Source organism: Mobula birostris, chromosome 4 (genome assembly GCF_030028105.1).
Source record: "Mobula birostris isolate sMobBir1 chromosome 4, sMobBir1.hap1, whole genome shotgun sequence".
Classification (NCBI taxonomy): Eukaryota; Metazoa; Chordata; class Chondrichthyes; order Myliobatiformes; family Myliobatidae; genus Mobula; species Mobula birostris.
Window position 1 is genome coordinate 163,888,191 of NC_092373.1, and position 144,179 is coordinate 164,032,369.

Consider the following 144,179-nt stretch of genomic DNA (forward strand, 5'->3'; position numbering starts at 1 on the left):
TGTAAAAGGATTGAATCGAATTGAATTGACTTTATTTCTTACATCCTTCACATACATGAGTAAAAATCTTTACATTACATCTCTGTTTGAATGTGCAATGTGCAAATTATAGTAATTTGCAATAAATAGTATGTACAGTAAGATATACAGCAAAACAGTCAATATAGCTTAGAAATACAATTGTGTCAGCATGAATTAATCAGTCTGGTGGCCTGGTGGAAGAAGCTGCTCTGGAGCCTGTTGGTCCTGGCTTTAATGCTGTGGCACCATTTCCTGGATGGTAGCAGGTGGAACAGTTTGTGGTTGGGGTGACTCGGGTCCCCAGTGATCCTTCGGGCCCTTTTTATACACCTGTCTTAGTAAATGTCCTGAATGGTGGGAAGTTCACATCCATAGGTGCACTGGGCTGTTCGCACCACTCTCTGCAGAGTTCTGAGATTGAGGGAAGTACAGTTTCCATACCAGGCAGTGATGCAGCCAGTCAGGATGCTTTCAATTGTGCCCTTGTAGAAAGTCCTTAGAGTTTGGGGACTCATGCCAAACTCCTTCAACCGTCTGAGGTGAAAGAGGCATTGTGCTTTTTTCACCACACAGCCGGTAGTTACAGACTAAGTGAGATCCTCGGTGATGTGTATACCGAGAAACTTAAAGCCGTTCACCTTCTCAACCCCAGATCCATTGATATCAATAGGGGTTAGCCTGTCTCCATTCCTCCTGTCGTCCACAACCAGCTCCTTTGTTTTTGCGACATTGAGGGAGAGGTTGCATTCTTGACACCACTGTGTCAGGGTGATGACTTCTTCTCTGTAGGCTGCCTTGTTATTATTTGAGATAAGGCCAATCAATGTAGTATCAACTGCAAATATAATTAGTAGATTGGAGCTGTGGGTGGCGACACAGTCATGGGTGTACAGAGAGTAAAAGAGGGGGCTTAGGACACAGCCCTGGGGAGCTCCTGTGTTGAAGGTCAGAGGGGCAGAGGTGAGGGAGCCCACTCTTACCACCTGCTGGCGATCTGACAGGAAGTCTAGGATCCAGCTACACAAGGTCTCTGAGCATCTTGTCAAGCCTGGAGGGAATTATAGTGTTGAATGCTGAACTGTAGTCCCAGAACAGCATTCTCACATAAGCATCCCTCCTCTCCAGGTGTGTAAGGACAGTGTGTAGAGCTGTGGCTATTGCGTCATCTGTCAATTGGTTTTGTAGGGGGTCCAGTGTGGGTGGCAACATGCTGCAGATGTAGTCCTTGACTAGCCTTTCAAAGAATTTGCTTATTATTAAGGTGAGTGCAACAGGACGCCAGGCGTTCAGGTATGTTACCTTGGACTTTTTAGGTACAGGGACAATGGTGGATGCTTTGAAGCAGGAGAGAGGGAGAGGCAGAGATTAAAAATGTCTGCAAAGACACCAGCCAGTTGTGCTGCGCACATTCTGAGTACCTGCACTGGCATGCCATTCCATCCTGCAGCCTTGCAGCTGTCCACTCATTGGGAACACCTTCGTACTTCAGCCTCAGAGATGACCAAGGTGCAGGTTGCATCGCCGGCTCTCCTCGGGGGCTCAGTGTTGGTGACATCAAACTGAGTGTAAAAAAGATTTCGCTCATCTGGGAGAGAGGCAGAAATGTTAGCAGCACCATTGCATTTAGCTATGAAGACTGGATGGGATAGAGTTTGTCAAATGTGTTCAGAAAAATTTCCTTCATTGGTACATAGTAATCCCAACAAGAGAGCATGCGATAATGGATCTGCTATTAGGGAAAGACAGGACAGGTGACGGAAGTTTGTGTAAGGGAACACTTTGCATCCAGTGACGACAATGCTATTAGTTTCAAAATAAATATGCAAAAAGATCGGTCTGGTTTGCAGGTTGAGATTCTAAATTAGAGAAAGGCCAATTTTGATGGTATCAGAATGATCTGTGGATTAGAAAAGGCTGCTTTCTGGCGAAGGTGTACTTGGAAAGTGAGAGGCCTTCAAAAATGAAATTTTGAAACAACAAAGCTTGCATATGCCTGTCAGAATAAAAGGTAAAGATAACAAGAAACTTGCAGTATTTGTTTTCAAGAGATATTGAGGCTCTGGTTAAGAGAAAGAGGGGAGATGCATAGCAGGTATAGGCAAGTAGGAACAAATGAGATGCTTATGTAGTACAAGAAATGCAAGAGAACACTTAAAGAAATCATGAAGGCTAAAAGAAGGCATGAATTTGCTCTCACAGACAATTTTAAGGAGGATCCTAAAGTATTCTACAGATACGTAAAGAGCAAACAGATTGCAAGAGACAAAATTGGTCCTCTGGAAGACCAGAATGGTAATCTATGTGTGGAGTCATAATGGATGGGGGAGATCTTTGCATACTCTGGAGACAGACATAGAGTCAATAGAAGTGAGGCAAAGCGACATCAACTTCATGGACACATGACAGATTACAGACGAGGAGGTGTTTGCTACCCTGAGGCAAATCAGTGTGGAGAAATCTCCAGGGCATGACAAGGTTTATGCATTTGCCTTGGATCTCATGGAAGGCAAATGCATAAATCTGCATGGCTCTAGCTGAGATATTTACATCATCCTTAGTGACTAGGGAGGTTCCACAGGATTGGAGGATATCCAATCTTGTTCCACTGTTTAAAAAAGGCTCTAAACATAAACCAGGAAATTATAGGCCATTGAATCTGACATCATTTGTGGGAAAGTTATTGGAAAATATCCTAAAGGACCAGACATATAAGTATTTGGATAGACATAGACTGCATGGTAGGTCATGTCTAACCAATCTTACAGAGTTTTTTGAGGAAATTACCAGAAAAGTAGATGAAGGCAAGGCAGTTGATGTTGTCTACATGGACTTTAGCAAGGCTATTGACAAGGTTTCACAAGGGAGGTTGGTCAAGAAGGCTCAGTAGCTCAGCATTGAGGATGAGGTAGTAAATTGGATTAGACATTGGCTTTGTGGGAGAAGCCAGAGAGTGGTAGTAGGGGGTTGCTTCTGTACTGAGACTACTGACTACGGTTGCCCGTGACTACTTGTGCGCTGCAGGGATTGGAGCTGGGTCCTTTGTTGTTTGTCATTGATCTGTACAATAATATGGTTAACTGGATCAGCAAATCTGCAGATGACACCAATATTAGGGGTGTAGTGGACAGTGAGGTAGTCTATCATAGCTTGCAGAAGGATCTGCATCAGCCCGATATATGGGCTGAAAAGTGGAGGGTGAATTTGAATATGGACAAGTGCAAGGATTTGCACTTAGGACCAACCAGGACAGGTGTTACACAGTTTAAAGTAGGGCACTGAGGAGTGGGGTAGAACAAAGAGATCTGGGAATACAAGTACCTAATTTGTTGAAAGTGGTGTCATAGTTAGATAGGGTTATAAAGAAAGCTTTTGACACATTGGCCTTCATAAATCAATGTTATTGAGTACAGGAGATGGGGTGTTGAAGTTGTATCGGTGAGGCTTAATTAGGTGTATTGTGTACAGCTTTAGTAACCTACCTGCAGGAACAATGTAAACAAAGTTGAAAGAGTGCAGAGAAAATTTACAAGGATTTTGCTATGTCTGGAAGACCTGAGTTATAAGGAAAAATGGAATAGGTTAGGACTGCATTCTTTAGAATGCATAAGACTGAGAGGAGATTTGACAGTGGTATACAAAATGGTGAGGGGTAAAGATAGGGTAAATGCAAGCAGGTTTTTTTCCACTGAGGTTAGGTGGGACTATAGCTAGAGGTCATGGGTTAAGATTGAATGGTGAGAAGTTTAAGGGGAACATGAGGGGAAACTTCTTCACTCAGAGAGTCATGATGATGTGGAATGATTTGCCAGTACAAGTGGTGCATTCAAGCTTGATTTCAACATTTAAGATAAGTCTGGATAGGTTCATGGATAGTAGAGGTATTGAGCGCTATGGTCCTGGTACAGGTCAATGAGAATAGGCATGTTTCAGCTTGGACTAGATGGGCCAAAGGTTCTTTTTCTTGGCTATACTACTTTATGACTCCATGCCTCTGTGTGTTCTGGGTCCATGAGAGGTTGTGCAAGATATTGCACTCCCAGGAGTTTTAAACAGCTTATAGTTTCCACTACTGTACCACCAATATTAAGAGGGTTGTGAGTGGTGTGGGTTCTCCTGAAGTCAATAACCACCCCCTTTGTTTTGTTGACATTGAGGAAAAGGTTATTTGCCTGGCACCAGGCCTTGGGCTCTCCCACATTCTGTCTGTAGGCTGCCTCATCATTGTTGGTGATAAGCCCATCGACTGTTGTGTCATCAGCGAACGTGACAATGTGATTACTTGGCTATGCAGTCATGTGTGAGCAGGATGTACAGCAATGGGCTCAGCACACAGCCATGGGAGGTACCATGTTGAGGATGATGGGGAGGGTGTAGCAGTTGTGCATCCCGACTATCTGAGGTCTGTTGGTTGGGAGGTCCAACACCCAGTTGCACAATGCTGTATTAAAACAGAGAAGTAATAGTTTGTTCACCAAGGTCTATGGGACAATAGCATTGAATGCCAAACGGAATTCCAGAAACAGCATCTTGACATGTGTCCTTGTTTTCTCTGGGTGATGACGAGGAGCTATGACATCTGTCATAGAGCGGTTCTGTTGTTGATGAGTGTCTAATGTGTTTCAGAATTAGAGTTTTTGATATGTACTATTACCAGCCATTCAAAACATTTCATGATGACTGATGTCAGTGCATCAATGTTGTCATTGAGATAGCTGTCTAAATTATACAAGGCACTGGAGAATGAGGGGAAACAAAGACACAACCAGAGACAATTCCATGGTACTGCAAGAGATGGTTTATAGAGTTTTGTTTGGATTAGGGTGCAGGTTGCTTCAAGAATCTGATAACTGTAGGAAAGGACCTGTTCTCTGAACCTGGTAGAATGGAACTTCAAGTGTCTGTGCCTCCTGTTGATGGTATCAGTGAAAAGAGTCATGGCATGGATGGTGGGGATTTTTAATGATAGATGTCACCTTCTTGAGGCATTATCTTTTATATAGATGTCCTAAACACACCCATTTTAACGGAGGTGAGAGGGCTATGTCATTGTTTTAAAGTGGCATCCTACTTGACAGAAACATTTTCTGACCTCGTTTTAGGGTGGATATTTTACAGGAGGATTTTTGGTGCAGGATTTTTTTTTCCCTGAACCGGGACCATTTTATCATCAGTCAATTGTATACAAGAGATACAATTTCTCTTCTGTGCTACTCCCTCTGAGTCAATAGGTGAAAACAAAACCTGCTTTCAGAAGGAAGTAATTACAGGACTGGCAATGGGTGTAGAAGCATATCCTAAATTAAATGAATGTCTTCACGTAGGTAGGACAGAAATGTGGATTAGCCAACATTTTTTCCACACCTGTGACAGGTGAAACAATGTTGCTAAGGTGGAGTATGGCTCTTTATCAAATTGCTGCGGCCCATTTATGAAGCTGGACAATTAGGCTATTTATTGGACAATGAAATTCCTGTCAATAGAGGAAGCTGCTTTAAGTTTCCATTCTTTTAAGAAATCCAAAAACACTTTGCAGTAGTCTTTCTAGTTTCTGAAGCAGTTGTTGATAGAGAAAATTAGTTCCTAAAATAGAGAAAAAAATAGTACTGGAAATTAGAAGCTGCTGATGGTATATTTTGCTGTGCTCATTTAAAGTTAATGCAAAGTTATTTTGTCTCTATGACTCACATGTCTTATTTTGTCTTTGAGCAAAATTACTATCACACAAAAGTACTTTGGATGTCAAACTGGCCCCTATACTAACAACTTTCTACTCTCAGAAGTCTTCCATCTGCATTCTTGTTTGACAGCCTGCTTTCCATCTTTAACAAATGACACGTGATTCCACCATTACTCCATACATCCCACCTCTCTCAGAAGTTCCAGGAGTCTCCCGCATATTAATAGTGGCTCCCTGATGCCCACAAATTATATACAATATCATGGAAATCAATTTTTTTTGAAAGCGAGCGAGAGAAAGCAAGAGAGAGCGCGAGAGCGACCACGAGAGAGAGAGAGAGAGAGAGAGAGAGAGAGAGAGAGCACACCATGGCAGAGTGTTCCAAAAAAATAAAATATAAAACGTACATCACCCCAGACAACCCTAAAGTGTACCCCTGCCTAATAGGGGTCAAAAATAATGACAGTGTTGCTCGCTGCACTGTTTGCAACAGTGACTTTTCTATTGCTCATGGTGGGTTAAAACTGTAAAAGACACGTTGAGGTGAGTTTAACAGCTGTCATTTGTTCATTAGCATAGCTAACGTTATTTAAACTAGCTGGCTAGCTGCTAAGTAGACATAGCTATTGCAGACATCCCACCTCTCCCGGAAGTTCCGGGAGTCTCCCGCAAGTTCCGGGAGTCTCCCGCAAATTGATGGTGCTACCTCCCTGAAATGAGTTTTTGCAGGGTGGGATGTCTGTTACTCAGCAGCAACAACAGTAGGGGAAAGACTTACCTAACTTTATGTGAATAGACTTATGCTAACAGACTGTTGACAGTTATGTTAACAGTCTTATATACAAGATCAGAGAATAGGCATCAGTGTTGACTACAAGCGAGCTACTGTGGAAGTGCAGTTGGGGGGTAAATACTGTACTCGCTCTCTAGGAAAAAGAGAAATAGAGCAATTGTGTGCTACATTCATGCAACCTGCATCGCGAATGCTTGCTTTTAACCAATGAGGGTAGCAATTAGGAAGATGATTGACTGATCTACTGCAGTCCGAGGGGAGAAAGAGCATTTTAAGTTAATAAATACTTTAAACTGGAGATGTAATGCAACACTGGGGGACTGTTTATCTTTCAGGTGAGATATTAAAATGTGGCCCTGTCTGTCCCTTTGAGTTTTTTTAAATACACTCAGTGGCCACTTTATTAGGTACCCCCTTTACCTAATAAAGTAGCCATTGAATGTACGTTTGTGGTCTTCTGCTGCTCTAGCCCATCCACTTTAAGGTTTGATGTGTTGTATGTTCAGAGGTACTCTTCTGCACTCCACTGTTGTAATGTAGGGTTACTTAAGTTACTGCTGCCTTCCTGTCAGCTTGAACCAGTTTGGCCATTCTCCTCTGACCTCTCTCATTAACAAGGAACTTTTTGCCCACAGAACTGCTGGTCACTGGATGTTTCGTTTTTCACACTATTCTCTGTAAACTCAAGAAACAGTTGTGCATAAAAATCCCAGGAGATCAGCAATTTCTGAGATACTCAGTCCGACACCAATAATCTTTCCATGGTCAAAGTCACTTAGATTACACTCCTTCCCCATTCTGTTGTTTGTTCTGAACAACAATTGAGCCTTGAGCCTCTTTACCATGTCTGCATGCTTTTATGCATTTAACTGCTGCCACATGATTGGATGATTAGATACTTGCATTAATGATCAGGTGTATTAATCCCGGGGGAAAACCATGACTATACTATACCTAATGAAGTGGCTGCTGAGCGTACAATTCTACTATTTGAAATGCAACGGTGTTGGCTGAATCATTCTCATTGCTGTGTTTGAGAACTTGCTGTATACAAACCACTAAATTTAGCAATGTAACAAGATAACGATATTCAAAACATTAAGGTTAAATATTTAAAGGTGTCTTAAAGGATTCGAGTACAGGAACAGGGAGGTTCTACTGCAGTTGTACAAGGCCTTGGTGAGACCACACCTGGAGTATTGTGTGCAGTTTTGGTCCCCTAATCTGAGGAAAGACATCCTTGCCATAGAGGGAGTACAAAGAAGGTTCACCAGATTGATTCCTGGGATGGCAGGACTTTCATATGAAGAAAGACTGGATCAACTAGGCTTATACTCACTGGAATTTAGAAAATTGAGGGGGGATCTTATTGAAACGTATAAAATTCCAAAGAGATTGGACAGGGTAGATGCAGGAAGATTGTTCCTAATGTTGGGGAAGTCCAGAACGAGGGGTCACAGTTTAAGGATAAAAGGGAAGCCTTTTAGGACCGAGATGAGGAAAAACTTCTTCACACAGAGTGTGGTGAATCTGTGGAATTCTCTGCCACAGGAAACAGTTGAGGCCAGTTCATTGGCTATATTTAAGAGGGAGTTAGATATGGCCCTTGTGGCTAAAGGGGTCAGGTGGTATGGAGAGAAAGAAGGTACAGGGTTCTGAGTTGGATGATCAGCCATGATCATACTGAATGGTGGTGCAGGCTCAAAGGGCCGAATGGCCTACTCCTGCACCCATTTTCTATGTTTTCTATGTTTCTAAATACTTGAATACTACTTGTATTATTTTCCTTATGTTAGGTGAAAATGGAATTTATTAATGACAACTCCATGATCACTTTTTATTAAGTGATGTTAAGCATTATATTACCAAGACAAATGGTTTGCACTATGCTCGAAACTTAAGGTAATTTTATGTCTCGCACCATACTACTGCTGCTCAACAACAAATTTCACACTACATGTCAGTGATAATAAACCCGATTCTGATTCTGAACAAGATATGAATCAGTTCTTTATTTATTGATGATTACTTCCTCACATTAAGCTCAAGGGAAATGTCTTTTATTGTTTAGTTCTCTGTGGTAATCTGTCAATATTAACCAATTAACTCTATGCACTGCCTTTTTTACATACTGTGGATTCTGATTAATTGGGCCATCGTTTCAGGCTTGGAGATGCCAGAGGTGGCCGGAAATGAAAATGAATCAATTTCACTACTTCAGCAAGTTAAGGACGACAAAGAATTTAAATGTATTGACAATCATCTTTAATGTTACAATTAAAATGAAGATTTTAAGGATGTCATTGTCAAAAGAATTGTTTGAAGGCAATTGACTATCTGCATTGATTTTGTTCGTTTATAGTCAATCAAAAGAACACGTCCGCTAACAATGAATAAATTCTTCTGTCGATAACTATTAGGAATTAATACATATTTTGCAGTACTGTAGTAGTTTAAGTGTACTAATTTATTCTGTATTTCACTTAAATACTTAAGTTGTTACTCAGTTAAACAGTTGTTTGTCTTTTTTATATTTTTTAAACTATTTACAAGAAACTTTGCCTAATTGGGACAGTTGCTTAATTGGGCGAAGTTGTACTGGTCCCAATGTGTCCCAATTAACCAGAATCCACTGTATTATATTCTCAGTCTTGGTGTTTCCAAATGATTCCTAATTATGTGGCAATTAAATCCAATGACATTTAAGTGCAAGAATATATAGTACATTCGGTGGAGTGATACGGCGCAGTCACAGGCCATTTGGACTGAGTCCATTCTAACCATCAACTACCCATTTACACTAAACCTTCTTTAATCTTATTTTTATTTTCTCCTCATTTTTAACCATTCACCCCAGATTTTATAACTGATTCCCATATTTAGGGTAACTTACGGGGGCTAAATAAGCTACCAACCTACATCTTTGGAAACCAGAAGGACCAGGAAGAAACCAATGCAATCCCAGGGAGAATATGCAAACTCCACACAGACTGCACCATAAATCAGGATTGAATCTAGGTCTCTGGTACTGTGAGGCAGTAACTCTACCTTTTGCACCATTGTCCAACTGTGGTAAACAAAAATCTTTACCCTTCATAAATCCATTGCAAATTCAAAGATCTTGATGGATTTGCATGTACAAATCATCAAGGAAATCCAAAAAATCACAAAGATAAATGCTATTAAATGTATCATGTACTGATGATAACAATCCCACACTTAAATCATGCAGGTTAATTTCAGGTTTGATGCATGTCTGCTTGGAATTAGACTATGAGGACACTCAGTCCTCGTTTATTGTCATTTAGTAATGCATGCATTAAAAAATGATACAATATTCCTCCGGTATGATATCGCAGAAACACAAGACAGACCAAGACTAAAACTGACAAAAACCACATAATTATAGCATATAGTTACAACAGTGCAAAACAATACCGTAATTTGATAAGAGCAGACCATGGACACGGTAAAAAAAAAAGTCTCAAAGTCCCAATAGCCCATCACCTCACGCAGACAGTAGAAGGGAGAAACTCTCCCTGCCATGAGGTTCCAGCGCCGCAAACTTGCCGATGCAGCATCCTGGAAGCACCCAACCACAGTCCGTCCGAAAACTTCGAGCCTCCAACCAGCCCTCCGACACTGAGCACCGAGCACCATCTTTACCAAGCGCATCGACCCCGGCCACCAAGCAACAGGCAAAGCTGAGGATTCGGGGTCTTCCCCTCTGGAGATTTCGGTTCACACAGTAGTGGCGGCAGCGAAACAGGCATTTCAGAAGTTTCACCAGATGTTCCTGTGCTCTCACGTCTGCCTCCATCAAATCAGAATTGTGCACGACATCCTACTTGACAGATTACAGATATTCATTACCGGAGAAGCTGTGTGCGCTGTGTCGCACCGCCATCTTCTCCTCCCACCATTAATTATAACTAATGGTGTTAGCACTCCTGGGTTTCTGAGTCCCAAGGGAGCAGACACTCCGTCTGGCTGAAGCTGAGGTGAAGACGATCCTGGCCAGCGTAAACCCACACAAAGCTGCGGGGCCTGATAATATACCCGGTCAGGTTCTGAAAGACTGCACTACCCAGCTGACGGAGGTGCTGATAAATCTATTCAACACCTCTCTGAAACAATCCATTGCCCCTCAGTTTTCAAGGTGGCAACCATCATTCCAGTGCCAAAGGTGGTAACAGTAACCTGCCTAAATGACTGTTGATCGGTGGCATTAACATCAACCATTCTGAAATGCTTTGAGCAGCTGGTCATGGAGCAAATTAAAGCCTTTCTCCTGGCTGCATTGGGCTTGCTTATTACTCAAATTGATCCACTGACAATGCCGTAGCCTCCGCCGTCCACTCTGTCCTGTCCTACCTAGAAAATGGGGTCTCATATGCCACACTGCTGATGGTAGACTTCATTTCAGCATTCAGTGCCTTTATACCCCAAAAACTGGTGGGATAACTGTCCTCACACCTTCCTCTGCAATTGGATACTGAGCTTCTTGACAGTAAGGCCAAGGACAGTCAGTGTGGGCAGCAATGTCTCTCAGCCTACTGCTGTTCACACTACCGTCACACGTCTGTGTTGCAGGATCCAGCTCAAACCATGTCATCAAGTTTGCAGATGGCACAACAGTGGTTGGCCGTATCAAGAACAATGACGGAATGGAGTACAGAGAGGAAGTGGAGCAGCTGATGGATTGGTGTGAGAAGAACCGACTAAACCTGAATGTGAAGACTTCAGGAAAGTGCAGAAAAACCATTCCCCTCTGTGGCTCATTCGTAGAGAGACTTAACTGCACCAAGTTCCTGGGAGTTTGCATCACTGAGTTCCTCAATATCACCTCTTTGAAGAAGGCGGCACAGTAGCACCTCCACTTCCTATGAGGTTGAGGCAAGCAGGACTCCCACCCTCCCCCCATCTTAACTGCACTTAAAAGGAGCACCGTTGAGCGTATTCAGACAGGTTGCATCTCCATCTGGTATGGGAGCAGTCGAGCATCAGACCTGAAGTCCCTATAAAGGACTGAGAACAGCTGAGAGGATCATAGGCATCTCCCAATTGTCCACTAGGGACATTTATCAGGAGCGCTGCATATGCAGGGCCCTTAGTATTATTAAGGACCCCACCCATCCATCCAACATCCTCTTTGACTTTCTACCATCAGGCAGGAGACTATGATGCATAAAAACAAGAATGGTCAGGATGAGAAACAGTTTCTTCCCCTAGGCCATGAGGCTTCTGAACTTCCTGCCACAATATATTCGAAGTGTCACTGGTTAATCTGTTCCATACCTTACAATACTTAATATTAATGAACTTTAGTTTGTTATTTATGTGTGATTCATCTGTAGATTTTATCCTTATTTCATAAGCTATCATGTGTTATGTGTGTTACGTGCTGCATACCCTGGTTCAGAGAAATGTTGTCTCGTTTCTATAAACTCCATATGGTTAACTACATTATATACACCTATATAGTTAAATGATAATAAAGTGACTTGATTTGACTTGACTCCTAGCATTCCACAACTTTGCCACATTAGGGCGTAAATGAATACTTCTGCAGTGACTGTAGTAGATACATCTTTGAAACATCAAAAAGAAAACAGCTAACCAATTTTTTACTGAACTAACACACAAGGCCAGGTCACATAGATGAAGTACAGGAAAGTGACCAGTGATTTTTCTCCTGTTAATGAAGGAGGGAAGAAACATGGAATGACAAAAAATATGTTCAAATAACTAGGCCATAAGTAACAATTAACAGGAAAAATACATTTTTAATAATCAAATATTTAACTCTAATTAAATGCAATCATTGCAACAGTGTGTGTCACATATCCATAGAAATACATCTTTTTACTATTTATATATACACAAATTAGGGCTAAAATACAAGGCATGAGATTATTTTAAAAGATTACTCAAATACAAAAGCAGCATATTTGAATAACAAAAATACTAATGATTGTATCCACAAGTAAAACTTTGCGGATTTCCTCAATTATTTATAAAATTTGAATTTAGGTTTGCAAAGGTGTCTGGACAACATTTGGGTGTAGTGATAGAAAGTGCAATCTTTAAGAAGTTTCAAACCAAGTCTCAAAGGCACCCAGATTATTTGCATTCCTTAAAATAGGAAGTGTATCTCTTTAATTTTTCCTTGTTTAAAAGGAATGCTAAGGTCTGTAATGTTAAGTTTTCCTTTTTTCATGATGGCATAGAGTTTAAGCTGGTGGGTGGGTGTGGTAATTTAGTGACTCAATTCAGTCCTTTCCTTATCACTGCAGCAGGATGAAATGCTACAAACTATTTTGTAACAGTCACTTCCAATCAGTTGAATAAAGATTAACTGAGACGTGCCAGTAAGCATACTTCCAACAGATTAACTGGGGCAAATAGGTATACAAGAGACAGCAGATGCTGGAACCTGGAAAAAGCAATACCAAGCTGCTGGATGAACTCAGTGGATTAATAACGTCTGTGGAGGGAAACAGACAGTTGATGCTTTGAGTCAAAACCCCTCATCTACACTGGACTCTGATGGGTCTTGACCTTAAGCATTTAACTGATGCCGTCTGAGTTATTGAGTTCCTCTAGCAGCTTTTTAAAAAAATCTCCATGGATGCATAATTCTGGCATGGACAGTCCCAAACCTGGCAGTGTAAGGAAGAGCTTTGGGCATGGGGCTAGCAACCCCATCCTATAAAAACACAGTGATACAGAAATGCTGACAGAAACTCTAAACATCTCATCATTGGGAGAGAAAGGATCTTCGAAGATTGTCTACATCTGAGGGCAGTTTGAAAGACTGGCCCAACGCAGAGGACTCTGACAAGCTGCTATCAGTGGCTTATGTCCCAGTAGGACTGATGGGCTAAGAAGAAGAATGGATGTATGCGTTTGAGAGAAGATCACTATAAGATTCTCCCACAGGAAGTGCAGCAATAAGGATAAACACAATGTTGTTTTATCAGTTCCTGGAGTATGTCTTCCCAACTGAATGCCGCTGCGTATCTGTAACTTTGGGAGAAATAAAGAGACAAGATGCAGAGAGAGTGAGTTCCCTCATGTCCTTCACTTGAGTGATTGGGCACGCCCATGAAACAACTGCCCCCGCTCCATTGAGGACCAACCCTTCCACTACCTTCACATACAAAAATGGTTGCTTCTGACTCAGAGGTCAACAAGGTTTATTTTACATTGTACAGGTTGAGTACCCCTTATCCAAAATTCCAAAGTCCAAAATTTTTTGAGTGCTGGCATCAGGTCACAAATGGCAAATTCCACAAAGCACAGCGAAAGTTGTGAGGTGATGTACAGGTCTCTGCACATCACAGACAGTTCTGAGAAGTGATTTCACATATGCAAAGAACAGAAATTAGTGAAAAACAGAAAAACACTGCATAAAGCAAAAAATTAAGATCTCAATTATATATTGAAGGAGTGGATTCATTAGCTACAAAGTGAGCATATGCTGCTTAGTTGGATGCTGATCATAAAACAAGTAAAGATCTATCAAGGCAAACTGAAAAATGAAGGTAATTGTGAATATTCAGTAGGCTGGTTGAAGAAATTTAAGAAAAGGCAAGACATTAAATATTTAAAGAATTGTGGTGATAAAGCAACTACTGATTATGTAGCAGAATAATTCATTGATGAGTTTGCCAAGGTAATTGCTGATGAAAACCTAACACACTGAATGGCTGCAACTGTGTGTATGATGAACAAGTGTAAGAAGAAGACTGCTTAACACTAGCACATAAACTCAGAGACAGAAATGATGGTGATCCCAAGCTACCTCATTATATATTCCAAAATCTGAAAATCTTCCAACCTCAAACATTTTGGAAAAGGGGTACTGAACCAAGGATTCCCTTTGTAAGCACATCTGACAGATTTGGCACCAGTAAGATTTGGCATGGATGAACTATACTTTAAAAAAAGGCCATGTGGATGAATATTTTGATAATATGATAATGAATTGATTCAGTAAAATGATTCTATGCAGATTAAATATATTTACAATACTGATTTTTTGTAATGGATCCAAAGTGTTTGTTCCCTGTTGCTAAAAGTGTAAATAATATACACACATTTTACTTTGGCTCTGCGAGGTGTTTTGGGTTAAAACAAGTTGTAGCAAATCAAAAGTTTACTGAATGGAACTTAGCTCATAAAAGAAGAACTACAAATATTCAAGACAAACATCAAAATATTTCCCAAAATTTCCTGGTCACTAGATAATAAACTCCAAAAATAAAAAATACAACTGCTATCAGGATTTAAATGTTGAATATTAACTTAAGGATTACTTCTGAACTTCCCCTTCAGCAGCATGGTGATTGATTTAAAAAATCACTGCAGATTGAATTAACTTCCATTGGACTAAGAACTCTCGTTCACACCCAACATTTCCCCCCGTTTTATCTCCCAAATGAAAGCATTGATTCCATATTAAGATAGCAGTCAACCGGTGGGCCTGAAGCAGCACAGCCCAATGCTTACTTCATCTATAAATCTGACTAGTAGCATTTGAAAGCAAATGGACTGGCAAACATATCACAAGCCTGTTCAGTATTTGCCAGTGTACACTTCTAGAATCAGTCCTCAAATAGCATCAGGAGCCTGCTAGTTGACATCACCTTTTCCTCACTCAATGGTAGTAAAGTCAATTATGTTTCCTTCCTCTGAACTGAAAACTTCTGTGGTGCAATTTACATGCAAATCCTTCTGCAGGGAGGAGCCCACAGACCATTTTCCTTGCTGCAAGGTGTTACATTTTCAGAATGAAAGGAGAAAGATCTCCCAGAAGGAGTCACCTCATTGTTATCTTTGGTCAAATTTTTTGGCATGTGCTACAAGCATTGAAGCTGCAAATCAGCTATGATGGAATCCTAATTTTTGTAGAGATGGAACAGGTATGCTGGTGTTTCAAAGTTCACAGTTTTGTCTCAAACAATGTGCAAAATAATCTGTTGCATAGATTTGTTAAAATATAATCAGTAGGATAGCTAGTACTCCTACCTTCTTTCAAGTACCATGATCTTCTATGGTAGGACTACATTTGCAGTAAATCTGAGTGCATCTCTTTGCTTCCTAGGTCACAGACAAGACTTAGATCCTACCTTCTGATTCATATGTATGTGAGTAACACATCAGGAATGATTCAAGTAATTACTTAAATTCCAGCCTTGTGGACGTTAAGGCTGAAGCTAAATGTATATTAGACAGGCCAAAAGGACTAGCAAAACATCAGTTCCCCACTTACCTTAGATATCTTAAGCTTATATTCAGATTGTAGGGAAAAATATTTAATTAATTAGATGGAACTGAGTGTAAACTACAAAGATAATCTTTATTTTCTTCTGATGCGTGCAGGGTTGAAACAATACTTGGTCCATATGAGCTCTTCACAATTTCTGAACCCTCGAATATCTCCAACACGGCAACCTCAGGCAGCCTGGAGGCCACGAGAGAGGCCACACGTAGGAGCAAGGAACTGAAGTGTGCACGTTCTTCTCAAGGAAGAGGAAAACCTGGAACCACCAGACATGGGAAAATTGATTGGACTGTGATGGGGTTTTCAAGGTCTGTTGAGAAATAAAGATAAATAACTTGTTTTAGGAGGTACAATCACATTGAAGCACACAGCTGGTTAGAATATGGAAAAAAATATTTTAAACCAAAGTGTATATTTAGCAATATAAACTCTCCTTAAGCTAAGATTCAAGACTAATTTTAAAAGCACAATGGCCTGGAAGATATATTATGACCTTTCAATGGCTTTAAAATGGTGATTTTGTTCACTCTATTGCTGTATATGAAAATCTTATAAAGATTAAGATACTCAATTGCAAGTGTCACTGAAAAAATCTTCTGTAAAACAAAATTACTTTTGTTTTTGTTGTAAAATCTGTTTTTTTCTGTGGGTAAATGGGAATGTCATTTTTCAGATCAGTGATGTGGACAATCACATGAGCTGAAGTTTGCTGTAATGCTACTGTTGATAGCATTTTCAGGAGATTTATGTGAGGAAAATAAGGCTGATGTTGCCTGGAAAAAATATCAGTCTGGAAGGGAATATAAAGTATGATAGAGAATGAGGAAGGTACGGTTGATTGGAATGGGAAGAAAAGAGATCTCATGCTTCTTTCTTGTTTTTCTTGAAAGCATGTTGTTTGAGTATAGTCTTCAAAGTGTGCTTCCATGATCCACCAGAAACTTACTGGAATATTGGCCATTGTATGGTACCACCAGAAGAGCCTTGTTGTAATGTAATAGGCCACCAAAACATCCACACTGTAATGTTCATGGGCTATTAGGATGCACATAATTCCAACTGCACTGAGAAGCCAGCAGATCCACAGATACCACGAGTACCACCACGACCGACGTGGTGAATCTGTGGAAAGAAAAAGCAACAGTTGTTAGATCCTGAACCACTCTAACTACACAGAGAAAAAAAAACACTGTATTTTACCTTCTCTATCTGAATGTTTTTTTTTTAGCTTTACCCACTAAAATATTATAAGCTCTGCACATGCACACAATCCTGTGAACAGGGTTAGAGTTCACAGAGCTGCAGAGCATATTTTGATCATGACTGAGAACTGGTTATCAGACAGAAATGAAAGACTCTAGCAAATTTCTACAGATGTACATGGAGAGCATTACTGTCTGGCATGGAGACACCAATGCATAGAATTTGAAAACGCAGCAAAGGGTTGTAAACTCAGTCAGCTCTATCATGGATTTAGCCTCCCCACCATAGAGGACATCTTCAAAAGGCAATGCCTCAGGAGGGCAGCATCCATCATGAAGAACCCTCACTATCTGTGACATGCCCTATTCCCATTACTACTATCAGGGAGGAGGTACAGGAGCATGAAGACACATACTTAATGTTTTAGGAATAATTGCTTCCCGTCCATGATCAGATTTTTTGCAGTCCATGAATACCAACACACCTGACCCTTGGTTTCACACTTCTCAGCCAGAGGATATATCGTCTTCGTGCCCAGCCTGTTTGCTCTCTTTGTACACTACTTGTTTAGAGTTTTATATTTCTTATTGTAACTTACAGTATCTAAAAAATGATTGCACTGTACTGCTGCCACAAAACAACAAATTTCACAACATTATATAGGTCAGTGGTAATAAAACTAACTCTCATTCTGAAGTCACTGAAAACAACATACAGGTATAGCGTGTGATTAGGAAGGCAATTGGTATGTTGATCTTTATTATGAGAGAATTTGAAAGTAGCAGTAAAAATACCTTGCTGCAGTTTTGGTCTCCTTAACTGAAAGAAAAGAATATGCTGTAGACACTATTGTGAGTGCAGAGGATCACTAAACTGGTTCCAGGAATAGCATATTTACCAGTGAGGAAACCAAGACTGAGCCTCCATCCCCTTGAGTTTAGAGGAATGATTGGGGAATCCGTTGAAATATACAAAATCTTGGGCTCAACAGGTTGGGCACGAAGATGATATTCCCTCTGGCTGAGAAGTGTGAAACCAAGGGTCACAGTCTCAGAATAATGGCATGTCCAAAATAAGGTCAAGTTTCTTAACGCAGCGGATAATAAACTTTTGAAGTTCTCTAGTCTAGAGAACTGTGGATGATCAGCGAGTTTATTCAAAATAGTAACTGAAAGATTTCTGGATATTAAAGGAACCAAGTTTGATGGGGATAGTGAAGGAAAATGCCATTGAGGTAGAAGATCAGCTGTGGTTGTGATGAATACAGGAGCATACTCAAAGGGCAATTGGTCCCTCTAACTCCCGTTTCCATGTTCATTCTTAATTAGTTTTTATCAACTATTGCACAGGTAGTGAAGACTAAAGCTTCTTCTTAGTACATCTCTAAAAAAGATTAAACAAAGAACTTAAGAGAAAAACTTAAAAATACACCTGTAAAAGTATATTAAAATCTGCACAGACTTGCCATCTGCACTGCTTGACTAACTGAGAAACATTTTAACCTATCCTACTATCAGGTAATGTATGGGCTCAGGTGAAGTTAGTACCTTTCCAATTTAATTACTCTGTGCTGAAGAAAACAGCATCAAACCGCACAACATGAGGAAATCTGCAGATGCTGGAAATTCAAGCAACACACAAAAAATGCTGGTGAATGCAGCAGGCCAGGCAGCATCTCTAGGAAGAGGTACAGTTGACGTTTCGGGCCGAGACGCTTCATCAGGACTAACTGAAAGAAGAGATAGTACGAGATTTGAAAGTGGGAGGGGGAGGGACAGGGGGAGATGCGAAATGATAGGAGAAGACAGGAGGGGGAGGGATGGAGCTAAGAGCTGGAATGTTGATTGGCAAAAGGGATACGAGGCTGAAGAAGGGAGAGGATCATGGGACGGGAGGCCTCGGGAGAAAAAAAGGGGGAAGGGTGGGAAAGCCCAGAGGATGGGCAAGGAGTTATAGTGAGAGGGACAGAGGGGGAGAAAAAAGAGGGGGAAAAGGGGGGGGGGAGGAGGAGGAGGAGGAGGAGAGATAAATAAATAAATAAACAAACAAACAAACAAACAAACGAGCAAACAAATAAGGGATGGGGTACGAAGGGGAGGTGGGGCATTAACAGAAGTTAGAGAAGTCAATGTTCATGCCATCAGGTTGGAGGACCCAGATGGAATATAAGGTGTTGTTCCTCCAACCTGAGTGTGGCTTCGTCTCGACAGTAGAGGAGGCCGTGGATAGACATACCAGAATGGGAATGGGACATGGAATTAAAATGTGTGGTCACTGCGAGATCCTGCTTTCTCTGGCAGACAGAGCATAGGTGTCCTGCGTCGGGTCTCGCCAATATATAGAAGGCTGCATCAGGAGCACCAGACGCAGTATGTCACCCCAGCCGACTCACAGGTGAAGTGCTGCCTGTGACACTTCTCAAGCCTCATTATTCTGTCCAATGGTATGGTGGTGGTGGTGGGGGGGTGGAAGTGTTTACTGCCTTGTAAGTTGTTTTAAAGTTAAACTTTATAAGAAATTCTAGAAATTCATTCATGCTGGTTTTTAGAGCATTAAAGTATTGTTACATGTGTTCCTACTGATGCTTTTGAAAGCTCCCAAAATATTGCCGGATTTATTAGCTCTGGTTGAGAAAAATGAGAAACAAAAGTTAGCCTCCTTAATTTAATGCTGCATTATCTTTATCGAAATTCTCACTAGTCCCAGCACTTAGTCAGACGTGGAAGTGTATTAACCAGCCTTAAAGGCATAAACAGAACCAACATTACCAACAGATAATAGAGCTTTGATCAGCAAACGATCTAGACATCGGAAGTTTGAGAGGAGGGGATCTCACTCAGATCCACTGCCTAAGTAGAAAATGGGAGCAGTGGGTCGCAGCAGGGTAATAGACCTTTGGCCTGCAACCAATCTGCATTTGAGATTGATTAGCAAGAGCAAATAAAAAGGAAGCAAGGGCAAAAGCAGCAGCCATCACCACAGTGGACATTGATCGAGTGGACAGAGTCAGGGTGGTGATATTGACGCTTTAGCTCTTCAAGGCCTCAGTCAGAGAAAGCAAAGAAAAGCTCTAGGTTAGAGCTTTTTTCAGAAGGCCTTTGACAAGGTGCCACACATGAGGCTACTTAACAAGATAAGAGCCCATGGAATTATGGGAAAGTTACATACGTGGATAGAGCGTTGGCTGATTGGCAGGAAACAGAGAGTGGGAATAAAGGGATCCTACTCTGGTTGGCTGCCCCTTACCAGTGGTGTTCCACAGGGGTCCGTGTTGGGGCCACTTCTTTTTACATTGTACATCAACGATTTGGATTATGGAATAGATGGCTTTGTGGTTAAGTTTGCTGACGATACGAAGATAGGTGGAGGGGCCGGTAGTGCTGAGGAGACAGAGAGTCTGCAGAGAGGCTTGGATAGATTGGAAGAATGGGCAAAGAAGTGGCAAATGAAATACAATGTTGGAAAGTGTATGGTTATGCACTTTGGCGGAAGAAATAAGCCGGCAGACTATTATTTAAATGGAGAAAGAATTCAAAGTTCTGAGATGCAACGGGACTTGGCAGTCCTTGTACAGGATTCCCTTAACGTTAACCTCCAGGTTGAGTTGGTAGTGAAGAAGGCGAATGCAATGTTGGCATCCATTTCTAGAGGAACAGAGTATAGGAGCAGGGATGTGATGTTGAGGCTCTATAAGGCGCTGGTGAGACCTCCCTTGGAGTACTGTGGGCAGTTTTGGTCTCCTTATTTAAGAAAGGATGTGCTGACGTTGGAGAGGGTACAGAGATGATTCACTAGAATGATTCCGGGAATGAGAGGGTTAACATATGAGGAACGTTTGTCCGCTCTTGGACTGTATTCCTTGGAGTTTAGAAGAATGAGGGGAGACCTCATAGAAACATTTCGAATGTTGAAAGGCATGGACAGAGTGAATGTGGCAAAGTTGTTTCCCATGATGGGGGAGTCTAGTACGAGTGGGCATGACTTAAGAACTGAAGGGCGCCCATTCAGAACAGAAATGCGAAGAAATTTTTTTAGTCAGAGGGTGGTGAATCTATGGAATTTGTTGCCATGGGCGGCAGTGGAGGCCAAGTCATTGGGTGTATTTAAGGCAGAGATTGATAGGTATCTGAGTAGCCAGGGCATCAAAGGTTATGGTGAGAAGGCAGGGGAGTGGGACTAAATGGGAGAATGGATCAGCTCATGATAAAATGGCGGAGCAGACTCGATGGGACGAATGGCCGACTTCTGCTCCTTTGTCTTATGGTTAAGTTTTTTTTTCCTTCCCTTCTTTATATCTGCTTAGCTAGGACAGTAGGGATGACAGGCATGATAGTGGAATGCTCATCTTGTAGCATGTGGAAAGGCCGGGAGATCTCCAGCGTTCCTGATGACCAACTGCAAAAAGTGCATCCAGCTGCAGGAGTTGGAGTTGGGCTGGATGAATGCCAGATCATAGGACATACAGAAAGGTAGTTACACCCAAGGCGCAGGACACAGGAAACTGGGTGACAGTCAGGCAGGGGAAAGGGGTTAACGAGCCAGTGCAGAGAACCCCTGTGGCTATCCCCCTCAACAACAGGTATGCCACTTTGGATACTGTTGGTGGAGGGTGGGGGGCGGGGGTGGAGAGAAAGAGAATGACCTACCAAAGGAAAATCACATGGCTCGGTTTCTGGTACTGAGTCTGCCTTTGTGGCTCAGAAGGGAAGTGGGGAGAAGAGGCACACTGTGGTGATAGGGGATTCATTAGTTCGGGGAATAGACAAGAGGTTCTGAGGGTGAAAACGAGATTCCCAGATAGTATGTTGCCTCCTGGGTGCCAGGGCCCAGGACATCTCGGATTGAGTCTTCAGCATTCTTAAGTGAGAGAGTAAACCGCCAGAAGTCGTGGTCCATGTAGGTACCATGACATGGGTAGGAAGAGTGACAAGGGTCTGCATAAGGAGTTCAAGGTGTTAGTGCTAAGTGAAAAGGCAGGACCTTCAGATTGTGATCTCAGGATTGCTACCTGTGCCATGTGTTAGTGAGACCAGAACTAGAACAATTGTACAGTTTAACACGACTAATGATTTGGTATAGGAATAACATTTTTGGATCATTGGGCTCTTTTCCAGGGAAGGTGGGCCCTGTAGAGAAAGGACGGTTTGCACCTGAACTGGAGGATGACTAATATCCTAGTGGGAAAGTCTGTAAATGCTGTATGGTGGGGTGGGAACTAGAGTTGCATGAGGATGAGAAACAGAGTGTCAGACAGTTAGTAGAGAGGTTGTGGAGGCAGATTTTGGTAAGATCTTAGACTACGTCAGGAATTAAAAAGTTGAGAATGGTATGACGAGTGACCTGAGCTGCGTATATTTCAATGCAAGAAGTATCGTAGGAAAGGTGGAAGAGCTCAGGGCATGGATCAACACTAGGAATTATGACGTTGTAGCCATTAGTGAGACTTAATTACAGGAAGGACAGGACTTATTAGTGAGGCATTATGGGTGGAAATGAGAAATAAGAATGGACCACATTAATGGGGCTATATTATAGACCACTCAACAGTCCTAGGAATTTAGAGGAACAAATTTGTAAAGAGATCGCAGACTACAAGAAACATAAGGTTGTTACAGTCGTTGATTTTAGCTTTCCATATATTGACTGGACTCCCCACACTGTAAAAGGACTAGATGGGATAGAGTTTGTCAAATGTGTTCATGAAAGTTTCCTTCATCAGCACATAGAAGTCCCAATGAGAGGGAACTTGTGAAAAATTGGTCACAGTGCCATGAGTAGAATTTTCAACTTCTTAATACCTTATTTTTTGGTGTTAAAGAGTCAGAGAATACTATGGCACAAAAGCAGGTCCTTCAGTCCATCAAGTTCATGCGGACCTGTGCTTCTGCCTGGTCCATCTAACTGCAACCAAACCACTTCTCACCATACCCCTCCCATCCATATACCTACCCAAACTTACCTTAAATGTTACAATTGAACCTGCTTCTACCACTTCTGATAGCAGCTGATTCCACATGTGCACTGCCCTATTTGTAGATCTCCTCAGTGCATTAATTTTCACCTGTTATTTCATTTCCAAAGTCCATATCAATAATTGGAATAGTCCAGTAAATAATTATAAAGCTAAAATCTTAACACATGCAAAACAGCAGTTGCTACTGTGACCCTGTGGTGCAGAAGGGTGGGACGGAGAAGAGGAGAGCTGTTGTTATTGGAGACTCTATAGGCAGGGGAGCAGACAGGAGATTTTGTGGACGTGAGAAGGACACCCGCATGGTTTGTTGCCTCCCGGGTGCCAGGGTCCGGGATGTCTCTGACCGGGTGCACGACATCCTGGTACGAGAGGGAAAGCAACCAGAAGTCGTGATAATGTTGGGACCAACGACATAGGCAGGAAGCGGGATGAGGTCCTGAAATGTGAGTTTCGGGAATTAGGCAGAAGGCTGAAGAACAGGACCTCAAGGGTGACGTTCTCAGGATTGCTGCCAGTGCTACGTGACAGAGATGGTAAGAATTGGAGGAGATGGCAGTTGAATGCATGGCTGAGGAGTTGGTGCAGGGAGCAGGGTTTTAGATTTTTAGATCATTGGGATCACTTCCGGGGAAGGTGGGACCTGTACAGATTGGATGGGTTGCACCTGAACTCGAGGAGGAGCGATATCCTTGCAGGTAGGTTTGCTAGCATGGTTCGGGAAGGTTTAAACTAATTTGCGAGGGGGATGGGACCCAGAGCGATACAGCAGTGAAAGAAGTGCCTGGAGTAAAGCCAGATCTAACAGAACAGAGAGGCTTTGAGGAAAGAGAAGCGGAATGAACGATGTAAAGACAGTAAGGTAGAAGGGCTGAAATGTGTGTACCTCAATGCAAGAAGCATCAGGAACAAAGGTGATGAACTGAGAACTTGGATGCATACATGAAATTATGATGTAGTGGCCATTACAGAGACTTGGCTGGCACCAGGGCAGGAATGGATTCTCAATATTCCTGGATTTCAGTGCTTTAAAAGGAATAGAGAGGGCAGAAAAAGGGGAGGAGGGGTGGCATTACTGGGCAGGGATAATATTACAGCTACAGAAAGGGTGGATAATGTAGCAGGATCCTCTTTTGAGTCAATATGGGTGGAAGTCAGGAACAGGAAGGGAGCAGTTACTCTACTGGGGGTATTCTATAGGCCCCCTGGTAGCAGCAGAGATACAGGGGAGCAGATTAGGAGGCAGATTTTGGAAAGGTGCAAAAATAACAGGGTTGTTATCATGGGTGACTTTAACTTCTCTAATATTGATTGGCACCTGATTAGTTCCAAGGGTTTAGATGGGGCAGAATTTGTTAAGTGTGTCCAGGATGGATTCCTGTCGCAGTATGTGGACAGGCCGACCGGGGGAATGCCATACTAGATCTAGTACTAGGTAATGAACCAGGTCAGGTCACAGATCTCTCAGTGGGTGAGCATCTGGGGGACAGTGACCACCGCTCCCTGGCCTTTATAATTATCATTGAAAAGGATAGAATCAAAGAGGACAGGAAAATTTTTAACTGGGGAAGGCAAATTATGAGGCTATAAGGCTAGAACTTGCGGGTGTGAATTGGGATGATGTTTTTGCAGGGAAACGTACTATGGACATGTGGTCGATGTTTAGAGATCTCTTGCGGGATGTAAGGGATAAATTTGTCCCGGTGAGGAAGATAAAGAATGGTAGGGTGAAGGAACCATGGGTGACAAGTGAAGTGGAAAATCTAGTCAGGAGGAAGAAGGCAGCATACATGAGGTTTAGGAAGCAAGGATCAGATGCGTCTATTGAGGAATATAAGGAAGCAAGAAAGGAGCTTAAGAAGGGGCTGAGAAGAGCAAGAAGGGGGCATGAGAAGGCCTTGGCGAGTAGGGTAAAGGAAAACCCCAAGGCATTCTTCAATTATGTGAAGAAAAAAAGGATGACAGGAGTGAAGGTAGGACCGATTAGAGATAAAGGTGGGAAGATGTGCCTGGAGGCTGTGGAAGTAAGTGAGGTCCTCAATGAATACTTCTCTTCGGTATTCACCAATGAGAGGGAACTTGATGATGGTGAGGACAATATGAGTGAGGTTGATGTTCTGGAGCATGCTGATATTAAGGGAGAGGAGGTGTTGGAGTTGTTAAAATACATTAGGACAGATAAGTCCCCGGGGCCTGATGGAATATTCCCCAGGCTGCTCCACGAGGCGAGAGAAGAGATTGCTGAGCCTCTGGCTAGGATCTTTATGTCCTCGTTGTCCACGGGAATGGTACCGGAGGATTGGAGGGAGGCGAATGTTGTTCCCTTGTTCAAAAAAGGTAGTAGGGATAGTCTGGGTAATTATAGACAGTGAGCCTTACGTCTGTGGTGGGAAAGCTGTTGGAAAAGATTCTTAGAGATAGGATCTATAGGCATTTAGAGAATCATGGTCTGATCAGGGACAGTCAGCATGGCTTTGTGAAGGGCAGATCGTGTCTAACAAGCCTGACAGAGTTCTTTGAGGAGGTGACCAGGCATATAGATGAGGGTAGTGTAGTGGATGTGATCTATATGGATTTTAGTAAGGCATTTGACAAGGTTCCACACGGTAGGCTTATTCAGAAAGTTAGAAGGCATGGGATCCAGGGAAGTTTGGCCAGGTGGATTCAGAATTAGCTTGCCTGCAGAAGGCAGAGGGTGGTGGTGGAGGGAGTACATTCAGATTGGAGGGTTGTGACTAGTGGTGTCCCACAAGGATCTGTTCTGGGACCTCTACTTTTCGTGATTTTTATTAACGACCTGGATGTGGGGGTAGAAGGGTGGGTTGGCAAGTTTGCAGATGACACAAAGGTTGGTGGTGTTGTAGATAGTGTAGAGGATTGTTGAAGATTGCAGAGAGACATTGATAGGATGCAGAAGTGAGCTGAGAAGTGGCAGATGGAGTTCAACCCGGAGAAGTGTGAGGTGGTACACTTTGGAAGAACAAACTCCAAGGCAGAGTACAAAGTAAATGACAGGATACTTGGTAGTGTGGAGGAGCAGAGGGATCTCGGGGCACATGTCCACAGATCCCTAAAAGTTGCCTCACAGGTGGATAGGGTAGCTAAGAAAGCTTATGGGGTGTTAGCTTTCGTAAGTCGAGGGATTTAGTTTAAGAGTCGCGATGTAATGATGCAGCTCTATAAAACTCTGGTTAGGCCACACTTGGAGTATTGTGTCCAGTTCTGGTCACCTCACTATAGGAAGGCTGTGGAAGCATTGGAAAGGGTACAGAGGAGATTTACCAGGATGCTGCCTGGTTTAGAAAGTATGCATTATGATCAGAAATTAAGGGAGCTAGGGCTTTACTCTTTGGAGAGGAGGAGGATGAGAGGAGACATGATAGAGGTGTACAAGATAATAAGAGGAATAGATAGAGTGGATAGCCAGCGCCTCTTCCCCAGGGCACCACTGCTCAATACAAGAGGACATGGCTTTAAGGTAAGGGGTGGGAAGTTCAAGGGGGATATTAGAGGAAGGTTGTTTACTCAGAGAGTGGTTGGTGCGTGGAATGCACTGCCTGAGTCAGTGGCGGAGGCAGATACACTAGTGAAGTTTAAGAGACTACTAGACAGGTATATGGAGGAATTTAAAGTAGGGGCTTATATGGGAGGCAGGGTTTGAGGGTCGGCACAACATTGTGGGCCGAAGGGCCTGTACTGTGCTGTACTATTCTATGTTCTATGTACTTTTGGTAACTATAGTTCGATATAGTATTTGTATGGGGGTCATCACCATTGCAACTTTACAATAAAAGACAAAAATAAGGTTGGAATGCACAGAGAAGTATTGATAGCAGTGATGAACACTTCTGTCTGTCTACTCATTGTGTCAGAGTCTTAAGCCTCCTAGTCACAAACTGTACTGAACTGCGTGTAGTCAATTTGAACCAGAGACAGCACATCTCCCCAGGGATAACAAGGAATAAATCAGATCCAGGGGCGTTCTGTTGATGGTTGTTTTAGAAAGTAAAAATATCACTGAAGACAGTCAGATCTTACAGCAATGCTATTTTCACAGTCTCATGCTTCAGATCTTACAAATTAATGTTTGCCAATTGGGCAATACCTGTGTTGCTGAAAGCTGTACAACCACATCACTAAATGTCAACATCTGTATCACAGAGTTGGAAGAGGGAAGCACGTGAGGGACTTGGAAATTACTGTCAAACCCAAAGTACGGAATATGTATCAGCAGGAAGTTCACATTATTTGTTTATAATAAATGTTATTTTCAATTGTGTAGTATTAGTATAGCAGAAAATAGCTGATATGTTCTTTATGTGTCAGATTTAGCTCAAGCTTAAGAACAATTGGTTTTAAGCAAGGAAATCTTACATTAATGCTACACCCTGTTGTTTAGATACATATCAAATAAATGCAGCTGTTGCACATCAGAACTTAGCTTTCTCTGCGGGACTGGGTGTGGTGAAATACATGTTGAGCATGCCGTCTGGAAAATAACAGGATATGAAAAATTCTTCTGACAAATCACAAAATGTTCTACAATACATTGAGGAACTTAATAAAACCCTTATGTTCTTGTAGCTGGCTGCAAAAAAAAAACTCTTCCAATATGTAGTGCAATGAGTTAAACACATAACTTCACAGAGCCTATAAGCAATTGGACCTCCTGTATATAAAGTTTGCAAAAAGAAAGCAAAGCAAAGCAGGGTGCAACTTGCTTGCCAATGCGCAGCCATACAGAAAGTGCTAATGAAAGGCCTCAACTGTAAACGCTGACCATCCATTTCACTCCTTAGGTGCTGCCAGACTACTTAGTTCCTCCAGCATTTTCTGTGTTGCTCTGGATTTTCATCAGTCTCTTGTGTCTGCCAATATGCAGCCAACTGATTTGCTGTTGAATTCATTCATATTATTCGATACCATATCTGGGCAAATGCAATAGCAGCAATGGAGGTGAATGATAAGGAAAGCCCTCTGACATTTCAACTAAGTACTGGTCTTAATTTCCATCAGCAGCATCTAAAAAACATCTAAACTGTACCAAACATAGAATAGTACAGCACAGTAAGGCCCTTTGGCCCACGATGCTGTGCTGACCGCTTAACCTACTTCAAGGTCAATTTAACACTTCCCTCACACATAGTCTTCCATTTTCCTTTATTTCATATGTAGTGAATGACCAAAAGCTTCAGGACAACTTCTGAGAGGAAATGTTGTTTCAATAGGATGGCCCATGTGCAATCAATGTGAGTGAGGTTAACTAGAGTATGCAGCAAGCCTTGTATATAAAATGTGTACTTTATACACAAGGCAGTTTAATATCTTTATGGTAATGTTAATGACATATTAAATATCTATGTGAACCCCCAGTATCTTTGTCCCTTCAAATTATCCATTCTTAAGCCAGGTATTCATCTTCTGGACCTATTGATCTTGAATTCACTGATTGGAATAATATCAGTCGAAAAAGATTGAGTAAATGCAAGCAGGCTTTTTCCACTAAGGTTGGAATTTAGAAGATTGAGGGGGGATCTGATTGAAACGTATAAGATCCTAAAGGGATTGGACAGGCTAGATGCAGGAAGATTGTTCCCGATGTTGGGGAAGTCCAGAACGAGGGGCCACAGTTTGAGGATAGAGGGGAAGCCTTTTAGGACCGAGATTAGGAAAAACTTCTTCACACAGAGAGTGGTGAATCTGTGGAATTCTCTGCCACAGGAAACAGTTGAGGCCAGTTCATTGGCTATATTTAAGAGGGAGTTAGATATGGTCCTTGTGGCTACGGGGGTCAGGGGGTATGGAGGGAAGGCTGGGGCGGGGTTCTGAGTTGGATGATCAGCCATGATCATAATAAATGGCGGTGCAGGCTCGAAGGGCCGAATGGCCTACTCCTGCACCTATTTTCTATGTATGTTTCTTCATTCAGAGGGTCGTGAAAGTGTGACATGTGCTAGCAGCACGAGTGGTGCATGTGACCTCAATTTCAACATTTAAGAGAGGTGGGAGTATGGGGCCATGGTTGTGGTGCAGGTCGATGGAAGTAGGCAGGTAAGTGGTTTCAGCATGGACTGGATGGGCTGAAGGACCTGTTTCTGTGCTGGACTAACTCTTTGTACAGTATTGTACAGTACACTGTAGACAGGAATGTTGAATTAAGCAGTTGTTAGATATCAGATGATGGACCACTAAGGCAGGAGTTGTTACAGGGATGAGTGGCCTAGACAGCCACTGGAAATCTTGCCTCATTTGAATTGTCAGATTGACTCCCCGAATGTTACAAACATAAAAGGTTCAGTTCATAGAACAGACAGGTAGAAAGAAAGGGAAGAGTAATGTAGAATTAGATGCTCAATTCAGATTACCGTAATCTGTCAATCTCAAATAAAGATATTTCACCCCTGAATAAGGTCTATTTCTATTTTTTATCATTACAGTTGCTGCAAGCAAGTTTTTCATTGTATCTCTACCTCACCTTACTTGTGCACATGACAATAAACTTGACTTGAAATTTTGTATCAGGACATTTGACCATAATACCATAAAACATGGACCAGAATTAGGCCACTTGGCCCATCAGCCCATCGAATTTGTTTTGCCATTTCTCCATGGCTAATTTATTATCTTTCTCAACCCAATTCTCCTGCCTTCTCCCCATAACCTTTGATGCCATGACGAATCAAGAACTTATCAACCTCCGCTTTAAATATACCCTTAACATGGCCTTACAGGTGTATGTAGTAATGCATTTCACATATTCACTATCCTCCAGATAAAGAAATTCCTCCTCAGTTCTGTTCTAAATGGAGACATGCCTTGTTTTTAAATGGACGTCCCTCTATTCTGAGGTTGTGCCCTCTCAATTATTTGCACAATTATTTAATTGCTGGGTTATTATAAATATAGTTAAGAAGGGAGAGAGCAGTTTTGGACATCCTAGGAGGAGGAAATCTGGTAGAAGCATTTCTAGCAGATGATTTGTCCTTGTGACTGTAGCTCTAACCCTTAAAGCATCCAGCAAAGTCTCTGAAGAACCCTTTCTTGGGCAATACTTGATCTCTGCTTTTTGACTCCTGACTAGTAAATACCAGTAATGATTCACGTGAAAAGTCAGATACACAGGAATATACGCTGTTTCACTACAGTGTGTTATATTGTGCCAAAGCACCATTGCATCTACCCCCTTGCACTATTGCAGTTAAGATCAACAATTACTCCATTCAGGAAACCACTTACATTCTTTAATGAACAAATAAGTGATGGTCAGCATAACAGTGTGACCACTGTACAGAAAGTCTCCACACATGATGTGTGACCCAGTAATGGAAAGCCCTCCGCCAGATATCAGCTTTAAGATGCGTTGTAGTTTGGCCTGAGAGTCCCCATAGAGCTGGAAGAGAACAAAACAATGATGAGACATTTACTGATTCTCCTCAAATAGGTCCAGTGACCAACCCCACCACCTCAAGCCCAGGGTTCATCCACTCTGGAGATAAAAACTGTGGACGTATAAAGGTAATACTAATTCCCCACTGTGCCATTTGCTCAAAAACAAACCAAAAAAAAATTGAGTCTGTTACTTTAATTTAGACAAGGAATTTCTGGAAGAATATTTAATAAAAAATGTGTATCCACTTTAAATGCTATTATTCAACTTGCACTCAAACTGTGAATTGTTCCTTTGTATTTTTTATAATTAAAAAGAGTTGTAGTGTATCCTGTTTCTCTGATGCCTTGTAACTCGATCAGTTCACGAGAACAGAAAACACATCAGTTTGTTGAGATAAAAACTGCAAGCACAGTGCGATAATGTTGCAGTTATTAACCATACAACTATGTAACATAGCCCTTTAGGTGATAGCAACCCAATGACCCTTTAGTATCAGTTACCTTCGCTGTTGATCTCACAATCCAACACACTACAAACTACAATAACAAATAGATCATTAATTGGATTGCTTTTTTTTATTCAAGGGATGCAAACCAACTAAAAAAAGTCCAAGTTTTTAATTTAATCATAAAATTTGCAATTACATTGCATGTCTTTTATCCGTCATCATTCACTGTATTGAGCACATCACTAACTTGCTTGCAATTTTTATATTATGGTGATATGGCATAAACTTGTCTCAGAATGTAAGAAAGTAAACACATTGCATGTTTCATTCTTGTAAATAATTTTTATCATCAATAAAGTTTATTTTGGATAAACAAAAAGTAACAATCAGAAGCTGATTGCTCCTTACATTGGAAGACCAGGAAGTTTCAGGCAAACCACAGTGAGTCTCTCAGAATGCTGCTGATCTTCCAGCAGTCGACATTTATCTCAGTGTTCATCCTGAGCACAATCCACAAGGCAGTGATTTCTGTGTCACCATCACTTGGAATGAACCTCAACTGGCATTTATTGACCATCTCTAATTAACCCTTAACTGAATGACTTGGCTTGGTAAAGTGTCAGTCAAATTGTTATGGATGTGGAGTTACATTTAGACCCAGGTCAAGGAATCACATTCAAGAACACGAGTTTTAAAGGACAGCCTGGTGTTTCATCATCAGTACTGATAACAAGTTCAATATTCCAGAAGTTATTTAGAGTGAAGACCTTTGCCTTGAAAGATTACGTTTGTTATTAGCAGATCTGCTGGGTGCTTTTAGTATTGTGCTTGCATTTCAGATTTCCAATATTTGCTTTGACAAAGTCAGGGGGTCTACATCACAGGAGTAAAGCTGGATAATGTTGAACTGTCTCCAACCACAATAATCCCAAATACTTAACTATTTTCAATGTACTCATATGCAATTTAATGAAAATATAGAAGTTTATATTCAATAAGTCACTGACAAAATAGAATATACAACGTTAGAAGCATTATTCTAGCACCGGCCTTACTTGGCTTGGGTTTCTGAAACAAACTGGATTTCTAGAGCCTCTTCCAGATGCAACTGCGAGCCATTGATAAAAGGCCAGATTTAAAATTATTTACAGAAAATTCCAACATGGGTTTTGCCCAGGGCACACTTCATCAACAAGGAGCTGAATGGTTCCTGCCATGTGACACATCATTGATATGATTGTCCTTCTTTAGAGAAGAGGGAACACAAAGGGTATTGATGCATTGTAAACAGAATGCGATGGTTTGATGGCACAATACATACAGTATATTAATTTGATGGCACCGTTAATGTCAAGAGGACATGTACTGTAATTTGTGTATGTATTTCCTATACATTTTTATGAATATAAAAATATACCTTGAAATATACCTTGGGATATCATGTTACAACTGTACAAACCATTGGTGAGGTTGCGCTTGGAAGTTGTGTGTAGTTTTGGTCCCTATACTATGGGAAGGATATAGTTAAGCGAGAGAGAGCATAAGGATGAGAAACTAGAGTTGGGGGTTTTCCTCTGGAACCTAAGTGACTAAAGGGGTGACTTTACAGAGGTGTATAAAATCACAACGGACATAGATAAAATGGATGGATGTAATCTTTTTCCTAGGGTATGGGAACCTAAGATGAGAGGGCATGGATGTAAAGGATTTAGTAGGGATTTTGAGAGGCAGGTTTTTCCACACATTAGTTGGTGTATATGGGAACAAGCTGCGAGAGGCAGTGATAGATGTGGGTACAATTACAATGTTTAAAAGACATTTGAACAGGTTCATGGATATGAGAGGTTTAAAGAATTTTGCCCAATGCAGGCAAATTAGACTAGTCAAGGAAGGGACCTTGGTCCACATGGACAAGTTGTGCCAAAGGGCCTATTACCATATTTTTATAACACTAAATTTAAAAAAATGTAGCTGGCTCCCTTTTGTCCACCAAAATGTATTGGTCTTCCACAGTAAGGAGGTGTCTGCATATGAATGTTGCTGATTGGCACATTTCAAGGTACTGGCATATTGCTGCAGGATGAAACTTAAAGTTCAGTGCAGCTACTGCACAGCCTTTGTAGATAAGAGAGGAACACAATATTGGGTCCTGCTGTCACAGAATTTGGAAGAGCTGGGTCCTGTTTAACAACCTCTCAAACACTTCAGGGGTGCACTGTTTAAAGAGGAGGAAACAATAAGTAGCTTTGATGCATTCTGTATTGAATTGATTGTACAACAAATGCAAAATACATTGCATTCTCCATTGTAAATACGTGTCTTCATTGTATTTACTGTTTATGTTATGGATAAAGGATATTTTTAGGAAAAAGTTTGCTAGCCCTCTGTGATTTCACATCAAATGCTGAGACTGACCTTACCTTATGTGCCCTTGCTTTCCCAGAAAAGTCATATGTTAACACCATAAGATACAAGAACAGAATTAGTCCATTTGGTCTATCGAGTCTACCTCGCAATTTCATCATGGCTGATCCAATATTCTTCTCAACTCCAATCTCCTACTTTCTCCCTGTATCCCTTCATGCCCTGACCAATCAAGAATCTATCAACCTCTGCCTGAAACATACATAAAGACTTGGCCTCCACAGCTGCCTGTAGCAAAAGATTCCACAGATTCACCACTCTGGCTAAAGAAATTCCTCCTCATCTCCATTCTAAAATGCTAACCCTCAATTTTGAGGCTGTTTCCTCTGCTCTTAGACTCTTCCAGCATAGGAAACATCTCTTCACATCCATTCTATCAAGGCCTTTCACCATTCTATTGGTTTTAATGAGTCACCCCTCATTCTTCTGAATTCTAATGAATGCAGGCCCAAATAAATCAAACACTCTTCATATGACAAGCCATTCAATCCTGGAAACATTTTTGTCGATCTCCATTGAACTCTCTCCAGTTTCAGCACATCCTTTCTAAGATAAGGGGCTCAAACCTGCTCACAATACTCCAAGAGAGGCCTCAAAGTGCTTTATAAAGTTTCAACATTACATCTTGCTTTTATATTCTATTCCTCTTGAAATGAATGCTAACATTGCATTTGCCTTCCTCACCACAGGCTCAACTTGCAAATTACCTTTAAGGAATCCTGCACAAGGACTCCCAAGTCCCTTTGCACCTCAGTTTTTTGTATTTTCTCTCCATTTAGAAAATAGTCAACCCTTTAATTTCTTCTACCAAAGTGAATGACCATACACATACTAACACTGTATTCCACCTGCCATATCTCTGCCATTCTCCTAATCTGGCTAATCCTTCTGTAGGTTCTTTACTTCCTCAAAACTACCTGCCTGTCTACCTATTTTCATATCATCTGCAAACATCAGCAGTGCCAACAATTCCATCATCCAAATCATTGACATACAACGTAAAAAGAATCAGTTCCAACACAGACACCAGTGGAACACCACTAGTCACTGGCAACCAGCCAGAAAAGGCTCCCTTTATTCCCACTCCTTGCCTCCTGTCAATCAGCCACTTCTTTATCCATGCTAAAATCTTTCCTGTAATATCATGGGCTCATAGCTTGTGAAGCAGCCTTATATGTGGCACCTTGTCAAAGGCCTTCAGAAAAATCAAAATACATGACATTAACTGATCCTCCTTTGTCTATCCTGCTTGTTAATTCTGCAACAAATTCCAACAGATTTGTCAGGCAAGATATTCCCTTGAGGAAACTATGCTGACTATGGCCTATTTTATCATGTGCCTCCAAGTACCCTGAGACCTCATTCTGATAATCGACTCCAACATCTTCCCAACCATTGAGGTCAGACTAACTGGCCTATAATTTCCTTTCTTCTGCCTCTCTCCCTTCTTGGAGAGTGGAGTGACATTTACAATTTTCCAGTCTTCCGGAACCATTCCTGAATCTAGTGATTCTTGAAAGATCGTTACTAATGCCTCCAAGATCTCTTCAGCCATCTTTCAGAACTCTGGGGTATACACCACCTGGTCCAGGTGGCTTATCTAACTTCAGACCTTTCAGTTTCCCAAGAACCTTCTCTCTAGTTATGGTAACTTCACACACTTCATGCCCCCTAACACCTGGAACTTTCACCATATTGCTAGTGTATTCCACAGTGAAGACTGATGCAAAATACTTATTCAGTTCATCTGCCATCTCGTTGTCCCCCATTACTCCCTCTCCAGCATTGTTTTCCAGCAGTCCGATATCCACTCTCACCGCTCTTTTACACTTTATTTATCTGAAGAAACTTTTGGTTTCCTCTTTAATATTGTTGGCTAGCTTACTTTTGTTATCCATCTTTATCTTCTAATGACTTTTTTAGTTGCCTGCTGTTGATATTTGAAAGCTTCCCAATCCTCTAACTTCCCACTACTTGTTTTGCTGTATCATATGCCATGTCTTTGGCTTTTATGTTGGCTTTAACTTCTCTTGTTAGCAACAGTTGTGCCATCTTTCCTTTAGCATACTTCTTCCTCTTTTGGATATACATATCCTGGACCTTCCGAATTGCATCCAAAAATTCCAACCATTGCTATTCTGCCATCATCCCTACCAGAGTTCTTTTCCAATCAATTCTGGCCAACTCCTCTCTGAATCCTCTGTAAGTCCCTTTTCTCCACTGTAATACTGATACATTTGACCTTAGCTTTCCCTTCTCAAATTTCAGGGTGAATCTGATCACATTATGTTCACTACCCCTAAGGGTTCTTTTACCTTATACTCTCTAATAAATTCTGGTTCATTACACAACACCCAATCCAGAATAGCCGATCCCTTAGTGGGCTCAACCATGAGCTGCTCTAAAAAGCCATCCCATAGGCACTGTTGAAATTCCCCCTCCTGGAATCCAGCACAAGCTTGATTTTTCCAATCTACCTGCATATTGAATTCTCCCATGACTGTTATAACATTGCCCTTCTGAAATACACTTTCTATCTCTGTTGTAATTTGTAGGGCACATCTTACTACTATTTGGCGGTCTGTATACAACCCCCATCAGGATTTTTTTTCATCCTTGCAGTTCCTTAGCTCGATCCATAATGATTCAACATCTTCCAACCCTGTGTCATCTCTTTCTAATGACTTGATTTCATTTTTTGCCAACAGAGCAACGCCATCCCCTCTGCCTTCCTGCCTATCCTTTCAATACAATGTGTATCCTTGGACATCAAGCTCCCAGCTACAATCTTTCAGCCATGATTCCGTGATGTCTACAACATCATACTTACCAATCTGCAACAGTGCTGCAAGCTCACCTCCCTTATTCCATATACTGTGCGTATTCAGATACAACACCTTCAGACCTTATCAATTTTGACTGCCTTTTACATTGCAACTCTGTGTACTGTAATTTTGCCCTACCAACCGCCTCTCCTCACTGCACCCTGCCTGTTTGTAAACCAGTTACCTCATCTTCAGCACTCTCATCCGCCTTTCCTACAATACTTTTTGCATTGAAATAATATATGCAGCTCAGGAGGCTAGCCGCACCATTCTTAACTTTTTGATTCTTGACTTTATCTGAGATCCACAACCTCTTCACTAACTGTTCTGGCACTCTGGTTCCCATCCCCCTGCGACTCTAGTTTAATCCCCACCATGCAGCATTAACAAACCTTCCCACTTGGATATTATTTCCTCTCCAGTTCAGGTGCAAATGGTCCCTTCTGTACAGGTCCCATTTTCCCCTGGAAGAGAGCCCAATGATCCTAAAATCTTATGCTCTCCCTCCTACATCACCTCCTTAGCCACTTTTTAAACTGTATAATTTTCCTAGTTCTGGTCTCACTAGCATGTGGCAAGGGTAGCAATCCTGAGATCATAACCCTGGAGATCTGCCCTTTAACCTAACTCCCTGAAATGCCTATGCAGAACCTTGAAACTCATCCTACCCAGGTCATTGGTACCTACATGGTCCACCACTTCTGGCTGTTCACTCTCCAACTTAAGAATGCTGAGGACTCGATCTGAGATAATCCCAGACGCTGGCACCCAGGAGGCAACTTACCATCCGGGAATCTCATTCTCACCCACAGAATCTCCTGTTCCCCTAACTAATGAATCCCCTATCAGCACAGTGTGCTCCCACAGAGGCAGACTCAGTGGATCAACCATGATGAAATGGTGGACCAGACTCGATGGGCCAAATGGCCTAATTCTGCTCCAATATCAGTGCCGGAGATCCAACCACTGCGACTCTTTTCTCTGTTAAGTATATCACAGCACAGGTCATTCAATGGACTGCCCGCACTGACCATTATACATTATCTTACACTAATCAGAGTTTTTATGGTGCCTGGGTTGTAGACAGGGGTGGTATCCCATGGTTACTTTTCCCTGCAGAAACAAGACCAATTTATTGTCTTTCTATCTTCATTTTAGGAAGAGTGCTTAATACAACAGAAAAAAGGCAGCAGCTATTTTTTTGTCTTTGCTTATCTGATAGAGAATCTCAGAGACTTAGATTTTTAATATTTTGTAAATGCTGATACAAATTAGCTGGCAGGATTAGATAGAACCAAATCGCAGTACATCAAGGAAATAACTTCCTTTCTCCTTCAGTTTAATAACTTTCTGTAGAGATCAGCCAGATGGGCATGTCAAAAATATTTACCATTGATAACACTTTACACAGCCAAAGAAGACTAATCTTATATTGGCTGCTGGTTAACTCTTTCATTAAGCCTTCTATCTCACCCTATTGGAGATAGTCTCTTTGTTCTACCCATTCTCCTCCCACTGGCTGAAAACTAATTTGCTTTCTGAGTAGCATCCAAGCTGATGACATGAATATTTAATTCTCTAACATCCAGTAATTTCTTCCCCTCACCCTTCTCTCTTATTTCTATTGCATATTCTGGCACCCCTCTTATTTCTTCTCCTCTCCTGTCACTTCCTCCTGCTGCCTCCTTTCCTTCCATTCTCCCATGGTTCATTGTCTTCTCCTGTCAGATTCTTTCTTCTTCATCCCTCTACCTTTTCCACCTATCACCTGCCAGCTTGCTCTCCTTCCCCCTCCCTCCTTCCTTTCTAATCCTGATGGAAGGTCTTGGCTCGAAGCATTGACTATTTATTCCTGTTCTTCCTGACCTGCTGAGTTCATCCAGGATTTGTGCAATGGGCTGGATGTGCAATAGACACACAGTGTGTGTCTTACCAGCATCTGCAGAATCCCTTGTGGTTCTAACTCAATTATCTAGTCTCCACTGGGATAGAGACTTTCAGAAATTGACACATTATGAGACATTGTTGCTACACATCTGTAGTTAAAGTGATTGCCCACTGATCTTGTAGCCACATTTCTTCATTTGAGATTCTTCCTGGAGTGAAAAATTCTCAACATTCCCGAAAGATCTTGTGTGTTTCAATAAAATCACTGCCTGACTTCCAAACAACACCACCACAACAAAAAAAAGGCTCAATTTCTTTAGCTGCTTGTTGTAGGAAGCCTCTCAGATTTTTGGAATTAGCCTGGGAATCACTTTTGGACTGCCTCCAGTGTCAAAATAATTTTTCTTAAATATGGAGAGTACAACACAAAACAAATGGAAAGTGGCTAAAACACATGGAAAATCTGGTCTAAATAAGGTTCTTACTTTTGGTGCACAGTGGAAATGCATTCCAGGCACAGGTAGAGTTGTGATGTACATTGTGATACACCTGTAAAGGTACAGGGTTCCCATTATGAAGAAGAACCTACGTCCCACAATTGACCTAGAGTGAAAAGGAGAAGCATTAGCTAAGCATTATTTAATCATTCATAGAGTTCACATTTCAGTATCAAAGACTGGACATCCCAAGAAGTAAATATGCTCTGGGCTGCTGGATTTTGGTTTCCATCTTCAGAAAACTTCTAAATGAACAGCAGATAATGCAAAAATGAAAACAAAAATAAATCACCACCTAAAGCACTTTCATAACACCACCATCTCTGCTCCACCAACCAATGCTGGAACATAAGTACATAAGGAATAAAAGCAGCAGAAGTCTCTTCAGCTCTTTGCGCCTTTTCCACCATTCAATAGGCGGAGGGATTATCTTCTAACTTTTTTCCATATTGATCCCACATCCCATAATTGCCTTAATAGCCGAAGCATTATTAATCTCTGCCTAATTAATTCAGTGCCTAAGAATTCACAATGCTCTAAGGTAGAAAATTAAGATTCTCAACCCTTTCTGAATGGGCAATCACCTATTCTGAAACACCAGCCTCTGGTTCTAGACTCTCCAGCCAGGGGATACACCAACCCTTCTAAGTCCAAGGTTATTATCTAAGTACATATATGTCACTATATACTACCCTGAGATTTATTTCCTTGTGGGCATTCACATAAAATACAAAGAAGCACAATAGAATCAATGAAAAACCACACACAAGACAAACAAACATGCAAAAAACAACAAACTGCAAATACAAACAGAAAAAATGATGATAATAATAATAATAAATAAATAACTGACAAATATACAAATATCTAAAACAAGAGATGAAGTTTCCTTGAAAGGAAGTTGGTAGGTTGTGGGAACAGTTCAGTGTTGGGATGAGTGAAGTTGAGTGAAGTTATCCTCTCTGGTTCAAGAGCCTGATGCTTGATGGGTAATTACTGTTCCTGAACCTGGTGGTGTGGGCCCTAAGGCTCCTGTACCTCCTTCCTGATGGAAGCAGTGAGAAGAGAATATGGTTGGGTTGTGGGGATCCTTGATGATAGATGCTGCTTTCCTGTCCAGTCCCATAAGGATTCTGGATGTTTCAATAAGATCACCTTTCACTCTTTTAAGCTCTCTTTATGCCCAATTTGCTTAATCTCTCCCGAAAGGACAAATTCCCTTTGCCAAGAAACAATATGGTGAACCTTCGTTGCACTCCTTTATTTGCAGAGTAACTCTCATGACTATTTTTCTAGAGCACTGTGAGGTGGAAAGGTACTAGCTAGTTCATCAGTTCTGAAAAGTAGCTACTGTCTAAGTTCTTACTTCAGGTTATATTCACAGATAATCCAAAATTTGTGCTTGTTATAAAAGCCATGGAATAAAACAGCATGAAAACAGGTCCTTTGGCCCATCTCATCTACGCCAATCAAGATGTCCACTTAAGCTGCTCCCATTTGATTTGTGTTTGGCCCATATCCCTCTAAACCCCTCCGATCCATGCACTTGTCCGTGCCTTTTGAATGTTGTTATTGCATCCACCTTCACCAGTTTTCCTAGCTGCTCATTCCATACACACACCACTTCTGTGTGAAGAAGCTACGTCTAAGGGCCTCTTTAAACCTAAACTGAAAACAAACCTAATTATCCTGTTCAATGATACTACAGTGCTACAATTATATTCAAGTTGGACAAATTTTTATTGGACAAATCCAATTTTTTTTTTATATCAGTCAACAATTGCTTGAGGATGACACCAGAAATTGTTCTCTTTCATTTTTATAACCAGTTAAATTTCTTCTAGAATTCTTCTATCAATCACAGTAACCTACCATACAGATCTCAACATATCACTGAACTCTTTTTAGTACGTACTACTGGTTGTTAGGAAATATACATAAACTTTACAACGCTGCTGGTCTCAATGTTTTTCAGTCATAGAGTCAAAGAACACTACAGCACAGAATCAGGCCTTTCAGCCCATCTAATCCATGCCAAATTATTATTCTGACTAGTCCATCGACCTGTACCTGGATCATAGACTTTCATACCCATCTCATCCATGTAATTATCCAAATTTCTCTTAAAAGCTGAAATCAAACCTGCATCCACCACTTTGCTGGCAGCTTGTTCCACACTCTCACCACCTTCTGGGTGAAGAAGTTCTCCTTCATGATCCCCTTAAACATTTCACCTTTCACCCTTAACCATGACCTCTAGTTGTAGTCTGACCCAACCTCAGCGGAAAACAACTACCCTATCTACACCCCTCACAATTATGTACATCTCTTCTCTCCTCCACGACCATTCCAGGCCTCTGTTTAACACCATACTCCCTGCTATTACACCAACAAGCTGAGAATTCTAGATCAGCTTATAGATTTATGAGGATGCTGTTTGGAATAGAGGGCATTGAGTTATAGGGAGAGGGTGACCATTCTGGATCTTTATTTCTTGGAGCCTAGAAGAATGAGAGATAACCTGATAGAAATGTACAGAAATCACAAAGGGTATGGATAAGGAGGCTATAATCTTTTCCCCAGCACTACAAAGCTAGAGAGCACAGATACAAGGTGAGTCAGGGGAGATTTAAAAGAGACCCGAGAGGTAACTCCTTTACACAGAGGGTAGTGAGTATCTGGAATGAGCTACCTGAGGAAGTGGCTGAGGTGGTTATAATGATCACACTTAAGAGGAATTTTGGATAGGTCCTATACATGAAGGAGAAGGGTCTTGGAGTGTTATGAACTAAAACACATGCAACTGGGACTAGCAGGAAGGATGATGTGGTTGGCATTGACCAGTTGGTCTGAAGGGCTGGCATCTTTTTGAATCTATGAAAAAAAATAATCCTGCATCAGATAGATTTAACATGACAAAATAGGAAGTGAGAAATAGAAGGGATTCTCCAAGGAGGCTAAGGCAACTAGCACATAGGTGATATTACTGAAGGATGCTTCAAGATTGGAAGAAATAGAAAGATTGCATGGCAACACACACAAAATGGTGGACGAACTGAGCAGGTCAGGCAGCATCTATGGGAAAGTGTATAGACAGTCAACGGAAATGTTGACTATACTCTTTTCCATAGACGCTGCCCGTCCTACTGAGCTGTTCCAGCATTTTGTGTGTGTTGCTTGGATTTTCAGCATCTACAGATTTTCTCTTGTTTGAGACTGTATGGCAACAGCTGATTTCTACACGGCCTAAATATTGCCATTTTCATTTAGTAGGTTAATTAGTCATATGGGTGTGATTGAGTAGAACAGGCTCTTGGACTGGAAGAGCCATTTAATGTGCTGAATCTTGAAGTAAATAAAAAATAAAACAAATGAATTAAATAAACACATGTTCTTTTTCAACATCAGAAAACAGAATATATTATCTGGCAATTATCTGGTTAGACTTATTGAGAGATTGTTACATGCAAAAACTATGCTTCAAAACACTTGGCTACAAAACACTTTGGAATGCCTCAACAATGTGAAAGTGGCTGCAGAAACACACTGTTCTTTCCTTTCAACAACTTAGGCCTTCAAAGGTTTGAATACATTTTTTGTCAACATATTCGAGTAAAATTAAATCAATAGAAACCAGTCTGTATATCAGTCATGATGTAGGGTCACTGTGTTCTCAAAACTTTAGTGTCACTCCTTATCCACATCCCAAGTTGGTAAATGGATAGAATGAAATTTCCCTACACCTGAAGACAAGGTTTTTCTAAGTTAGGAGTTCAACTCACACAAGCTACTGCAGAATTTTGATTACACTTCGTAACACTTTAGATGTGTGGACAAAATGCTAAGGAATATGAAGGGATAGTAAAAAGATATTTTGATACTGCAGTGAGTAAGGAAGTAAATTATTTTCAAAACATGAGTAAAACCCTAATTTTCTTTCCGCAATCTTTTGTTATCCACGTAAAATGTTTGCTTTGTGGAATAGTAGCTGAAGTGACACGCCTTGTCGATGCACAGTGGTAATTTCCTGCAAGTTGCTTTAGGGCTATTTGAGTCATCAACCTTTTCCAGTTTAGTTAAATGAAATCTTGTGGCAAAGCTTTTTTTGTGCTACAAACCACAGGATGATTTGGCAACAATGACCCTGTCTTGCTGCTAATTGCTGTGGAACAGTTAGCCATGACTCAATGCTCAGCACTTCCATGTGAGTCAGATGGCGATGTATTCCTGCCTCGATCCAGAGACATGAACACCAAAAGCTTGGCTGAAACTCAAATCCACCAGCAAAAAGAATATAGCAACTTTGTGGCTGTTGCCTTTCATAGGAAATATTACAGTATCTAAAGACCCTTTATTCCTTTTCATATGGATCAAAGTTCAAAGTAAATTTATTATCTATGTGCATATTATCACATACTACCTTCAGATTTACTTTCTTGCAGGAGTTTACAGGAAAAAGGAAATAAAATAAAATTGAGGAAAAATGTACATAAACAAACAAAGGCTAACAAACATCCAATGCACAAAAAAGAGAGCCAATATTAAGACGAGTCAGGCCAGAATGGCAGTGGTCAGTAGGTGGTAGGTCGACAGAGGAGGGATGAAGGCTGACGGGCAGGAGGATCCAAGTGGGGGAACTTGGGAGAGATAGGCAGATGGGTGGCAGGTGGAAGACAAGCACGAAAAGGGCAGATATAACAATGTGGGGAGGGAAGAGTAAAGGCGGGCACTGAGGCTGGAGAGTGAAACAAGGGACTCAAACGCTTGTAGGAAGCATTAATAGAAAGATGAAGGGCAGGTGGAACCAAATGGGGGAGGGAATCAGGTGGGTGCAGTGTGTGGGTTGGAGGTGGATGGGACCAGGAGGAGGAGGTGGTGGTGGTGGGATATGGGAAATGGTACAAGGATGGAAGAACCAGAGGAGAGAAGGAGGGAACACTGAAGTTAAATGTTAACCATTTGGAAGATGCATTAAGAGCTACATTTTGAGATGACCTGCAATCTTCAAAGGCACCATACAAGTGCAAAACTTCTTTTCTTGCAAGCCGGCAGCACCACTTAGTCTCATTTTAAGGACTGTCTTTACCAACTGGTTATGGATTCAAACTCCAACCTTTAGGGGTCCTGTCTAAATCTATGGGACTATCTTTTCCTCTTGACTCTTGGTTTAGGGGAAAGGGATAAGAGTTCATCCTAAAGTACTCAATATGGTAACATATGTAACCCTTTCACCGTAGGCTCATAATGAGTTAGCTATTACTGTGAATACAAGCTAACAGCAACATAACTCAACAATGTATGGGAATAATGATGAAAAGGTCATTTCCAATAAATGAATACGTCCAGGGTAAATATGATTGGGGTAAACACAAACATAAAAGTTTGAATGTCCCTTTAAGGGAAAGTCGGACTGTTACTCGTATGAATACTGCCACACCCATGCAAATTTACTGTTCATCAGGAAGCAGTAATTTAACTCATAGCAGTATAAACTTAAATTGTAATTGTACGTATTGACAAACTATTTTAAAATGTAACCAACACAATATACTATTGTGCTTGTTATACAAGAACAGGGCCCATCATATATACAAACACACTGTATACATAAAAATATTAGTCTATAATGTACACATAATCATTGGAGTTCATTGTTGCATAATCAATCCAGGTTGCTTCATTTTGCTTACTGACAGTACCGAAATGGTTTTGCGTTGAAGAACCCATCCCGGGAAAAATATATTCACACAACATCCAAGGAAAAGGTGTCAAACCTTCTCCAAGGGCATGAGCTAACTAGCTACCTAAAAGTTATCTGCACATTCTCCGAGAGTGCATTGGTGGAGGATTTTTTGACAGCCGTATCGGTCCTTCCAAATGGGTTCTGCGAGTGTTTCAGCATGTTCCTCAATGTTCGTTGTCTGTTTCTATTCTCCTTCTTTGATCCTGCGTTCTCTCTCTCTCGACCCCATTCTTCCTCCATGCATGCTCTCTGAACATTCGCAAGACAAATCCTATTGCTAATTCAACAAGCCTAACTTGTCAATCAACTTAATTTTTATTATAGTGAAAACGAAATACCCAATTGTATAATGTAATTAAAGGAACACATTGCATTTTGAGAAATGCAATTTGAGAAACATATGAATGAAATAAAGCATGGCCATAAACCAGGTATTACATTCTCCCTCCACCAAAATAGACATGTCCTTATGACTTTGTAAACCTTTGACACTTATCAAGCTCATTATTAATAACGCTACACTTATATCCCAGTAACAATATCAGTCATGCTCACACCTATGTTCTGACAGTAGTCAGGCATATGACTCACAGCATTCAAATGAGTTAAGTGATTACAGGACCTCCAATTCATTTGTAAATGTATGCAATATATTTCATCATTGGGATTGACGAAACAGTCATATTTCCTGATGTGTCATATTTCAGCCTGTCTGGCAGTTTCCTGACTCTCTGAGATCTTATCTTATTTTCAGTTTGTTCAGTTTCATCGTCATTTAATAGTTGATCCTTCGTCACTATTTCTTCAGCTTGAGTCTTTCCTCGTGACTTTTCATATTTACTTTGAAATGCCACATCCTGTCTATTATTCTATTCCTTCCGGAAACTCAGTTTCTCCAGCCCCCTGCCTAGACTCAGCCTCATCTTCAATTATATTGGAGTCTGTTTTCCTTTCACTATCTAATATCACTTCTGGTTGTCCAGTGGTTCTAATTCCCACTATACCCAGCTCGAGCCTGAAAGATTCAGACATCCCTTCATCAACACCTTTTGGGAGGTTTGCATGAGGCAAGTCATACCACATTCCAATTTCCTCATCTTCCGTATCTGTGTAGTATTCAAGGGATTTGTTTGGATTCTCTTCTTTCCACCATAACCATACTATTGTTTGATTTATCTTCAGCTTGTTTCTTTTCTTTTCTTCTTCTCCATTGCAGAGTTCTTTTGCTCAGTGTAGGTTCTATATCAAACTCTAGGTCAATACGTACTCCCTGCCCTAGAGGTAAAAGCTGGTTCCAATGGAGAACTTTTACAGGAGCATGTCCATCTTCCGGTTTCAACCGAAAAACTGGCAAATTTGGCATCTGACTCTCCACTTCATCAGGTGTAGAGATCCAGCAGTCAGCCAACGTATGCTTCCCTTGTAGTCCTAAATTTCTTATTAGAAGTCTATCTCCGGGATCAGTTGAGGAAATCTAATCCTTTGATAGTATCACTTTTTTTGTTTTCTTAGGTTTTGTTTTCTAGCAGAAACCGATGCTAATTCATAAGCTTTTTGCAGTTCTTTCTTCATATTAGACATGTACCTGAGATAAGTTTTCTGTGGTAAGTCCTCACAATCTCACTTGAAATGTCCATCTTCTCCAAATTTGTAACAGCAAATTCCAGGCCTATCCTCAAACAAGCAACCCTTTGCAGCAACATTCCTTCGCTTTGTGATTTTCTCAGGTGGGTCGGGTTTTCCAGTGGATGTGTCACATTTAGCTGCAACTCGAGCAGACACCAATGGAGCATCTGTGCTTGAATACTTATACCTTATTTCTCAAAAGCCCTACTTCTGTGGCATCAGGGGTCACTTTAGCAACAGAGGCTACCAGTGAATACATTAGCTGGCTTTTGGAAACATTTCACTCCTCAATCATGTTTTCTTCCTCTCTAATTTCTCTGAGTAGCTCTGTAGAAGATGGTGGATCATGCATCTTGTGGGTCATTAAAATACATAGAGCAACCAAATCTTGTAATAATGCGCCCTTCACAACTTGCTCCACTCTCAAGCGATTTATCTCAGACAATTGAACATCTCCTTTGTGGCCCAAACATTGCAGCAGTTTCTCTAACCAGAAAAGGCAGAAAATGAGCTTCTCTTAGAATGTCTGTCAGAACTTCACCATGAGATCAGCTGAAATTTCAGTAGTGCCAAAAGCATTTTCCAGAGCTTTCATATAGTTAGTTTGAGGTGGCTAAAAGATTTTCTGCTTTAAGGAACCTCACTACAACAGCGGCAAGATCTGTTAAACTTAACTGAGGATAGGCCTGGTAATTTCTGTTACAGATTTGTAGTCGTCTCTGCTTCTTTATATTGTCTGAGCATTGCCATTTATCTAGTAAGTGAGGTGTCTGCTCAGCCCAAGCCCCATACTCTTCTTCTCCGTTTGGTGTGGGTGTGACCCCAGAGAACATTCTCTGCGTACAATAACCTTAGCATACAACAGGTATGCTGTGGCATTTAACGACCAGTAATGGCCAGCTCAGAATTCAGATCAACAGCTGAATGACTTAGTAGAGTTCTTACATCTATCAGAATTTTCCCTTCATTCCTCAGAAAAGTGAGCAACTTGAACTGAATGTCTTCACCCTCAGCAGCATCTAAATCACAGTATCTTAATTATGATGCACTTTAAACAGCACTAAGGTAACACAGGCTTGAACACAAGTAAACAGGCTATCCAATCGTTATACAGCCATAGTACAGCTTTCATCCCGTTTGAGACCCCCAAAATGTGACCCTCTCACCACAGGCTTGTAATGAGTTAGCTATTACTGTGAACTACAACATAACTCGGCAATGCACGGGAATAATGATGAAAAGGCCATTTCCAATAAATGAACGTGCCCAGGGTACATATGATTGGGGTAAACAGAAATATAAAAGTTTGTATGTCCCTTTAAGGGAAAGTAGGACTATTACTTGTATGGACACTGACACACCCATGCAAATTTACTGTTTGCCAGGAAACAATAATTTAACTCACACCAGTATAAACTTAAATTGAAATTGTATTGACAAACTATTTTAAACTATAACAAAACATAATATATTAGAAAGAACATGGCCCATCGTGACACACGTGACACACATTAGTCTACCATAAGGTGCACGTAATCATTGGAGCTCATTGTTGTCTAATAAATCTAGGTTGCTTCACTTCATTTACTCGCAGTACTGAAATGGTTTTGCACAGAAGAACCCGGCCCAGGGAAAAAAAAATTCACACAATGTCCAAGGAAAAGGCATGGGACTTTCTCCAAGGTCATGTGCTTAACTAGCTAACTAAAAGTTGTCTGCACATTCTTCATGAGATCATTGTCTGCATGAGGATTTTCTGACAGGGGCATCTCTCCTTCCAAATGGATTCTGTGAGCACCTCAGCATGTTCTTCTAGTATGTTCGCTGTGCATTTCCATTCTCCTTCTTCGATCCTGCTCCCTCTCTCTCTAGAAAATGGCTGCCTCGCTCTTTTTCCTGTGCTCTCTCTAGAATATTCCCAAGACAAATCCTATTGCTAATTCAACAAGCTTGACTTTGTCAACCGATTTTTTATTACAACAAAAATGAAATACTCGATTGTATAATGTAATTAAAGGAACATATTGCATTTTGAGAAAATCTACAGAAAATAAAATATCCAACAGCATAAATGTATTAATAAAATAAAGCATGGTCTTAAACCAGGGTATTGCACATGTGTGTGCTCAACTCTACTTCTGAATTTCATTTAGAATGAGTCCAATGGAACTAAAGTTCAGAATTGGTACTCATTGTGGTCTGTTCTTCACTGTAGATTTAGTACATGCAACAAGAGGATAAATATCTACTCCTGGATCAGTGGAGGAATTCAGAATGTTTGAACATCCTGACTAATGGAACACAAGAGAAAAGCTTCCAGGGATTAAGAGTTTTAACACTGCCTCATCTGTTTCTCCTTATTCAGAGCAGCAAATGTTGAGTCTGGTGTATTTGGAACTGCATCACCGGGCAGTGATGTGAACAGAAAACTTCTTGTCAATTACAATTTAAGAACAAAGTTTGAACCTTGGCTCAAGGCATCTACCCTAATGCAAAACATGTTATCCAGGCATATCCGAAATTAAAATAGAAAGATGTTATCTCTTTTACTCTATGAGGAAAATTATTCCAATCAAACATTTAATACCTTCTTCTTATTCTTCGTTAAAAGTGTAATTAACTTCATCTATTTTTTGACTCAGCAAGAGGTCTGGCTCAGTGGGTGGCTATTTGTTTCACAGCCAGTTGATTCTGAGATCAAGTCGCACTCCACAAACTTGAGTAACACTCTTGTGCATTATGAAAGGAGTGGTGCTTTGCTGGAGATGCAAGCTTTCAGATCAGATCCTAATCTAATGCATTGCACCTCTTAAAAAAATAACAAAAATTGGAATTATCCTTCTGTCCTACTTACATGGATCTTTTTTCACCCAGCGAGTAGTGATACTCTCTATGATATAGAATACACGGCCTGCGATAGTTCCATAAGATAGTTATAGCCAGGGTGGTGGCAGTGGGGATAAGCTCCCACTACTATTAAATGCTCTCAGCTGCATGCGTCTCAAATAGCCTCTAACAAATAAGCCCAACTCCTGGCCTTTACATGTGGCTTAGCTACTAAGCCCCGCAGAACTGTTTCCATTGACAGGAGAATGGGCAGAAGTGGGTTACTGGTGCCTTAAAACTCGTCGCTTCGGGCAGGTGGTGCTCATCAGCCATAGTCGGCAGCTTATCAAGAAGGAAAATTCGAACCTCAAACCTCCGCTGCCTTGCGGCTATACCCCTTCATGGGGCAGGCTTTGGGAGTAAATCCGGAGCTGTAATCCCCAAGATGATCCTACGTTGAGCTCAACGTTGACTGGCAATCCTGCAAAGCTGCTGAAGTCACACGGTATCAGTCTCTGCCATTCCTTTGGATTCATCAGCTGCATGGAGAGGTGGGGCCTGGTACCAGGGCAACAGCTTGCTCTCCATATCATCCTGCCCTGACTTGCACATCGTGCAACATCCATGGTCAACCCCAGCTAGCAGAGGGCCTCAGGGCCTGAGATAGTGGCTGAAGCAGAACCTAAGAAATGTCATAATGTAAACCTATGGCTCGTGTGCCCAAGATGACATACACAAAAATGTTGTTGACACGCAGCATGAAGTGTTGCCCCCTTAATTCTTCAAAGCACACACATAATAGAAAAAAAGATACTTAACAATTATATTTACTGGTGAAGGAAGCAGTGCAGTGGCGGCGCCAGAGATGTTTTCTTGCTGGTGCTGCAGTGGGGCTGAATTATTCAGTGATGGTGCTGAGGGATGTACCCTATGGTAATATGTATTCGCAAGGCCAGACGCGTGGTGTTCAAAAGTCAGTTTCAAGCATTATGTGCCTACTATAAACGCCTCTGTTGACTCACAAGCAACAACAATTGATAGATATAATATAGAAGTGAACTGTGACAGTGTCAACAGCATCGGAGACAACCCGGGCTACACAGAGCATAAACAAACAAACCAACAGCGCATCCGACCCACAGCGCACAACGTGAATCACGCACCAATCCCGCAATCACTGTCAAATGCTTGCTTTTCAACTGGAAAACACAACACTAACCCACAATGTCCACTGCTATTCACATTACATTGACAGACAATGCCAAAAGATACACCGTTATTAAAGTTAAATAAGGCAAACAACAGATGCAAGGCTTTACCAGGACTTGGACAAATCGTACTCTGACCAATCGTACTCTGACCATGCAATACCTCAATTAATTTGGCTACTGAATTTAAAACAAAAATCAACAGAATCATCGCTTGGAAGTCTAAGCAAAACCAGTAGGCTTAATAGCAGTAAATGTAATATTTTAGGATTTGCAGGAAACAAGGACTATGGAGTATCCACCACAAAATAATAATAATAATGATCAGCATTAGTCTTGGCCCAAATTTTTTTGAAAATCAACTGCACTCACCATTGGTGTTTTCAGAGAAGCACAATCCATCTGTTGTTGTGATTGGTGGCGAAAGCATCAATGATTTTCTGGATGTCAAGTGCTTTGGTCCTCCGGCTGTTTATGGCCAACAGGGCCAAGTTGCTGTTCCGAGCATCGCTGCTGCTATTCCTTAGGTAGTTTTTGAGGCGCCTGAGGCAAGAGAAACTCCGTTTGCATGAAGCAGATGTCACAGGTAGAGTCAGTGATATGCAGATTAGTTTGTATAAATCTATAAATGCATCACAGCTAGAAATTCCACTGTGTCACTCACTGTCTGCCCTTGCTTTTGTTTTGTTTCCAGCAGATGCCAAACCTGATGTAGCTCTGCAGTCAGGTTCACTTCAGTCACTCCACAGTATTGGGCCACTGGCCAAAGACAATTCTTGTTTAGGAAGAACTTGTGTTTGGGACACAATGCTGACACTCCAGTCAGAACACCCTCAGTCTCAACTGAGAATCGTCTTTTCATTTCAGTCAGAAGTCTGTCTATAACTGGATAGAAACAGTGCTTGCAAAGTTCATCAGAAGATGTGACAGGTGTGCGTTCAGTTTGGGCCTCAACAACAAGATCGTGTAGGCGGCGGGGTGGCTGGGCCTGTCTCCTTTCATGTGGTCTGCTCTGTATACCGGCCTTGACGCATAGGCCCCTAAGCTCTTGCCTGAATTTCACTCCGTGATTCCTCTCCCTGTTTTGCTGAGAGTGCATTGATAACAGACTGAGCCAAGTCCACAGCGGATGAAAGCTCCAAACTGGGAGATTGTAGCTGGTCTGACATGAACTTGGTGACTCAGAATAAATCCTCAAAGTGAGAAGTAAAGCAAACTGCCCGTCAATCAGTCCATTTACAGCTCTGTCCTCCGTTTTCCTCCGTGCATTTGGTGACCTATAACATCCTGTAGTGTAACTAGAATGACAGGGAGTGATTTCCTTATAGTCCACAAAGCTGTATACTGCCATGCCCAGCGTGTATCTGACAATTTCTTCAACTCCACGGGTTGTGCAGTTGTTTCTTCATGAAAAGATTGTGGGCAACAGAGTTTGAAAAGAAGTTGTAAAGCAGCTGCACAGTTTCAAAAAACTCACCCGCCCGCTTGTTATACATTGCTCACAACATCCACTAAAACAAGGTTAAGTCTGTGAGCATGGCAGTGTATATATAATGCCTGCGGGACTGCTTTCCTGAACCTCTCTTGTACCCCGTTATTGCACCCGGACATCACTGGGGCCCCGTCATAACACTGACCTATACACGCGTTCTTATCAGTAACACACTGGGCGAGTGTCTGTTCAATGCATTTAAGAAGCGACTCCGCGTCCAATCCTTCTGCTGGAGTGAAGTGCAAGAATTCTTCAAGCACTGTTTCGTTATTCGAATACCGCACCACCACTGATATTTGCTCCTTTTTACTCAGGTCTTTACTCTCATCCACCATGATGACAAAATGTCCAGCCTCCTTGATTTCTGCACTTATTTGACGTCTGACCATATCTGCCATAATACCCACAGTTTCATTTTGGATATCGCGATGGGTGTTTTTTGCATTTCCAGGATTATCCCCTATTTTTTTTAGCTACAGTTTTATCAAACTGTCCAGTTACATTGAGCAACTCAAAGTTTCCCGTTGCCAGATCCATCATCCTCCTGGTGTCCTTGCTGGGCAATGCCTTAGCACGCAGTATAGCGTAGAGACTCAACCACTGCTCTCATATACTCACGATTTTCTTGGACAATCTTTGCATGTCCTATGTCAAGCATATTTCCCAACATTATTTATCTCCACTCAACATCACTAAAACATTAGTTTATGGGAATTTGCTGAATACAAATTGTAGTATTCTTATGTTACAATAATCATTACCTATAAAAGCACCTGCTACCCATAAAAATATGAAAACCCATGTTATGTGAAATGTTTCCAGACCTCCTAAGGTACAGCAACATTACAAGTTGAATCAATGATTTCAGTGTTCTCTTTACGAGTGAAGAAGTCTTGAATAAATATTGGCACGACTAAAACCAGCTTTTTAATGGGATGGCTCTGACTATGTAGTACCAAGTCAGCATGATATAATACTTTGCATTCACACAAAAATCTCTTGACCTCAGGGCATTCCAAGCAAGCTTGAGCCAAGGACACATAGTCACTATAGCAAATATAGGAAAATGTAGCAGCCAAATTAAGCAGAGAAACTGCCCTCAAATTAGTAACAAAATAAATAGTGTGGTATTAATACACATTGTGAATGAAATAACATATAATGACATCAATAAGAGAGAAATGAAAAAGAAAATGACTTTGGAAGGTTCTGTGTGAAATCTTATACTATACAGGAAGTAACAGGAATTCTGCAGATGCTGGAAATTCAAGCAACACACAGCAAAGTTGCTGGTGAACGCAGCAGGCCAGGCAGCATCTGTAGGAAGAGGTGCAGTCGACGTTTCAGGCCGAGACCCTTTGTCACGAAGGGTCTCGGCCTGAGACGTCGACTGCACCTCTTCCTACAGATGCTGCCTGGCCTGCTGCGTTCACCAGCAACTTTGATGTGTGTTACTATACAGGAAGTATTCAAGACTTTAAACTAAAATGGAGCCTGATTCTCATCATTTTATTTGTAGATTGTGGATCTCAATCTACTAATCCTGCACATAGTGCCAATTGATTATAATCAGGAACATCTTAATGTTCACACTTAGTTTAACAATACAACAACCTGACTTTGATATTGCTGCTAAATCCATCCAACAATTGTTCTTTTTTGATTAAAATGACTAATTTGAGATTACACATTTATTGGTCTTGGCCTGAATCTCTGAAAGATGCCTTGAACTTTGTATACCCAGTGGTGTTCTGCTATATTCTGTTTATTTTGGTAGATGGTGTTTCATTTTGTGAAGAACCCATTATGCCAAATATGGACACATGAAAGACAATTATTTAATACTGTTAAAAATATGTGTGGAATATTATGTTAGCCCAATTCCAACAGGTTCATAATGGTTCTATAAAGCAGCAGAAAATAGACCACTAAGATCATTTAGCAACTCATCCAATTTTTAGGCTGACTAAGGCAATCCAGTCAAATATCAGGAATCTCCCAAATGAACTGAAATCTCTGGTCAACTGACTCGAAGACCAGAGTAATTTTTACCTGAAAGATTGAACCTCGGCAAAATCAAGTTTATTATCCCTGACATATTGTCATCAGTGCAGTGCAATATATAAGATATACCATGAATTATAATAAAAAATATATAACTGTATAGAAAAAAAATAGATAAACAAGTAGCGCAAAAAGGGAGCAAAAATAGTGAGGTAGTGTTTGTGGGTTCATTGCCTGTTCAGAAATCTGATGGTGGAGGGAAAGAGTTCATTGAATGTGTGTCTTTATCTCCTGTACCTCCTCTCCGATGAGAGTGATGAGAAGGTGGCATGTCTTGGATGATGGGGAACCCTAATGAAGAATGCTGCCTTTTTGAGGCATCACCTTTTGAAGATCTGGAGGCTAGTACCCATGATGGAGCTGGCTACAGTTAGAAAGCTGGAATAGTTTATTGATTCAACATGTATTTCCATAAAAACTCTCTGCGTTAAAAGGCCATTGGACAAGGTTGCAGTATTGAGGAAAATGTGTCAACACTGATTAAAGACTATTTATCATACAGTAAATGGAGGGCTTTTTAATGCTGCACAACTTTAACTGATGGAATGCTCCACAGATCACTTTTGACATTTATATCAATAACTTGGAAGGGGGAGCAAAGTGCAAAGCATCCACAGTCCCATGATATGAAAATTGGTGAAGAACATGATGCGATAAGAACATTTATATGCTCTGCTGAGGGATACAGATATCCGAGTGTGGGCAAAAACATGGCAAGTGTAGTTCAATGTGGAAAAGTATGATATCATGCACTTTGAGAGAAAAAAGGCAGACTTTTGTCTAAATAAAACAGATTTTACATGAATCGTGCATAGTGGTATTGAGGTACTCTTGTACATTAATCACAAGAAAGTGGGAAGATAGGGACAGCTGCTGTTTAGATGGCAGATTCCATATTGGTCTTCTTTGCAAGGGCTTGGAGAATGAAGTAGAGAAGAATTAAAGCTTGAAGTTCTCAGTAACTATGTATTATCAAAGTACATATATGTCACCATATAAAAGTTGTACAGAATATTGGGAAGCCCCATCTTGAATACCATTTTGGGACCCTTTATAAAGAGAAAGGGTATATTAGCATTAGGATGGCAGGGTGGAGTCTCTACCAAAGGAGGTGGACAGTGCTCCTTCCCTCTGCTAGCCTACAGGTCACCCTTGGGTAAGGAGCAGAACCTGTTTAGCAGGTGATCACAGTCATGTGAAGCCATGGCAGCAGATGGTACGTATCACAAGTCCTGGTTATGCGATCAGTGATACTAGGGTGATAATCCCTGACGAGTTTTGATCATGGCTGAGGTCACCTGTCTTGTAAAGACACTGCCCTGATGAAGGCAATGGCAAACCACATCGGTAGAGAAATTTGCTAAGAACTATCATGGTCATAGACTTTGATCACCCACATCTTGATGATGATGATATTAGCATTAGAGGTGTTCCTGAGGAGATACATTAGGTTAATTTCTGGCATGAGAGGGTACACTCTTATCAGGATCAGATAAAGAAATTAGATATATATTCTTTCAAGTTTAGGAGAATGAGAGCTGATCTTTCTGAAACACAAGTTCCTAAAGAGGCATTGCAAAAGAGATGTTGAGATATTTCTGCTAGTGTGAGAGATTCAAATGAGGGGCAGAGTTACAGGAGAAGGGGAAGGTCACTTGAAACTGAGGTACAGAAGAATTTCATCTTGTAGAATATGCTGAATCACTGAAGATCTCCACCCTGAACAGTTGTGGAGTCTCGATGTCCGTTAGTTTTTAAAAAAGAGCCAGTTAAGTTTTTGGAAGTTTGGGAAATGTGGCCAATGGGGAACCAATACAGAAAAAGAACTGAGGCCTGGGATAGATCAGCCATGGTTGTTAGGATGACTTTGAGAGGATGAGTGGAATATTCCTGTTCCTGCTGTCTTGTATTCCAGTTGAAGGATCAGTGCTTGCTCCATGGCTGTTCTAGATCTGTTTCAATGATTCGGCATGGGGGAGCCCAATATAACCTGGCAATGGGAATACTAAAAAGGAACATTGGGATATAGACAGGCAGACTGAGTGAGCAGCATGGATGGAAAAGAAAGCTATCTATTTTGGCAGAAAAAAAAACAGAATTGGAAAAGCTCCACATGGAAAGAGACGCAGGTATTCTTGTACTCAAGGTCACTGTACTTTCACATATGTGCATCAGACAATGAGGAAGGAACATGGAATACTTTACACACAAAAATTTGTGTTAGAATAAAGATGACTCACAATTATTAAATACAGTCTAGGGAGACCACACCTGGAGTACAGTATACAATCTTCATTTCCTTAACTAAAAGAAATGACGTGCTTGCTTTAATGGGAGTGCAGCAAAAATTTATTGGACTGATTCCCAGAATAGTGGACTTGCTGTATGAGGAGAGAATAAATAGACTAGGATTGTATTCACTAGAGTTTAGAAGAATGACTGGTCCTGATAGCTAAATATGGCTTGCTCCCCCCGACCAGCTCAATCCAGAACTAGGAGCAAATAATCTCAATATATGGGGTTAGCAATATAGGACAGAAGTGAGGAGCTATTTCTTCATTCAGAGGGTGCTAAACCTCTGGAATTGTGTCCTCCATAGGGATGTGAGCACGTAGCCATTGATTACATTGAAAATTAGATACTAATAGGTTTCAGGATAATAGACAATCAAAGGACAAATGGATGGACCAAAAATGCTGTTGAGGGAAAAGATCAAACATGATTTTGCTGAATGTAAAACAAAGTCACAAAACCAAATGCCCCGCTCCCACTCTGCTTTTATGTTCCTGGTTAAAGTTTGTGCAGAGGTATGGTAAGTACTGCTTTCCAACGTTGGCTAAAATGAAGGGAAAAAGATCAGAAACAAGGAATGCAGGGTGGGGATAGGAGGATGTTTTTCGACTTGCCATCAGCACTTTGAACACCTCTTGTTAGGACATTCATCAAACTCCTCCTACTACTCCTCCCACCAACAAACTATATCCTTTAATTCTTACTGGTATGCTACACAAGGCTTGCCAGTCTTAAAGTAATAGGGAAAAACAAGAACATATTTACATGAGAAATAGCGTTTAGTGCCATGCAATCTTCTTAGCCTAACATCATGAAGAACTCTATGAATATCAATGGTTGAAATTCACAAAATATTTTTTTGAAAATAGAAATTTCAATATCATACCAATATATACTAAGGAAGTCATATTAAACCTTGGTAATACACTCGTTTTGACACAACTGGCAACATGTTAGCAGTTCTGAGTAGAGCACTTCAAGAGGGATGTGAGGGGTTTAAGGAGGGTTTGATAAAATAGAATAGCTTGTTCTTAATTTATTTTTTTCTACTATGAATGCCTGCTAGAAAATGAATCTCAGGGTAGTATAGGGCAACATATACATACTTTGATAATAAAGTTACTTTGAACTTTAAACTTTGAAAAGTGTTCCAGATCAAGAAAGGGTTCAGGCCAATTGAGAAACAAAGTCGCCAAGAACCAAGAACCTCTGGCAAAGTCGTCAAGAACCAAGTTCAACTTTAATCAAAGTTCAAGTTCAATTGTTATTCAACCATACATGAACACCCATGAATAGTTCCAGAGACTGAACACCAATAAAGGAAGCAATGAAGACATAAGAACACATGAAAGTAGGAGCAGGAGTATCCCAACAAGCCCCTCCAGCTCTGCTGTTCAATATGATCTTGGCTAATCTATACTCCTCTCTCCTGTACCAGTTCCCTATAATCCTCAATCTCTCAGATATTTATCTGTGCTCATCTTAAAGATATCTAATGACACGGCCTCCACCATCATCCAGGCACAGAATTCCAAAAATTCATTACTGTTACATTTTATAACACAGGAGTCCGAAATGCAGGTCTAATTTTGGGTTTACTTTAAGCAAGCCGTGCAACATATAACATGGTAGCATGATGATGTATGCAATTCAGTATTTATACATATAACCATAATGAATTATTTAAATAAACAAGAATACTTAATTAACCAACATATATACAATATTACTCAAATATTTTTGAAATAGAAGATACACCACACTCCTCCTTGCTTAGCGATAAACTCTAACTCAATAAAGAAGGCACCTCATCTACATTCACAGTATATTATATACAGCCATCCACATTACAGTAAATTTTAAACTGTCCCACTCAGGCCTAAAGATTTAATTGCAGTGGAGACTTTCTTATTCTTGTAGAATAACATCTTTCCTGACAAGGTGGGCTCACTCTGGTGGGTGAGACTTGTGACAGTGAAACAATTTCAGGTTATAGAGCCTCCTCCATGATGGTTGTAGTTGACTCTGAGACTGCAGGATATGGTTCTGAAAGCACTAGCAACCTTTTGTCTCTAAGAATTGACTCTGCTCTCCTCAACTGATCGATGTGTTGCCTCCAGAAGATATCAGATGCAATCTCCACTGTGTAGCAGAGTGGTTCAGTTCCGTGCTTGATCTTTCCAAGTACCCACTTTTGATCACCTCTGTAGTCCCTCATCAGGACTGCCTGTCCAGAGGTGAAACATTGAACCTCCTTGTCTGAGAAGCCTTCAATTAGTTGCACCTCTGGCATAGCCATATTTCAGTCTATTATTAATTTTCATACTGTAAATCTCAAGGCTGCAAAGTCCTGTGTCACTTCCATCATTATTAGATTTTTCATCAACGGCATGCAGATTAGTGCGCTTTTTGAAACTGCAACTTGACTTTTTAGCTTTTTCTCTTCCCTGTGCCATCCATTTACTTTTATCTGGCTGACATGTTCTTTCTACTTGTTCTACTTTGTTGCATTTTTCACAAGTTTCACTTTTAAACATGCATTTGTTTCGTGTATGTGTGTCCCTGCCACAATGGTAAAGTTTTTTGTTCAGCCAGGTGGGTTTCTGCTTAGATGTTGCAATTTTGTTCACACTCACTTTCATTCTTGACTGCAACTCAATTGCGTCCCAGTCTGCTGTTTCTATCGATACAGCAATTTCAACTGTTCTTTTAAATGTAAGCTTTGCTTCAGTTAGGAGCTGTTTTTGAATGCTTTCTTGTTAGATTCCACAAACTAAACAATCTCTCAGTGCATCATTATGCTCATCATTGAACTACAATACTCAGGTGATCTCTTCAATTCAGCACATACTGTGAAATGTATTCCCTTTCCTTTTAATTCCATATAAGAAACCTAAATTGTCTTGCAATCACCAATGGCTTCAGTTCTAAATGTCACACACAAAATGCTGGAGGAACTCAGCAGGCCAGGCAGCATCTATGGAAAAAAGTACAGTCGAGGTTTCAGGCCCCAAACATCAACTGTACTTTTTCCATAGATGCTACCTGGGCAGCTGAGTTCCTCCAGCATTTTGTGTGTGTTGCTTGGATTTCCAACACCTGGGATTTTGTGATTAATTCTAAATGTGCCTGCATTACTTTCACAATTTCAGCAAAGCTTATGTCTGGTGGTTTGGTTGGAGCAGTCAAACTTCAACGCAACCTACCTTTAAAACCAAATGCACTCTGCAAAATTGGTACTTATTTCTCATTAGCTATTTCATTTGCTTCAAAATGGTGTTCAATTAGCTCAGTATAAATATTCCAGTTATCTTTTGTGTAATCAAATGTGTCAATTTTTTTGACGTAGTCTGCCTTTCTGCTCTTTTTATTTATTCTCATCATCACTTGGTACTCACTGTTCATGAACCAGTCAATTTTTCAATTTTTGTACTTGATCGTGTCTTCCCTTCCAAACAACATGAGCTACATGGTTTTTTCTAATTTGACTGTCTTTGCGTCTTCTGGGCTGCGTTTTTTGTCTCCATACCTTGCTGTGTTTTTTTTTTCCTGTTCATTTTGCTATGCTTCAACACGTTGGTAGCTGTCTCTGGTTCTTTTTAAAGATACTTCGTCATCATTGTTATGTTTTGTAACTTCAAAACATTCAGCGAATTCAAAGGAAGACACAGGAGTCGGAAATGTGAGTCTAAATTCGTAGTGAGACGTGCACTTATCACGTGGTAGTGTGATGACGTATGTAATGCATGTATTTTTACATATAACCTGTTATTAATTATTTAAAAGAACAATAATGCTAAAACAAACAATATACACAAGATTACTCAAATATTTATGAAATATTAAATATACAACGATTACCATCCAAGAAAAGTTTCTACATTATTTTGTAGCTATGTCACCTTGTTCAAGACTTTAACACTAGTGGAAAAATATCAATATGTAACCCATCAAAATCCCTTTTGGACCTTATATATGTTTGAAGGTGGTCACCACTCATTCTTGTAAACTCTAAGAAATACAAACACAAACTGTCTAGCCTCTCTCAATGGGCCAACCATACATCTAAATTCTCATCCGAAGCATTTGCCTGACAAAATCCCTTTTGAACTGTCTCAATATGTATTATATCCCTTTTTAAGATAAGGGAACAAAACTTGCACAACATTCCAGCTGTTGCTTTACTGCCACTCTGAACAATTATAACACAACCTCCAACCCCTTTGTAATAAAAGTCAACATGTTATTTGTCCATGGCCTCCTCTACAGCTGCAGTGAGGTCACACTCAAGTTATATTCCATCTGGGTAGCCTCCAACTTGATGGCATGAAATGGCCTCCCACACCCCTTTACCATTCCTCATTCCAATTTCCTTCCCTCACCTTATCTCCTTACCTGCCCATCACCTCCCTCTGGTGCTCCTCCACCTTTCTTTTCTTCCATGGTCTTCTGTCCTCTCCTATTTGATTCCCCCTTCTCCAGCCCTTTATCTATTTCACCAATCCACTTCCCAGAGCTTTACTTCACCTCTCCTCGTCTTCCAGTTTCACCTATTACCTACTACCTTGTATTTTTCCCTCCTCTCCCCCCACCTTCTTACTTTGATTTTTCATCTTTTTTTCTCCAGTCCTGATGAAGGGTCTTGACCTAAAATGTTGATGGTTTCCTTTGGCTGCTGAGTTCCTCTAACATTTTTGTGTTGCTTGGATTTACAGTACCTGCAGAATTTCTCTTGTATGCCAACAACAGGAATTCTGCAGATGCTGGAAATTCAAGCAACACACATCAAAGTTGCTGGTGAACACAGCAGGCCAGGCAGCATCTCTAGGAAGAGGTACAGTCGACGTTTCAGGCCGAGACCCTTCGTCAGGCCTAACTGAAGGAAGAGTTAGTAAGAGATTTGAAAGTGGGAGGGGGAGGGGGAGATCCAAAATGATAGGAGAAGACAGGAGGGGGAGGGATGGAGCCAAGAGCTGGACAGGTGTTTGGCAAAGGGGATACGAGAGGATCATGGGACAGGAGGTCCAGGGAGAAAGACGGCGGGGGGTGGGGGGGGGGAACCAGAGGATGGGCAAGGAGTATAGTCAGAGGGACAGAGGGAGAAAAAGGAGAGTGAGAGAAAGAATGTGTGTATAAAAATAAATAATGGATGGGGTACGAGGGGGAGGTGGGGCATCAGCAGAAGTTAGAAAAGTCGATGTTTTGGCTCCTCCCACTTCCTCCAAACTAAAGGTGTAGCTATGGGCACCCGTATGGGTCCTAGCTTGCCTACCTTCTTGTTGGCTTTGTGGAACAATCTATGTTCCGTGCCTATTCTGGTATCTGTCCCCCACTTTTCCTTCGCTACATCAACAACTGCATTGGCGCTGCTTCCTGCACGCATGCTGAGCTCGTTGACTTTATTAACTTTGCCTCCAACTTTCACCCTGCCCTCAAGTTTACCTGGTCCATTTCCGACACCTCCCTCCCCTTTCTAGATCTTTCTGTCTTTGTCTCTGGAGACAGCTTATCCACTGATGTCTACTATAAGCCTACTGACTCTCACAGCTATCTGGACTATTCCTCTTCTCACCCTGTCTCTTGCAAAAACGCCATCCCCTTCTCGCAATTCCTCCGTCTCCGCCGCATCTGCTCTCAGGATGAGGCTTTTCATTCTAGGACGAGGGAGATGTCTTCATTTTTTAAAGAAAGGGGCTTCCCTTCCTCCACTGTCAACTCTGCTCTTAAACGCATCTCCCCCATTTCACGTACATCTGCTCTCACTCCATCCTCCCGCCACCCCACTAGGAATAGGGTTCCCCTGGTCCTCACCTACCACCCCACCAGCCTCCGGGTCCAACATATCATTCTCCGTAACTTCCGCCACCTCCAACGGGATCCCACCACTAAGCACATCTTTCCCTCCCCCCCTCTCTCTGCATTCCGCAGGGATCGCTCCCTACACAACTCCCTTGTCCATTCGTCCCCCCATCCCTCCCCAGTGATCTCCCTCCTGGCACTTATCCGTGTAAGCGGAACAAGTGCTACACATGCCCTTACACTTCCTCCCTTACCACCATTCAGGGCCCCAAACAGTCCTTCCAGGTGAGGCAACACTTCACCTGTGAGTCGACTGGGGTGATATACTGTGTTCGGTGCTCCCGATGTGGCCTTTTATATATTGGCGAGACCCGACGCAGACTGGGAGACCTCTTTGCTGAACATCTACGCTCTGTCCGCCAGAGAAAGCAGGATCACCCAGTGGCCACACATTTTAATTCCACATCCCATTCCCATTCTGACATGTCTATCCACGGCCTCCTCTACTGTAAAGATGAAGCCACACTCAGGCTGGAGGAACAACACCTTATATTCCGTCTGGGTAGTCTCCAACCTGATGGCATGAACATCGACTTCTCTAACTTCCGCTGATGCCCCACCTCCCCCTCGTACCCCATCCATTATTTATTTATATACACACATTCTTTCTCTATCTCTCTCTCTCTCTCTCCTTTTTCTCCCTCTGTCCCTCTGACTATACCCCTTGCCCATCCTCTGGTTCCCCCGCCGTCTTTCTCCCTGGACCTCCTGTCCCATGATCCTCTCATATCCCCTTTGCCAATCACCTGTCCAGCTCTTGGCTCCATCCCTCCCCCTCCTGTCTTCTCCTATCATTTTGGATCTCCCCCTCCCACTTTCAAATCTCTTACTAACTCTTCCTTCAGTTAGTCCTGACGAAGGGTCTTGGCCTGAAACATCGAATGTACCTCTTCCTAGAGATGCTGCCTAGACTGCTGCGTTCACCAGCAACTTTGATGTGTGTTGCATCTCTTGTATGCTATTTGTTTTCCTAACTACTTGTTTGACCTGCATATTTTTTTGCGATTCATGGACTTGCACCTAAGTTTGCAGACTCCCCATTTGGAAAGTATTCCACCTTTTGATTCCTCAAAAAAAAAAAAAAAAAATCACATTTTCCCTCTTTCAACTCCACTTGCCAGGTTTTTGCCCATTATTCAATCTATTTGTATCCTGTTTCAGGATGTGAGTACTGAGATATAGAACACCTAGGCATACAAGTCCAAGATTCTCTGAAAATGGCAGCACCTGCAGACAAGATACAGGACACTCTCGTTCATTAGCCAGGGCACAAACTACAGGAGGAGGAAGCTTATAGTACAATTTTATAAAATATTGCTTAGGGCATAGCTAGTTTATTATGTATAGTTCTAGTCTTCAAACACCAGCAAGATCACAACTGACCTAGAGAGGGTGTAGAGGAAATTTATCAATATATTGCCTGGAATTAATGAGCAGAGACTGGATAAGGTGAGGCTGAAAGAGAACCCGATAGTGATTTACAAAATTATGACAGGCCTAGAGAAGACAGCAAGGCACTTGCCCCCAGAAGCAGTAAAATTTAGAGGGCACAGATTTAGGGTAAAGGGTAAGAGGATGAGAGAAAATCTTTCATACAAAGGGTGCTTGGAATCTAGCAGGCATCTGCCTACGTGGGTGATGGAGGCAGTCACTTCTGCAAAATTTAGTAAGTATCAAGACAAGCACTTAACACCGGGGCTGTGGAGGAATGCTGGCAGATGGAATTAACATTGATAGGCACTTGATTATAGACATGGACACAATGAGCTAAAGGACTTGTTTTCTTGCTATATGACTCTAGAACTCACCGGTATTGAAGGAGTAGCCACTGAGTTGTCCAAAGACCAACCAGGATCATCCCATTGACTTCAGAAATCTTGAAAGCCCACTCAACCCGGTTCACGTAGTCAAAGAAAGTATCAGGTAGGGGAGGGTTCTTTTCCTTAGGAGGGACTCTCTCATGTACAACAGTGATCATAACACTTGTCATAATCAAGTTGAAAAGTGCATAAGTGAAGGCAACACCCGTCTTCCACCACTCTGCTGGGAATTTACGATTTGTGTCTGGTACAGAGATCTGGATAAAATCTTTTGCATTCTTTTGGCTTTTCCTGATGCCATTTGGCACATCATTAGACTTGGAGCTCTCATTGACAACAGGGAGTAACGTGGATCTAGCATGTCCACTGGAAGGCATGACCTCCTGCTCACTGGTGTGGTCTTCAAGATTTAAAGCTTCAGTTACTTCCATCAACTTTCATTACATTTGTTAAGAGGCCTTCAGTCCACTTTCGTTTGATGAACAATGAGATTAAAAAACCTGTAGTTATTTATAGTCCACCAGTCCATTCATTAGAGATAATTGTACTGTGGTGCAGGACCTTGCGCCAATCCAAAGTGGCCAACTTTTCACACACGGGGTGGCATCCAGAGTAAAGGGTACAGTAGCGATGTAGGATTGATGCAACGGTTGCTTCATTCCAGTGCCGTTAAAACCACACCTGTGAAAAGAAGCTCAAAGGTAAGCAGTTGTGTTTTAAACAGGTGTTGATTATATTAGAAATTTCATATCCTTGCAAAACAAAAATGACAACATCCTGCCACAACTTTACTTCCCCACACAATGAGCTATCAGAACAGTGATCACTTCTCCAGAGGGCAATCATATTGAATGTTAATCTTTTGTGGTGGTGGGTAACCACTGTAGGACCATCACTACCACAGCTACACATCCTCATCATCTAGTGATCTCCATTTAGTGTCCAGCATGGAAACACCAGGCAGCTTTTGCCCTCTGCCAAAACCAGAGCTACCGATCTAGCCATTTTCCACCTATACCTTTTCTCTCTGTGACAGATTATATGACAAAAAAAAGCTGATTCCTCTTGGTGATGGGTCCAGATTAAGGAAGTAGTCTCATGTTAAAGGATAGATTTCTTGAAGTAAAGAGATTGCATTGCATCTCAATCCTAAGTGGCAACCATGATGGAATCAGAATTAGGATTACAGTGTATTGTGAAAATTCATTACATATGCCAGTGATATTAAACCTGATTCTTATTCTGAAATGGTTGACAATTAAGATTGAGATGCAGAGAAATCTCTTTACTTCAAGGTATAAAAATTGTGGGATTTCTAAACTCATGGGCTATGGGTCTTGGTCGGCACTGTACAGAATTTTGAGTTTTGGGATCCAGCTGGCTCAGTTCAGACTGATGAACCTAACCCTCTGGGGAGTCCTGCAGATTGGTTTTAAATGCTTGGCCAGAAGGTTAAATATAAAATGTTGGCAACATGTCAAGTAATCAGGAGTCCCTTGACACACACTGGAGAAAACTAACACTAGATGTATTTGCAAATTGAAGGCCACTCAATTTCAATCAATTTATTTATAACTGCAAAGATGTTAGCTGTTATTACTAAGTGGGTTAATTGTTAGTTTGGCTTATTGACAGCTACTTTCCTACGACGCTCAGTTCTTGAACTGACCTGCACAACCATAACCCTACCTCAGTAATGGAAACACTACAGGCCATCTCTTGCACTACCATGGACTTGTCTCTGCTCATTTCTTTGTTCCCCTCTCTCTCTTCACTGTCTCATACAATTTATGTTCTTAGAGCTCTGTGTACCTGTATGCCTGTGACACTGCTGCAAGCAAATTTTTCTTTGCACCTGGACCTCGCTGTAGTTGTGCACATGACAATGAACTCAACTTGTAACTTTGTATCCTGTGTCAGCAGGGTAATGAACTCACTCAAACACTTGAGCATGTAAATCCAAACCAACACAGCAGTGCAGCACAGTTGGTAGATCATTGGGATGTTGCACCACAAGTAATATGGCTTATTACAAGAAAACCAAGATCCCACCCATCCTGCCACCAAAAATAGAACCACCGATAACTTCCCATTCACAAGGAAGATCAGGAATTCAGTGAGTCACTAGTCACTTCTTTGTTGCACCAGATTCCAGCTAATAAATCTCAACAATTTCTCATCATGTTTCTGCGGTGTTGCTATGCGTGCAAAATTAAAATGACAGTAGTCACTTGCCTTCAACAAAAATCACTTTAGGATATTCTGAAATGGGAAATATCAGCTTAATATTGGAATCATTTGGCTATTTTAACAAAATGTGACTGAAATCTTTATTTAAAAAATTTTTGTGTTTTATTTATGAGATATATCAGATGCCAAGATAAGTGGTTGGTACTTGGGAATGAGATGCAGAGGAAAGTCTCTACTCCAAGAGATAAAAAAAATCTTGGGAATTCTTTAAATCAGAGGGCTGTCTGAGGATGCTCAGTTCCTGAAGTTATTTGACGCTGAGATACATAGAGTTTCAAACATCAAGAGAATAAGATCGCAAGACAACTGGGAAGAAAGACATACTCAAAGTTCGGGATCAGCCATGAGCACCAGTGCAGATTTAATGGGTATTGGGACTTACTTCCATTCCTGTCCTTTGTTTGTATTACGTTGAATCAGTCCCACTTAGTACAAATGTATTTGTGAAAATGTATTTAATGAAAATATCTTGATTTCAGAAAATAGATTACTGCGCTTGTCTTAGATTGGTAAAATACGTCATCCTTGAATGTAAAAGCAACAAAAAGTACAATCAGCGGAACATTAAATTACTGACATTGAGGGAGTTAAATAAGGCAGATGATGTTTAATAAGTTGTTACTTAGCTTTTACTGGTTACTAAGTAATACTGGTTGCCAAAATTGCAGATTTATATGTGATAAATCGTCAGCTCCGGAGTCATCATAGCACCATTGGAACAAATCTCACTCCCCATCCTTTACTCAGGGAATATTGTTAATCCATACCACATGGAGCAACAATTTCTCCCAAAACCAGGAAGATTTATCACTTAAAATTCCAAAGTGCAAACATCAGTTGGAAATGTGCTCTGGCAAGAGTGCAATCTTCTTACGTAAAGTGACGAATATAAGGTAAAAGAGATCGTTAGCCTTCACTAATTCAGCAGTTCAATAGTTCCATTTAATGTCAGAGAAATGTACACAATATACATCCTGAAATTCTTGTTCTTCACAGAGATCCGTGAAAACGGATGTGTCCCAAAGAATGAGTGACAGTAAAAATGTTGGAACCTCAAGCCTCCCCCACCCCAATTACCCTGAAAAGGAAGAAGAGAGACATCAAAAATAGGAATGAAGCTGTTTCTGCAGATGAGCTCGATGGAGTCGCTGTTAAGTGCCATTATAGCTCTGTCCTTCAATGCTCACAAGTAAATTCAAACTCAATGCTTTAATTTAGGAAGAGAATGTACAATGGAATCTGTTAATTGGATGGCGGGGCAAGGTATGGACAACATCTCTTGAGAATGCAGCATTCTTATAGAGTGACAGCCTGGATCTTTGTACTGAGGGCTTAATACTAGAGGTTTGATAATTTTTAGAAAAATCAGAAAATACTACTTTCAGACCTCCCAGCTACTGTGTAAATGCAGCTACCCCTTACAAAACATTGAGCTTCCCAATTTCCTATCCGTTCTAAAGTAGCACACACAAAATGTTGGCAGAACTCAGCAGGTCAGGCAGCATCTATGGAGAGGAATAAAGAGTCATTGTTTTGGGCCAAGATCCTTCATCAGGACTTCATCTATTCCAGCAGTTAAATGGTTACTAAAGATAGAAAATACTGGGAACATTCAGCATTTTCAGTAGCATCGGTGAAAGGGAAACATTAACATTTCAAGCCAAAGATATTCTGTCCAAAGTGGACAAATGAGCTTATTTAGTTATTTAACAGCCAGATGTACAAACGGCAGGAGATCCAATTAATTTTACTTCTATTAAGTCCAGATGCCATTGCAATTTAATGTCAACAGGTCGGTACAAATTTAAAATCAAACCAAAATTCCATTTATCTCTGCCCTAGCAGGTTAAAATCCTAAACAGCTGTGTTCTTCAACAAAGGTAATATTTTAAAATTGCTTCCAAAATGCAGCTCTGGCCATAATGAAGCCAGGTACTTCAGACTAATCTTTGGTTAGATCACAAAAAGTTGTCACTGTGTCATAAGGGGGCGCTGGGAGCAGACCCAAATGCAAGACACAGACACCGAAGTACTAGGAACAGGACTTGATTAGAGAGCTGGGACAAGAACACAGACTTGGGCTAGGACATTGGATAGGCAAGCGGGACCAGGACAAGGAACTGGGAACTAGAAGCCTGGGCTCGGACTCTGAGCTGGAGACTGGACAAGGACCCAGAATCTGGGTCTTGACTCGGGCTCGGACCCCGAAACTACGCAAGGACATGACGTGGCTACAGGTCTGGATATGGCTTGCGTTCTTCAGGGCTTGGGTACTTCGAGGTGAGGACATGATGAGGCTTGGGTTCGGACTCCGAGCCAGAGACTTGACAAGGACCCAGAACCTGGGTCTTGACTTGGGCTCGGACTCCAGAACTAGGTGAAGACATGATGTGGTCTTGGGAGACAGGACTAGCTGAGGCTACAGGACAGAACGAGAGACTCCAGTACAGGACGAGAGAACTCCAGCACAAGACAAAGCACATGGACAGGACAAGGCACATGGATAGGACAAGAACATGAAGGTTTGACTGGGTACTCAGGAACAGCCGAGCCTTGGACTTGGAACGACAGGAAGCACGGAACCTTGGACTTGGGATGACAGGAATGCAGAACACAGAGCCTTTGTCTTGGGGAGGACAGGAACACAGAGCCTTGGTCTAGAGCACGGGAACACGGAGCCTTGGACTTGAGAGACAGGAACACAGGGCCATGGAATACAGAGCCACAATCCCTCCTTGGGAACAGGACTTAGGGCCGGGATTCATACACGGAACACAGAGCCAGGACCCCTCCCTGGGAATAGGACTTGGGGCCAGGGCTCTACACAGAATGCTGAACATGACGAGACGGTTCTCAACACTAGGTAGCAGCAAACGGCCGGACCTACCTAGCGAAGGCATGGACACAGAGACGGTTCTCAATGCTAGGTAGCGGCAAATGGCTGGACCTACCTAGCGAAGGCGTGGTCACAGAGACAGTTCCAACTCAATGATAGACAGTTCCTTATCTTGACACAGCAAGGCTCTGGTCTCGCTCCGGTGGTAGAACTTGACCAGGTTGCAGGGCATGGCTCCTGGCACAGGTTACGGGGCAAGGCTTCAGAAGGAAGGGGAAGGGAAGGAAACAGTCCAGCCTCAGGATAATGGCAAAGACAGCCTGACTTACCCCACGGAGGCGAGGACGGGATACTGACCAGACAAACCAGCACCCAGACTCAAACCCAGGGCCACTTATATTCCCAGCCCCAGGACGAGCTTCAGGTGCCTATGATTAAGCCCAACTGAACCAAGGGACAGCTGGAATACCCGGAGTCTGGAGTCCATGGACCGGACCGTGAACTGGAACGCGGACTTCATGGACCGGAGCATGACACACCGTTACTAATTGCAAGTTGACAATGGATGCCAACAAAATGCTTACCACCATTCATTGGAAGAACATCTTCCATTGGGGAGGTTACTGGAAAGCAAATGGAAGATAGTTGATTTACCTTTCCCATCCAAATATTTTATATTTTTTCCACCAGATTTGATGTTCCTCTTATAAGGAAATTGGTGCCATAGTTTTCACAGCAATTCAACCAATGCTATAGTCATAAAAAAAAACTTTATTTACTAAACAGAAGAATTACTAGTGATTACAAAGTATATCTTGAACTGACATATTACTGTTGAATGATTATTTCCACATTATTTACCATTGAAGAATCAGCATCATACAGCGCAGAAGTAGGTCCTTTGGCCCACCATGGGATACCAACCATCAAGCACCATCTATATTAATCCTATTTCGAGTCACACAGCAAGGAAAAAGGGCCTTTGGCCCAGAGACTCCATAATGATCATCAGCAGCCTCAGTAATTCCATTTTATTATTGCCACATTCACCTCAACATCAAAAGTTCTACCACTCAGCAACAAATCGGGGGCAATTTACAGTGGCCAATTAATCTAACATTCTGCACATTTTTGTTTGGGAATTTGAAAGGAAACCACAACAACGCAAGGAAACTCACATGGTCACTGTGAGAATGCGCCAACTCCACACCGACACTAATCTGAATCCCTGGTGTTGTGAGCCAGTGGCTTCACTAGTTGCACCACTTTGCTGCCCTCGAATGCAGCCAGATTTAGTTTAACCATTTGAGTTGAACTTCACCAGCTGCCTTGTAGAAATTTGACCTTATGTCTCTAGATCCAAGCTCTGGCTGTTATTCTAGTAAAGTGAACGCACCCTTGATCAGCATTTGGTTTGTAGCCTTCTGTGGCTTGGTAATCCATAATACTCATTTAAATATTTGTTAAATGTTGTGAGAGTCTGTTTCCAACAGCCCCTCAGGAAGAACCTTCTAAATTCCAACAGCTTGTTGGGCAAACAATATCTTTCTCAATTCCCCCTATCACTTACTGCAACACAAGCCCTCTACTTTTAAACATTTCTACAATGGGGAATGTTTATCTATTCCTCTCATAATCTCCTGCACCTCTATCAAGTCACCCTTCAATCTCCTCTGCTGTAAAGAAAATAAACCCAGCCTATCCAATCCCTCCTAACTGAAACACACCATTCCAGACAAGATCCTGGTGAATCTCCCTTGCAACCCCTCCAGTACAACCACATCACTTCTAATCTAAATGCTGTCACTGCAGCAGAAATTACACTAAGTGGTCAATTTATTAGGAACACCTGTACACCTACTTGTTAATGCAAATATCTAACCAGCCAATGTCAAGAGTGGAAATCGGACAGCTGGAAAATGATTCTGGATAGGTAGTAATGGGGGTAGGGAAATCGTGGGTGAAATGAATATAAGTATTTTGCATCAGGCTTTACTGTGGAAGACACTGGAAGTTTGAGCATGTCAGGGGAAAAAGTGGGTGAAGTTGCCATTACTGGGGAGAAGCTACTTGAAAAATTGAAAGGCCTGAAGTTAGATGAGACACCTGGACCGGATGGTTTACAGCTCCAGCGTTCTGATGGAGGTGGCTGAAGAGATTGTGGAGGCATTAGTAATGATCTTTCAAGAATCAATGGATTCTGACATGGTTCCAGAGGACTGGAAAATTGCAACTGCCACTCTACTCTTCAAGAAGGGAGGGAAGCTGAAGAAGGTAAGTTACAGGGCCAGTTAGTCTGACTTCAGTGGTCAGGAAGACAGTGGAGTCAATTGTTAAGGATGCGGAGAAGTTTCCTGTGTTGGGGGAGTCTAAAACTGAAGGACAGAGCCTCAGTATAGAGGGATATCCATTTAAAATGGAAATGAGGAGGAAAATGGATCAACCATGATGAAGTGGCAGAGCAGACTTGATGGGCCAAATAATTCTAATTAGGGAATGTGATCGAAGTGACCTTGACTGTGGAATGATAGTTGGTGCCAGAAAATTAGGTTTGAGCATCTCAGAAACAGAATTTTCATGCACGATAGTCGCTATAAATTACAGAGAAAGATGCAGAGAAAAAACATCCAGTGAGTGGTAGCTCTGTGGGTGAAAATGCCTTTCTAATGAGATGTGTCAGAGGAGGATGAGCAGACTGGTTCAAGCTGACAGGAAGGCAACAGGAACTCAAATAACCATATGTTATTAACAGTGGTTTGCAGAAGGGTATCTCTGAATGCACAGCCCATCAAACCTTGAAATGGATGGGCTACAGCAGCTGAAGACCATGTACATATGCTCCATTGCCACTTGATCAGGTACAGGAATTACCTAATAAAGTAGCCACTGAGCGTATTGCTGGAAGTCATTTGCACTGTCATCATTTTTCAAATTCAAGTTCAGCCGATTGTCATTCAATCATATATATGTGCACTGCCAAATGGAGCAACATTCCTCTCAACCAAGGTATACAACACAGTACATATTAGTCATACACTCAACACAAAAAGTTGTATTACCACAAATCAATTAAGAAATAAAAAGGTACATTTATGACACAAGTTAAAAAGTAAATAGTATAGCACGACTGGCTCTTCATGCAAGTTGAGAGCTGGGGGTTGGAAGGAAGTACAGGCAAGTCAAAAAAGACATCCCTACAGAGTATGGGGAATGTGGGGATATTGCCTGTAAGAAAACCTTGGTCTCACCAAGATTTCCACATATATCAATGATACAAAATCGAGTTTATTATCATGTGCACAAGTACATATAAGCACAGGTGCAGTGAAAACTTGCCAGCAGCAGCATAACTGGCACATAGCACCAGCTAAAGAACATTCACATGAAAACACATTAAACCTAAACTATGCAGGATTAGAACATTTTAGTGCAAAGTGATCCAGGTGTTCATGGTGTCACTATGGTGTAATAATGAGGGTTGATTCAAGAACTGAATGGTTGAAGGGAAGTCGCTGTCCTTGAATCTGGTGGTGTGGGACATCAAGCTCTGTACCTTCTACCCGATGATCATAGTCATACTTTACTGATCCCGGGGGAAATTGGTTTTCGTTACAGTTGCACAATAAATAATAAATAGTAATAGTTGATGGTTTTGAAAAGATGGCATGGGCTGGATGGAGGGGATCTTTGATGTTAGATGTTACCAACTTGAGGCAGTGCTTCATATAGATACTACTGAATGTAGGGAGGGATGTGCCAGTGATGTATTATATAGAGTGCACTACGCTCTGCAGCTTCTTACATTCCTGCACATCTGAATTGCTGCACCAGACCATGATGCAATAGGTCAGAAAGCTTTCATTAGTCCATTGTTCGTTGTGCCATGTCATACAACGTGGGTGATCATGGTCTTTCCATGACCATGATTGTTCTTAGCAAATTTTTCTACAGAAGTAGTTTGCCATTGCCTTCTTCTGAGCAGCGTTCTTTCAAGACGGTCATCCCAGTCGTTATCAATACTCTTCAGAGATTGCCTGCTTGGAGTCAGTGGTCACATGAAATGACTTGTGATATACACTAGCTGCCCATACGACCATCCACCACCTGCTTCCGTGGCTTCACGTGACCCTGATTGTGGGGCGAAGCAGGTACTCCACCCTGCCCAAGAGTGACCTGCAGGCTAGTGGAGGGAAGGAACACCTTACACCTCCTTTGGTAGAGACGTGTCTCCACCCCACCACCCACAGTACATTGTAGAAATTCATTGAAATGTTTGGTGATATACCAAAGTTCCTTAACATTCTAAGAAAAGACCACATATTGCAAGCCTGTGGTGCACAAGGTTATTTCAGTCTATTAGACTATAAGACAAAGGAGCAGAAGTCGGCCATTCAGCCCATCGAGTCTGCTCCGCCATTTTATCATGAGCTGATCCATTCTCCCATTTAGTCCCACTCCCCCGCCTTCTCACCATAACCTTTGATGCCCTGATTCCCTATTTTTTGGGTCAACGTCAAATTCAACTTTACAAGTTTTTCTCTCAAGCATGCAGGTCTTTAAGATACAAGCATTAACTGGGGTAATATTGGAAATATTTCCTTAAGAATATATTACAAACATTGAAAGCTCCTTAAAACAAAGAAAACCATTTCTAAAGTACCACAATCAGCAACGTATTTTACAATTATGTTGTAAGAGTAATAAGTATAAATGATTAACCTTTTGCAGCCTTCATTATAGTTTGCATTATCTTATAACTAAATGAGAAGAATATGTTCTGTACTATACTATGATGTTGTGTCTTGCACTGTTCCATGCAACGTATTGCTAAATAACCTTTGCAACCTGGCTTAAAGTATAGGTAAGGCGTATTTGAAATGACAAACAAGAGAAAATCTGTTCATGCTGGAAATCCGAGCAACACACACAAAATGCTGGAGGAACTCAGCAGGCCAGGCAGCATCTATGGAAAAAATGTACCATCGACATTTCGGGCCGAAATGGTGCCTGGCCTGCTGAGTTCCTCCAGCATTTTGTGTGCTGTAAGGTGTATTTGCTTATACTACTATGCCACAAGTCATTAAACCTTCCTCTCTTGTTGAGGTTAAGAAATATTAAAACCTAATTTGATCCAAGTTGTTCAATATAATCAAACATGCACCTTGTTTAACACCTTATATGTCATTTATAGGACATGAAAGGTGTTTCACAAAGGTGCTCTGTATGTGTAGTTACTGCTGTAATACGGAAATAGTACAAACAATTATTAAATAGTACGATGCCAGGAAGTGTTGTACTTTGGGAGGACAATCCAGGATAGGACTTGCACGGTGAATGGCAGGACATGGAGAGGGATCTGGGAATACACTGTAATTTATCCTGGGTGTGTGTAGGTAAAGTATGGAAGAGTTAGTGAATAAAATGGGGTTTGCGTAAGATTAAGGTTGCATAGCCTCCGTGAGCCAAAGGGGCTGTTTCCACTCTGCACGTCTTTCTTGATGAATCACATTAATTAAGGGAAAATCAAACCAGCTCTGGCACATGGAGTGCATCTCCATCTGTCTAGGTTTGTGCCAAGAATTGTTTTATGGAACTTATCAAGGTTTTGGGAAAGAATGCAGTTTACTCAAACTCCTGTCAGGCCAACACACCCCAAGCTGTAATTGTTGTGCATGCACAAGTCATTGGGGACCTTCTGTGCATTCATTTCTGGAATTCACCTCTGGAATCCAGAAGTCTCCAGGTTGGTTGGCTCCTTAGAAAGGTCCTCAAGCATGACCCTTGCTATAGCACTCCCTGCACATTTAAAAAGGTCAGCAAGAGAGAACCCCCATTCACACAGTCCAACACCCCTCTCCAAACAAAGAGAGAAGAATTTAGTTCTCATTACTCTCTCCACAACATTGTGGCAAGATGAAACCAGAGAACAGCTATGTTGTCGTCCAAATTTTGCTCTATTTCGGACAATTGCTATACATATCTTTGCTGTCGGTAACGCTAAATAAAAACCCTGGAGTTTAAACCAAGAAAGGAGCTGCTCAGGTTAACAAGTGCAATAACATCACATATATGTTGCTTTCAAACACCTTCACAAGATCACATTTCCATCTGAGCGTTCTAATACTGTATTACACCAAAGTACTGTACATTTCCCACTATGAGTGAATCAACTTTTTTTTCCAAAATAAACACATATTTCTACTTTTTCTGCTTTAAGCATGCTACTAGGTTCTGCATCATTGAAACAAATACTGCAGGCATTGCCAGTAACCAAAATGTACAAGTCTGATGAGATTAAGTAAGAGTATGGCGATATTTTCAGTTGACTCATCTGAGTATATCAATACTGTATTGATTCAGAGCTTCAAAGCTGTGGCTAATTCAGTAAACACACATGTAACTGAGATCTTTCTTAATTTGACCTGGAAAGGCTTATATCATTTTTACACATTGGATGGTCTTTGATTTTGCATTCAGTGTGTTAAAATTTGACTCCCGGAGCTTTCCAGAATGTTAGAACAAATTAGTGAAAACCTCAGATGACTCAGCTGCTTCGGTATTCTCAAACCCCAGAATGCATATGATACTGGAGGAACTCAATGGGTCAGGCAGTACCTATGGAGGGAAATGCACAGTAGAAATTGAAATGAAACCTTTCACGTGGACTCGATGGACTCAACCTGAAACATTGATTGTCTTCTTCCCTCCATTTCGCTGCCGGACCTTTATATCCACCTGGGAGAGCATAAACATCACTTTTAACACTACAGCACTGCCTCAATGGAATCACAACATAGAATTTTGGAATGGTGTATGAATACGGAAACTTCCAATTCTGATGCAAGATTGCTACATACCATGTCACAGGTGACGGTTGGTTATCAAATGGAAATATTTAAATTTTCATTTTACTTTAAGTATTATTTCTCTGCAGTCTGAGTCTGACTATTGGAACTAATTTATTGCTTAGTATCATGTACATGCTTGATGATACACAGGATGAATGGCAATGCACTGAACTCTTGCAGAGAGCTCTTGCTATAACTTCCTTCATAAACCACATTGATTACAAACATCCTCATCTTAGAGGAATCTACTTCCATATTAACTGATGACAAAGGTGGCTATTTGACCCACTGAATGCATGTTAGCTCTAGGAACAAATGCATCAATTCCATTCTTCCACTCATTTTCCCTAATCTATTCATCTTTCTTTTACGCCCATTAACAACCCAAACCCATGGTTCTCCCACTGCCTTCCTAACTTACGGTGGCTGATTAACCTACCAACCAATGTGCCTTTTGGATTTGGGAGGAAGCTGAAGCACTCAGTACAGTCACAGTGAGAAGATGTGAACTCCACGCCACAACATTAGACGTCAGAGTGAAATGCAAGTGACTGGTGCAGGGAAACAGCACCACAGAGCACTTCACAAAGACTAACAGAGTACACCAGCAGCACGTGAAGACCATGGTATTTGGTATACAGCAGACAACATCTAAACATTTCAATGCGCTGGAAACAACATTCAACTAGATACCGATAGGGAAACGCCAATGTGGCAAATGGCAAGATGCTCAGTAAAGAATATTTGGCTTTCACAAAAAAAAAAGCATTTTTATGTTACTATGCAATAAATTAGTGCCAATATCCATGGACTTATATAGAATAGAAACAGGTCCTTTAGACCAATGAGTCTATGCTGACTATCAAGTATTCACTTGCATGAGTACCATTATATTCCCCACATTTCCATTAATTCCTCTACGCACCAGGGACAATTTACAGTGACCTTCTTGACCTACCAACCTACATAACCCTTGGGATGAGGGAGGAAGCTATAGGAAACAGAGTAAACCCATGCTGTCACATGGAGACATGCAAACTCCACACGGAGAGCAGTGGAGTATGGATCCCATGTCCTTGAATCTGCGAGATAGCAGCCTTACCAACTGCACCAGTTGTGCTGTTAGTAATTGGGGCTGTCCGTGACCATTGTACGATTTAGTAAAATGAGTAAGGACTGGATCCAGAGTTCCCCTAATAACCTGCCAACGCTAATCATTGAGGCTCAATGGTCACATGCACAAGGAAACAGGTAGCATTGAGGCATCCAGCAGAGGGAAAAAGAAATAGAAAATGCGCAGAGATGCATGCATCGTGAACATTCTCTTCTTTTACCTTCCAGAAGTTTGAAGACTCAGAACAGCTCCTTCCCCACTGATGTCAGATTTCTGAACCAATCGCCTCTTTCACATCCTCCTCCTGCTGGTGCTGCCACATTCTCAACCCCTTAATCCTACCTCTTCCACCGATTGTATTATCTTAGTTTGGACAATTGTACCATTCTGTTGCTTTGTGCTCGTTGTATTTGTTACAACCACGTACACTATTCACACCAGCGAGGAATTTCATTGCACCCTGGTGGGTATGAAAACAAACCATTCAGAGTCTGAATGGTCTCAAAATGAGTCAAAGCTGATCATCAACAAAAGACTTCAAACAAGTATTTAAATGCAAAAGGAGGCTTTTGGATTTCTAGTCCTATTTTTCAGCACCAGAGCTGTTTTGTAATGTGACCTTCTGATAATATTAACCGATGAAACCAGTTCCACAGAAAATCCCCAGTTCAGAACAACCAGTCTCCAATTTAGAAGACAGAGATTTGCACTTCTTCTGTGGCAATTTAAATAATGGTTACACATGCTCATATTAGTCACAAGGTCTCCATAATAAGAAAAAGAATCAGTAGGAACTAAAACGCTTTAAGTGAAATGCATTCACAATTACAATGTACAATTATGTTTAAAAGACATTTTGGACAAGTACATGGATAGAACATGTTTAGAGGGTTATGGATCAAATGCAAGCAAATTGGACTAGCCTGGACAGACATCTTGGTTGGCATAGCCAAATTGGGATGAAGGTCCTAATTTCCATAGGGTATGACTCTATAGGGCCAGCTGGTGGTGTAGAGGCATCAGCACTGGACCCCAAGGTGGATAGTGCTGAGTTCGAATCCGGCTGCGTCACAACCTAGGCAGCAGTAGTATCTGTGTGAAAGAAAGGCTTGGCAATCTACTTCCATATCTTGCCATGTAAACCCTATATCCATAGGGCTGCCATGGGTCAACGACAACTCAACAACAACAGCAACATGACAAAACTATCAATAATCTTGTTAAGATAATAGAAACAGTTATGTCCTCAATACATCCTAAAACACTTTATATCAACTGAAGCACTAGTGAAAATGCAGTCATTGATGGGGCATATAGGAAGCCAAACAGCAAAATAAATAGATCAATTATTCTGTTTAAGGAAGTAGATATTTTTCACACACTGGGAGTCTTCTGATCTTCCTAGGATGGTCTCATTGGTGATTTTTAAGCCCATGGGAGAGGACAATGGCGTAACATTTGAAACTCAATTCCTCCAACAATGTACCAAGTCCTGAGTAGCACACTGGAATACCATTCTGGCTTCCCAGCATTACCACAGGGCATTCAGCTAAGCTAATGTTTCATTAAAATAAATATAATAGAACTGGATTAAACTCACCATTGTCAGTTAATGAAATCTCACTCTGTAATACTGGACTACCTAAAGTTTTTGTGAAGAAAAACATCGCATAAAAAGGAGCAGTGATGTATTTTGGGGAATGGATTGAACAATTGTGCCCCATTTGAAGAAGAAATGAAGCCAAACCATCTGGCAGATGAAAAGCACTGGAACCAACAAAGCATCATTATTTTTATCCTTTTAAGTTATTGGCTCTTTAGCGAAAAGAGGGAGAATTATTGTCTATTTTTTATTGTCACAGTGGAAAAACTTCGTTTTACATGCCATCCATGTATCCATCACAGGAGTGCACTGAGCTTGTACAAGAGAAAGCAGTAACAGAATGCTGAATAAAATTACAGAGTTATAATTACAGAGAAAGTATAGTGCAGGTTCTGGTAAGATCATAATAAGGTAGATTATGAGGTCAAGGTTCTATCTTATTTTACCAGGAGATCATCCAATAGTCTCATATCAACAGCAATAGAAGCTGTCCTTGAGCCTGGTGCTACATGATTTCAGATGTTTGTATCTTCTGCCTGAATAAGAGGAAGGAGAAGAAAGAATATCTGGGGAGGGTAGGTCTTTGATTATGTTGACTGCTTTACAGAGGCAGTGAGAAAAGCAAGCAAAGTCCAGGGAGGAGAGGCCAGTTTCATGATGTGGTGAGCTGTGCCCACAACAATTATCACCCTAATGGAAACTAAAACAATAATCTTATTTAGATTTTCATTTCAGATATTAACTAAAAGTAGATAATTTATGGAGAAGAGTGCTGTAAACTCAGTTTGGAATTATGCCAAGTTTTACAACTACTGACCATAACCAATGCAAACTCAAAATAAAACTGAAATAAACTACTACAGATATATCCATAAAAGGTAAATGATGACTTCCTAAAGAAAAATAACTTTCTTGAATAGAAACAGAGATGCTGGAGAAATTTAGCAGGTCAAGCAGCATCTGTGGGAAGAGAAACAGCCACCATTTTGGGTCTGTGATCCTCGTCTGAGTTCCAACAAAGGGTCATAGGCCCAAAATGGTGACTGTTTCTCTTCCTGCAAATGTTGCCTTATCTGCTGAGTTAATCCAGTATTATTCTGTTTCTCTTTTGGATTTCTGGCATCTGCTTTTTTTTCCATCTTCACCTTCTTGAATAGGACCTGTATATGCCTGGCAAAATGACACAGTTCTGATGGAATTTGGCATCACATCTTGTCCTTGGAAAGAAAAGAGTATGTTCACTTTAAGTGTGCTATTCCTGGAATAGCCTTATGTTCTCAATAAGGTTTGACTAAGTGTTTTTTTTTTAAGTATTTTTTTAGTAATGGAAATAATCTGATTGTGGACGTCAGGAAGGGTAAGACGAAGGAACACATTCCAATCCTCATAGAGGGATCAGAAGTGGAGAGAGTGATCAGTTTCAAGTTCCTGGGTGGCAATATCTCTGAGGATCTAACCTGGTACCAACATATCAATGTAGTTATAATGAAAGCAGGACAGCGGCCATACTTCATTAGGAGTTTGAAGAGATTTGGTATGTCAACAAATACACTCAAAAACGTCCAAAGATGTACCGTGGAGAGCACCTGACAGACTGCATCACTGTCTGGTATGGGGGAGCTACTAAAATAAGATAGGACCAAAAGAAGCTGCAGAAGGTTGTAAATCTAGTCAGCTCCATCTTGGGTACTAGCCTACAAAGTACCCAGGACATCTTCAGGGAGCGGTGTCTCAGAAAGGCAGTGTTCATTATTAAGGACCTCCAGCAGCCAGGGCATGTCCTTTTCTCACTGTTACCATCAGGAAGGAGATACAGAAGCCTGAAGGCACACACTCAGCAATTCAGGAACAGCTTCTTCCCCTCTGCCATCCGATTCCTAAATGGACATTGAACCCTTGGACACTACCTCACTTTTTTTATTATACAGTATTTGTCTTTTGCACTTTTTAAAATCTATTCAATATATACCATAATTGATTTACTTATTTATTATTATTATTTTTATTTTACTTACTATTTTTTTTTCTCTTCTGTATTATGTATTGCATTGAACTGCTGCCACTAAGTTAACAAATTTCACATCACATGCCGGTGGTAATAAACCTGATTCTGATTCAATTTACCAGCAGTTTTAATATTTCCCTTCACGTCCCAACCTAACAAAATAAAATCTATCCCAGTCTTGAAAATTCCAATTGAGCTGGAATCTACAGCTTTTTGGGTGAGAGAATTCCAGACTTCTATTTACCTGTGTGTGAAAAAAAGTGCTTTGGAAATATGGTTTAATTTTAAATCTTTAAGCAGTGTTCATGGATCTGTGCGGAATACTAGCTCCTCAAGTCAGAGGATTTGAGGACCTCCTCCAGGGATTCAACACCAAAACTAAGACTGGACCTTCATTACAGTGCTTAAGCAACACTATACGATTAAAGAAGGTGTGCTTTGGAAACAAAATTAAACGTGCCTCTTGGCGGATGCTCCAGGTCCGCTAGAAATATCCAATAACACACACCTGAAAAAACAGAGGTAGTCTCTGTCAGATGACCAAATTTTATATCTACTCTGATATTGCTCAAACAGATGATCAGCTTATTAACACTTTAATATTTATAAGATCCTTGTTGTGAAGAAATTTACTCCTACATTTCAATGAGACTACACCTCAAAATGGCTTTATTAGTTCTAAAGCATTCTGAGATGACATAAAGCACAACTTAAATGATAGTGCCTTTCATGATTTCCCCCATCAAACTGTTTCATTATATTTACTCTTAATGTTTTAAATAATACAATCAGATGACTCTGCAGGATAATATATGCCAAATTTCACCATGTACAAATATAGCATACTGAAATTATTTGTAATTTCATTAAGAATTCTTTCATTGTGAACAGTCTTATAACAAATGTCAGGCTCTTTTGCTCAGTCTCAGTAACAACATACTGCTAATGTAGGTTTTAAACACTAGTGTGGATGGAGTATCTGATAAGGCTCAATCTATGCAGTAGCAACTAGTTAATACCTAATAAAGAATGAGGAAGTGATGAAGTCTGAGAACGGTAGCACACACAAAACAGAATGGAAGCATGTGCAAAAGGGAAAAGAGAGTAGAAAAAAAATAAAGAAAGCACTAACGAGTCAGATTTTGCAGTAACTATAAGCAGCCATCATGCATTGTTATTAATGCACAAGTTGGGTTGTAGTCTCCTTCAAATGCACTTAATTAACCAACTAGACTAAAGAATTAGGAAGCATGTGTGAACTGGGAAATATAGTGTATATAACTCAGCATCAAAACACATTCGAAAATAATCTGAAAAGAAACTGAAGCAGTAATCCAGTGAAATGTAAGGAATGGGATGTTACACTTGAGTATGGCTATGCTTAGGAAGTTGCCATCTGAGTTGCCTGGATTCTTTGAAGACAGCATGACAATAAAACTCTCACAGAGGAAACTGCGGAACAAACTGCACTAACCAACATGATACCCACTAAAGCCACAGGAAATATTCAGATCCAGAACAGCCCAATAAAATCAAACTCTGAGCAATTAAAATTACTGACAAACCATGCCTGTTACCCTGAAAATTTGACATGTATATAGTCTTATCCTATCAGATGTTACTTTTTAAAAATACTCCTGAAATACAAACTTTCCCTTAAAGCTATAATTCTTTCTCTCTCCATTTTATTTTATAGTTATTTGGCAATCAATTAAATATCATAACTTATACAACATAGACAGGTACATGAGCTTAGAGAAGTAGAGGGCTATGCAGCAGAGAAATCCTAGGCAGTTTCTAGAGTAGATTACATTGTGGGCCAAAGGGCCTGTAATGTGCTGTAGATTTCTATGTTCTATGTTCTAACCTGGTTGAGATGATGCTACTCAATGATAACTTTTCAATCAATTTGGTTAAGATGTTATGCAGCTCACAAAATTTACTGGAGTATACTGCACCTAGATGTTTTTTTAAAGTCATGAGCACACCACAATAGAAGTGTTGATACATAAGTGCTGATGCAATGTCTGACTGGTAGATTTGGTCAGCATCAATCACCAAATTATGATTTTTAATCAACATTAGCAAAACTTTATTTCACTGCTTCAGACATCCCACCCTGCAAAAACTCATTTCAGGGAGGTAACACCATCAATTTGCAGGAGACTCCTGGAACTTCCGGGAGAGGTGGGATGTCTGCAATAGAGTAGCTCCTTAGTAGCTAGCCAGCTAGTTTAAATAACGTTAGCTATGCTAATGAATGAATGAAACCTGTTAAACTCATCTCAACATGTCTTTTACAGTCTTAACCCACTATGGGCAATAGAAAAGTCACTGTTGCAAACAGTGCAGTGAGCAACACTGTCATTATTTTTGACCCCCATTAGGCAGGGGTACACTTTAGTGTAGTCTGGGGTGACGTATGTTTTATATTTTCTTTTTTTGGAACACAGTGCTTCCTGTGTTACATTACTTTTAGTAACATCTTTACCAATGATTCCCATTCCTAACTTACTAATTCTTACTGTGATACTATAGAAAGCATCCTGCCTACTGCTCCAAGCATGACCACAAGAATCTGCAAAAAGTTGTGACTACAGCTCAGTACATCACAGGATCCAGCCTCCCTTCTAAGGATTCAAAGGCCTCCCCTCTAAGCTCTTTACTTCTTGTTGCCTCAGTGAAGCAGGCAGCATAATCAAAGATCTCACTTTCCCCAGTCATCTTCTCTTTCCCCTCATCTATGAGCCAGAAAGCACATACCACCAGGTTCAAGGATAGTTCCCACCCATCTGTTATAAGACCATTAAGTGGTTTCCTAGTATAAGATAGACTCTTGACCGCACAATCTATCTCATTATCTTACACTTTATTATTTGCACACTACACTTTGTGTAGCTGTTACACCTTATTCTGCATAGTTATTGATTTATTTTGTTCTACCCCAATGCACTGTGTAATCATTTGATCAGTATGCAAGATAAGCTTTTCACTGCATCTGAATGCCTGTGACAATAATAAATCAATTTCAATTCAGCTGGCAATACTCCAACATTTAAATGACTAAGCAATGTCCCCAGGGTCCCACAGAAATGTATTAAATACCTTGAGGCAGAGATTAGTTCCTTGTTGCATGCATTAAATGAGAATTATATGAGTGCATCACATCTGAAATTCTGAATTTCACTTCTTATGAACCTATGGCTCTAAGCACTCAATTCTGTTGCAAGTCAAAGTAGGAAAGAAGCAAACCAGAACTGGAGATGAGTGTGGTGATCAAATGCAAACTAGATACAGGGCTTAGTAGTCTTGAGAAGTCCTTACATGGTTAATTGGATGTCAGCAAAAATAGCACTCTTACTTCAGATGTATGACAGGAGGATTACATTTGGGTCTGATCAAGGTCAGGGTCAGAGAAGTGTGGATATGAAAGTGGGTTATAGAAATGGAGGAAATTGCAGATATACTGAGGGGCAAGACCATGAAGGGATTTGAAAACAACTAATGAAGCTGCCAGTAATAAATTGAGAGTGTCCTTTGTAATGCTTCCTACATAAGATATAGCAGCCTTTGTACTTGTTCCACTAAGCAATAACTCAATTCTATATTCCTGCAGTAACATCACACTCAGCAATTCCCTTAATATCTAAAAAAAATCCACCAATCCCCACCTCAATCACTCACTGGCATATTAGGTTGAGAATTGCAAACATTTACTCTCTGGGTGAAGAAATTTCTTCTCATGTCAATCCTGAATGTTTGACTCTTATTTTGAGGTAGGTATCCCTTGTTCTAGACCAGGGATTCCAACCTTTTTCATGTCATGGGGTATTAACCGAGGGGTCTATGGACCCCGGGTTGAGAACGCCATCTCCAGATGGGAACAATGTTCTATACCCACCTGACCTATTTCTTACTATTACCATTTCACTAATTGTTATTTGATTTATTTACTGAGGCACAGAGCAGAATAGGCCCTTCAGGCCCTTCGAGCCGCATAGCCCAGCAATTCCCATTTTAACCCTGGCCTAATCATGGGACAATTTACAACAACCAATTAACCTGCCAACTGGTACAGCTTTGACCTGTGGGAGGAAACCTGAGCACCTGGAGGAAATCCACAGGGTCTCCGGAGAATGTATAAACTCCTTACAGAGAGCAGCGGGAATGAAACCCCATTTGGTGGTGTTGTAAAGCGCTGTGCTGACCACTATGCTACCATTTCTTATCAGCAACTGACAAGCACAAATATTAGTTGTTAAGATACGTCTTTTCGCCAGTTAATTGGTGAATCATCATCAAATTGCTCACCTCACTCCAGGTGTATGACAAAAAGATTATTTCTGGGGTTGACCAAAAAGTTAGAGGAGTGCAGAGATGTCAAAGCACAGTAGGACTGGAGGAAATTACAGAGATATTTAAGGATGGAGAAATTTGAAAACAACTACAAGAACCTTTCTTAAAAATATACAAATGTGTTACATAGTCGATGTAATTAGCAGTTACAGTCACAGAGTTACACAGTATGGAATAGGCCCTATGGCCTAATTCATCCATACAACCAAAATGCCTGTCTAAGCTAGTCCCATTTGCCTGCCTTTGGCTCTCTAAACCTTTCATTTCCATGTACGTATGCAAGTGTCTTTTAAATGTTGTTACTCTGGGTATAAGTTAAATTTATATACAAGTGAATTGTTTCCTATTAATAACTATTCTGATCAATATGATCTAATACCTTTTAATATTGCTAAAAATTATTTTACCTATCTTGGTATTAAAATTACTAAAAATGTTAAAGATTTATATAAATATGATTTTCTTCCTTTAATTGAATACACACAACAAACGCTTTCCAAATGGTCGCCTATGACATTGTCGTTAATTGGTCAAATAAATGCTATAAGAATGACAATTTTACCGAAATTCTTATACATGTTTCAAGCTGTTCCATCCTTTGTCCCGAAAATGTTTTTAGATAGAATAGATCCTATGATCTTATCATATATCTGCAATAATAAAAGCTCCAGAGTGAGCAAACCTTTATTGCAAAAATTAAAAAAAGATGGTGACTTGGCCTTACCAAACTTTAGATTCTATTACTGGGCAATCAATATTCGTTATATTACTTTTTGGATTCACTGTATAGATATACAGGACTGTCCATCATGGCTGGACTTGGAGGAGAACTCGGTAAAGGGGTTCTCTTTGGCTTCTTTACTGGGAGCTCCTCTTCCCTTCCTGTTTTCTAAGATTGGTAGACAAGATCTTAATCCCATTGTTAGACATATATTAAAAATTTGGTTTCAGTTTCACAGATCTTTTGACTTAAATAACTTTGTTCTGTTGAGTACATTTTAATTATTTTTTTAAACCATCAATTTTAGACAAGGCCTTTTTAACATGGAAAACTAAGGGAATAATAACTTTTCTAGATTTGTTTTTAGAGGATTGTTTAATGTCTTTTTCTCAGCTAATGCACAAATATGATTTATCTATTGCACAATTTTTTTTTTAGATATTTACAAGTTAGGAATTTTTTACGTGATTTGTTACCGAATTACCCATTTACTCATTTACCAAATATGATAGATATTATCTTTCAGCTTAAACCATTCCAAAAAGGATATAAACGGCTATTGAATTTACGAATAATGTCTAATGATAAGGTTAAGCGTGCTTGGGAATTGGAACTTCAAGAACCATTTTCAGATAATCAATGGAATAAAATTTGTCATTTAGTTAACAATTCATCTACTTGTGCCTATCACTCCTTGATTCAGTTCAAGGTAAAGCACAGGGCGCATATGTCAAAAGATAAACTAGCGCATATTTTTTCTAATATAAATCCTACCTGTAATAGATGTAACACTGAGGTGGCCACTTTAACTCACATGTTTTGGACCTGCATAAAGTTAAATAACTTTTGGAGAGATGTTTTTAGAACGTTATCAAAAGTCATAGGCCTGGACCTACAACCTATTTCACTTACGGCAATCTTTGGGGTTATTCCAATGGAAGCAGGAAACGTTCCTGCTTCCACTCAACGCGTCATAGCTTTCTCAACTTTATTGGCTAGGAGAGCTATTTTATTGTACTGGAAGGATCACAATCCACCTACTGTATCTTTTTGGCTCTTCCCCATTATGTCTCGTTTAAGTTTGGAGAAAATAAGAAGTCGGATGTTTGATACATCTTCTAAATTTGAGCAAACTTGGCGACCTTTTATTCAATATTTTCATATGATCTAATTTTTATTACTTTTATAGTTAATTACTCTTTTTTTCCACGAATTTTTAGATTTGATCAGAAGGATCTTCCCTTTTTTTTAAAAAAAACTGAATCCTCAAAATGGATTGCGCAGTCCTTTTTTTTGTTTTAGGTTAGTTTAGTGGGTTTTTTCCCTCCAATAATAGAAAATTTTGAATCTTTTTTTTCATGAATTGTTAAGAGGAGAGGTGGTTCTTTTTTCATTTTATATTAGCTTAATACTATACATGATTTTGACAGTGTATGCTCCTTTCTCTGTTTGTATTATTGTTCAATTATGTATTTGAGATAACCTCTCCTCTGGTTTGTATTTACCCTTATTCTTTCAAATGAATAAGGAACAGGTCCCTTATGTTCCTTTTAAAATCTATGCCTGCCCTATCTCTCCTATAACTCTGACCCTTTGAGTTCGGGCAACACTCCTATAAATGGCCAAACACGGGGGGGGGGGGGGCAATGTGGCTGAGTTGGGCTGAAGTGCCTGCTTCCAAGATTCTATCTTCTTTGTAGTCTTTCCAGTTTAGTTACACTTAACTTATATAACTATATTATACTGGAGGCACAGCTTCGCCGATACAGCTGCAACACGACACCCCACCTCCTATATTCACTGCTCTTACTGATGAAGGCATCCAAAGCTGATGCAAGCTTCAAGGAAAGATATAGATTTGATGCAAGGACAAAACAGGGAATTAACGTTTCAAATGACCCCATTATACATAGAGAATAATGCCATTGGTCATGTAGATACTGGTGAAAGCATTAACAGCACTTGAGCTGAGGCAAAGATGGTGTTGGATGTTTTAGACGTGCACGTGATGTCATAGATTGATAGCTTAAAACTCATAATGCCATCAAATCTGACCCCTAGGTTACATCCAGTCTGGTTCACATTCAGACAACTGCCAGAGAGGGAGAGCAAGAGGAAGACAGTGAATAGGAAAGAGGGTACAAAGTGAATAGAGCTGCTACTCTTACAGGCCAGAGGCTGATGTTCAGTCCTGACCTCTGGCACTGTTGGTGCAGAGTTTGCATGTTCTTGCTGTGACTGTGTGGATTTCCTCCAGGTGCTTTGGTCTCTCTTCCCTCATCCCAGAGATGAGGACCTTTCGTTTACCTGGCCTTGGTGAATTGCCCTAGTGTGTAGGGAAGTTGTACAATCTGGGGGTGAGGGTGGAGAGAGGGGAATGGAAAATATTGGAAACGTGGTGAGAATAATTTAATGTAGAATGAACACAAATATGTGGTTAATGGTTAGTGTACTTTCTTGCAAATATAACCTGTAACACATTTTACTGAACTCCAAAACCTAAACACAAAAGAGGGCTAAAAATCCCTTTTCGTAACAATGTCATCACATCAGACCAGTCTCTGAACGTGAAACCCCTGCTCACTGTCGGTGGTTATAAACTATGTACATTTTTCCCAATTACGTAACCCTACATTAGCACAAATTTAGTAGGCTGAAGGGACAATGGTTAGGAATGGAGATCATAATGATATTTAAAACATACCACCTTTGACCTACTAACATATAATTGAAGGAAATTTCTGCATATCTTGCACTACATGGTGCAATTTGACTAAAAATCAAAGAGAGTGAAGAGGTATAGCTGGTGTTACCCTAGTTTACTTGAGGTTGTAACAAATAAATAGGAGGGAGAAGGAAAAGATCTACTGCTAACAAATGGATCGATCAGAAGGGATGTGGACAATCCCTTTCCCTGGTACTATAGCCAATATATATATATATATATATATAAAATGGTAAAATGGCAAATGCAAAACATTATCCTATCAGTTTTATTGGAGCTTGCCGTGTGTAAATTAGCTGACCCACCATCTCAAATTCTTATATTTCATTACATTTCAGTACTTGATACATTTTAATTTAGGATGGGAGTTAAGGAAAACACACACAAAATGAAATGGGTGAGTGAATGGATCAGGTCAAAGACTACACAACATGAAGCATTCTACAACACAACAATATATTATTGTCTTACTTTAACTAATTCTCTTGCTGTGGCTGTAGTCTATAACAAAGTCCTACCACCACCCCCTCCAATAACTTATGGCTTCACTGGACATTTTAGCAACTCAGTGAAAATTTTCCATCAAGCGACAGCTGATGCGATCCAAGTCTTACACCAGCCAATGTCACCTTCGCTCACAAACAGCGCTTGTTGAGAGTGAGGTCAGACGAGAGTAATTGTAGCCCAAGGCTGAACACTGTTGGCTCTCTTTGGTTCCAATCAAGTTACACTTTTACAGTAGCCCTTTCCTGGTTACTCAACCGAATAACCGAGTTCTGCTGCAGAGAGTTGGAGGGAGAAGAATGTGGCACAGTGGTGCAGCTTGTAGAACTGTTGCCCCAAACGTGCAGCGACTTGGTTTAATCCTGACCCCTGGTGCAGTCTGTGTGAAATTTGTACATTCTCTCTATGACCACAAGGGGGTTCATCTTGATGCTCCCCTTTCCCCCCGCAACCCAAAGACATGCAAATTAATTGATTACTGTAAATGTCCCTAGTATGTAGGAGAGGGCTAGGATTGGGGATGGGATTAGAGAAGATGGGAAATGGGAGAGAAGAAAGTGGGATACATGCAAATAAGCTATTGCTTTCAGCATGGATGAATCCTATGGAACTTATATTGTCTTAGTGGCAAATACTGGGCTGCACGGGAAAATATAGATGCCTTTCTCTTATCCACCCTGATGATACTGAACTCAGAATCAGAATTAGGCTTTTATTACTTACATACATGTCATGAAGTTTGTTGTTTTGTGTCAGCAGTAAAAGGCTATGCTACTTCAGCATGGAGGTGCATCTTGAGACTGGCTGGTAGTGGCCTTGGGAAGAGCAGTTTCAGGACCTCATTGCCAGCCCAGGGGTTTAATTCAGTCCAGCTGTTAACTATGTTTCCCTTTTCACAGATACATCAAACTTGCTGGATAATATCAGTATTTTGGTTTTCCAACATCTGTAGTTTATTGACTTTCAGCTGGTCTTTACAAGCTGGCTGATCACAGAACCCTCTTGTTAACAGATAAAATAAATAGGTAATAAAGACAGGCAGACAACATTAGAACTTCCAGGCAAGAACTGGTTTGTTGTGACAGACACAAGAGATACTGCAGATGGAAGCAGAATTAATCAAAAGGGGATTAGATAGGAAATGAAGGCAGGGCAGAGAATTACAGGGCTTTACCGAGTGGCAAAGTAAGACTTATTGAAGTGTCCTCATTGTTGTGTAGTTACTACCTCAGTAATGTTTGAGTAATATTGCAAATATATTGTTTGATTAAGCATTCTTTGCTGGTTAAATAATTCATTATTGTTATATGTATGAAGTACATAAATAGCAAGCATCATTACGCCACCACACTTTAGGTTTCATAAGCAGAATCTATTACAGCGAAAAAAGAGCAAAAGATAAAAAGTTAGGTTGCAGTTTCAAAAAGAGCACTAAGCTGCATGCTGTAGATGAAAAATCTGCTAAGGATGAGAGTGACACCGGATTGGGCAGCCTTGAGATTTACTATGTGAAAACTAAAAATTGAGAAGCAATATGGCTTACACCAGAAGTGAATGGCAAATTAATTAAAATGGAATTGGACACTGGCTCAGCTGTTTCAGCCATTCTGCAAAATAAGTTTGAGTGTCATTTCAAAGATACTGCAGATATCCAACTAAGAACTTTTATATGGAAAAGATCATTTCCGTGAGAATGACATTCCTAATAGTGAAATATGACAACCAACAAGTCACATTGGGCTTGTATGTGGTGAAAACAGAAGGATCAATGTTATGGAGGTGTGATTGGCTGAGACAACTACAACTTGATTGGAGATCCATCCACCATTTGTAGCTACGTCACCTACAATAGTCAACAGACAGCGAATTAAGAAAGGTGCTGGATGGTGCCACAGCAGTGTTCAAGGATGGCATTGGAAAAGTCAAACATATCAAGGGCAAGATAGACTTAAATGAAAATGGCAACATGCCCAGAAGAACGGTGTCCAGAACTGTTGAAATCACTTCCTGCAGCTCCAGAGTTAACTTTTACAACCATCACAGAGATGGCCCCAGAACCTGAGAATGTTTCACCTGCCAAGCAGAGTGACCCCCTTGTCAAGGAAGACATTATCCCACAGAGGAAGATTAATCATTTGCATTGGTAAACACTCAGACACTAGTCGTAGTTGTTTATACACATCTATTTATCATGACAAGTTCTATACATATCCAGTTATCATGACAAATGCTTTGTAAACAATAATTATCAACTTCCATCGTGCACTGGGCATTTAATATCTTAATCAGAGTTGAAGAAAGATAACATGCACAGTTGGACAGTAATTGTGTGTATTTACAATACAGTTTCTCTGTTTACTGATATTATCCATGCCCACATGAAACAAGATCTAGACAACATCCAGACTCACCTGATAAACAGCAAGAAATATTTGCACCATATAAGTCCATACTATGACCAAATATGAAAGACTAGCCACCTCCCCATGACATTCAATGGCATTACATTCACAAAATATTCTGCAATCAAATACCTCACAAAATCAACCCTCTGAAGCAAATTAGAAGCTGTAAAAATCTCATGTCCTAAAATCCCGAATTCTCTAAATCATGTACTATTCAGGTTTCACTAGTATTCAGAATATCCTATAAATGTTTGGATGATTATCTGCTAACATAATTCTATCACCCCCTTGACTACTGAATGTACTGTAGCAATTCACCAAGTCCTCTTTGTGGCAGCATTTCCTAACACCCCCCAGTAACTTGCCACCAGGAAGAGCAAGAGCTTATGAGATATTGAAAGACAATAGTTATTAACCTCAAATCACCCCAGTGTTCACAATATTTCCAAAAGTATTCTATCAACATCCTGAACCTTCCTTGTTCTATATTTAATATTTTAGTAATATTTAAGTAATATTTTAAATATATTGCTTGTTTAAGCATTCTTTGTTATTTATGCAAAAATATGTGAATTGCACATGCATAATGCTACTATGTAATATGCATGTGCCTCACTTAAAGTGAGAAAAAAAACAAATTTAGACCATTATTCCCAGCTCCATGTTTTTGCTTTCAGTGAGTTTATGTTTTGGAGTTACAAAACATAACAGTGATAATGAGAAGTTTTAAAAGAACTCGAGATGACACATCTGTTGAACTACAGTGAGATGTTAGTATTTTTTAAAGTTCAATGAGAAACGGTCAGGTTTTTTAAATAACACAGAAAATGGATAAATTCATGGGTTTATAAACATTGAGTACTGAGTGATAATATTTATTTAATAAAAACCAGCAGAAAAGACTGGCTACATTGGAAAGACTGGACAAATTTGATTACACAACACATGACTGGATATTATAGACAGAGGGAATTTAGCAGTAATTTAAAGCAAATGCAATAACTGATCAGAAGCGAGTGCAAACTTTGCTGAGCGCATTGGATTTAATGGCATACAGTTTGCTTAGAAGTTTGACTGCTCCAATCAAACCAGCCAAAATGAGCTTTGCTGATATCGGGAAAGTAATGCAGGAACATTGTTAATTGTAGAATGCTTTAGTTTTCATAAGTGAAATCAAAATGAAAGGAGGTCCAATTCAGTATATGTGGCTGAGATGAAGAGATTGTCTGAGCATTGCCAGTTTAGTGATGGGCTTAATGATGTACTGAGAGATCCTGTAATTTGTGGAATCTTACAAGAAAGCATTCAAAACCAGCTCCAATTGCCTACTTAAAAGAGAAATTGAAATAGTTGTATCAATGGAAACAGCAGACTAAGACGCAACTGAGTTGCAGTCAGGAATGAAAGTGAGCATGAACAAAATTGCGATGTCTAAACAGAAATCCGCTTAGCTGAACATTGTGTCACTGTTGTAGCAGTGGTTCATATTCACCAGATTTAAAGGTGAAACTTGCAGAAAATGCAACAATGTAGGACACATACAAAGAGCATGTTGGGCAGACAAAAGTGATTGGACTGCACAGGGAAGAGACAAAGATAAAAAGTCAAGTTGCGGTTTCAAAAAGGACACTAATCTCAATGTTGTTGATGTGTTGCGAAGCCTCTTCTCAAGGACTGATGTTCCAGAACACACAGTCAGTGACAATGGACCACAGTTTGTTGCAGAACAGTTTCAGTCATTCCTGAAAATGAATGGAATAAGACAGATTACATCTGCACTGTCCCACCCAGCTAGAAATGGCTTGGTGAAAACATTTGTCCAGAGTCTAAAGAACACATTGCCAGCAATATCAGTATAACACACCACACTGACACTGAATCAGAGGCTCACCAATTTCTTCCTTGCATAATGCAATGCAGCACAGTCCACAAGTAATAACCCACCAGCTATGCTGTTCCTGGGTAGTCCCTAGCGTTCATGCTTGGATCTCCTCAAACCCAATCTCAGAAGGAGTATGCAGGACAAACAGCTGAGACAAATTGAAGACACGGAAGGTCAATGTTTCACCTCTGGACAGGCAGTCATGGTGAGGGACTATAGCGGTGACCAAAAGTGGGTACTCAGTAAAGGCTGATTTATACTTGTGCGTACTAGCTTACGCCATAGCCTACGCAGGTGGGTTATGCTGTTCTGAGCATTTATACTTGTGCGTTGGTATGTCTGCGTCGCTCTGTAATTCACTGCCAAAACGCTAGTTGGCAGTGGGGTTTCTATGCCACTGTGTTGAGTTTCTTCGTGTTGAAACTCAAACTTCAAACAATGGTGACTGAAACTGAAAGAGGGTGAATTTTCTGTACTTGTCCGGCCACTGAGAGACATGGACGAGGAAATGCATTTCAAATATTTTCCGATGTCGGCAGGTAAATTTGACCATTTGATTCATCGTCTCCAACCATTTATTTCACATCAGTGTACGCACATTATACTCAGAGACTGGCAATCACCATTCGAGTTTTAGCTTCAGGTGGAAGTCAACAGGCTGTAGCAGCTAGCTACAAACTGGCATCAAGCACAGGGCCCTCCATAATTTCAGAGGTCTGTAAAGCTTTATGGAAAGCATAGCAGCCAGAGTTCCTTCCCTGCCCTTCAGTTGCCCAATGGCAAGCTACTGCAGCGTAGGAGGAAATGCGATGCTTCCAAGCGGACCAATCACAGTCGCTGCGGTCTGCAACACCGCAACGCGTAGTTGCATTTTGGGAGAGGTGCGCGTTAGGCTACAGCATAGGGTTGGCGTAGAGTACAGCGTAGGGCACGCTGCTACGCCGTACCTATGGCGTTAATTTGACGCACAAGTATAAATCAGCCTTAAGTCTAAGGACAGAACTTCCCTACACAGTGGAGATTACATCTGATATCATCTGGAGACAACATACTGACTGGTTGAGGAGAACAGGGTCAATTGTTAGAGAAGAAAGTGGCTACAGTTGTCAGTACCACCTTCTGCAGTCCCAGAGTCAATTCCTACACCCCAGAGGACGCAGAACCTGAGATTGTTTCACAGCAACAAGTCTCACGTGCCAAACAGAGTGATTCCCCTCGTCAGTAAGGACATTGCCCTTATCCCACAAGAGTAAGGAAGCCTCCACAGCTATTAAATTTTACACGTGAACGGAACAATTTAAAATTTACTATACTGTTGATGTCTATGGAGTAGTTGTATTATATAGCATACTGTATATATAGTATATGTATATAAGTAGAGATGTATTCTATATTTAGGGTTCAGAGCTAAGCAGGGAAGAATGTTGTATATTTAGTATTTCAGTAATATTTGAGTAATATTATAAATATATTGTTTGATTAAGTGATTAAATAATTTATTACAGGTTATATGCAAAATACGCAAGCTGTATACGTTACGACCCTACCACATCTTATGCAGGCCTGGTTTAAAGTACAAAATGAAGTTAGACCATTATTCCAGGCTCTGTGTTTTTGTTTTCAATTGGTCTTTGCTTTAGAGCTACAAAACAGAACATTCTTAATTGGAAAACCTTTTAATCACTCCGACTGCAGCACATCAGAAAGAAGCCTGTCACTACTTATGGTTTTATGGATGAAAACAAAGGAGTCTTTCCAGGAAACAAGACCCCTAGGCTTCATGGATACACTATGGTTAACACTTAAAAAAAACTGGTAACAATGAAAGAAATTGCTGAATAGAAACATGACACTAAAGGATTCTTGAGCATTAACTGAAGCAACAGCTCTCTTTCTCTCACCATAGATGCTGCCTGGCCTGTTGAGTATTCCTAGTGTTTTAATTTTTTGTTTGAATTTCACAACATCTGTAGTTTTTTGGCCAATGAAAGAATGAGACATAGGAAACAGCAATTGCCAGAATCTGAAGCAACACACAAGCTGCTGGGGGAGCCCAGCATTCAAGCAGCATACGTGGAGAGAAGTAGACAGTCAGCATTTCGGATCCTTCATCCTAAAGTATGAACCTCTCATGTTCAGATTCTATCACTCACTGTTTCCCACTTATCAACTAACATACATTTCATCAGTACAATCTTCAACAATCTTTTCGAGGAATGGGAGGATGGAGAGATGAGATTATGAGGATTTAATGCTTCTCCAGAATGTACATTATTATTTACGTTTCCAATGCAAGTCCTACAAATCTTCCCAATAATGTTTAATAAATAATTGTAACATGACAAATCTCCACAGGTGTATTGTGGAGACCGTTCCAACTGATTGTATCACAAACAAGAGAAGATCTGCAGATGCTGGAAATCCAAGCAAAATACACAAAATGCTGGAGGAACTCAGCAGGTGAGACAGCATCTGTGGAAAAGAGTAAACGGTCGATGGTTCGGGCTGAGACTCTTCATCAGTCTTGAAATATTGACCATAAGACCATCAGAAATTGGAGCAGAATTAGGCCATGCAGCCCATCGAGTCTGCTCCACCATTCCATCATGGCTAAGCCCGGATCCCACTCAACCCCATACACCTGCCTTCCTGCCATATCCTTTGATGCCCTGACTGATCACGAAACACTCAACTTCTACCTTACATACAGTTGGCCTCCACCGCAGTCTGTGACAGAGCATTTTACAGATTCACTACTCTGTAGCGAAAAGAAAATTCCTCCCTACCTCTATTCCAAAAGGTCACCCCTCAATTTTGAGGCAGTGCCATTTAGTTCTGGATACCCCCACCACAGAAAACATACACATACACATACATTTGGTAGGATTCAATGAGATCCCTCAGTATTCTTCTGAATTCCATCGAGTACAGGCCCAAACCTATCAAACATTCCCCATATGCTCACTCCTTCATTCCTAGAATCTTCCTTGTGAACCTCCTCTGGATTCCCTCCAATGGCAAAACATATGGGGACCGAAACTGTTGACAATACTCCAAGTGCAGCCTGACTAGTATCTTATAAAGGCTCAGCCTTTATCTTCTTGCTTTTATATTCTTTTTCCCTTGAAATGAATGCCAACATCGCATTTGCCTTCTTTACCACAGACTCGACCTGTAAATTAACCTTCTGGGAGTCTTGCACGAGGACTCCTAAGTCCGAATGCACCTCTGATGTTTGAACCTTCTCCATGTTTAGATAATAGTCTGCACTATTGTTCTTTTTTAAAAAATGCATTATCATATATTTCCCAACACTGTATTCCATCTGCCACTTTTTTGCTCATTCTTCCTGTTTGTCTAAGTCCTGCTGCAATCGCATTGCTTCCTCAGCACTACCCACCCCTCCACCTATCTTTGTATTATCTGCAAACTTGCCACAAAGCCATCAATTCCATTATCCAGATCATTGACAAACAATGTGAAAAGACAATATCCTAGTACTGATCCCTGAGGAACTCCACTAGTCACTGGCAGCCAACCAGAAAAGGCCCCTTTTATAAACAAGAGAAAATGTGCAGATGCTGGAAATGCAAGCAACACACACATAATACTGGAGGAACTTAGCAGGCCAGGCAACATCTATGGAAAAGACTACAGTTGACATTTTGGGCCAAGACCCTTCAGCAGGCCCCTTTTATTCCCAGTGCTGCCTCCTGCCTGTCAGCCATTCCGCTATCTTTCCTGTAATGCCTTAGGATTTTATCTTGTTAAGTAGCCTCATGTATAGCACCTTATCAAACATCTTCTAAAAATCCAAGTAAATGATATCCACTGCCTCTCATTTGTTCACCCTGCTTGTTACTTCCACAAAGAACACTTAGCAGATTTGTCAGGTAAGATTTCCCTTTACAGAAACCATGCTGACTTTGATTTTGTTTATCAATAGTCTCCAAGTACCCTGAAACCTCGTCCTTAATAATAAGCTCCAACACCTTCGCAACCACTGAGGTTAGGCCAACTCTTTTCCATTGAGGCTGAGTTCCTCCAGCACGGTGCGTTATATCACTGTCTGTTATGGAGGCTCCAGTGGATAGAGTCACAAGATGTCGCAGACGGTTGTAGACTCAGCAAGCTCCATCACAGGCAAAATATGCCCCTCCATTGAGGACAGTTTCAAGAGGTGGTGAAAGGAGAAGGCGACAGCCATCACTAAGGACCCTCACCATCCAGTGCGTGTGCTCATTTTGTTGCTGCTATCAGGCTGAGGTAGAGGGACATAGATAATTCAGAAACAGTTTCTTCCCCTCTGCCGTCGGACTCCTAAATGGTCCGTGAACACAAACCCAATGTTCCTTTTTGGTACTACTGATTTTGTAACTTTAAGACTAATTTTTAAATCTTTGTACTATATTGCTGCTGCAGGGCTGCAGATTTCACATCAGATAGGTCAGTGATAATAAATCCGATTTTTTTTCTTGTTTTATTCCTAGTGATGCCTCAGCTTTCTTTCATTTCCATCGATCTGACAAACTGAATAACATCATGATCAAAATTCAAACTTTCAGCAGGCTCACAGAGCAATGGAACATACCAGAGCGGACAGTGTAAAACTTTTAGTTGACTCATTTGCAACTGATGTTCCCTCCGCTCCATTCCACGGTGTACAGGAAGGAGGCGGAAAAGGAAGGAGGAAGGAAATGAAGAGAAGAGGCAGCAAGGCTGCGAGAGAGAAATGGATGTAGTGAATGAACAACAAGACTAGCGGTATTCAAGTTCAACTTCAATTCTTATTCAACAATGCATGAATATAGCTGAACAAAAGAGTGTTCCTCTAAGGACAAGGTGCAAAACATATTACCGATAGCACATAGCACAAATAGGTAATACGGTTATGAATTCAGAGAAACGTGAAGTCACAAAGAAATGCAAATATAGCCCAAGTCGCTGAGTGGCATGACTATAAGTTCTCCTGATCAAGCTTGTTTTTAACCGAGCACTAGGGGGCAACACCGAACGAGAACTAGAGAGCAGCCCCCAACCCAGTATGGATTTCAGCGCATCTCAGAGAGGCACTCCCTACACCGCCTCAGCATCTCCTCTCCTGGTTAGCTGCCACAGATGACCCCATGAGTAGGGCTAGTCCTCACCACCACCAAGACGATGCAGTTCCCCCACCGCAGGTCTCACTAATGAACCAGTGAACCAGACTTGCAGTATTCTCAGTTACCAATGTCCAATAGGGTCTAGTGATCTCAATAAAACGTCCAAGACAATCACTCGCTTCATCTGTAGAACTGAACAACTTCTTGGCACAATGATACACCAACAATGGTACAATATGTCCAGCTCCATCGCTAATGAGCAACTTGCTGATGGGCTAGTCCTGCAGTACTTGATGTTCTTAGTAACCAGCAGTGGTCTGCGATCATAAAAAGACTTACAGGATGAAGAAATACACATTTGATTGGACCCAGAGTTGCCGCTGTGTCCGAGCACGCCACCATATTACCGTTAGCATGTTAAGATAATGGAAGGTGAGAGGGGCTGATGTGGAGCTTGACCAGATGAGCCAATGGAAACACAAGCGAATGCAGGTGTTAGAATGTGGAGCAACAAACAACCTGCTAGCATTCAACCCAAAATATTGATATCTCCTTTCCCCATCAGAGTGCTGCTCAATCTGCTGAGTTCCCCTAGTCTGCCAGAGAAAGCAGGATCTCCCAGTGGCCACACATTTTAATTCCACATCCCATTCCCATTCTGATATGTCTATCCACGGCCTCCTCTACTGTAAAGATGAAGCCACATTCAGGTTGGAGGAACAACACCTTATATTCCGTCTGGGTAGCCTCCAACCTGATGGCATGAACATTGACTTCTCAAACTTCTGCTAATGCCCCACCTCCCCCTCGTACCCCATCTGTTATTTATTTACATACACACTTTCTTTTTTTCTCTCTCTCCTTTTTCTCCCTCTGTCCCTCTCACTATACCCCTTGCCCATCCTCTGGGCTTCCCCCCTCCCCCTTTTCTTTCTCCCTAGGCCTCCTGTCCCATGGTCCTCTCATATCCCCTTTGCCAATCACCTGTCCAGCTCTTGGCTCCATCCCTCCCCCTTCTGTCTTCTCCTATCATTTCGGATCTCTCCCTCCCTGTCCCCCTTCGACTTTCAAATCTCTTACTAGCTCTTCTTTCAGTTAGTCCTGGCGAAGGGTCTCAGCCCAAAACGTCGACTGTGCCTCTTCCTAGAAATGCTGCCTGGCCTGCTGCGTTCACCAGCAACTTTTTGTGTGTTGCTTGAAATTCCAGCATCTGCAGATTTCCTCGTATTGAAATTCCTCCAGTAAATCGTTTGTTGCTCCAGATGGGCAAATGGCTTGCTTCAGTGCAATGCTATTCCAAGTAATATTCAGTTAGTGAAATCTGTGGGATGTATTTTAACTTGCACTCACAATTAGAGATGATACATTTCAAATAATTAGGCTTTTGGATTAAGAAAGAGAAAAGGCAATGTTACATTTGCAAAGTGAAACTAGTGTTAAAAAAAATCAGCTGCGTCAAACTCTTCTCTTTAATGCTGTATTCACCAGTCTTGGGAATTTGCCTGATAACTAGTCCATGTATGATTGCGCCAAAGCATATTGACATAATTGGCTCCATAATTTCAAAGATCCCATCTGGCCCAACTATCCTCTGGGGATCTCTGTACTCTTCCCATACTCCTCCACTTCTGGCCCTTTGCGAACCTCCGATTTTAAACCATGTGACAAATAAAAGTTCAGCCTTCGGGTGAGAAGACCCTAGTATCAGGAAACCCATCTTTTCACCTTTACTATATTCTGTAAAAACTCTCGAGATAACATATTATCTAATAACTCAGCGCAGCTCCAGTTTAAACTTAGTTTGACTACCCTCTTGCTCAGGAAGTTTCCTATACCTGTACTCTATGCAACTTGTGGTTGCATAACCTCACCTTACATATGGCCAGGCATGAAATACAGTGTTATCCAGATCGTTCTAAATTATGCAAGATCAAACCAGTTACACTAGATCTGGGACAGTCATAATGTAGCTGAAAGGACAGGACTCAAACACAGAATTGACAGCACACCCAGCACGGTTGCAATGCTTTTCACACAGCAGAAACCATGCCACCTAAAACCATCGTGTTCCACAAATGAACACAGTATATTACAGTCCCACGAGCTACCTGCACAATGCAGTGGAGTTATTCTTAAATATAGAGGTCTTTAGGAAAGGAAATACAGGGGATTTCACACCTAATGATCAAGTAGAACTGATCAGTGCGTTTTACTCATTGATTCAGTGGCAAATATGTGCTAACAAATTCATAGTCAGAAAATTCAGCAGCTTTTTTACAAATCAAAATTCTCATCAAGCAAACCACTCCTTAGATGTTTTTCTACACTTTAAAGAAATAACTTCCTGAGTTTAACCAGACTGTTTGTCATCCAGGATTCTTGGCTGGTCCCAAGTTCAGCTTCCAGTCACACACCACTCATTTCTACCTCCATAATTCTGTCCTTGGCTTGGCTCTTTAAATTCAACACACTCATCCAGGAAATAGCTATCCCTCGAGTTCTCCAAACCACTCCTTACTGATTTCTGTTTGAAGGACTGTGAGCAGTTTTGGGTCCCATGTCTAAGAAAGGATGTGCCTACAATGGAAACGGTTTACAAGGATGATCCTGGGTATAAAGGGGTTAATGTACAAGCAGCGTTTGATGGCCCTGAGCCTCTACTTGCTGAAGTTTAAAAGAATGAGGGATCTACCAAATATTGAAAGACCTAGATAGAGTGGACGTGGATATGAAGTTTTCAATAGTGTGGGGGTCTAGGACCAGAAGGCACAGCCTCAGAAGAGAAGGATTTCGCTTTAGAACAGAGGTGATGAAGAATTTCTTTAGCTAGAGGGTTGTGAATCTTTGGAATTCATTGCTACAGGGGCTGTGCAGACCGTCATTGGGTATATTTAACATGGAGGTTGCTAGGTTCTTGATTAGTGAAAGCATTAAGGTTTTGGAGAGAAGGCAAGAGAATGGTGTTGAGAGGAAAATCAATCAGATATTATCAAACAGCAGAGCAAACTCAATGAAATGATTGCCGTAATTCTGCGCCCATGTCTTATGCAGGAGGAACTCAGTGGGTTAGACAGCATTTGTAGAGGGAAATGGACCATCAACATTTCGGGTCAGGGTGGACGAAAGATAATCAGTATAAAAAGAGAAGGGCTGGCTCACTTCCCTAGCACCCTGTGACTTCCAGAATTGGTTTGTATTTAAGTGGCTTGTTCTAAATGCTGGCAAATCCATCAGCAATTTCTTTTTATTGTCATATCTGTGGGAAATCACAGGCACTGATTGTGTTATTCCAGTACAGTGTGTCCTTAAGGCTCAGTTGACCCAGCTAGGAAGACAGTAGTGCACTGGCTGATTTACAGCACGCAGGCCATGATACCATCCAATGGGAATACAGTACAGCAAGCCCTAGTTACCAAACAAGTATGAATCACCGTCCCAACACTTCTCCCTCTGCAATTTTGTACCTTATCTCCCACAACCATCTTGTGGGCATGCAGCTGATCTTCAGAACTAATGGGTGAACTACAGAACCACAGAAATTCAGAATTTAGTGTAAATCAACACTGGAGAACAAGGTCACTCAATTCTCACTGGAGCTGCATATGCAGATGATGTTTGCGTTTGCAGAGGCTTTGGGCCTGCACTCCAAGACACAGTCAACTCTTTCACCAAAATATAAGAGAAGATGGGTCTTACACTTAACATCGAATGGCCAAAGTCCTCTACCAAACTACCTGCTGTATCTTACAACCCTTTGGCAATGAAAGTTAATGATGAGAATGTAGAATGTAGACCATTTCCCATATCTGAAAAGCACCTCCTCAGCAGAGGCAGCTGTTGACAATGAAATCCGTAAGTACCTTTAATGCAACAGCACAACCTTTGGCCAAGTTAGGAAAAGGATGTTTGAAGATGAAGATCTCAAGGTCTAATGTGTGGGATTAACCATACTTGGTTAATGTATCAAAATTTTTCAAGCATATTGTATAATAGGAGATAGTTGGATAGGACACATAAATCTTGCTCAATAATTGAAAGAGGTTTTATGGAATGTCTTATCAGAAATGAGAAAATAGAGGGGGCAGGAGGGATTTCCACAGGTTGAAACATTGACCACTAATCTAGCAGTTGCCACTGGCAGGTATGACATGATAATGATACATACTCATTGTTTGTGAGACTTGGCTAAATCTCGCTGTATATGAAAAAGCCTTCAAAAAGTAACGAATACGGACCAGTCATCACAGTAAATCCCTCCCCAACATTGAGCACATCTACAAGGAGCACTGTTGCAGGAATTCAGCATCCATTATCGAGGACCCCCACCATCCAGGCCATATTCTCACTGCTACCATCAGGAAAGAGGTACAGGAGCCTTAGGTCCACATCACCAGGCTCAGGAACAGTTATTACCCCTCATCCATCAGGCCCCTGAACCAAAGTGAATAACTTCACTCAGCCCAACACTGAACTGATTCCACAACCTATAAACTCACTTTCAAGAATTTTACAACTCATGCTCTCAATATTATTTATTATTTTGTTTTTCTTTCGTATTTGCACAATTTGTTTTCTTTTGCACATTGGCTGTTTGTCCGTCTTTGTGAGTATGTTTTTGTATTTATTGTAAATGCCTGCAAGAAAATAAATCACAGGGTAGTACTGCAGATAGTGACATACATGTACTTAGATAATAAATTTACTTTGAAAGTCTAAAATTCCCAAATAACTCATTAGTTTTGAAGCAATTTGGAACATATGATCTGATACTATGTAATGACTTGAACACTTTCTTAAATCATGTGTAGTTTCCAAAATTGGGAGGGGACTTCTAATAATATTTGTACTGTGTCTGCAAATCACAACTCACAAAGATCACTTACCTTTGGACAACCCCAGTCATTTATGCTGCAATTAGGTTCTGGTGCTGCATGTAGTAAAAACACTCTAGCTGTGCACCTTGGCCATGATTAGTCAATTCTCCTATAATCATGTCTAAATTATGTGCAGGAAATCAATCTTACTCAACTGTGGGATTGATTTTCCGTATATAATATAAATATTCTCCTCTGACTCTATTTTGTTGAGAGATTACCCTGGTTTTGTCAGGAAAATTTGCAGTTATCTCTGTTCCTCCAGTTTTTGTACAGATCTTGTTCTCTAAGCAAAGTGACCTTGGTCTTGCATTGGCTGTTTACTATGAATCAAATTCCTCCTTGCTTCCAAACTCATGGGTTCCATTTCATTGGCTACCTCTTACCCACTCCCCCCTCCCCCCACCCCCGCTGGGATGCAGGTATAGTCAAAATCTAATACACTGGGGAAACAGCTTTCCTACCACCTAATTTCCAATCACTGGCTGAAGGGATACACAGAACTACTAAGCAAAAAAGGTTCAGATTTTCCATTCTTCTAGCATTCACATAACATGCCAATCACGCTGCATGGAGAGGTATAAAAGTTCCGTTTCCAATCTCGCCATCATTCACACAATCTTAAGTGAGTAATTTCCCTGAAGTAGTTCTCCCATAATGCATCAGTCATCAATGACCTGGCTCACCTGACTGCACAATCCATTCAAAACCAGTCAATGCTTACCAACAACTATTGCATTTGTGCAGGCGTCAATTTTCTGCAATTAAGCTTTTGTTTCCAATACCGTTCACATATTTTTAAATGAAGATAACTTTGCAGGCTGTCCTCTGCCTCCATACAACCTCACCTCAGAACCGTAACTTAAAGAGAGAGCACTTACAATTACAAATGTGTTGAGCCTTCCACAGCTTTAACAACTCAAAGCCAATTAATTTTTTTTTTCTGAACTGTACTTTCTAGTCTGGTGGAGGAAAAACCAGCAGTCAAATTGCACATTATAGCATCCTGCTATAATTGTGCCCAGGTGATTTGATCTTGGTTATCTCAGTGGAGTTTTTGATCCAGAAAATTCTACGGTCCTTCACTCAGCATTTTAACCTACACTCAAGGAGAGCCAAAGACTTGTTTTGATAACTAGAAGTGTTGCAATTCAGTGCTGAAATGCAGCAAGGGCCAGGACAATGTGTGCAAGTTAATGGAGGACAATAGGAACCTTAGATTTTAAGATACTGGGACAAAGGAATGTAGGAATGCCTGTAATTTTGATCAATATGATATCTGTGCAATTATCCTTATTTTATATATCAGAATACAGTTTAATATCACTGGCAAATATTGTAAAATGTGCTGCTTTGCAGCAGATTCTGATACATAAGAAAAATAAGTTACAATAACTATATATAAAAATAAGTTGGGCAAAAAAAAGAGAAAAAATAGTGTTCATGGGTTCATTGTCCATTCAGAAATCTGATATTGGAGTGGAAGAAGCTGTTGCTGAAACATTGAATATGGGTCTTCAGGCTCCTGTACCTCCTCCTTGATGGTAACAATGAGAAGACAGCACATCCTAGGTGATGGGGTCCTAGATGTTAGATGTTGCCTTTTTAAGGCATCGCCTTTTGAACGTGTCTTCAATGCTGGGGAGGTTGGCACCCGACATGGAGCTGGGTGAATTAAAAAATTTCTGCGGCTTTTCGCTATCCTGTGCAGTGGCCCCTTCATACCAGATAGTGATCCAACCTATCAGAAAACTCTCCACAATACATCTATAGAAATTTGCAAGAGTGTTTGGTGGCATACCAAATCTTTTCAAACTCCTAATGAAACACAGCCCCTTTTGTGCCTTCTTCATAACTGCATCAATAGTTTCAGCCCAGGATAAATATTCAGAAATGTTGACATCCAGGAACTTGAAACTGCTCACCCTTTCCTCTGCTGATCCCTCAATGGTGTGTGTTCCCTCAACTTCCCCTTCCTGAAGTTCACAATCCGTCCTTTGGTCTTACTGATGTTGATTGCTAGATTGTTATTGCACCAACACTCAACCAGCTGATCAATCTCGCTCCTGTATGCCTCCTCAGCATCATCTGAAATTCTGCCAACAATATTTGCGTCAACAGCAAATTTATGGATGGCATTTAAGCTGTGTCTAGCCACACAGTCATGGGTAAAGAGAGAGTAGAACCGTGGGCTAAGCATGCATCCATGAGGAGTGTCAATGACGATTGTCAGTGAGGAAGAGATGTTATTTCCAATCCACACTGACTTGGTCTCCCCATGAGGAAGCCATGGGTGCAGTTGCAGAGGGAGGTACAGAGGCCCAAGTTTTGGAGCTTGTTGATTAGAACTGAGGGTATGATTGTGTCAGACACTGAGCGATAATCAATAAACAGCATCCTGACATAGGTATTGCTACAGTCCAGGTGATCCAAGGCCGAATGGAGAGCTAGTGTGATTGTATCTGTTGTGGTAATAGGCAAATTGAAGCAGGTACATGCCCTTGCTTAGGCAGAAGTTGATTCTACCCATGACCAACCTCTCAAGCACTTCATCACAGAAGATGTGCGAGCAACTGGGCAAGAGTCATTGAGGCAACTCAGTCTGCTCTTCCTGGGCACTGGAATGATGTCGCCCTTTTGAAGCAGGTGAGAACCTCTGACTGCGGCAGTGAGGGATTGAAGATGTCCTTGAACACTCCCACCAGATAGTTGGCACAGGTTTGTAGTGCCCTACCAGGCACACCATCGAGGGCTGGCACCTTGTGAGGGTTCACCATCAGGAAGGATATTTTGACATCAGACTCAGACTCTGAGACAGAGATCACAGGGTTACCAGATGCTGCAGGGATTCGCACAGTGTAGTGTTATTTCTCCCTTTCAAAGCATTCATAAAAGGGATTGAGCTCACCTGGGAGCGAGGCATCACAGCCATTCATGGTGTTAGGTTTTGCTTTGTAGAAAGTAATGACCTACAAACCCTGCCAGAGCTGTCATGCATCTGTTCCTGCCTCTATCAGAATTGTTGTTTTTGCTCTTAATATAGCCTTTTGTAGGTCATACTGGACTTCTTGTGTAGTTCTGCATCACCAGTCTTGAATGCCACAGATCTAGCCCTCAACGGACTACGACTCTCCTGGTTCATCCATGGCTTTTGGTTTGCTATGTTCAGTATGTTCTCGAAGGCACACACACTCACCCACACAGGTCTTGATGAAGTTGATGATAATTGCGACATATTCATTCAGATTCACAGATGAATCCCTGAATATTGTCCCGTCCACTGACTCGAAGCAATCCCGTAAGCACTGCATCAGATCCCTTGACCATACCTTCTTGGTCCTCACCTCTAATGCTGGTATGTGACATACAGTATATCTGTTTTTAAGTTAGCTTCTACATCTTTGGAATGTAAGAAATTGAGGTATATAAAATCATGAGGTATAGATAGGACTCCCTGGGTTGTTACCCCAGGGAAACGGCAGTAAGAACTAGAGGGCATAGGTTTAAGTTAAGAGGGGAAAGATTTGAAAAGGACATGAGGGGCAACTTCTTCAGGCAGAGGATATGGAACAAGCTGCCATGCAAAGTGGTTGAAGCAGGTATATTCACAATATCTAAAATGCACTTGGACAAGTACATAGATAGGAAAGGTTTGGAGGGATATGACTCCCATTTGCCCAGTTTGATGGGCACCATGGTTAGTATGAACAACTTTCCATGCTGTACGACTCTTAACGATTGTATATGCAGTCATAAAATCCACCTGCTCTCTCAAGTTGGACCTGACTCTCTACCTAATAAGTAAACTATAGAATCATTGATTTGATAATCAGTTCTTTATCATTGCCCTTTCCACTGCATTCTACGTGGCATATAGTAATGAACACTCAGATAGTGCCTTCACTCCTGCATCAGGAACCTGTGAAACTTGAGAACCCAGCCTTGACTGCTCTCTGTTGCATTATTTTGAAGTTGCAGAGATGGGGTCATTTTCTTGCTGTCCTGACTAATCCCATCTCTCAATCATTCACTGTGAATAGAGGGTCTTTAACACAGAGCTATTTCTGGGATCCTGCTGGGCACAAATTAGAGCCACGGTCATTCAGAGCAGAAACAGGCTCCTCAGCCCATCACAACCATGCTGACCCTTTTGCAGGTCTACACCAATCCCATTTACCCCTCCCCGTTAAGACTGCACCCCCTTATGTGTCAGCCACTCTGTTTCCTATATTAAAATGGCCAGTCTGTAGATCTCCTTTGTCCATAAACTACTTAAAGGCCAGCAAGATGCTGTACAGGTATGCCTCTCATTACCAAACAGCAGGGAGTGTAGTTGTCCCACAGAAAAGACCAATGTTCTTTTCTGATCATGAGTGTTGTCTGTATGGAGTTCGCACACTCTTGCTGTGACCTATTGGCTTCCCTCCCATATCCCAAAGATGTTTAGATTGGTCTTTGTGTAAGAGTGTGTGTGTGGTGGGAGAATGGGAGAAGGACAAAGAGCATTGAGCAGTACAGCACAATAACAAGCTCTTCAGCCCACCATGGCAGCGCTGGTCATGGTGCCAATTCAACTAATGCCACCCGCCTGCACAACGTCTATTTCCCTGCCTACCTTGTGCCATTTACAGTGGCATGCAAAAGTTTGGGCACCCCGGTCAAAATTTCTGTTACTGTGAATAGTTAAGTGAGTAGAAGATGAACTGATCTCCAAAAGTCATAAAGTTAAAGATGAAACATTCTTTTCAACATTTTAAGCAAGATTAGTGTATTATTTTTGTTTTGTACAATTGTAGAGTGAAAAAAAGGAAAGGAACACCTTGCAAAAGTTTGGGCACCCCAAGAGATTTGAGCTCTCAGATAACTTTTACCAAGGTCTCAGACCTTATTTGGCTTGTTCACAATCATCATTAGGAAAGGCCGGGTGACACAAATTTCAAAGCTTTATAAATATCCTGACCCCTCAAACCTTCTCCCAACAATCAGCAGCCATGGGCTCCTCTAAGCAGCTGCCTAGCACTCTGAAAATTAAAATAAATGATGCCCACAAAGCAGAAGGCTATAAGAAGACAGCAACCATTTTCAGGTAGCCGTTTCCTCAGTTTGTAATGTAATTAAGAAATGGCAGTTAACAGGAACGGTGGAGGTCAAGTTGAGATCTGGAAAACCAAGAAAACTTTTAGAGAGAACTGCTTGTAGGATTGTTAGAAAAGCATATCAAAACCCCCGTTTGACTGCAAAAGACCCTCAGGAAGATTTAGCAGACTCTGAAGTAGTGGTGCACTGTTCTACTGTGCAGCAACACCTGCACATATATGACCTTCATGGAAGAGTCATCAGAATAAAACCTTTCCTGTGTCCTCACCACAAAATTCAGCATCAGAAGTTTGCAAAGGAACATTCTGCACCCTTATTTCTCCAAACATACCTTGGCACATTGCGGCCAAAAAGTTCTATTCAAAAGCTTCAAAGAAACATCTAAACAAGCCTGATGCATTTTGGAAACAAGTCCTGTGGACTGATGAAATTAAAATAGAACTTTTTGTCTGCAATGAGCAGAGGTATGTTGGAGAAAAAAGGGTGCAGAATTTCATGAAAAGAACTCCTCTCCAACTTTTAAGCATGGGGGTGGATTGATCATCCTTTGGGCTTTTGTTGCAGCCAGTGGCGTGGGGAACATTTACTGGTAGAGGGAAGAATTAATTCAATTGAATACCAGTAAATTCTGGAAGTAAACATCACACTGTCTGTAAAAAAGTGAAGATGAAAAGAGGATGGCTTCTACAACAGGATAATGATCCTAAACACACCTCAAAATCCACAATGGACTACCTCAAGAGGCGCAAGCTGAAGGTTTTGCCATGGCCCTCACAGTCCCCTGACCTAATCATCATCGAGAATCTGTGGATAGACCTCAAAAGAGCAGTGCATGCAAGATGGCCCAAGAATCTCACAGAACTATAAGCCTTTTGCAAGGAAGCATGGGTGAAAATTCCCCAAACAAGAATTGAAAGACTCTTAGCTGGCTACAAAAAGTGTTTATAAGCTGTGATACTTGCCAAAGGGGGTGTTACTAAGTACTGCCATGCAGGGTGCCCAAACTTTTGTTTCCGGCCCTTTTCCTTTTTTGTTATTTTGAAACTGTAAAAGGTGAAAATAAAAAAGTAATCTTGCTTAAAATATTAAAGATATATGTCATCTTTAACTTTATGCCTTTTGGAAATCAGGTCATCTTTTACTCGCTTAGCTTTCTAGAGTAACAGAAGTTTTGACCGGGGTGTCCAAACTTTTGCATGCCCGTTAAATATTGTTATTGTATCTGTTTCCCCCACTCTCCTGGCAGCGCGTTCCAGGTACCTACCGCCGGGTAAACTAAAATCTTACCTCTCTTTAAAAGTGAGAGAACATAGGCAACGAGAAGGGAAACGAGATTGATAGGCTGTCATAGACTTAGCGGGCCGAATAGTCTATGTTGCAAGCATGTGAATAATGTGCCTGCGCAGAGCAAACGTTGTGTTTTCCACAAAGGTGGTTTTTCCTTTGAACTGTGCTCCAGGTAGACTAGAAGTTGCATTTGACAGCGAGTCGTCACGTCGCTGTGATTCAGAAAACACGGAGTGAACTCTTTTTTTAAAAATGAAAGAAAACAGCCAGGGTTTAGAAACACACCCACCCTGGCATCCAGGAATAGCGGAAGAATTAAACACGAAAAGACACTAAAATCTTTAACAAGCCATTGTAAATGGAGCAGTAATGATCGTCCCTGGCAGCGAGCTGTCAGCGGAAGTCCTGAAAGTTTGGGTTGAAACGCTCGATAAATCTTTTCTCATCTGCACGTTTCAGAAATACCCGTTCAGCTGGAGAGCTTTAATGTTCGAGGCAGGTCCGACACAGAAGTTGCTTACGTTGTCCCAACAACTGGTTCACATGAAAGGTAAAATACACCTCTTCAATCCCAACAGCTTCTCCAGCGTACCTTAACCCAAGTACCTCTGAGACTAACCCCTTTTAAATTCAGACCCCATGAATCGTGATATAGATAATCACTTTATTTTTTAAAAAGCCTTATTAACAACCCGTATTACATCTGACCCCCCTTTAAATTGTCTTCGTTACATCCGAAACCCTTCGGGGTGATCCCTTCTAACCAAGCCTCATCTCCCTACAACATTTTCAGTCTTACCGGCTCCAGCTCCGCCCCGTGAATCGAGGGGACGCTAGGTTTGTTGCTTCAAAAGCATGGAGAAACTTTCGCCAACTCTTCAGCGGAGCTCAGAAAATTCATATGCCACTGCTTCAGCACCCTCACCGAAGTCTGCGGGACTTGGGAGAAACCCGCCCAGCTGTGTCTGGCCCGGAGAGGGACGGCTCCGAGCAATCGTACAACGCCCGCCCTTTCAGCACGGGAACCGCCCTCCCGCTCGGCGCAACCCTACAATCTCCTCGGTGTCCTGGTCTGTCTCGCAGAATTTCGGCTCAAATATATCTTTCGTTTAAAAAAAATGACAAACATGCAAATAAAAACTTATTTTCCCTCCCCAGAATGTGAAAATTAAGAAGTGGGAAAGTTATTGGAATGTATTCTAAGGGACTGGATATATAAATATGTGGATAGACAGGGACCGATTAGCGACAGTCAATATGACCTTGTGCTTAGTAAATCATGTCTCATCAATTTTATAGATTTTTCGAGGAAGTTACCAGGAAAGTCCATGAAGGCAAAGCAGTGGATGTTGTCTACGTGGACTTTAGCAAGACCTTCCACAAGTTCCTGCATGGGAGATTGGTCAAGAAGATTCAGTCATTTGGCATTCATGATGAGATAGTTGGCTTCGCAGGAGAAGCCGAAGATAGGTAGTTGCTTCTCAGACTGCAGGCCTGTGGTTAGTGATGTGCCACAGGGATTGGTGCTGGGTCCATTGTTGTTTGTCATCTATATCAATGATCTGTATGATAATGTGGTAAATTGGATCATCAAATTTATGGACAACACCTAGATTGGGGGTGTGGTGCACAGCAAGAAAAACTTTCAAAGATTACAGTGGGATCTGGACTAGCAGAAAAAAATGGGCTGAAACATGGCAGATCGAATTTAATGCAGACAAGTGTGAGGTGTTTCCTGGAGGACCAAACAGGATACGTCTTGTACAGTGAGCTGTAGGGTGCAGAGTGATCTTGGAATACAGGTACATAATTCCGTGAAAGTGGTGTTATGGTAGGTAAAGTCATAAAGGAAGCTTTTGGCACGTTGGCCTTCATAAATCAATGTATTGAGTACAGGAATGGGATGTTATGATGAAGTTGTATAAGATGTTGCTGAGGCCTAATTTGGAGTTTTGTGTACAGTTTTGGTCACCTAAAGATGTAAATAAGGTTGAAAAGTGCAGAGAAAATTTACAAGGATGTTGCTGGGACTTGAGGATCTGAGTTACAAGGAAAGGTTGATTAGGTTAGTACTTTGTTCCCTAGAACGTGGAGAATGAGGGCTGATTTGATAGAGATATACTTTTTTTTTGGCATCCGTTAGTCTCATGAGACCATGGATTTGCGCCTGGGAAGGTTTCCAGGGCGCAGGCCTGGGCAAGGTTGTATGGAAGACCAGCAGTTGCCCATGCTGCAAGTCTGCCTGCTCCACGCCACCAATGTTGTCCAAGGGAAGGGCACTAGGACTGATACAGCTTGGCACTGGTGTTGTCATAGAGCTTTGCTCTAGGACACAGCACACTGCCTCAGCTGAGGCTCGAACTAGCGACCTTCAGATCACTAGACCACCTGGCCACGCGCCAACACTATACAAAATTATGAGGGGAATAGACAAGGTAAATGCAAGCAGGCTTTTTCCACAGAGGTTGGTTGAGACTACAACTAGAGGTCATGGGTTAAGGGTGAAAGATGAAATATTTAAGGGGAGCATGAGGGGAACTTCTTCACTCTGAGGGTTGTAAGGGTGTGGAATGAGCTGCCAGCGCAAGTGGTGGACGTGCATTCAATTTCAGTGTTTGAGAGTCACTTAGATAGATACATGGTTGAGAGGGAATGGAGGGCTATGGTCTGGTTGAAGGTCAATGGAACAAGGCAGATTAATGGTTTGGCATGAACTAGATGAGCCATAGGGCCTGTTTCTGTGACTACGACTCCACAGGTGGGATGTTTCAGCTAATCTGTAGCCAGACTGTACAGTGCAGTCAGGCAGGGGGGCAGACAGCACAGTGAGGTCAGACAGGGGAGCAATGGCACAGTGAGGCCAGACAGGGGAGCAGACAGTGCAGTGATGCCAGACAGGGGAGCAGACTGCACAGTGAGGTCAGACAGGGGAGTAGGCATCACAGTGAGGTCAGACAGGGGAGTAGATGGCACAGTGAAGTCAGACAGGGGAGTAGACAGCACACTGAGGTCAGACAGGGGAGTAGACGGCGCAGTAAGGTCAGATGGGAGTAGACAGCACAGTGAGGTCAGACAGGGGAGTAGACGGCGCAGTGAGGTCAGACAGAAGAGCAGATGGCACAGTGAGGTCAGACAGGGGAGTAGACGGTGCAGTGAGGTCAGACAGGGGAGCAAAGGCACAGTGAGGCCAGATAGGGGAGCAGACGGCACAGTGAGGTCAGACAGGGGAGCAGACAGCACAGTGAGGTCAGACAGGTGAGTTGACGGCACAGTGAGGTCAAACAGGGGAGTAGACGGTACTATGAGGTCAGACAGGAGAGTAGACGGCACAGTGAGGTCAGACAGGGGAGCAGACAGCATGGTGAGTACAGATGAGTGAGCAGATGGCATTGAGGGCAGACTTCAGCATGACAGCACACAGGTGCACAGTTGGCATGGTGCAGTCTGGTGCTCGGATGATGGGTAAAGATGAGCTGGCAGGTGGCATAATGAGGTGGGGCAGGTGAGCAGATAGGAGGTTGGAAATCAAGGGGAGAGAGCTCTTGCAGCTATCTTGGGATAAGGGGCACAGAAGCCGGAAGTCCCAAGAATAGTTACTTCCCTTCAATCATTTGGTTCTTGAACCAACCTGTAAAATCCTAATCACCACAGTTTTGCAACACTATGAACACTTTGATCACTTTGCACTAAAGTGGATGTTTTTCTGTTCTTTCTTGTAAAAGTTGTGTATAATTTATATTTCTATTGTGATTGTTGCCGTGTGACTGTAATGCTGCTGCAAGTAAGCTTTTCATTACATCTGTGCAGACATGTACATATGACAATAAGTTCGACTTCGACTTTGATTGGGTTAGCTAGGCATGATTTCCCTGAAGAAAAGCAAGTTTTGGAGAGATCTGATAAAAGTATGTAAGATATGTGAGACATAGAATATGTGAGACAATCAGAATCTTTTCCCCAGTTTAGTGGTATCAAAAAGAGGAGGGCGTAGGTTTAAGGTAAAAAGAAGGAGTTTTAAATGAAGGAAAAGTTTGTTTTTAATACAGCAAGTGGTTGATTATCTGAGTGTTTTGCCAGCAGAAATAGTAGAATCACTTACGTTTAGGGGGTATTTAGACAGACACCTTTTAAAAGAAAAATAAGGTACAGATGGATGTGTGCAAATGGGAAAAGCACAGCTAAAAAAGAAGGTAGGTAAGGAATGGGTGGGCCAAAAGGCCAGTTTCGGTACTGTGCACCAGCGTACTGGAGGAGGCCAACATGAGCAACACTGTGATAAAGCAACACCAGCTCCAAAAGATAGGTCACGTCATCCCAATGCCCAACTCACGTCTCCCCAAACAGATCTCTTACTCCCAGTTGAAGGAAGGTCAGTGAGCCCCGATAGGCAAAGGAAAGGTTTCAAAGACAAAATCAAAATCAGCCTGAAGCAATTCAACATTATATCTAAAAACTGGGAAGAAATTCCATTCAATAGATATGCCTGGAGGAAATCTGTTCAAGAGAGAGCTCCACTACAAGAGAAAGGACTCCACTGTGCTGCAGAGAACGAGCGACAGCTGCAGAAGGAGAGACTGAACAACCAAAGGACCCAACCACTGACCACGACCACTACCTAATCTTGCCCACACTGCACCAGAATATGTGGATCCTGGATTGGCCTCTACAGCTACCTGAGGACCCAACAGACAACCCTTTAGGAGAACATCATACTCAAATCGAATGGTCGCAGGACTATATCTCTACGGTTCTATGACACAAGTGTTTTTGTGTTGACAGTGAATAGTGCTATTGTATCTCTGCACTTTGCATTGTGAGCACACTTGGTGTGAGAGAGTATTTATTAACCTTGTTCAAATCACACACAAGCACTTTCCTCGCTATATAATAACTAATTTCGGGCCGAATTCATCCTTTCTATTTTATCCTTTCCATCAGCCATGATGGAATGCTGCAGCAGACTCGATGGGCTGAATGGCCTAATTCTGCTCCTGTGACTTATGGTCTCATTTCCTTAACTATAAAATATGTCCTCCATAAGAATATCCCTTCTACACCTTCATTCCCATGTGAAAGTATGAGTTTTGAGCACGGATATAGACACAAGCAAAAATCTCCAAACAGATTCCAGATTTTGACCAGATAATAATAAGCTAGCTAAAGGATTATTTATCTCCCAGAAGTACAAGCTTTTGTTGCTATATATTTACCTCAGTAATTTGGAGCCTGATCTCCATGTACCGATAGTGTTCATTTGAAGCCTCTTTCCCAGTCCCCATCATCTCCTGTAAGTGGTTTCAGCAGAGGTTTTTCAATTGCAATCTGTGGAAGATGCTGGTTTCAAAGCCTGCCCTGCACACTCACTCTTTACACTTCACCCCATGGTTTTGGGACAAATGCTATGACTACATCTAAATTGCTACATTTATAAAATTAGATGCAGTTGAAGAAATTAACTTTAGGCCTTGGTTGCCTCTTGGATTGCCCCAAAGTATTGAGGATGACTTGTGTCCACTCCTAACTTCTTAAGGTCTGATGGAACCATAGACTCTTCCACAGATGGAGTTGGATTGTGAAGTGGAGCAATGCTTCTGGTATTTATGCAGAGCCTGTCATGCACGGACACAGGGTTGCCAATAAAATCCTGAATTAATTTTCTGATATCTTTAAAGTATTTGAGGTGCCTTTTGTATAAACAGGTCTCAGAAGCACATCAGAGACTTGTCTCGCTGCTGCCCAAAAAACCAAAGGTCTTTTCAGTGTTTGAGGTCTCCATCTTCGAATACCCTTTCCCTTGACTGACTGAAGGCTGGACTGCCCTCTGTGGAAAGTTCTACCTTCACCAAGAGGTGGTTCCAGAGAAATGGGAAATGGCCTACGTTTTCCATTACTGTAAACTTTGGAAACTTTCTTTTTGGGAGGTAAAGGTCTGTAGAAAAAAGTGGCTGGAGTGATTAGGCAAAGTTAATGGAGAAATGGGGGAGTGAGAGCAGCAACCCCTCTCAATGACTGCATGAACTAGTCATCAGGTGAGAAATGCTCTTATTGTTGCAGTATTTGGCATGTCTGGTCCATGGTTATGGTAGTCACAAAACAAGTTACAAATTGTCCTTTTGGCTGCCTGTGTGTCTGGCTGCATCAAGCTGTGCATAAAACCAAAGTATGCAAGCACCAAGTATCGCTACTTGCTGAAATTCCTTACTCGCATTAAGTTCACAACATACTGTGTGCATGGCATCCATAGTAATAATGAATACAACAATAACTGCAATGTGGAGCATAAAACAATGGGTGCAGAGGTGGCAGAGCAATCTGAAGCAGTGCAAAAGTGACAATAAAGGAATAACTGAAAGAGGTAGAATTAAGGAACTGATAATGTGGCAGCCCCCACTGGGAAAAGAATGTGAAATAGCTGATTGGTTATGAAATGCAATAGCAATGAGGAAGAAGTTGTACTTAACTTTGTAAATCTGAGTCTTCAAACGTCTATATCTTCCAGAAGGCAGAAGAGAGAAAAGAGATTGGGTTGTAGGGATGGGGGGGTGGGGGGAGGAGGAAGAGGGGTAGCAGAGGATTCCATGAAATTTGAAAGACCACTGTAAATAGTGTGGAAACTCAGTCTAATCAGATTCCCACACTCTTTAGCTAAGTTCCTGGTCTGTGGCAGAGATCTTGTGTACCACCACTATGGAGCTGTGGAACTCGGTTTGGGTTAAATAATGGAAATAGTCTCCCCTGCATTGCACATCAGGAGTTAATCCATGAGATATTTGCAACCGGTGTCATCTTATCGTGTACTTACAACTTACATGACAATAATTAAACCTCAGATTAGATTGCATTGAATATGCTTCATTCAGTCTCAGCATCCAGACAAGACGATTACAGCCTTGATGAACGTTCCTCTGTGACACCAAGCTTAAAAGCATTGTGTCAATTGGGAAAGTCCAGAACCATCTCCTTAAAGCAATAAGTAGATTCACATAAATGCAGTTCTTTTCATGGGAGTGGTCACCTGGTTTAACTCCCCCCAACAAGCTGTTAGAACTTGGCACTGGGTATGGGAAGGGTAATTTAAAACAGTTGAAAACTGAGATCAATTTTTATTAAGCCAGAACATTTTAGGACATGAAGCAAAGGCAGGGTGATGGAGCTAAGATATAGGTTTGTTCCTTCATAGTTGAATGGATGAACAAAATCAAATAGCTGAATGGTCATCTCCTGATACAGCGTTCCCATGATGTGACAGTCGAGCAATTAACAACAATGCAAATGATAATTATTAGCTCAAACACTTCAAAGTCGCAGGAAAGTGATGACAGCAATGAATGTGATTTTTTACCTAATTCCTTTGAGTCTGAGGTAATGATGTCAGCATGGTAAATTGTTGTAAAAAATTAATGCTAAAAAAATTGCTTTAGGCAAAGTGAAACAAGGGACAACTGGAACTAACTCGAACGTTTCATTCCACATTGAGTAAAGGTTTCAAAGAGAAACCGGTTTAACCCAGAGTTAATTAGGACTCTTATGATGACAGCATCTAACCTTATTGTGCAATATTGAGAGCAAAAGATTTTAAATTCCTCCATTGTTTGCCTTTCTCTCTCTCTCTCTCTCTCTCTACAGCTTCTGCCAGCCTTATAATGCTCAGAGCTTTCTGGCTCCTCCCTCTCACTACAAACTTTCCCATTCTACTACTCCAGCTTTCCCGTGCTTAAATCATTCTGCTTTCTGGCAATCACACTGGTCTTGGTTCTATTTACAACAGTACTTTCATCTGACCAAGGCCTAAGCAATGAAGATCCCTCCCTAAGCCCCTCTTCCTCCCCCTCTTCCTTTGAGGTATTCATCCAAACCCCCCTTTATGGACATGTATTTCTTAACTGAATTAGTACCTTCATTTGTAGTTCACTGACAAATTTTGGTCAGTAACTCCCCTGGAGATCGTTTTCCTTTGGTGTGTAATGCCCGCACTCCAAAGCCTGAACAATCTGGGTTGAAATCCCATTCTCATTGAGCAGTGAAATGCTGCTAGCAAACCTTTGGATGAGATGAATTATCTTGGACTAACATACCAAGAGACAAAATTAAAAGAGTTGGAGAGGAACTCCTGGGGTCCAAGCCAACATATGTTATATCCTCAGTAATCTTTAGATTATCTGTTCATTATTATGTTGCTGTTTGGGGGCCTTGACTTATACCAGTTACTGGCTCAGTTGCATGTATTTTGCAGTGACTGCTTTTCAAAACATTATCTGACTAAAGTGGTATAGGAAACAAGCCATTTTTGCTCAACTCATCCATACTGACAATATTAATACCATCTCCTGGCACTTGGTCCACAGCTGTCTTTGCTTAATCCTGAAAACTTCTTAGTGAACCAGCTTCAACCATTCTTTCAGCAAGTGCATTGGTGGTACTTATGGCTGTCTGAGTGAAGAAAGACACACTCATGTCCCCTCTGAATCTTTTCCCTCTTACACTAAAACCATGTCCTTTAGTCTAGCTGTGATATGGGTGGGAAGTTTCCTCAGTCATGTCCTCTCTATCACTCCTGGGCAAATGGCCTAGCTTAATGAGTATCTCTTCATAACTAATCTGCTCCATTCTAGGCAACACGTTGGTGAATGTTCTCTATACACAATGCACCCAATGCTACCTCAGAAGTAATGTCGGTCATGTAAGGTCCCAATTGAATACAAATCGATTTTTTTCTCATCTAAGTATATATCATGTAAATACAGCTTATTCAAATATAACCTTATATTTTCTCACAAGATAGGAGGACAATCAACCCATTAACACCATACAGGCCCTTTTAACATTACTATCCGTTGCATTTCCCTGCTTATTTTTCCTGAAATCTAGTCTTTCTCACATGTCAGTAACTCCACCCTGATATGACCTTCACTAAGGGGTAGTTAAGTGCAGACAATTAACATACCAACCAACACACCTCTGAGATGTGATAAAAAACTAGACCATCCAGAGTGCTCATTTGGAGAACGTGCAAACTTCGTACAAATAACATCGGAGATCAGGACTGAACCTAGACTGCTGAAGATATGAGACAGCAACTCCATGTGCTGTGGCAGCCTATGTTTGTTGAGAAGACCATATTCCAACTCTAATCTATGGAGAGTGAGCTGTTTCTCAGAATTATAAACTATGATCAACATTATTGCAATAGGAAAATTAAATGATTTTGAGGATCCACTGATTTTTCTTTTATTAGGAACATTTTTTAATGGAATTTGGGGAGGGAATGGAGTCTCACTCAGCTGTAATCATCCAGAACTGATCACTCAGGCAGAAAGGTCCAATTTAGTATTGTATTATCTTCTGGATTTAAAGCTACAGTAAGTCCCCTGAGAGCTGTAGCAAGCAGCTCGGAAGGAAAATATTTAGGGCAGGGAAAGGAAATGCTCCTTTACATGATTGTCAAAGATCATCCTATGAAGTCATGGTAAAAAACTTTTAGAGCTTGTAGGTGGCACAGGAAGGCAGACAGGGAGGGGTTGGCACTGGCTTGAGTACAAGGAATCAAGTAGTGACACTTTTCAGAATATAACCAACAGGGTTGCAAGGGCAGGGCAGGTATGACAGAGGAATGTTGAAGAAAATGGATTAGTAATTTAGTGGCCTGGGTTTATAGTCTAGTGACATAAGATCAACGCTCATCACAACAACTGAAGGTTAATAATTAAATACACCTGGAATAAGTGCCACAGCCATGGCATAAATTGGCACTGTTAGGTAGTCTTAAAAATCTAGAAGTCAAAAATATCTGCGGTTGCTTGCAATGTGAAAGATATCAGTTTGAAACGTTCAAAATGAAAACAGGTCAAACAGCACCAATGGGGAGAGAAGCAGAGTAGAAGACCCTAGAATTCAAGTACACTGCTGTTAATTGTCACAGTCAGTAAGCAGCTCCACTTCCACGGATCAGAGTTGGATTGTGGTCTCTCCAACAATAATGGGCTAGCACAATAGGAGGTGTTGCTGCCTCACTGTTCCAGTAACCTGGCTTTCGTCCTGACCTCAGGTGCTTCCACGTGGAGCTTGTGTGTTCTCCGTGTGAGTGACTGGGATCTTCTAGGTGCTCTGGCTTCATCCCTCAATCCCTCAAAGATAATTGGTTCTGATGATGAGTCCCACCTTCATTCTCTTCCCAGAAGCTCCGTGTCTTGTTAAATACTTTCATCACTTTTTTTGTTTTTTTTGTTCAGATTTCCAACCTATCTCTACTTTTATATTTAGTCTGAAATATTTCATATTTTTCTCCCTCTCCCTGGCCTGCTGAGTATTTTGAGCATTTTCTGTTTATCAGCAAACCAGATTCCATCTGGTGTTGCCCATGTGTAATTCACCCATCCCCCTGTGACAGCATTGGTCTCCTCCCATATCCCAAGGTGATGTAGGTTGGTAGGTTAATTAGTCACTGAAAGTTGTCCGTAGGGTATACGTGAGTGGTAGAGTAGGGGTTGGGGATCATAGCTGGTGTGGACTCAGTGAATCAAAGGGCCTGTTTTCATGCTGTATGGCTCCAATTCTATGTCATTAATAACACTCCCGTTTACCAATAACCCCTAGAGCAGAATATGAACCAAATTCACAAGACTGGTTGGTGTTTGATGAAGTTTTGATTGGCCATCGGATGTTTTGCAGCCCATCATTTTTGCTTATGTATGTGACAGATTAACAGTTAAATTTCTCCCTGGTTAAACAGTTTCTATCCTTGGATTAAATGTGTAATTGCATGGGAAACATAAGCTGTCCCTATGTGTATGTTTGTATGTTTCTAGAATACCAGCCATCATTGTTGAACAGACTGCAGTGTTGCCAGGCAGAACTACCTGAATCAAAGCTGCTAATATCAAGGGAAGCCTTGCGTCGGAAGGAAACTGAGGTAATGGAGAAGATTGTCCAAACTCCAACTGATTACGCCGATAATGCTAGGAACTGTTAAAATTTATGTGTCATTCTGGATCAGGGCCAAGCTGAGGGCAGGGCAATGAAGAGGAAGTCGTGTCTTGTCAGAAAGGGGAGGGAAAGAGTGTGTCAGATCTGGATCAGGGAGTGGAGATCTCTGCCTTCTGTAATGTTAAATTCCACCAAGACTTCAGTGTGCTTCCAACAAATTAACTGATTCCCTGCTACATATCATTGATTTGATGAACAGAGAATATAAGCGTTACAGTGCAATTAATTAATTCACAATTATGACACAATTCAAGTTTAACCAATTTCTGCATGACAGGCTACGTCTCGATAAATTCCCTGAACTGAAACCATTCTTTCTAATAATTCATATCTACATGACAAGAAACTCCTTCACACCAAGGGAAGTAGAAATTTAGAACTTTTTTCCAAAAACACAATATGGATTTAGTGTCAGGGCAGTTGGGGTTCAGAAAATGAAAATTTTAGAAAGGAGACAGAGGTTTTTAATGGGCTCAGGTATTAACAATTATAAAATCAGAGGAGAGATGGGATAAAAATGCTAATTTAGTTGAATGACACAAATAACAGAATGACAGGTTAAACAGATGGAGATAAACAGATGCAGTAGAAGCGTTCCCGCATAGGAGCTTGAAAAAGCAGCCAGTTTTCAGTAGGAGCCTCTGATTGGACAGTGGTGCAAATGTAGTAGAAGTGTTCTGGCACAGGTCTGCAGTGGAGCTTGAATAACCCAGTCTCTATAAAAGAGAGGCACTGTTTAGCGGAGCAGTCATCATCAGAGTGGTAAGGCTTTGGCGAGAACAGACAAAGGCCTGTTAAGTAGGTAAGTTTATTTCTTATTTCTTTTTCTGATTTAGCTCCTGAAAGAACAAGGGGTATGTGTCATGGTCCAATCCGTGAAGTCCACTTTCTGGTTCACAATCCAGTCCATCGATCCGTATTCCAGGTTTTCTGGTTTTCCCTCGTCCTGTTGTGTGCCTTAATTGAGGCACATGATTTTCATTTTGGGCTGGCTACATAAACTGCTCCTGGGTTCAGCTGCAGTTGCTGGACTGTTCCCTTCCCTTCCCCTTCCTTCTGTAGCCCTTGCCTACAACTGAAGCCTCGCCTGCTATCTTCGCCTAACGCCTTGCCTGAAACCTTTGCCTGAGGCCTTGCCTGCTACCTCACTTGTGTCCATGCCTCTGTTAGGTAGATCTGGCTGCTTGCCGCTACCTTGTGTTGGGAACTGTCTCTGTGTCCATGCCTTCACTAGGTAGGTCCAGCCGTTTGCTGCTACCTTGAGTTGGGAACTGTCTCTGTGTCCACGCCTTCGCTAGGTAGTCTGGCCATTTGCCGCTACCTTGTGTTGGGAACCGTCTCTTTGTGCCCTCACCTCTGCTGGGTAGGTCTGGCCGTTTGCCGCTACCTTGAGTGAAGATCTGTCCCTCTGTGTTCTGTGTATGAGTCCTGGCCCTACGTCCTGCTCCCTAGGAGGGGTCCTGACTCTGTGTAGAGCCCTGGCCCCAAGTTCTGTTCCCAAGGAGGGGTCCCAGCTCTGTGTTCTATGTTCCTGTTCTCCCTCAACCAAGTCAAGGCTTCATGTTCTCGTCCTGTCCATGTGCCTCGCACGGCCCAGGAGTACCTTGCCCAGCCCAGTTCTGGGGTTCCCTCGTCCTGTCCAGGAGTCTCACGTCCAGTCCAGTCATGTTCAGAAAGCCTTTGATAAAATCTCACATAGGAGTTTAGTGGGCAAAATTAGGGCACACGGTATTGAGAGCAGAGTACTGACAATACTGACATGGATTAAAAATTGGCTGGCTGACAGGAAACAACAAGTAGCGATTAACAGGTCCCTTTCGGAATGGCAGGCGGTGAACAGTGGGGTACAGCAGGGTTCAGTACTGGGACTGCAGCTGTTTACAATATACATTAATGATTTAGATGAAGGGATTAAAAGTAACATTAGCAAATTTGCAGATGACACAAAGCTGGGTGGCAGTGTGAAATGTGATGAGGATGTTATGAGAATGCAGGGTGACTTGGACAGGCTGGGCAAGTGGGCAGATGCATGGCAGATGCAGTTTAATGTGGATAAATGTGAGGTTATCCACTTTGGTAGTAAGAACAGGAAGGTAGATTATTGCCTAAATGGAGTCAAGTTAGGAAAAGGGGAAGTACAACGAGATCTAGGTGCGCCTGTACATCAGTCACTGAAAGCAAGCATGCAGGTACAGCAGGCAGTGAAGAAAGCTAATGGCACGCTGGCCTTCATAACGAGGGGAATTGAGTATAGGAGCAAAGAGGTCCTTCTGCAGCTGTACAGGGCCCTAGTGAGACCACACCTGGAGTATTGTGTGCAGTTTTGGTCTCCAAATTTGAGGAAGGGCATTCTCGCTATTGAGAGAGTGCAGCGTAGGTTCACAAGGTTAATTCCCGGGATGGCGGGACTGTCATATCTTGAAAGATTGGAGCGACTGGGCTTGTATACACGGGAATTTAGAAGGATGAGAGAGGATCTGATTGAAACATGTAAGATTATTAAGGGATTGGACACGCTGGAGGCAGGAAGCATGTTCCCGATGATGGGTGAGTCCAGAACCAGAGGCCACAGTTTATGAATAAAGGGTAGGCCATTTAGAACGGAGTTGAGGAAGAACTTTTTCACCCAGAGAGTGGTGGATAGATGGAATGCTCAGCCCCAGAAGGTTGTGGAGGCCAAGTCCCTGGATGCTTTCAAGAAAGAGATGGATAGAGCTCTTAAAGATAGCAGAATCAAAGGTTATGGGGATAAAGCAGGAACTGGATACTGATTGTGGATGATCAGCCATGATCACAGTGAATGGCGGTGCTGGCTCGAAGGGCCGAATGGCCTACTCCTGCACCTATTGTCTATTGTCCTGTTGCCACTCCTCATCCTGTAGCCACTCCTCAGCCTGTAGCCACGTCTTGTGCTTGCCTAGCTCCGGGGTCCGAGCTTAAGTCAAGACCCAGGTTCCAGGTCCCTGTCCAGTCTCTGGCTCAGAGTCCTAGCGCAGGCTCCTAGTTCCTAGTTCCTTGTCCTAGTTCCACTTTCCTAGTCAAGTCCTAGCCCAGGCCCTGTATCCTAGCCTTGTCCAGGGCCAGTGTCTTGTCCAGAATCATTTCTTCCCCACTTCCCTTGCTTGCTTGACACACCTAGTCCTGTTCCTAGTACTTCAGTGTCTGTGTCTTGCATTTGGGTCCGCTCCAGCACCTACCGCATGACAGTATGTCTAAAGGGCCAGGGTTCTTTTCTGGGTGTCTGATGTGGGATTTCCAGGAAACACCCGGCCTCCCCGCTGGCCACTAATTAACTGATTCCTTGCTACATATCATCGATTTGATGAACAGAGAATGTAAGCGTTACAGTGCAATTAATTAATTCACAATTATGACACAATTCAAATTTAACGGATCTCTGCATGATAGGCTACGTCTCAATAAATTCCCTGAACTGAAACCATTCTTTCTAATGATTAGTATCTACATGACAAGAAACACCTTCACACCAAGGGTAGTGCAAATTTAGAACTTTTTCCTAAAACGTAGTATGGATTTAGTGTCAGAGCAGTTGGGGTTCAGAAAATGAAAATTTTAGAAAGGAGACAGAGGTTTTTAATGGGCTCAGGTATTAACAATTATAAAATCAGAGGAGAGATGGGATAAAAATGCTAATTTAGTTGAATGACACAAATAACAGAATGACAGGTTAAACAGATGGAGATAAACAGATGCAGCAGAAGCGTTCCCGCATAGGAGCTTGAAAAAGCAGCCAGTTTTCAGTAGGAGCCTTTGTTTGGACAGTGGTGCAGATGTAGTAGAAGTGTTCTGGCACAGGTCTGCAGTGGAGCTTGAATAACCCAGTCTCTATAAAAGAGACGCACTGTCTAGCGGAGCAGTCATCGTCAGAGTGGTAAGGCTTTGGCTCAACAGGCTTTGGCGAGAACAGACAGAGGCCAGTTAAGTAGGTAAGTTTATTTCTTATTTCCTTTTCTGATTTAGCTCCTGAAAGAATAAGGGGTATGTCTAAAGGGCCAGGGTTCTGGTCTGGCGTTAGGTGTGGGATTTCCAGGAGACTTCCGGTCTCCCTGCTGGCCACATCTGCACTGGGTGCATCGAGATGCAACTCTTTAGAGACTGTGTTTGGGAACTGGAGCTGCAGCTCGGTAACCTTTGTCTTGTTAGGGAACATGAGGAGGTGATAGACAGGAATTATGGGGAGGTAGTCACCCCAAAGGCTGCAGGAGACTGTCAAGAGAGGGAAGGGAGATCATCAGATTGTAGAGAGCACCCTTGTGGCTGTCCCCCTCAACAATAAGTACTCCATTTTCAGTACTGTTTGGGTGGACAACTTACATGGGGGAAGCAACAATGGCTATGCCTTTGGCACAGAGTCTAGCCCTGTGGCTCAGAAAGGTAGGGCATTGAGGAGGACGACAGCAGTAATAGAGGACTGTATAGTTAGAGGGACAGATCGGCGATTCTGAGGACGTGAAAAAGAAACACAGCTGATAGTTTACCTCCCAGATGCCAGTGATGTTTCTGAACACATCCACAATATCCTGAAAAGGGAGAGTGAGCAGCCAGAAGTCGTGATACATATTGGTACCAATGACGTAGGACTTTCTCCCTGTTTCTACCTAAAAACAGAATGCAGTGAGTTTGGAAGGAAGTTGAGAAGCAGGACCCCAAGGGTAGTAATCTCGGGATTGCTGCCTGTGCCATGTGACAGTGAGGATAGGAATAAAATGAGGAGGCAGAAAAATGTGTGGCTGAAGAATTGGAGCAGGGGGCAGGAATTTGGATTTCTGGATAACTGGGACCTCTTCTGCAGGAGATGTGACCTGTACAAAGGGGATGGGTTGCATTTGAATCCGAGGGGGTAGGACCAATATTTTTGCAGGCATGTTTTCTAAAGCTGTTGGGAGTGGTTTAAACTAATATGGCAGGAGATGGGAACCAGTAGGATAGAGCTGAGGATGAGCCAGCAGGTTTACAAGTAGATGATGGGTGTAATATGAATAACAGGAAGGACAAACCAATGATTGGGTACAAATGCAGACCGTGCAAGAAGTTAAGTTGTACCACACAGGCAAAATTCAAAAGGGCGAAGAATGCTGGACTGAAGGTGCTGTATTTAAATGCATGGAGCATTTGCAATAAGGTAGATGAACTCATGGCACAATTAGAGATTGGTCAGTATGACGTTGTGGGCATCACTGAGTCGTGGCTGAAAGAAGGACATAGTTGAGAGCTTACCATCAAAGGCTATGCTTTGTATTGAAAAGACAGGCAGGAAACCTTAGGCGGTGGTGTGGTTCTCTTGGTAAGAGATGGAATTACTTCTTTAGAAAGAGGTGATGTAGGGTCAGAGAATGTCAAATCTTTGTAGGTGGAGTGAAGAAATTGTAAGGGTTAAAAAAACCATTGTGGGAATCATATATAGGCCTCCAAACAGTATCCAAGATGTGGTGTTGAGATTGCAGAGGGAGCTGGAAAGGGCATTTTATTAAGGGTAATGTCACAATTGTGATGGGGGACTTCAGTATGCAAGGAAAGTGGGAAAATCAGGTTGGTGTCAGATCACAAGAGAATGCCTATGAGATAGCTTTTTAGAGCAGCTTGTGTTTGAGCCTAGTAGGGAAAAGGCTATCTGAGATTTGGTGTTGTGTAATAATCCAGATTTTATTAGGGAGCTTAAGGTAAATGAATCCTTTGGAGGCAATGATCATATGTTTGAATTCCTATTGCAATTTGAGAGGGAGAAGCGTAGGTCACATATATTAGTATTGCAATGGAATAAAGGGAATTACATAGGCATGAGAGAGGAGCTTACCCAGGTGGATTGGAGGAGGATACTGGTGGGGATGATGGCAGAACTGAGGTGACTGAAGTTTCTGGGAATAGTTCACAAGGCGCAGGATAGCTTTGTCGCACAGAAGAAGAACTTCTCAAATGGTAGGGATAGGCAACAATGGCTGATTAGGGAACTTAAGGACTGCATAAAAGCCAAGGAAAGGGCATATTATGTAGCAAAAGTGAGTGGGAAGTTGGATGAATGGGAAGTTTTTAAAATCCAACAAAAGGCAACTAAAAGAGCCAAAAGAAAAGAAAAAATGAAATATGAGAGCAAACTAGCCAATAATATAAAGCAGGATACAAACAGTATTTTCAGTCATATAAAGAGTAAAAGTGAGGTGACAGTTGATATTGGACCACTGGAAAACGATGCTGGTGAGGTAGTAATGGGAGACAAAGAAAGACAGATGAATTTAGTAAGCACTTTGCATCTGTCTTCACTGTGGAAGACACTAACAGTGTGCCAGACATCTGTAAGTGTCAGGGAGCAGGAGTGAATACCATTGCTATCACAAAGGGAAAAGTCCTAGGCAAACTCAAAGGTCTTAAGGTGGATAAGTCACCTGAACCAGATGGACTACATCCTGGCGTTCTGAAAGAGTTTACTGAAGAAATAACGGATACATTGGTTATGATCTTTCAAGAATCATTTGATTCTGGCATAGTTCCAGAGGACTGGAAAATTCCAAATGTCACTCCACTCTTTAAGAAGGGAGGAATGCAAAAGAAAGGAAATGATACGTTAGTTAGCCTAACCTCAGTAGGTGGGAAATTGTTGGAGTCTATTATTAAGGATGAGGTGTTGAGGTACTTGGAGACTAATGAGAAAATAAGTCAAAATCAGCATGGTTTCTGTAAAGGGAAACCTTGCCTGACAAATCTGTTAGAGTTCATTGAGGAATTAACAAGCATGGTGGAAAAAGTAGAGGCAGTGGATGTTATTTACTTGGATTTTCAAAAGGCATTTGGCAAGGTGCCAAACATGACCTGCTTAATAAGATAAAATCCTATGGCATTACAGGAAAGATACCGGAATGGATAGAGGAATGGCTGACGGGCAGGAGGCAACAAGTGGGAATAAAGGGGGCCTTTTCTTGTTGGCGGTCAGTGTCTGAAGGAGGTGGGTACATCAGTTTGGCGAAGCGAGAAGTTAAAGTTCTCCATATGACAATAGATTTCTTTACCACTGCCCATCATCTCTTCAGTACCAAGCACCAAGCTTCAAAACTGGAACCTCTGTACCTCCCTCTGTCACTAGATCATCAACATCCTTATTGGCAGATTATAGTTACTGCCGATTGGTAATAACATCTCCTCTTCATTGACAATCAATTCAAGAAGGTGTGCTTCAGCCATTACTCTACTCTTTCTGAATGGCTAAGCAGAGCTCGAATGACATCTATAAATTCACCAACGATGCTGTCTTTGTTGGTGAGTAAGGTTGGCTGATTGGACGGTGATGCAAAATCAACCTCGCACTCAACATCAGCAAGATCAAAGAACTGATTGCAGGCTTCAAGAAGGGGAAGTCGGGAGAACACTCACCAGTCCTCATTGAAGAGTCAGTAGTGGAAAGGATGAGCAGCTTCAACTTCCTGAACATTAACATATCAGAGGATTTACCCTGAACCCAACACATTATTGCAATACAAAGAAGGCACACCAGTGAATCCATTGCATTAGGTGTTAGAAGTTATATGATCTGTCACCAAGGACTCTGGCAAATTTCTGTAGATGTGGAGAGCATTCTGACTGGTTGCATCACAGATCACAGCCTGGTATGGAGGCTTCCAGGTTTAGGATTGAAAAAAGTTTCAGAGGGTGATAGGCTCAGCTAGCTCCATGACAGGCACAACCCTCAACACTATCGAGGACATCTTCAAAACCCTCAACACTATTGAGGACATCTTCAAGAGGTGTTACCTCAAGAAGGTAACAACCATCACTAAGGGTCTTCTCCATCCAGGACAAGACCTCATCTCATTACTACTCTGGGGAGGAAGTGAAAAAACCTGAAAACCCACAGTCTATCATTCTGAATCAGGCTTCTGAATGATTCCTGAACCTATGAACACTTCCTTGATATTTTTTGCACTATATTTTTGTGATTTTTATAGTTTTTTTTTGTCTTTGCGCTGAGCATTTGTCACAAAACAACAGATTTCCCATCATGTTCATCATATCATATTAATACCATCTGGAATTGGGGGGGAGGGGTGCTACTGCACAGGATCAAAAGAGGGTAAAGAGAATTGTAATATTAGTAGTATCTTCAAGGACCAATGCCTCAGAAAGGCAGCATCCATCATTAAGGACCTCCACAACCCAGCACATGCCCCCTTCTCATTGTTAGCATCAGGAAGGAAGGAGAGAAGCCTGAAGCACACACTCATTGTTTCAGGAACAGCTTCTTCCCTTCTGCCATCCAATTTCTAAATGAACATTGAACCCACAAATACTACTCCACTACTTTTAAAAAATGTTTTATTTCTGTTTTTGCACTACTTATGTTCATTTAACTATTTAATATACATATACTGTATACCTACTGTAATTCATTTTTCTATATTTATCAGGTATTGCATTGTACAGCTGCCACAAAGTTAATAAATTTCATGACATATGCAGGTGATATTAAACTTGATTCTGAATCTGATTCAATAATAATAAATCTGAATATGAAAAAATCTGTAGATTGTTCTATAATTAAAAGTTGTTTGGATTAGGGCTTGATTTAATTTCTATTCCTTCTTCTTGAAACAAAGTTTTATGCAGCTTTGAGTAGTTATTTTTCATTATTATCCACTGGTTGGATTGAAGCCAACAACAACTATAAAGCACTTTTAATATCTGAAACAAAAGGTCTCCAAAGACACCATTGTAATTTAATCAGACCAGATTGAATGCCAGACCAAAGTACAAGATAGTTGGAGGGATGACAAAAAGGTGGTAAAAGGAGTGGTCTGAAACATAATTTCAGAGAGATGGGAAGGGTTGAGAGTTAGAAAAAAGGAAGTCATGAAGTGTGGAATTAGGCATTTGAAGGTACAGATTTTGATGTTGGAATGAAATATATTGGAAGCTTAGGGTGAAAAGAGGATATAGGAGTTCTATTAAAATATATAAATAAGTCAACTAAGTGGGTATTAATATGGCAGGTACAAATTGTCTATTTTGATAGGGAAAGTAGAAAAGCCTGTTATCTAAATGGTGAGACATTGCAGAGTTCTGAATGCAAAGGGATTTGATTGCTCTAGCGGATGATTGAGTAGGATACTCAGATCCCTAGGTTTGTGTGCAGGTGCAGCAAATCATTAGCAAAGCTAACAGAATATTGTCATTCATTGCAGAGAACCAGAGGGTAGTGAATCTGTGGAATCCATTACCGCAGACAGCTGCGGAGGCCATGTCACTGGGTATATTTAAAGCGGAGGATGATAGGTTATTGATTAGTAAGGGTGTCAAAGCTCATGGAGAGAAGGCAGGAGAACGTGACTGAGAGGAATAATGAACCAACCATGACTGAATGGTGAAGCAGATTAAATGGGCCGAATGGTGTAATTCTGCTCCTACGTCTTATGGTCTGGTGGAACTGAACATAAGGTAGGGAGATTATACTTCATTTACGTAGGGAATTGGTGAGACCACACCTGGAGCACTCCGTATAGCATTGGCCTATTTATTTAAATAGTGTGACAGAAGCAGTTCAGACACTTGCTAGACTGATACCTGTAAATGGGTGCATTGCTTTATTAGGTAAGGGCAGACTAGGTTTTTATCCACGAGTTCAGAAAGTTCAAAGGAGACTTGTCTGAAACAAGTTCATGTTTGTTGCTGTCATAGGAATACATGTATACATGAAACTAGCTTTTAGCAGCAGCAGAAATGTACAATTAAATATGAGGACAAATATGTTTACATAAACTTAAATGAACATAAATTATGAATGACATGAGCAAAATAATCAATAAAGTAAGCAAAACAACACTAGTTATTGTTTGAGACAGAGAAGAAAAATTAGTCTGAGGGAGTGTTGAGGTTTTTCAGGTTGGTTCAAGCACTGGATGGCTTGAAAGCACGAACATGAAAGGATGGATGTGGGGAGTATGATTCCTTACAAGTGAACCTAGAACTAGGAGTCGCTGTTTACAAATAAGGCAATGCCCAGTTAACCGTGATGAACCAAAAATTTTACTTCATTAAAAAAGGTCTACCCAACTCATTGATTCTATGAATTGTGATTCTTTGGAACTATGTTCCGCAAAGAGCAGTGGAAGCAGAGCCTTTGAATAATATTGAGGCAGTGTTTATAGATTCTTCTTGAGACAGGTGGTGAAAGGGATTATGGGTATGAAATTACATACTTTGATCTTATTAAATGGCAGAGCAGGTTTGAGGGGCTGTGTTGCCTACTCCTGCTCTTAATTCATATATTTGCATATTAGTAAACCCAGGTAGAAGTGTAGGTACAATTTTCAATATATTACTTTAGGGGAAATAGATGGTGTTCAGTGTCCTGCAGGATGGCCCTAATGAAGTGAGTTATCAATATCAGATGCCTCGTAGCCCAGGAGAGTACAAACAATTTCCATTGTCATGATGTGTGCTCGCAATGTTGGAACCCAAGTGTGAAGGAAAGGCAGACTCCAATGTGGAGATGACAACCACAGTTTATTCATAAGAATGCCAACAGAACATTGATGGTTCGCCCGAGCGACAGCACGAGAAGTAACATTCTCAAAACTAGAACTCCGCTATTCACGCTAATTGTGTGCCCCTGCTTAAATAATCCAAGTAACACAGAATCCCTGAGCCTATCAAAATAAACTTAAACAGAAAGCCACAGGAGACCCCATTAACAAGAGCAAGTTGCTCAAGAAATAACACAAGGAATTCAAACAATTAAACACAATCTCGTTACACAAGAATTAACCAATTCAGGTACTCTAAAAACATCATAACCCAATGCTCTCTGGCTCCCCACACAAGCCTGAAGAGCTTATTACATTCCATTGTAGATTGCCTGGTGCATATCTGACTCAGTGAGCTGAAGGGTCAATTTGTGTGTTATATCACTCTGTGGCTGTATGACTATGAATATTTTCTAGATATTCCACCACACCTTCAAATCCTCCCTGAATGGGTATAGATAATGTAGATAACATAATGTACTGGGTGGGCACAGGAGTACATTCAGCCGGAGACTCATTCCACCGAGATGCAGCACAGAGCATCATAGGAAGTCATTCCTGCCTGTGGCCATCAAACTTTACAACTCCTCCCTTGGAGGGTCAGACACCCTAAGCCGATAGGCTGGTCCTGGACTTATTTCATAGTTTACTGGCATAATTTACGTATTACTATTTAACTATTATGTTTCTATTACTATTTATTATTTATGGTGCAACTGTAATGAAAACCAATTTCCCCCGGGATCAATAAAGTATGACTATGACTATATGTAATGGACCTAGGGTGCAGTTGCTTCTTGGAAGAAAATCTATTCAGCCCATTGAGTTTATGTTAATTCCTAGGAGAGTGACCCTGTCAGTCGCATTTCCCCGGTTTTGCTCTATTGCTCTAAAAGTTATTCTCCCACAGATGATTAACAGTTCCCCATTCTGCTCCAACCATTCCTATAGCAGAAAATTCCTGATCTTTCTACCCACGATAAAAAGAACTTTCCTCACAGTGCATTCTAAACTTTAACTCTTGTCTTGACTCAAACTATTTTACCCAGGACTCTCAGCCTGGAAACATTCTACTCAATATAGGACTCATTTAGGATTAATCCAAATGGATGGTTGATGTTCATCAGAAGCAGTAGGCTAATGGGCCACTTTCTGTGATATACCATGTATGACTATGCATACCTTTTTGCACTTCCTCAGGACCACCAAATCCTCCGTAAATGAGTTTTGCATCTAATGATAGAGCCATCATTTTGTACAGGTACTTCAAATCTCTCCAGCTTTTGTACTTACTGCTTCTGTTTATGAATTCCATGATCTCATGTGCTTCAACAACTCATTCTCTTCATAGTAGTCTTCCATCTTCAATGATGTAAACACATGCACATTTGTTTCCCTCTGTTCCTGGACAAGCTTAACAATGGCACAATTTATTTTCACCCTTAACACATGACCTCTAGTTCTACTCTCACCTATTCTCAGTGGAAAAAGCCGGCTTGCATTTACCCTATCTGTACCCCTCATAATTTTGATATCCTCTATCAAATCTTTCCTCATACTCCTATGCTCTACAGAATAAAATCCTAACCTATTTAACATTTCCCCAACTCAGGTCTGCAAGTCCTGGCTACATCCTTATAGATTTTCTTTGCACTCTTTCAATTTTATTGACATCTTTCCTGTAGGTAGGTGACCAAAACTGCACAAAATACTCTAAGCAAGGCCTGACCAATGTTTTATACAACTTCAACATAACGTCTCAATTCCTGTACTCAGTATTTTGATTTATGACCCTATTTACCTGTAATGCCACTTTCAAAGAATTATGCTTCTGTATTCCCAGATTCCTCTGATCTACCACAGTCCTCGGTGCCTACCACTCACCAAGTAAGTCCTACTCTGATTTGTCCTCCCAAAGAACAGCCCTTACACTATTAAATTCCATCAGTTACAGGACCTGTTTTCACATGTCTCAAGGAAAACCCTTTCCAATTCAGTAAGCAAATCAAACATCCACCCCAGAATCTTTGACTACAATCCATGGCACTAGAGACGATACAATCCCTTATGTGAAGCTTTTGGTATTAGATATCTTCTTAGCTCTTGCTCCAGCAATTCCTGAGACTACGAGAAAGATCTGAAACCTCCTGCCCTCCATCTCTGAGCTACAGAGCTTTCTGCTTTAGGGACCTATTCAAACAGAATGATATAACCAGAGCTGTAGGGCTGGAGGGGAGAGGAAATAAAGGGTCACAACACCAAACTCAGCACACACTCTGTACCCATTGTGACTGCTCTTGAGTCATTAGTAAACATGTCAATTCACTACATCTCTGTTGTGGCAGAACAGATATTTGACCTCAGTTATATTTGTTGCTTGAAAGATGGATCTGTTCCATTAGGCCTTAGTTTGTGTAATGTATAATTTAGGCTCACAGAACATAGAACAGTTCAGCACAGGACTGGCAACTTGGCCCACGATGTTGTGCCGACCTTTTAACCTACTCTAAGATCAATCAACTCCCACACACCCCTCTGTCTTTCTTTCACTCATGTGCTTTTCTCAGAGTCTCTTTAATCTCCCTAATACATCGGTCTCAACCATCACTTCAGGCACCATGTGAAGAACTTAGCTCTGACATCCCCTCTATACATTCTTCTAATCAGCTTAAAATTATGCCTTCTCATGTTAGCCATTTCCGCCCTGAGAGAAGGTGCTGGCTGTCCATTCCATCAATGCCACTTTATCATCTTATACACCTTTATCACAACAAACTGACACCAAAGTCTATTGGGTTCATGAGTCAGAATTAGATTTTAAGTTCATAGGGATGATTTTTGGGAACAGTGCTGAGGGTTGGAGATCAGATTTGTTTTTTTGGGACAGAGATGCTCCATTAAGATAGTTACAGCCAGGGTGGGAGCGGGGATGAGCTCCAAATGGCATGCGTCTCAAATAACCTCTGACAACCAAGTCCATCTCTTTGCCTTCACATGTGGCTTAGCTACTTAGCCCGGCGGAACCATTTCTACAGACAGGAAAGGGGCAAATGTGGGTTATTGGCGTCTTAAAACCAGTCGCTTCAGGCAGATGGACTAATTAGCCATGGTTGGCAGCTCATTTAGAAGGAAAACTCTGATCTCAAACTTTTGCTGATTTGTGTCTATACCTATTCACAGGGGAGGCTTCAGGAGTAAACCCTGAGGAAAAATCCAGAGCTGGAGTACCTAAGGCAGTCTTATGTTGAGTAAAACGCTGACTGGCAACTCCTGCGATGCTGCTGGTGCCAAACCGTATCTCCCTCTGCTGGTCCTTTGGATTCATCAGCTACACGGAGATGGGGAGCCAGCTACGTGGGCAGCAGTTTTCCCTCCATATCGTACTGTACTGGCTTGCATATCACAGAGACAGCCAGGATGCAACACTCCCGGTTGACCCTGAACAAGAGTGGTCAGGGCAGTGAATGCAGGGCTGGAGGAAGGAACCAGGGAATTCAGGATGGAGTGTTCCAAGTTGGGAGGGGGTTGATCCACAAGGACGGAGGGCTGAGGTTTGTGTGCCCTGAGAACAAGGGCCAATGATCCCTGAGGTCAGTGGGTCCTGGGGTTGGAGGCCCAAGGAAGTTCTTGCGGTTGAAAGCCTTTGACTGGTGAGTCCTCGGGTCTAAACACAGTGGTCGGCAAGCTCGGACGTCGAGGTAGGGAGGTCAAAGTCCCATGAACAGTGAGTCCTGGGGTCGATACATAGAGGTCAACAAAGTCTGGAGGTCAGAGCCAGAAATCAAAGTCCAGATGTGGGTGAGTGCAGAGTCTGAAGATCAGAGTCAGTGAATCCAGAAGTTGAGACTGAAGGCTGAAGCCCCTGGATTGGTATATCCAGAGGTCAGAGGCCTAATGTCTGCAAGTTTGCGAGGCCGGTGGCAAGGACTGGAGGTTGCAGGCCCAGAGGTGGCCTGTCCTGGGATTGGAGGCCTGACACTGTGTGTGAGTGGGTGGGTGGGTGAGTGGGTAAGGGGCTTGTCTTGCTGTTGTTGTTGTTGCTGTTGCTTGTGTTGTTCTGCTGAATATTGTAGGATGCTATGTTGGCACCGGAACATGTGGTGACACTTCTGGGTTGCCCCCAACATATCCACAGTTGTGTTGGCTGTTGATGCAAATGATGTATTTCACAGTTTATTTGGATGTACCCGTGATAAGTAAATAAATTTGAATCTGATTCAAATCACCTCTCATCCTTCTTCACTCTAAAGAGAAACGTTCTAGCTTGTTCAACCTTTCCTTATAAGATGTGCTCTCTAATCCAGCCGCACCCTAGTAAATATCTTTTGCACTCTCTCAAAAGCTTCCACACCGTTCCTATAATGAGGTGACCACAACTGAACGCAATACTCCAAACATGGTCTTATCAGGGTTTTATCAAGCTGCAATATGACCTTGCAGCTCTTGTATTCAAATATTTGTTGATACCTGAGCACAGCCACATCACTGACAGAGGTGAAATAATTGGCTGAAATACTAAACTGTTCCCTCAAGTAGTAAAAGGTCCTCTATATTGTTTCACTTGAGTTCCATAAAGAAACATAGAAACAGAGAAAACATACAGCACAATACAGGCCCTTCAGCCCACAAAGCTGTGCTGAACATGTCCCTACCTTAGAACTACCTAGGCTTTACCCATAGCCCTCTATTTTTCTAAGCTCCATGTAGCCATCCAGGAGTCTCTTAAAAAACCCTATCGTGTCCGGTTCCACTACCGCCGCCGGCAGCCCATTCCCTCCTTATCCTTGGTTATTAAGGGCCAATATAAGGAAAGTTGGCCAGGACGTCATTGCTGCTTGCAAGTAATACTTTTTTTAAGCCTTAAGGGAGGAGAAGATGGAGGCGCAATGTAGCATGCGCGGCCGTTCTGAATGATATTGGTTATGTGTTAACTAGGGGTCTGTGCACAATCCGGATTTGATGGAGATGGCCGTGAGAAGCACAGGGGGACACCTGGAGTAACTTCTGAAATGCCTGCTTTGCTGCCGCTGCTACTGCGTGATTGAGAATCTCCGGAGACGAAGGCCCCAAATCCTCGGCTTTGCCTATTGCCTGTTGCCGGGGCTGGGGTCGAAGCGCTCGGCAGAGATGGTGCTCGGTGCTCGGTGTCGGAGAGCTGGTCGGAGGCTCGGTGTTTTCGAATGGACTCGGAGTCGGACTGTGGTCGGATACTTCCAGTATGCCGCATCGGCAAGTTGGTGGTGCTGGAGGTTTACTGTCTGCGTGAGATGATGGGACTTTCGAGAGACTTTGAGACTTTAACCGTGCCATGGTCTGTTCTTATCAAATTACGGTATTGTTTTGCACTGTTGTAACTATATGTTATAATTATGTGGTTTTTGTTAGTTTCTAAGTTGGTTTGTCATGTGTTTCAGTGATATCATTCCGGAAATACATTGTATCATTTCTTAATGCATGCATTTCTAAATGACAATAAAAGGGGACTGCGTGTCCTCATAATCTAAAGTGGCTCATGGTCAATGGAGCACTCCTGAAGCTTGATATTTTGAAACTACAACACAATTTGTGCACACCAAAAATCCCACATATAGTGATATGATAAATAATTGAATGCCTTGTGGTTTCAGTGACATAAATGAAGAAATATAGAGGCCGAGATGATGGTGATAATTCCCTACTCCTCTGTGCTGCCTTGCTGCAGTGGGATTATTGACATCCATCCGACGGTTTAATAACTCACATGAAAAACCCGCGGCAATTCTTTCATAGCCCACTGGAGCATCAGCCCAGATCTTTGCTCCCCAAAACTTCGATGTGTTGCACAGACCATCTTCTAACTCTGAGAACAGAGTGACGGCAAGTAAGCTGAGACTGGAAGCACCACAATGTGGATGGCGGGTGCACGTGGGGTCACGCTTCAAGACAACGACAGTGCTGTGAACCAGCCCTGCAACACTCTAATCGAGCAGACATTCAGGGTGCAGAATTGTAGAGCCACTATCGAAAATCCAGAGCCCAAATCAAGTCAACACCTTCAAGAGTGGTCAACTGAAATTACAAGAAGACTGGAGGAAAAAGATTCTTTTCAATATTGTAGTGAGGTTACAGAGTTCCTTTCCATTCATATCAAAGGTCAGAGTGAATGCCTTGTCAAGCCAAGAGAGTGGACAGCTCAATGGCTTATGACAATCCAACTGGGGAGGAATGTCTCCTTGGTCAATAGCGTGGAATGTAGTGAGCATCCATTTACATATATAGCTTCACTGAAGATGCCTTGAGGCTGAATATAAATAGAGCCTGATATTTTCACCAAGGAGGAACTAACTTCCTTGTCCCTGCAGCACATAGACCCAAAGCTTAGCAGGAGTAATCATGATGTAAAACATGCTTATCTTTTGCAGATAACAATAAAGTGTTCAGCGCAGAGCCGAGTAAACTTGGGACCTAGAACAAGGAAGATTCTGCAGACATAGGAAACCTGAAATAGAATCAGAATCAGAAGATACAAGGCATTACCCCCCCCCCCCCCCCCCAGGCAGGTCAGAACGAAAATAGATGTGGACAGCCAGGAATTGGTGACAGAAAGAACAATTTTCATTTCTCGTTTAGATCCACTAAAAGTTTTGAAAAGTTATAAGGTGCTGCAATGCGGGAAACTGGAACAATTGTGCACCCAGGAAGGTCACAGAAATGTTAATGTGCCAATGGTTATAAGAAATTGAAGCACAACTGAGCCATCAATCCCTCATGCCTTATTGTCCATTCAATAATGTCACGGCTGATCTTTTAACTCAGAATGATTTCTCTACACTAGCCTGATGTCCCCAGGTGTAAAAAAAATTGATTAGATAAAACACATAAAAAGCTGGAAGAACTCGGTGGCTCAGGAAGCATCATTGGAGGGGAACAGTCAGTCAACATGGTGGTTCAGGATTCTTCATCAAGACGCTCATCAGTCTAGATGAAGAGTTCAACTCAAAACATTGACTGCCAATTTCCCTCCATCAATGCTGCCCAGTCCACTGAATTTCTCCAATGACTTTGTGTGTTGCTCTGGGTTACAACATCTATAGTCCCTTGTCTCTCAAATTAACTAGACAATTTGTTTTAGGGACATGGGTTGTGGAATACATATTGGCCAGGGCATGATTAAATAACTGACCTGGTCCACTCGGAAAAATGATACTTACATCCACCCTCGTGAGTCCTTGGCTTAACATCACAGCCAAATACATCAACACTTCTAAGAAATATGCTGGAGTCACAGGTGCATCCTTAACGTTCTATCTCTGAGGCAGGAGTCTTATTCCTATGCTACTGATGGAGACAATTTCGAAAAAATCACAGGAAGTACAGGAAACACTCAGCAGGCTGAGCAGCATCTGTGGAAAGCTGAACAGTTAACAATTCAGATCTGAGAGACCTCACCCAAGAAATCCAAAAGAGAAAAAGCAAGTTATTGATTTTTTTTTCTCAGTGTTTTTCACTGAAGTCGCCTGATTCTTGGGAGTGCACATCTCACAGAACCTCTCATGGTCCCAGAACACATTCTACACTATCAGGAAAGCCTCGACTCTCTAAGGAGGCTGAAGAGATTCAAAGATTCAAAGTACACTTATTGTCGAAGAGCTGTACTATGCACATCGATAATCACGTCATTCTGCAGATGCGCATCCAAAGCATCCAAACCAGCTGCATCACTGCATGTTATGGAAACTGTACTGCAGCAGACAGGAAGGCTTTATAACGGGCCGTCAAAACTGCCGAATGCATCACGTTCATGATGTTAAGGGCCAGTAATATCATAGAGGATCCTAACTACCCTGCTCAGGATCTGTTTATCCCACTCCCATCAGGGAACAGGTTACGTAACAACTATGCCAGACACAAAAACAGCTACTTTTCCCAACCAATAACTGGTCTATAATTTCCTTTCTTCCACCTCCCTCCCTTTTTAAAGAGCGGTGTGACACTTGCAATTTTCCAGTCCTCTGCAACCATTCCAGAATTTAGTGATTCTTGAAAGATCATTACTAATGCCTCCACAATCTCTTCAGCATTTTGTTAGTTGGGAAGATTTTGGAGTCTATTGTTGAGGATGAGGATTCAGGGTACTTGAAGGTCATATTCATTACGGTTTGTTTCAGGGGAAATTTAGCCTGACAAATCTGTTGGAATTCTATGAGGAAATAGCAGGCAGGATAGATAAAGGAAAGTCAGTGGATGTTGTTTACTTAGATTTTCAGATGCTGCACATGACAATGCTTAGCAAGCCCATGGTATCACAGGAAAGGGACTAGCGTGGATAGCAGATATGTTGACCAGCAGGAGGAAAAGAATGGGAATAAAATGGGCTTTTCCTGGTTGGCTGCTGGCGATTAATGGTGTTCCACAGGGGTCGGTATTGGGTTTGCTTCTTCTCATGTTCTACGTCGATGATTTGGATGCCAGCATTGATGGCTTTGTGGCCAAGTTTGCGGACAATGCTAAGATAGGTGGAGAGACAGGTGGTATTGAGGAGGTAGGGAGTCTACAGAAGAACTTAGTCAGATTGGGAGCATGGACAAAGAAGTGGCAGCTGGAATATAGTGTAGGGAAGCGTATGGTCCTGCACATTGGTAGATGGAATATAGGCGTACTCTACTTTCTAAACGGGGAGAAAATTCAAAACTCAGAGTGCAGAGGGGCTTGGGATACTTGGTGCAGAAGTCCCTAAAGGTTAACTTGCCAGTGGTAAAAAAGGCAAGTGCAACGTTAGTATTCATTTTGAGAGGATAGAACATAAGAGCAAGGATGTCATGCTGAGGCTTCATAATGCATTGGTCAGACCATGCTATCTCCTGTTGTAACTTGTATTCCATATCCTGGCTACTGTTCAGAAGCCTGTATATAACTCGCATCAGGGATTTTTTTACCTTTGTATTTCATTAACTCTGTCCTCAAGGATTTTGATTCCATGTCCCTTCTTTCTATTTCATTTTTTATCAACAGACCCACCCAACCCCCCTCTTTCCAGCTGCCTGTTGTTTCAATAGGATATGCATCCTTGGACATTTCGTCCTTTGCTATGCTCTTCCAGCATCTGACAATTTCTAACTGCACTATAAGCTTGTTTACCTTATTTTGTATTCAAGTATAACCCCTTCAGTCCTTTATTCCCCACCCTCTTTTCAAATTTGACTCCATGTTGCTGTAAGTTAAACTCTGATCCCTTTCTACACTTTCTCTTTTATATTGTATTCTGGAGATTTCAATAACCTCTCCTTGGCTCTCTTTCCCTTTTATTTTATCTATAATTTTCAGTCTGTTGATTCTGCAATGCCCCCCCCCCCACTTACTGTTTAGTTTAAAGGCCCATCTAGTTATCTAGTTCTAGTTATAGATCCACCAGGTTCAGGTGGAGTTCATACCACCGGTACAGCTCATTCCTTCCAAAATACTATTAGCAATGTTCCACGAATTCAAATGCACTCCTCTGTCATTGATCCTTGAGGCATGTATTTAGCTCTCTAATCTTATTGACCCTGTACCAATTTGCCTTAGCTCAGATAACAATCCAGAAATTAGTAACATTTTACTTCTGCTTTTTAATTTAATCCTCAACAGAACTTATTTCCTTGTTCTTTGTACCACCTAGACCACAACAACTGGATCTCTCCCTTCCCACTCCAAATTCTTCTGCAGGTCAGATGAAATGTTCTGACCCAGGACACCAGGCAGATAATGTAGCTTTCTGTTCTTTTAGACAAGATCCTCCAGGCTCCTCCAGCACCATCTCTTAAATCCTCCTACCTGTCTCACTCATAGTCACACCCTCTTTTTCCTTACCACAACAGTTGACCTAATAGGTGTGACTGCCTCCTGAAACACAGCATCTCAGTGAATCTCCCCCTCCTTGATGTGTTGCAGTGTTTGAAGCTCAGAGCCCAGGTTATCGACTTTGAGCCGAAGGTTCTCATTCTGCACATGCGGTCACCAGAAAGCAAAATGGGATCCACCAGCTCCCACATCAAGCAGCTACAACACATCACTTGATCCTGCTCCCCTCTTTACTTAATTAGTTGTAAATTGGTCTCTTTTCATTTAGTTTAATTCGTATGTTAAAGCAGGTCCTCATTATCAGCCGTAATTTCTACTTCCCTGAGGATGCCGATTTTGGTGTGTGAACTTTCAGATGTCTTGCTACTTCTCCATCTGCGTCTCACTGGGTACTACTTGTACTGTTCTGTGGTTTTGTGCACAGTCAGTATCAGTTTCCAATGTGCAGTTTCCTTTTCCCTTATTCCTTTGTCAGATGCGGGCATTGTTGGTAAGGCCAGTGTTTATAGCCTATCTCCAGTGCTACTTGAAAATGTGGTGGTAACCTAGCACCCTGAGACACTGCCGTTCTTCTGGTGTTCCCACAGTGCTGTTTGAAAGGCAGTTCCAGGACTTAGACCCATCAATAGTGATACATCTGTAAATGAAGATTTCATGAGATTGGAAAGGAACCTGCAAATAGAGATATTCAGATACCTTGACTTTCTGGGGATAGCAAAGTGAAGGCTGAGAGGCTCCATAAAGCAGCTGTGGAGAGTGATAGTAATGTATCATGTACAGTAGGTTGTACAGATATCAGATGCTGCTTGATAAATTATTAGAAGTACACTAATAAGGTACCATTATCCTTGAGGAAGAAATAGGTTATGTAATCAGACACAAAGGAGAACAGTGCTTTAATCTTTCAGTGCTAGGTACCCTACTCCAAAACCTGGAAACCTTACTTACTCCACCACAGGGCAGTTAGGCATCAATTGGTTTTTAGATAATTGGCAAGTGATGACCCTTGTCTTGGTGGTGATGTTTCCATGATTGAGCCAGAAGGTTAAGTGCACAATCTATTGAGGGGAAACAAGAGCTCCATCCTTGAACTTTGGGTTATCAATTTTGTCACCTGATTCCAGGAGGAGAGGCACTTTTATTGCAATTCACTCTGGGGGCAGGGGAATCTCTTTTTCACAAAAACAAGGTAGAGTGTCATCTGCTAATATTGAAAGCAGGAAATGTCTTGGGACAAGATGACAGCCATGGATGGTGTTGAGTCTTTGCTAGGTAGATATTGGGATAATGGAAACTTCTCATGGCAGAACAAACCACTTCATTTTACAATTTTCACAATAACTATCTTGCGCTGACCACTGGACCCCACGCTATAACCAGTGGACTGAAGGACCCTCAGCAACACCCAGGTACTTTCTCTGCAATGAATCACAGAAGATGAACATCTTAGGATATCTGAGCACACTAGTCTTCTGGAGTAAGTTCCTTCTAATGCTTTGCTTTGTGTCTGAGTTCACATCAATGGACAATCATCTTCAATATAGAAGATGCACTGACATTGCTCTGCCTTTGTTGTTCTTTAGGCTCTGGACAAATAAAGAACACACAAGAAGTTTACATTAAAATAAGAAAAAGGTGTACTACACATGAAGCTACAGCATCAAGTAATAACATCGTGTCCACCAAGGTATATCAAATACAGTATACTGAAGTCTCTACCAAGAAGAAATACTGAAGTGGAACGAAGTATGGTGATATACTACAAAATATAGTATTGATTTATACTGAACTAGTACACTATTTGCATCGAACAACCAATCAAATGGAGGTTTGTATCAGTGTGGATTGGTGACAAATTAAATTTGCAAGAACTGAATGGGCCAATATCGGATGTTCCATTTCAAACGGAACATTTAAGTTGTACAGTTGAGGACTATGGTTAAGTTCTATAGAATGAATACAGCAAGCTGTATTTTGCTCACACAGACCTCGCTCCAGAAGTCTACAGAGAAAACACCCCATAAAATAGCCTTACTCTCCTCTCAACTGTGACAGTATCTCAGTTACATTCTTAACAGTATCTCTGGTGAAATTAGCTTTCACAAACATCCTTGTAAGGTAGGTGCAGTGTCAGTAAATATGTAAAAGTTGCGGCATGAAAAGATATTTGGCCCAACCAGTCTGCTTTGATGTTTATCATCTGCATGTGCAAATAATTCCAATCACGTGTACCCACCCTGTTTTCATACTGCTTTGCTGCATGGTTTCTTCTAATCTAATCTCTAATATTAGCATACTTTCAGCCTAACCCATTAACCCTGAAAGTGAATACCAAGAACACTTCACCTCTAAATTCATTTTATTTTTAATTGTTAAACGCTCACTTGTTCTAATAAGAGGATTATAGAAACATAGAAACATAGAAACATAGAAAATAGGTGCAGGAGTAGGCCATTCGGCCCTTCGAGCCTGCACCGCCATTTATTATGATCATGGCTGATCATCCAACTCAGAACCCCGCCCCAGCCTTCCCTCGATACCTCCTGATCCCTGTAGCCACAAGGGCCATATCTAACTCCCTCTTAAATATAGCCAATGAACCGGCCTCAACTGTTTCCTGTGGCAGAGAATTCCACAGATTCACCACTCTCTGTGTGAAGAAGGTTTTCCTAATCTCAGTCCTAAAAGGCTTCCCCTTTAACCTCAAACTGTGACCCCTCGTTCTGGACTTCTCCAACATCAGGAACAATCTTCCTGCATCTAGCCTGTCCAATCCCTTTAGGATTTTATACGTTTCAATCAGATCCCCCCTCAATCTTCTAAATTCCAACGAGTACAAGCCTAGTTCATCCAGTCTTTCTTCATATGAAAGTCCTGCCATCCCAGGAATCAATCTGGTGAACCTTCTTTGTACTCCCTCTATGGCAAGGATGTCTTTCCTCAGATTAGGGGACCAAAACTGCACACAATACTCCAGGTGTGGTCTCACCAAGGCCTTGTACAACTGCAGTAGTACCTCCCTGCTCCTGTACTCGAATCCTCTCGCTATAAATGCCAGCATACCATTCGCCTTTTTCACCGCCTGCTGTACCTGCATGCCCACTTTCAATGACTGGTGTATAATGACACCCAGGTCTCGTTGCACCTCCCCTTTTCCTAATCGGCCACCATTCAGATAATAATCTGTTTTCCTATTTTTGCCACCAAAGTGGATAACTTCACATTTATCCACATTAAATTGCATCTGCCATGAATTTGCCCACTCACCCAACCTATCCAAGTCACCCTGCATCCTCTTAGCATCCTCCTCACAGCTAACACTGCCGCCTAGCTTCGTGTCATCCGCAAACTTGGAGATGCTGCATTTAATTCCCTTATCCAAGTCATTAATATATATTGTAAACAACTGGGGTCCCAGCACTGAACCTTGCGGTACCCCACTAGTCACTGCCTGCCATTCTGAAAAGGTCCCATTTATTCCCACTCTTTGCTTCCTGTCTGCCAACCAACTCTCTATCCACATCAATACCTTACCCCCAATACCATGTGCTTTAAGTTTGCACGCTAATCTCCTGTGTGGGACCTTGTCAAAAGCCTTTTGAAAATCCAAATATACCACATCCACTGGTTCTCCCCTATCCACTCTACTAGTTACATCCTCAAAAAAATTCTAGGAGATTCGTCAGAATGATTTTCCTTTCACAAATCCATGCTGACTTTGTCCGATGATTTCACCGCTTTCCAAATGTGCTGTTATCACATCTTTGATAACTGACTCCAGCAGTTTCCCCACCACTGATGTTAGGCTAACCGGTCTATAATTCCCCAGTTTCTCTCTCCCTCCTTTTTTAAAAAAGTAGGGTTACATTAGCCACCCTCCAATC

General features: G+C 41.5%; 1 protein-coding gene across 1 annotated transcript; it reads right to left on the minus strand.

The window, feature by feature from the left end:
• Window positions 1-12,302: 12,302 nt before the first annotated feature.
• Window positions 12,303-109,957, minus strand: sgms2a (sphingomyelin synthase 2a). Its single transcript, XM_072256390.1, has 6 exons — window positions 109,764-109,957; window positions 63,344-64,036; window positions 38,414-38,531; window positions 30,191-30,344; window positions 16,727-16,902; window positions 12,303-16,090 (listed from the first exon to the last, which is right to left on the minus strand). The coding sequence occupies exons 2-6, from the start codon at window positions 63,784-63,786 to the stop codon at window positions 15,911-15,913; spliced, it is 1,071 nt and encodes a 356-aa protein (XP_072112491.1). The 5' UTR covers window positions 63,787-64,036; window positions 109,764-109,957; the 3' UTR covers window positions 12,303-15,910.
• Window positions 109,958-144,179: the final 34,222 nt, after the last annotated feature.

Bases quoted from the DNA above. Each gene is read 5' to 3' on its own strand.
- sgms2a (XM_072256390.1), bottom strand. From the start codon at position 63,786: ATGGAAGTAACTGAAGCTTTAAATCTTGAAGACCACACCAGTGAGCAG. The intron at 38,532-63,343 runs GTGAGTTCTAGA...TTTTCACTCTAG, and splicing joins TGGCTACTCCTTCAATACCG to GTCAATTGTGGGACGTAGGT. The intron at 16,091-16,726 runs GTAAGTTTCTGG...ATTTCTCAACAG, and splicing joins ATACAATGGCCAATATTCCA to ACCTTGAAAACCCCATCACA.